Here is a 144,179-nt window from a genome sequence, read left to right as displayed (position 1 = left end):
CCATCGAATCCAAAAGACAAACAAAATACACATATTGCCCTGGTTCTTTTTTGGCTGTTCTTGCTACTGGCAACAGTAAAATCCATAGTGGAACCCCTTGAAAAGACAAAGGGTGTTCATGGCTGATCTTTGAGAGTAAAGCTGTTGAGCTTCCCAAAAATGGGTGTAACGTGTAAATAAGCTTCTTCTGACCCTTGTGTTTTATATCTTTTACAAGTCTGTGATGGATCTCTGGTTGCTGTTACTATTCTGGACAGTTTTGTTCAAGATTTTTTCTGTAACTAATTTATCTGGACATTCTGAGGCTTGGCCTTGATAGTTTCAAATTTTCCTGTTGTCTTCATTCTAAGCACTTGAAATGGCCATTACATCAAACAGGAGGGTACGGATACATTTCAGCAAAAATAACACATTTTCAGTCCTCCTGTGCTTATTCCTTTCCACTCTTCTTGTCATAGACAGCCACAGCCACAGCTATGCTCAAGAGCTACTGGATGGTGATCCCAAGCCCAGACATATTTTCACAAGTGGTATTTTAAATCTGTGGCTGACTTTCTGGTTAGCATAATTTTTGGAGTCTCCCAAGCTCCCACCGAGCTTTGCCACCCAGGACAGATGGAGAGGCAATGCTTTGAATTTCCAAATTATATTACAATGAGCCAACGTGAGTTTATTTTGCTTGTAACTCTGTTTGAGCATTATCTATTAGAAGATGTGAGAAAGAGCCTGTATTGTGCTACTATCCCAGCAGGACAGTTCGGTCACAGAGTGAGTGTGGCTCCACGGCCACACCAGGTGCTCAGAGCTGGACACGCTGTGAGGGGCTGGGAGGGGATATGGACGTGTGGGGCCCTCCTTCACACCTGCCCTTGGAGGAGATATCCTGTCCTTTCCTGCTGGGAATGCACAGAAATTCCCTTCTCCCCTTCCTTGTCCCTCTCCCTTTCCCTTTCCTTTTCCTTTCCCTTTCCCTCTCCCTTTCCCTCTCCCTCACCCTTTCCCTCTCCCTTTCCCTCTCCCTCACCCTTTCCCTCTCCCTCACCCTTTCCCTCTCCCTTTCCCTTTCCCTCACCCTTTCCCTCACCCTTTCCCTCTCCCTTTCCCTTTCCCTCACCCTTTCCCTTTCCATCTCCCTCTCCCTTTCCCTCTCCCTCTCCCTCTCCCTCTCCCTCTCCCTCTCCCTCACCCTTTCCCTTTCCCTCTCCCTCTTCTCCCTCTCCCTCACCCTTTCCCTTTCCCTTTCCCTTTCCCTTTCCCTTTCCCTTTCCCTTTCCCTTTCCCTTTCCCTTTCCCTTTCCCTTTCCCGTTCCCGTTCCCGTTCCCGTTCCCTGCCATGTCCGCAGCCTCGGGGCCGTTCTCCCCCTGGCCACCAGGGGGCCCCCTTGGCCCAGGCAAAGCGCGCAGCCCCGGCCGTGTCCCGGCCAGTTAAACCCGGCCTAGCACCGGGATAGGCACGGTCCCGGCCAGTTAAACCCGGCCTAGCACCGGGATAGGCACGGCCCCGGCCAGTTAAACCCGGCCTAGGACAGGGATAGGCACGGCCCCGGCCAGTTAAACCCGGCCTAGCACCGGGATAGGCACGGCCCCGGCCAGTTAAACCCGGCCTAGGACCGGGATAGGCACGGCCCCGGCCAGTTAAACCCGGCCTAGAACCGGGATAGGCACGGCCCCGGCCAGTTAAACCCGGCCTAGGACCGGGATAGGCACGGCCCCGGCCAGTTAAACCCGGCCTAGGACCCGGATAGGCGCGGCCCCGGACGCGTCCCAGAGAGTTAAACCCGGCCTAGGACTGGAAGAAAGGGACAGCCAAGCCTGTATTACCCTACAGGCTGAGCTCACCCCAACCTCTCAGGGTAGAGACTAATCACCTCCCCTAATCACAGTGTGCAGTGATGGAGATAGCTCACATCACGCTGATTAAAGCTGGTTTATAACCTCAGTTTTCAGAGTGTGTGCTGAGCAGGCTTCCAACTGAGGTGTTAAACATTTACCAACAAAATTAACAAAAGTTTTAGGAGCTATGAAAGTGAAACACTGTTTTTCCTGGTGTTTCTAAGAGAAATGTCCCCAGAAATGGAGCAGATGATGTTAGCAAATTTTAGTTTGCTAAATGAGTCCTAAAACTACAGAACTTCTGTGAGTTTCAACATTTTGTGCTAAAGATGCCAAGGTTGTGTCTTGCATGGGCCATTCACTCAGGAGCTGGACTCGATCCTTGTGGGGCACTTCCAAATATTCTGTGATTCTGTGGTTTTGTGATTCTTGACAAATGTGATATTCCCGTATTTGAGATTGTGGCAGGTAAATGTTAATTAATCATAGAATACTGGACTGTAAAACAAACAAAAACCCAACCAAACAACAGAATTTTGCAGTGTGTGGAAAACTAAGGCAGCAAACTCCATTTGACACTGTTTTAAAGAGTAGCAGAAATATCCCTGCTAGCTGCTAGCTATGTGACACTGGTCAGAGGAGTGGCAGTTTGTATCAGCTCCCAGTGTACCAGACAGCATTTGCAGTAGTTGCAGCAAAATTGTTCACAGAGCTGTGTGGGACAAGTCATGGGAACATCTGGCCCTTACTGAAAGAGTCCCCAAGAGCCCCGAGCCCAGACCTGGTTCTGAGTGAGCCATCAGCCCCTTTTTCCTCCCGGGAGTGGTGCTGTGCTCTGCTCAGGATGCCCAGGGGCAGTTTGGTCTCCAGAGTCCAGCACATCAAAGGTGTTCTGGGGGCAGCTGGAGGCTGGCACCTTCCAAAGCAAGGTGAGCAGGAACTCCAGTTCAGCCCATCCCAGGAAGGTTGGCTGATTAAATGCAGCTCTTAATCCATTAAGAGAGCAGGTTTAAGCTGAGAAGTGGAAGTGTTACAAAACAAACAAACAAAAACACACACAAAGATTAATCAGTCGTTCTTCACTCTAATGCTCCTTGGCTTTGGAAGCCATGGCACTCCTTTTCTTTCAACTGAGAGCTGAGCTGTTCTCAGCAAGAGGATGACAACTTTTGGCTTCTTTCTACCCCTTTTTTGGAGCACAACTGAAAGCTCAGTTGGGTCATATCCTATCTGTGGAATTCCGCTGGGCTCAGTGAAAATAGCTCCCAAGGAGGGGCTGGAGGAGAAGAGCCTGAAAGTTGGATTGAACTGAAGTTGATACATTGAAAACTTAATATCCACAAAGTGTTGGTGGGTTCTGTTTGTGTATCCATAGTTACTCACCATGTATCATCCCAGTATCTGCATTCGAAATGTAACAAGCAACGAGAGGAAAAAAAGTTGCTTTCTCTGAATCTTTGTTGCTTTAGGATACAAAGTTCTTTTGAAAAAGTCTCAAATGCCTAATATAGTGCTTTGTATTAGTGCAAGAATTTTGTTCAGATCCCAGCTGTTTAAGAAAATGCTTCAGGAGATCTCTACAATGACAAGGCCTGAAGTTAGTGTGTAAATAAGATACAAAGAGCCAAATTCTGTTCTGTACTGTTGCTTTTAGCTTTGTCTAAGTCTTATAACTATTCCAAGTTTTATCTGGGCTATAGCACTGCCTAAAATAATTTCAAAACAAGTATTTAACTGTGAAAAACATCTACTCAGGGGAAAACAAGTGAATAGGTACAATCATGATTAAAGTTGATCCTTTGGATACGTCCAAATCTTACCTTAATTAGTATCAGTCTTAGACTAACTGGGAGCTGCAGAGTGTGTGGAATGTTGAGTTCTCATGTACTGGCAGTATGGAAAATACCCTCTTCAGGTTTTTTAACATGTCCTTCAAATAGATTTTAAAATTGAATCTAGATATGGTGACTTCAGATTCTGAAGAGATTCTCTTCCCTTTGTCATGCATTTCTTCTGTGGATTTGCAGATTCATAGTTTTTACTGAATTGATGTCAAGGAAATAAATTTCAGTAGAATTGGTTTAAAGATTCATGTTAAGCTTAAGAAATTTGTTTGCAATTCAGAGGTCAAGGGCAGAATTTTTGACAAAATGAAAAATTATGCTCTGAGTAGGTAACATGCTTAACATAAACATTTGTTATGATGAAAGATCCCTAAAAACCTGAAGGTTCAGTGAAGTTCTTGAGGCTCACTGGAGCATTAATTTGTCTTCTAAAATGACACTACTTTACATGATTTTAAGTTTCCTTAATGTCTTAAAGTGGTTTAGCTGTAGCTCGGATTTGATCACATGTAAAGATAAAAAACATAGGAATGAACAGATACTAATATTTACATTTTACGTGCAAAGTTCATATAGTTGCAACTGGGTAAGAATCTTAGCATTTACCCCAGTTTTAGGTAAAAATACTGTGATCAAACTGGAGCTAATGGGATCCAATAGTGGTCAATAATATTTGATCTTCAGTGTTCATTGACCAGATTAAAATATAAATTCATTTATATTTGCTACAGCTAAGTCAACTGGTTAAATATGAATTGAGTTGACATTTACTGTTATGTTGGGATAGTTGGAGCATAATTTAATCATAACCAAATCCTAAATATATCTACCATTTTCTGGTCATCTTGTTGAAAAAGTGCATCTAACTGCCTGAAAGGCATATCACACAAATTATGGTGCAGTTGTTTTAAGCAGAGCTATGGGTTTCTTGTATTAACACTAAAATGATACTGACAAGTGCTGCTTTCCTTCCAGAATTACTTAATATGTCTCTCCTTAGCTGGTTGCCGTATATATGAATCACATACTTTGGTCTGTAACTTCTGCAGTTGAGGCCATCATCTGTTACATTATCCTTCCTGTTTGAGTGTATTTGGCAAAGAAAAGGAGCACTGCAAGGAAGAAAGTGATCCATTTTGGGTTTCCACTGCTCTGGCTGCTACTTCAGTTGTATCATTCCCCTTCTGTCAGGTGAGATCATTATTACATGTCCTGGACAGTAATTCCCATTTGGGGTGTGTAGGTTTTGAAGCAATCAGTCAGAGGTCAGATTTGGTCAGGGTGGGACCCTTTCCAAATTACTCCTGGAAAAGGTGGGACCAGTTCCTGAAGCAACATTCTGTGAGTGGAAAAAATTATTTGGTGAAAAGCTGTAACATTTCACGGATCTTTTATAAGGCAGCACTATATAGGAAAGCCTGAGAACAGACTGAGTGAAAATGAACAAATGTCTTAAGGAGAATTCATCCTAGTAAGCTCTTCATCTGGAATATTAGGTTGAAGTACATCTGATTTGCTTCTCATTGCTATGATTTTCTGGTGTTGTAATCAGAATTATGATTCCACTATGGAGACTTTTAAATTATTCTTCACCAAATGGGACTAAATCACTGTCCCCAGTCCCTCATTGTGGAACTGTGACATCAGCTCAGCCCTGGATCTGCCTTTTGCTCCTGAAAATCCATCTTGATCAGTAGCTCAGAGGTTAGTTAGAGTAAATATGAAATAAGTGGAAGCCAAGTTAAAGCAATTTATCTTGTTTTGTCTTTATTATTTGCAGGCCAAACTGCTGTAGTTAAGCAGCAAACACAACTGTGGATAATCAATGGGAGATGCTTACATTTTAGAGCAAGTGCAGAACTATAAATTAAGGAGGACACATTTGCCTGTATGAAAGCCCATTACAAAGGTTGAAGATTTGTGCAAAAGGAGAATTGCTGAAATAGTAACTAAAGTGAGTGTGCTTTCAGCAGAGGCTGGTGTTTCTGAGTAATTGTGTTGTATGTACACTTCAGACATTGACCTCGTGCCTCAGACATTCACCGTGCCCAGAGCTTGGTTGCTTAGCACTGAATGCTAAGTGACATATTAAGTTCAACCAAATGTCACTCATTGCAATGATGTCATGTTGTCCAAAACCCATTAATTACTTTGAAAATTCCCACAGTAACTGAAAATCTCAGATTATCTGCCTGAATTAATGGGAGCCCTGTAATTGAGTGATGGATCCCATGCTGTTATTTTGTACCCTATGCACTTTACATTTTGAATGAAGGTGGCAAATACAGGTTTTGGTCATCTCTACTAATCTTAGAATCACTGCCAATTTTAATATTGTCATTAAGAACAATCCCACTAATAAGAAGAAATGTGAAAGGCAGTATTCCCCACAGTACACCTTAGAAACTAATATCCCTTAGGAGTGATATGCAATTTGGTGTATTTACATGGCTGGGAGTTGGAGTCTGTGCCAAAACCTCTCACTCCTGTTTTAGCAATGTTCAAGATTCCAAGGGAAAGGAGTTAATTTTTGTTTTTTTAATATCACCTACTAATTGCAGTGCCATTTTTCTTTTTTTTCTCTTCAGACAGGAGTGTATAAAGAAAGGCAGTTTGGAAGGGTGTTGGTGCACCAAGTTACCAGGCTGTAGGTAAATTCCAGAGCAGTGCATGCTCCATGTTTTTTAAGCCAGGGCTGGAGGTGCAGTTGCAGGATGCTGTGCTCACTGCAGACCCCTTTCAGGCTCCTGTTTAGTGCCCACATCCAGGCTCCCCTTCTCCACTTTCTCATAAGTTATCAGCAGTTGCTGTATTTTATGTGATCTGGCTTCAGTCCTGCTGTATTATATAAGCTAACACCTATAGGAGAAGAAAAAACCCCTCCAAATTAATATTATGAGACTTGAAGAAATGTTTTTTGGTGGATAATATTCCAGATGAAGCTTGTCTCTTTGCAAACACTTCGCAATCTTCTTGATTTTTCTGTAACAAGGCCTTGGTGAGATTTTTCCTTCCATTTTAATGGATTCATTGTGAGCAAGTTGCCATTGTGAACCAATATTCAGTATTCAGAATTAGGTTATGTTAGTTAAAGTTCTTCCCAATGTGGCTTGATATATTTGATTTGTAGGAAGCAAGTATGAGAAAGAAGGAAAGAAAGATGAACTAAATTCTGTTCAGGCATTTTGTGATTAATGATCAGGCCAAACTTCTGCTGGTAAAAAATTATGGAGTTGTCTGGTCTCCCCCAGATTGCACTGAAGAAAGATGTGTCTGAAGTTGCTGGAAAGGAAATACTCATTCACAGGATGGTGAAATTAAACATACCTGCACTTTCTCTTTAATAAAAAGATACAGAGTCACAAAAGCAATTTTCTTGCTTTACCACTGTACATAGTGGCAGCAAAATATTACTTGATGCTCCTTTGGTTATGTTTTTAATTTGCCTTTGTTTCATTCTGTTATTCTTCACATGTGTACCAGGCATGTTCAAACAGAAAGCTCAGAAAGTGGCTAACTTCTGATGCAGTCAGCAGGCTTTGGAAGCAAATCTCTAGATAACTTATTCCTGGTGGTACTCCTTATTAGGACCATAGGACCAGATGGGGAAACAATACAGAGTATTTTTTTATTTGTACTATCAACTTGTATCTTACAAAGAATGATGTGTTCAGCATTTTCCAAGATGTCTTTATGTATCTCCAAATACCACAATTGTGTATTGTGGGGAATGTTAGGTCTGATTCAATTCAATCCTAATTTTAAATAGAACTTTATTTTTTTTTTCAGTCTTTCCTTTGAGGAAGAGTGTGAGTCCTTAAAAAAACCAACAAAAACAAGAAGAGGAATGTTTATTGGAGTCAGACAGTGTTACATAGCTTCTGTTGAGCTTAAACAAAATAATGTATTGATCTAAAACGCGTAACATAATCAATAGGAAAAAGAGTTCTAAATCCCAGAATATATTGAGTAAAAATGCAAGCACCAGCAGTGGTTGGCTGTCTAAAAAGTGGGATACTGAACGTGCAGTGCAGTTCCTGAGGCATCAGACGACCCAAAGCTGAACTAAATCTTTTGGAATCCGTGGGGTGATTTAGGCTTTATTCCAGCCAACGGCTGGTCAGCAGGATCTATTTTGGGGATGAGGAATGCCCCAAAGTGCTGAATGCAGGGCTCAGGGCCACTGGGGCATATCATTATCCATTCCAGGCTGCAGAAGGGACTGGCTGTGTAATTGCCTTCCTGGGCTGGGGAACCAAGAGGCCTTGCAGGAACCTGGCTGTCCCAGCCCTCTGCTGCTTTTAGCAAGCTCATTTATTTGCAGCGTTTTGCTAACGTTGCCGTTTAAACTGCCTAAGAACCAAACCCGCTGTGACTTGCCCCTCCCCAATGGGATATCTCCTTTCCTAGTGTGCTAACTCTGGAAATGCAGTAGAAGAATGCAATACCCTTGAAATTGCACTTCTCTGCCAGGAAAATCAGATTTCAGTCCTGAATCTAAGAGTATCTCTTATTAATAGCTAACACGTATGTGTTTGCATTGCACTTTACCAAAAGGAACAAGACCTTCTCTTTGCCCTGATTAATATGCAGGCTGGATAGACCAAATGTGGCATAGCAAATCTATCTATTTTAAAGTATATTTAGCTCCCATTACCACAAATAGCTGTCAGCTTTATATTCTTGGTGTTTGTTTTCTTAAATACAGGCCTGTGAGGCAGGGTAATGCTGTTATTCCTACAGGCAACTGAAGCACAAGAAGCTGATTAGCTGGAGTTCACACAAAAACATATATGGCAGATGAGGGATCTAAACCGACATATTCTGGCAACAGGTTCTGTTCTGACACGTCCTGTTGTCCTGGCTGATGTATTTCCCTTGAAATCAGGAAAAAGAAGGCAATGAGGAAAGAAACAGCTTTTACTTTAAACGGCCTGTCTTGTTGGACATCCTGCAAGCAGAGCCTGGGGGTTCTTTGCTGACTTTTAGACCCTCAGGAAACACCTGCATTCAGGAGAAACCCCTCTAAAGCCACAGCTCCCAGCTGGATATATCTGATGGTCAGGCTTCTCAGTCATGGAGTGGGTCTGTGTAGAAAGATAATGTTATCACTAATCACACAAAGTAAAGGAAACGTTGCTTAAGGCACATTTTAGAATGTTTTAAATGCTTGTTGGTATTTATTAATCAAGCTCAGCGAATTCTTTCCTCTACATCTTGGTAAATGGATTTTCAGGTTCATTTTCCTGAATACTGACATGTTCCACACAACCACATCATGGTTCAAAGTTACAGAACTTACTACCTCTAAAAATAGTTCCTGCTGGGAGTCACATTTGCTAACTTTTCAGGAGCGAGCAAAAATAAAAAAAATCTAATAAAAGCTTGCCTTTCATTTGGAATTTCTGAGCACACACACTCTTGCTTTGTCTAAGCCGCTCCTACACTGATGTCAGTAAGATCATGGAGATGCAGGAACATGTTGTCAGCAACTGCCTGCATCAAAGATCAATTTTTCAAGTCCAGCTCTGTGGTATTGCAATAAAGAGCACATGTAACATTACCAAATAATCAAGCAAATGAGATTTTTGAAATACTAATTTATCTGAATGCAGAAAAGACAGACTGTTGTAAACTTACTTAGGGGGAAAATAAGAAAGATGAGTGTCTCTAGGAAGTGCATATCAGGAGGATAGGGCTGCTTTTTGATGGTAGGAAATGTGCTGAACTGTAGTCAGCACAGAGTTTTCTTCTTCATGGTGTGGATATCTTAAAGTCAAAATGCAACCAATAATCCTTGTTCTTTTTTTGTGGATTATCCTTTATCTGAATTAACACAAAGCATTTATTTTGGCTTGTAATTGTGAAGGCCTATTAAGTTATTGATTGCCATGGGGTACTTCAAATATGTTTCTGCTTCCATCCACTGCTGGTTTGGTTGTGGTTTAGCCTGTGATTGCTTTCAAATGTGTCTCATAAGCAGACATTCTTTAGAGAAGTGTTATTTTAAAAGGTTGAATTAATTTAAAATAAAGTCTCTTTTCCCAAAATGAGCATATATTTTGGATGGCACAAAGTCATACTGCATGGAAGAATAATGCAATACAAGATTATTGCCTTAAATTAAAAATCAAATAAAGCCAGTGGAATTCCCTAATCTAATAAATTCCAGATATTCTGGATTGCTGAGGCCAAAGTACTTGCAAAGTCCCTAAATAGTGACTAATTAGAAGAAAAATGTTGAAAATTTGCACAGAATGAAGACCAGACAGAGAAGGTAGATTTGGGAAAGAAATAGTATTGAATGAACCTTAAGAGGTTCTCCTTGGTGAGCATGTAGCTTACATTACCTACTGCAATTTTTAAGTGATTGAATGTTTCTATCACAATAAAAAGAGCCAAGGGGTGATGGGTTAAATGAAACCAATGGTAAGAACACCAGTTGTTTAATTCAAACAATCTTGTTGCTGAATAAGAATCATTCCATTCCATGTTTAATAACCTTGCTCATGGCTTAATCCAGGCTTGCAAACAGATTGGCTGTGCATCAGTTCCCAGTCAGGATCACAAGCCTTGGGCAGTTCCAGGTAAGTGCAGGAAGCAAAGCAGAAACACCTTGTTGTGCAGAGTCAGCTGGGAATGGGAAAAAGCCTTTTTCTTGTTGCAGGACAGGGAGGTGTGTGAGTTACAACTCAGTGCCACCAGTTCTCTGACCTCCTTCTTTACCTCCTCCTGTTCTCTCTCCTCCTTTTACCGCCTCCTCCTTTCAGCTATGCCGAAGTGTGGCAGGTTCCACACTCAGAGAGGGCACAGTCCTTCCACTGTTCTATGTAGCAGACAAGGGAATGGGAAAATGGGGAGTGTAGGAGTTCAGCAAGGGTGGAACCCACCCAAAGGACTCTGTGCACTGAGCAGCTCCACAAGACTCTGTGTCTGCTCTCACAAGTCACAAATTATTTGTAAACATCAGCAAATGTGAGTGGGTACTTTTTCACTTATAGAGTGTAGGTTAGCTTTTACTTAACCTGATGATGTTTCAAATTTGGATTATATGGTTTAAAGCATATTTTATCATAGGACTGAACATAAGGCAATTTTATCTTGGCATTTACTGGAAGGCTATATTTTTTTCTATTTTTTTAAATTGAGGTTTCCTGAAATGTGGTTTATTTTGCAAATTTAAAAAGTGTAGAAAGCCACATTCTTGATCTTCTTTTTAAGAATCAGATCCTATCAAACATGTTTTTCTACCATAAATTCCCACTGGTACAGAAAAGTGCTTTGTTTCATTAAAATATTTTTACTAAGCATTTTTTAAAAATACTTTAATGTAGACAGATTTTTGTGCATTTATTTAGTATTTCTAATAGATTTTGTCAGACAGAAGAAATCAATAAATATCACATATTATACAAGCTGGTTTTAGCTTCTGAATAGCTCTGACTCAGCACAGATTATAAAAAGCCAGTGGCTGCTGAAAATGGGTTGGTTCTGTTTGGTTGACTGAGATGGTAAAATATGCCAAAATAAGCACAAACTCTACTGGCACTACTAAATAGTTTTCTGTTTCTATTTGTCTCAAAAGTAACTAAACACTCACAGTTTTGCATCAAGAATTATTTGGATTGAGTTCTGCTTCTTCAATGAGAAATAATTCCATGTTCATATTTTGATGTGAAATTGTTGTTGGTTTTTTTTTGATGTGTCTTTTTAATATCACTTTGTGTGTAATGAGATTCATGTAAAATTCAGGAAAAAATGTGCATCCCTAGATGTTTAAGTGGAAAAGACTCTAAACCTTGTGAGAATATAAGAAAAAAAAATGAGATGGTGTTCTTAGGTGGTGCCTGACATCTTCACCAACTCTTACTATCATACTATTCTTATTTAATTACACAAATGTAGACTTGTGTGTCTTGTCCTTTGCTGGAAGTGGGAGGTGGGAGAGGGCTGGGTGACCTCTCTCTTTATTAGGCTGAGTTTCCACATGTGTAGGATGCAAAGAGAGAAGGTCTCATGGTCTGTGGCCACAGGGAGGATAGCTGATGCACTGTCTTTGATGTGTTTGATGTTAGCTCATTTTACCCAGTTGGATCAATTGTGTTTTAGCAATCATCCTGAAAGAGCTGTTTGCAAGATTGTAACACCCTTGGCTGGAGCAGTGAATAATGCTGACTCCCACTTCTTGATTCCCTCCCTGCTCTCTCCAGGTCAGAAGTCATGTGTTGGTCTCCATTGCCCACACCCTTTGTGTGTTAAGGAAAGAGGGAACAGCTTTGTGCACACAGCTTCCCTGGCAGCTAGAGAGGCTGGCAAGGGCAGGGTAAGTTCCTTGGCTCCCTGCCCTGGAGGTGAGCAGGTACAGTGACAGCTCAGGCTGGACATGCAGTCCATCCAGATGGGCAGCAGTGCTGGTTTCAGCAAGTTTACCCAGAGCTTTCCAAATTCAAGATGTTCAGAAGGCTGAGGCCTTTGCTGGAGATTATCTGTGACCCTGAGGTAGATCATTGCCATAACAATTCCATGTGCACAGCCAGGCTCCTGATTGCTTCTCACTCCCTGGGTTGTCAGTACAGCTGCTGCAGGATATTCCTGTTCTGCTGTGTTCAGTGCTTCCAAATCCCACATCTCTGTGCTGCCCCAGTTCATTTCTTTCAGACAAATCCAGAAGGGAGGATTGTTTAGAGAGTTTTTATGAAGAACAAGCTGCAGATTCTCCCCAGTGCTGGAGTCCTAAGGCAGCTGCAGTTGTGTGGGGAGAAGGGTTTTTGAGCAGAGCACAGAACCACAGGATCATTTTGGGTTGGAAATGACCTCCAGGGTCATGGAGTGTAACCTGTGGCTGATGCCACCTTGTCACCCAGCACAGAGCACTGAGTGCCACCCCAGCTGCTCCTTGAACACAGGAATAGCAGTTACAGGCAATCCATTCCAGAGCTGGCACAGATGGGAGTTTGCTTTGAGGTGCTCCTTCCAGAACCAGGGCCAGGTGAGATCTATACCATTGTTCTTACTGTCAGCTGATGAGTTTCTGACCAATATTGTAGGATGTGCTGCTCACAATAGCAGAGGAGTTGACTCAAAGATGTAGGAGGTCTGCTCCAGTTCTTTGTTTCTACCAAAACCCCAACTGCTGAGTTCAGGAACTGGCTCAGCTCCTCTTAAATGAACACTGAAGGCCCTTGTGAAGCTGCAGTACCCTTGGGAAGGCTTGGGGACACTTGTAGTTGTTAGTGCCCCCCAGAAGGCATAGAGGAGTCCTCTCTGATTAAGTGTGAGAGTGTCCTGGGAAGAGCTGATGCTGAAATCTGTGTAAAAGTAACAGAGCAGAAAAAAAAATCTGTTGCAAACAACCCCTTAGCAGTTATCTGTAACACACAACTATTGCAGCTGTTGTTTGCTGTGTTTAGATGCTGATGGTCATGTGTTATTTAGGAAGAAGTTTCACCACTTTTGGTCTGAAAAATATTAAAAAATTGAATTGTTTTTTGCACATGAGCAAAAAAAGAGAGGCTGGTCCCAGGAAAGAGGGTTATATACAGTTATATGTTTCACATCTGCACCTCAAGACAGTTGCTGAAAATGGTATTGGAAATGACAGAAAATGTAAGATTATGCAGAATTCAAAGCATACCAATTTAATTGTGAATATGGTACTTAATAAAAGAAAGGGGGAAATTTCTGTAGATTTTGAGTATTTGTGACAACACACATGCTATTTATTGTCAATTTGTGCAATTGGAGAAGGTAAAAATCTTTATTTCAAGTAGTTTTAAAGCTTTGCAGAAGTCTGGTTTTAACCAATTTTATTTGACTTTCCATTAATGACTAAGAGGAACACACATGCAAACTTGTAAGCTATAGTTACCTGGGAGTGTTTTCAACTATTCTGGAGAATAGGATGAGAAAAGCTGTGTGGGAAAACATTGCACAGTATTTGTTAAAGAGGAAGACTGTGTGTCAGCAGCAATGCTCCCCAGCAGCAGCAGCTCCTTCCCAGTCTGCCTTTGCCAGGCGTGCTGGACAGGCTGGTGGCCAAGGGCTGGCTGCTCTCCGCTGCTCCAGCGGCTTCCTTGCCAGCATTCCTGCTGCCATTCCATGGGGAAGGAGGGAAGGAAGGAGGGAAGGAGGGAAGGAGGGAAGGGCTGTGCTGCCGTTAGCGGCCCCGGGCTCCAACTGCCACAATTCAGAGCCTCCCAAAGCCCCATGACAATCCTGGGAACCCCGGGGGGGTTCCACCTGCTCCAAGGGGGAACAATGGTGCCTTACAGGACTTTTGGCCCTTTCCATTCTGCTGGGGTGTGCCAAAGGGAGTGTGGGTATCTGGGTGGCTGGCTCTGTCTGTAGGTGGTTATAGGCAATGCATATTTTGGACACATCCAACTCAACCGTTTATTTCCGTGAGGAACTTTTTAAAAACAGCAGGAAAACAGGTAGAGAATTTGTTGATCTAATTTGCTCCTTGATGAAACTAGGAGGAAAAACATTGATGAAGTGAGATAATTTTAAAATCAGGTCCCTTTATGATTCAATAATCCTTCAGAGTTATCATGTTTATACAATCACACACAGAGAAAATGGCCAGAAGAAGGCATCTCAAGAAGTTATAGTTTTTCAAAATTTTTGTCAATGTGTACATATTCTGCTCAGTTTACTTTAGAAGTTTATGAACTCCAGAATTTTGTTTCCCTTCTTAGCATGATCCAGTCAGCTGTAGTAAACAGCAATCTGGAGAGACATAGATTTGAAATTAAAAGAACAGAATTTCAATATCTGTGGCTTGGTGACACATGAAATATAATCCAAATCCTTTTATCCCATTTACCTGGCTTACTTTAAAACAATGGCATCTTTTTTTGTCTTCAGTCTGTTTTTCTGTGGAAAAAATATTTATTTGGCAAAGGTTGGTATTCATCTGAAAGCTGTTGTGTGATAATCCTTGCATTCAGGGGCAGTAAACTGTAGATGAAGGGCTTCAGCTGAGATGTCCACTGCAGTTCATATCTCATAGATGATGCTTTCATAATGCTCCTAAAAGACTAGGAAATGCAGCTCCTCCAGATTGCTTGTGATGGCTTGCAATGCATTAGGGAGAAAACACACTGGAACCCTCCCAGGCTCCTTTATATCAAATAATAATTATCTAAGCAGAATTCGCTTTATACTTCCTTTGCTTATTACAGTTTTGTACTTACATTTTATCTGAGACATAGCTCAACACCTTTTCTGAGTCCTCTCAGCTGTCTAAATTCAAGTATTTTGGGCCTCAGTTTTCTTGATCTGCTCTCAGATAATGAATATTCTGATGTTAGAACTAACTGCTCGTACCTTTCTGCAGTTGTATTGAAATCTCTCTCCTTGCTGTTAATTGTGAGACACTGTGTGCACATTGTGTGGTCTCTGCCTTCTCATATCTCTGTTTGGATTGGACTCTGTCTTTATTTCACCAATTATCATTTTCAGATTCCATCCAAGTGCTTCTAACAGAGGAGGCAGCTACTGCAGCTGGTAAATGCCAACAATCCCTTGTGTCTCAGTTTCCAGACAGTGTCATTCCACAGGCGCATCTCCCTTTCTGGGAGAGGCCTGAGAAGTTCCCTCAGTTCTGCTCAGAGCAAGACTGGTTTGTGTGGGGAATGGCAAAGGCATCCAAGGAAATCATAATGTCAGCTTGTGGCAGAAGTGGCTCCAGCAGTGGCAGGAGGGTGACAGGCTCAATTCTGCCTGGCAGAGCGTGGGGAGCAGAAGGGAGGTGTGCAAGTGGCCTGGGGCAGTGTCAGAAAACAAGCTTATTTTTAAAAGATCAAATATATATGGCATTTATATGGGAAATCTTTTCCCTCCAAATGAACATTTTTATTAAAAAGAAGAAGACATTCTCAGAATTCAGGTATTTTATGGAAGCAGGAAAATGGCGGGATGATGGTCTGGGGGATGCTGAGAACGACAGAAGGTAGTTTTGATTTAAGAGCAAGCCTTTATTTATCTGAAGTACTTTGTTTCAAGGTTTTCCTGTAGCCCTCAGCAGCTGAGCATGTTCCCCCAGGAGTGACACATCCCCTGGGAGGCTGGGCTGCATCATACAAACCAAACACCCCTACAGCATTAGGTGTACTAATTTTGCAAGGCAGTTCTTTCTAGGCTATGCTTTGCTGTCCCATTGCAAAATAGCTATTAAACATTGGCTATAAGACCTTTAATCTGCCAAGAAATCAGTTCTTACACATGGTGTTCCCATGTAGCTTGCAGCAGGTCTGAAAAAGGGCCCAATCCATGCGCTGCTCTGCCACCACAAGTATCTGTTGTGGATCCCCAAATCTTGTAGTTAAGAAACTTGTGCCTTCAGTAAAAGTAGTTCAGTGCTCATTCAGCTGACTCAGACGTGTGGAAAGAACACTAAATGAAACCCTAAGTTTGGAGGTAAAGCGATTATTGAGGTACCACCCCTGGGACTCAGAAGCTTCTGGATAATTTCAAGACGTAGGGTAGAAGGAGGCAAACGCAGTTCACCACTGACAGTGTAAGATGTCTCTTGGGAACATGCACTAAATGGGAACAGATCCAGATGTTGGGCTCCCAGATGTGTGAGCCATTGTGGAGCAATCATCCAATCCATCAGTTTGTGTAACAGAAGGAACCAAAAAGCAAAGCATATACAAATGTGAGCTGGAAATTGAAATTCAGTGTGCTGTAGGGCACAGAGAGAGTCCTGTCCTGCAGGGGACACTGGCTGTGCCGTGGCTGGGAAGCTCTGGGTAAGGAAGGCAGTCCTGCCAGGCAGGGAAGGGAAGGCAAAATTCAGCTGCTCACTTGTGTGTTGATGTGTAACAACAGTAAACAGAAATGAGCTGTGCACCACATGAATAGCCAACTTGCTGAAAATCAGATCCTTTCATTGTTTACAAACTGTGGCAGAATCACCATAGATTAATGACATTTAGAAATCACCACTTTGACTCTGTATTTTTATAATTGCCTTTTTTTTTTCTAATTTGTGTTTTCTTAACCCATTACAGTCAATTCAGTATGATACAAATACAAATAGTTGTAGTTTAAAGGATTTATAAACAAAAATGAATGAGGGGAAAAACACTATGGTACTTTCTTTGACCCAACATTTACACAGAAAGTTTTTTTATTTTGACATGACTAGACAGATACCAAATGCCAAATGGTTTTAACTAACATCAATACACAATTAGCGGTCTTTGTTATTAATCAGGGCAGAAAATTGGAGACAAGGGACCAACACAGGCTTCTCTCAGCCTTCATGTCCACTCTGCAAAAGTATAAACCTTTTCCCTGCTCTTTGGACAATGTTCAAAATGGCTCCTGCACAATCCCCAGATGACAATGACCATTGTTGCCATTCATTCAGAGATCTGTCACTCTTTGAAACCCTGTCATTAGTTATGTTCAAAGGCAGGAAATACTAATGAGGTTTGATTTCACCAGCCTCCGTGAGGCTCCTTGCATATAATTCCCCTCACGAGATAAACTCACATTTTGTGTTTATTTTGCAAAATACAAACTTAGATGTAAAACATGAGAAAACAGTAGCTGAGAGATGTTAAACAGTCCTAAAACTGTGGTAAAGGTACTCCAATAAAATCCTCAGCCCAGCCATATCACTGCAGCCTGTTTCTGTATTTATGTGATTTTAGGTCTTCAATGTGCCTGTTAAAAACCCATTCTGTTTAAGAAACACTTTGGAGTCCTGGTATGATTGTACTTCAGTTTAAGTATTTTATATTTCTTCAGTCCAAAGTATAAAATAAAAGCTATATTTTAATTTTCTTGCCACTCGTGGAATTAATTAAAAGGCACCACAATTCAGATCCTAAGATGTTTACTTAATTGAAATGTTACAAAAGATCTTTGCAGCAAGTTACTCTATTCACAGCTGATCTATTTTGCTGTGCAGTTTTTTATGAGAATCAGAAGGTTTCCAGAGTTCAAGTTTTTCACTGTTTTTCCAGTGATATTTCTAATGATCTTTCAGAATGACTCACTTATCACTCACCAGTGTGATTAAGCATTTAGCATTCTGACTGCTAATGTTTCCTAGTCCAATCAAAAAGGTCATGGAACAATACATTACTAAAAAGCACAGTGTAATTAGGTTACTTGCCATGTAAATTATAGCTGCTGGAGTTGAAATGAACTTCTGTACTTAGACTGTTGTTCATGCAGTAGTCATTACACATTTCTGAATTTCATCTTTTAAAATGTGGATTTAGTATGTTTTTAGTTGAATAGCTGAGGGATTTTTCATGTGGCTGGTCCTATTGCACAGATTTGGCTTTAAGCTGGGATCAGAAGAAAAAACATAATCATGTATAAGAATTAATTACAGCTTTAGTGGATAAGCTAACTTTAAAAGATACAGGCAAATCTGTACTCATCAAATAGTGACTTTTTTTCCAGCTTCTTTGTTGATTGTCTTTGTTGTGGGAAAGTATGAGAGATATTTCAGGAATGACAACCTGATTGCAAAGATAAGTACCAGAAAAGATTTGATCATGTCACTGATATCGATGGGAAAATATAACTTGGGTTTTCATGGGGATTGACTTGATGGGCAAGCTAAAGTGCATGTGTAAGGATTAGGCTTGTCAGTGGGAAACACTAAGTCTGGTCATTACAGTTAGCTCATTTATGGTACAAAGAGGCAAGGGAACATTTGTATGTCTTTGGTTCTTGCTGAATAAAACTGAATTATTTCAGTCAAGCTGCCACCTCAGCTGTAAAATATCAGAGCTATCAGATGGGAGCAGTGATTAGAGACTGCAGAGACTGCAAATCCACCTGTGCCTTGGGTGCCAAGGAGCCATTGGGATACTCTGTCCCCAGTCATGAGACTACCATAGAAATTATAATAATGAATAACATGGTTCCTTTTTTCAAAGTTATTGAGGAAGTCAATGGCTGGTTTTTAGCACTACATAGAAATAAAAATAACTTATTGGGGAAATTCATGTGTAAACTGTTTTTCTTCTTTACTCAAAGAACTGAAGAAAATTATTCTAACTGACCACTGGTCTGAGGGGTGAAGCAGAGACTGCACAGTCCTTGGTGAAAGGTTTCAGTGCTTTTAAACCATCGCTGAGATCTCCCCTGCATGGTCATTCCCAAAGAGTCAGCCTGGAGAAAACTTCTCCAGTGTACCCCGACCCCCCTTTCCCAGCAGCTCCTTCTGCCTATCCAGCCAGTGCTTCCAGCTGATACCCATGTTCTGAAATCATCACTCCCAGCTTTTTTTCCCTCTGGAAGGGTGACTTCTGATAATCTTATTTTGAGTTGTCATAAGGTCTGCATTAAGGTGGTCTTCAACTTTCAGGTCTCAGGCCCTCAAAGAGCTCTTTATGCCCGTAGGCAGCCCAAAAGGGCGAAAATTAGAGAAGGAATCTGAGTCTTCAGCCATCTCTTAACACTCAGATTTAGAGTGGTGTCACACCAAGGTGCAGCCCCATTTTGTTTACACCATACTTTCAATGCAATTCTCTCTGCTTCATCAATGGCAGTCATATTTCTGTGTTTGACATGGTATATTATTACTGATTTTATTATAGCTGAGAAAGATGTAATTATTCATGCTATCAATATGGCTCTGATGGGACAAGTAGTCTGTACTGCTTGGTGTAAAATCTGTAATGCCCACTGAATTCTCCTTTGTTATCAGCAATTATTCAGTAATGACAGGACAATAGTGGTGTCTTGACGTTCAAAACACAGAAGTATTTTAAATATTTTCCAATGTAATAAAACTCCATTATATAAACAGAGTTACTCAGTTCCATGCAAAGTTAGGTCTTCAGGACTGTCAGGAACTTCCAGAGCCTGTGGGTACAGACAGGATTTGAAACCAAATCTTCAGAATAGGAGCCTCAGTTTTCAGCTTGGGCCTGTAGTTCCTTCTTCAGCCACAAGTGTAATTCAAATCTAATTTGTGAAATATATATTTGAATTATTTCCCTGCTAGGGACAAGGAAGTCACCACAGTACTAGTGATTTCTCTTGCACCAACAGCTCATTTCTAAACCATGCACAAAACCCAGTCTTGGCTAAGCAGGCTGTTCATAATCACCTGCATGGGTCACAGGGTATTCCAGAGGATCTTACTACCTCTGTACTCCTGAAAGTGCATTTTTACTCCTGATTACAAAGAATAATGTCTAAAGATCAAAGTAAAAGGGTAATTTTTAACCCTGTGGTAGCCTACAGTGGAGTTAATTACATGAATAATTCAATATATCACAAGCCTGCATTGTAAAACCCAGGCAGAGGAAGTGCCTGTATCTCGGTGCCCAAGGTGCACCGAGACTGAGAGCTTTAGCTTTAGCTTTGGTTTTGGTTTTTTTTTTTAAACCAGTGTTCCTTTTGAAGTTTTCAAACAGTTTTATCCCGCAGATAAGAGGAACAATGGTTCCTGTGTTGCGCTGCATTACAGCAGCATTTTGAAGGGGAAAGCAAACAGCTAAGGAGGGGCGTTCTAAGGAGCCATCAAAACCAGACTGAATTTGGCAGTCAGCTGCCACCCCATCTTCTCCAAGGCTTCCTTGTGCTCCTTAACCCTCCTTGAAAACCAAGCAAAATGTAAATCAGGAAGTTGTTCCTTTCTTTTCCTTATCCTGACTTTTGAGATCTTGGCATGGTACTGCCAAGCAGGAAGAATCGGCAGTCGGTTGTGCTTTCTATTGAAGAGCAGGACAATGAGCATTTACTTCACTTAAATAAAAGGCTGGGCCAGGAAACTTCTTAATAATAATAATAATAATATTTTTTAAAAAAACCCTCACAAGCAAGGAAACAATTTTTTCTCCATAAGGATAAATTAATTTAAAACATGTTATAGGGTGTGTCTCACATGCTTTGATGGGTATGTCAGACACATGACATTATTTAGCATTACACAGCACAAGGCATCATCTTTAAATCAAAGTGTTGGCCCATATTTTCCCTTGACATGTAGCAGATGCCATTTGCTTATATAAATCTTCAGATGAGCTTGTTAAGTTACAAGAATAGGCACAGTACTGAACACAGAGCATTAGAGCTCTCTGCAAGAAAAACTGTTCACTCCACAGAGAAAAAGAGCCTGAACTGTACCAATTCTAGTGCCAGTTGTAGGCAACACGACCAAGCAGTGCTCTCAAAGTATCATCCTGGTGTTTAAAGGAAACTCAGGCAGGCGATGACATTTCCTTGAAATGCTGGTTCACCTCCCAGGTCAAAATAAAAATGCAGAGGTAAAGGCTTTTCTCTCCATCCTCGCAACCAGCTGGGTCTTTAGAAAGCTCCCCACAGCCTTTGAATATAACTCTCTTCCTTGTTTCTCTGGCACATTCAAGAAAACTCCAGTTGCTCATATTCAGGATCCATATCTTCAGCTTAAGTGCAGGAGCAATTCAGAGGATCAACCCTTCCTACCAGAGCCACATGACGTGGAAGGAGCAGAGCCTAAGGGTGTGAGATCTGCTGCTCTGGGCTGGAGGGAAGGCTGGAGCTCTGGGCAAGAGCTGCTCCTGAGGAAGCCAAGGAGACAGCAGTGTCCTAGCAGAGGAATTCCAGGTTTCTCTTGGAAAAGTGACTGGTTGGTGATTTGAACGGTATCAACACAATGCTAGATGAGAGGAGTGGTGAAGCAAAGCTGTGGCCAAAGGAGATGAGTGCTGGTGTTCGTGGGGCTGAAGAGATTGGTCAAAAGTCTTTTAAGCCTCACTTTTGTGAGGCCACTCTGTTGGCTACAGCTGTAGCCAGTGATACTGGAACCAAAATTCATTGCTGCTTCTCTTTGGAATTGTTTTCCTGAGAGTCATCCCTGAAACAAAAAAAGGTCTATTCATTAATCAACTTTCATTAATAAGACTTATTTCTTCCCCTTTCTGACCCCTCTTTTTTCTCCTTTCTTCCTCTTCCTCTTTTCATCTGTACATACATTGCCTCAAGCATTTGCATGTTCACTAATCTTTCAATAGTCATAAATGAAAAGTAATAAGTAACCTGTGGGGAAATGTATTGATATATGTTTTCAAGGTGAAGTACAGACCTTTTCTGAAGTCATGAGGAAGCTTTGTCCTGGCCTAGTGGCTGTCACACATGGCCTGGACACGCAGGTGTACTCAGGGTTAGAGTGTGCTCCCAGTCACTTTGCCAGGCACAGACTGAAGCCCGATACTAAAGAGAGAATGAGCACACAGAGTCTCTAGGATGTTCTTTAAGATGGAAAAGAAAGATAGGAAGAAAAATCAAAGATAATGTAGCCAAAAATTAAGAAAGAATAAAGAGAAGAAAATGTTAACAGAAAAAGCAAGAAGGGAGTGAGCTGCCATGTAGAATTTGTTTGTACACATCACTTTGAAAGAAACTGCTCTGTATTCTTCACAAAGAGTAGGGACACAGGCCCATGCACTGCACACATCATACAGGGAGCCTTTAGAAGTCCATTTCAAGTCCTTGCTAAAACAAGTTTAGCAGTCTACAAACAAGAATGCTTTTAATGTTGCAACACCCACAGCCATTTTATAGGTCTTGTGGCTTGGATCTTATTCTTGGTGGGGGTTGCTCTTTATTTCTTATCCAGAGTGTTTACATCTTTGTGGTGTCGGCAATACAGACCCATCTTTATAAGAGCAGCAAGAAAAAAAACAGCAATAAATCTCTGCAATGTGTTTTCAGTATGTCTATAAATCTGAAATATTTAAATGTAAAACAGTCCCTTTCTTTGAAAACTGTGTATTGAAACTCAGAAAAGGATTGATTACAATATTTTTATTCAAGATGATGTGAACAAAGATGAGGCTAATATCTTTCCTTGAATGTACTCTTTAAATTAAGAGGCGCTGAGAAAAAAAAATACAGTACTTTATTAAAGGTATTGTTGGTGGTTTGTCACAATGGGAGTGAAGCCAAAACTGTTCTTACAGAAAGAAATACAGTTCACTGACAAAATTGTATAACCTGTGTGTTAAAAAGAGACAGTAAAAAGTTCAGCTGTTTAGGTGAAAAAGCAAAACAGGCACTGATAGATTTCTCTTCTATGTCTATATTAATCATCTTAAATGTAGGGTTATTCAGACAGGTGAATACAGATTCCCATAAGTAATCTCTAAGTAGCTGGGGAGATTTTGTATACCCAGACATCTGTGCTGGTTTTTTTGATGAAATAGAAGTTTCAATCTCCTCTTTTGACAAATGATAATATTTTCATAACAATGCGATCCCCAAAGGATCAAAGATTCACTTTGTTAAGTGCCTTTAGAGTATTTAGCACTTTCTAGAGTCAAAAATAGTTTCTGCCCGACAGAGACTCAATGCCTGGGACCTGAGACAGAGTGATAAATAGATAACTGAGGTTTGAAAGGTAGGAGAGAGACAGACCCAGACAAAGAAAACTACACAGCAAGGTATATTTGAATAAATCAACAGGTTCTGTCTTCAACAATGTAGAGTGACCAGAGGAGAGGTAGGATTACATGGCTTGTCATTCTCTTATCAACAAAGTGCTGAACCTAACAAAGCTGAAAGAGACTTAATAAGGAGATTGGAGGAAATAAAAGAGATTTTGATAAAAACAGAGTCCTTCAAATGACTCAAGGTCAAAGTGTGTGTTTGGGGAGACTCACCCCACAGTAAAGCCATTCTAACACAGCTCTGCTTCATATCATCCTTTCAGGAATGAGAAATACATTACCTCAGCCCTTCCCCAAGGCATATAGCTTAGTGTGTGTACCCACCTTCCATGGGATAGTTATATGCCAAGATTCTAGTGAAAAAAACCACTCTGTATTCAGCCATCTATTCTGAACACCAGTGTTTTTTACCTCAGCTACTTCACACACTCTCTGTTCTGCCAACACACAGTCCTTGGCCGTGGTCCTGAGAGCACCTGGTGGGGTTTTGGCAAGAAAAGAGGTCACAGAGCACTGAACCTGGGGCAGGCACATCACAGGCAGGAGCTGGGGCTGCAGCATGTCCATAGGCTGCCCACGGGGATGATTCACAGGCATTTCAGAGGTCAAGTCAGCCCACTGAAGCTCTGGATTCCGGCCACCTTTGGTGTTCCAGTTTTCAAGAATTTTTACAGCAACAGCTTCAAAATATCAGTGCAGAATTTATAAGCTGCACATAGACAGATTCCACAAATAGTCACACAAGGCCAACCCACACACCCAAATGGATATTTCCCAGCTGCTGGAGCCAGTGGGGTTCCCTGCTGCGATCTCTGTCCATCTTAGCAGCTGGGAAGGAGCTTCCTGCTGCTGCAGGGGCACGTGGTCCTTTTTCAACTTCTAGGATGGAAAGAATGGAGAACTCCTAGAGCATTCCCTGTATCTGGGAAGAATCCTTCACTTCCAACCTGGCAAGAAGGGAGTGGGTCTTGCTTTTGGGTGAAAAACCATCAACGACTTCGTGTTATATTGTGCTGCTTTAACTTGATTTAATGGGGACAAGAAAAGACAGACAGAAGGGAAAAAGAGTTAATATTAAGCATAAGCACTGATGGTATAGAAGAGGAGCTAGCACCGAAATTCAAGCATCCTAATAAATGGAGTGAGTTGAATAAACAATTTTAGCGACTATCATGGGTCAAATCCTGGAAAAACATTGGCAGATATGTTTATGCCAGCATAAACATTTAAGTAAATCACTGTGTGTTATTACAATAACACTGTATCTGAACTGAAGTTGTTAGAAATCCCCTTTAAGAAATTAACCCGGTTGTTCTTAATAGCAATTATGGCTTTTTACAACCACATTTGCATTCATCATCAAAAGAAACTGAAATATGTCTAATTAGCAAAATGGCAATAAAATGAAAAGAGTTTGTGTATTAGGTTAGTGGCTGAAAGTGTGTTTTTCTCTCAGCTCTGAGCTGTGTTGCTCCATTAGCTTTCAGAATGATTGCACACAGAAGTTTGCCAGGAGATTTGCTCTATGTAAAATTGTACAAGTGCTTCTGTACTCTAGAAAACAAGAAATGACAGGAATATGTTGTAAAAATGTATCCTCTCTGCTGGGAGGTTTTTTATTACACATGCATTTAGTCCAAATAATTTTAAACTTACATTTCCACCAAGGCTCATCTTTGCTTTAACAAGTGTTTTTTATTAACTGGAATGATGGGTTTTTCATTTTGAACCGAAATCTCCTTTTTGTGTTTTCAGAAGGGCATATATCTGAAGGCTTATTTTTAAAGCTGAAATGCAATATGTTGAAAAAGCATTTGTGAACTCTTTTTCTGTAATTGAAAAAAGACATGAGTGAGACTTTAAAGTGTGAAGAATGATACAGCTACTATCTGTGCTGACTCAGGCCAACTTGCTTCCATGCTGGTGTGACCTTCAAAAGGAGTTAGAAAAATCACTTGAGGAGAAGAGAATTTCTGTCTAAAAATGTGAATCAAAACTTTTCGTCGCTGCATGCAAAATATCAAGTGTAATACATGTCATATTTTGATCCTAACATAGCTTTTTTTCATGATATTGGCAATATGGTCTGGCTACATTGGGATCCTAAAAGAACACTGTTATTTTATTGTTGGAAATGATGCAGTAATAAATTTTGTTTCTCAAAAATGTAATGAGAAGCAAGTGTCATCACAGCCATGTTTCTGTAACACTGCATTTTTTATTGTATCTGGCTTTATGTTATTAATACCCAGATCCAAATATTTTGGTTTGATTTGTTTTTTTTTCCCCATAGATTCTCTAAATAGTACTTAGACATCAGAATGCCATAATAATCTGAATGATCATAAGAATAAGTAAAACATTTTTCTTGGTCAGGCAAGAACTTTGTTCAGTTTTTAAAGGTTCATAATCCACACTGATTATGTTCAAAGAATTAATATGGCTTTATGTTCCAGAACTGTCCCTGCAGGTCCCCATATCAGCCAAGAATATCTAGACAGATTTACCAGCCTGAAAAGTTTTTAAGTGAACTTCATACCCATGCTCAATGTAGCTTGATTTAACTTGATCAGAGTCAACCCTTTCACTAATGTGCAGTTTGCAGAAGGAATGTGAACCACAGCATGGAGGGATTTTCTGCTCCCCATCCACCTCCCCACGAGGAGGCTGGGGATGCATTAGAAGTTGGAAGGAGACAGAACCAGGCCAGGTGACCTTTACTGACCAGATGTTATACGGGGTTTCACATTTCACCTAAGGTTTAAAGTGATTATTATTTTTCACTGAGCACTCTTCATGTATTTCCTTGCACCACTGGCCTCAAGTGCTACCTCCTGATTAATACAATTCACCTCTGCCATGCCTGTGTGTACCTGTTGTTTCTTTAGGGAGTCAAGAAAGCCCCAGAAGGTCTGGAACAAGCACTGTAATTATCCCACTTGCCTTTTGCACTCTCCTAGTTTTCATTACTATTATTTTACACAGATGTCTTATATTTATGTGCTGGGAAAAGGAGTTATGGCAATTCCTTCCCAGGCACTTCACTACCAATGTCCTTTGTTGAACCTTACCAGTTCCAAAGAAGGAGAAGCAAAAAGGGTCACATTGCATGTGTAGCCCAGAAACCACAGCAACTTAGATATTTCTGTAACCAGCACCCCAGCCTGTTCCTCAAGTAAGAATTATATCAATACCATCATCATCATCACCATCATCATCATCATCATGCTGTAGCCAAGACCACTCAGTTGTTTCCTCAGAATCACACCCCATAATCTAATGCTCAAGATCAATGTACGTTAGGATTTTCTTGTAATGTCAGCACACCTGAGGGGGTGGCAGAATGCATCCCTACCAAACTCCTTTCCTGAAGTCAGACAATTTTGTTTTGTAGCACTTTTTATTATTTTGACTGCTGTTTCCTGCTTATAATACAGAACTGACAAAGTGGTGCTGTTATGTTTTGTAACTGGAGTTCTGTAAACAGTAAATACTTAATTTTGTGAAAAGGAGCAAAAATCTTTTTTTTTCCATAGTCCATTCCCATTGAAGTGTTCCTGCAACTGTCTTATATCTACCCAATTGTTTCAGCCTGGTGTCCCTCTCATCTCTCACACTGGGCAACTTCTTCCCTTGGGCTTCTTCTTCCCCATGGGAGGAGCATTACAAAAACTGCCAAGGGCAGGTTGGGAGCAGAGTCCTTCATAACCTGATAATGTGGGATCTCCATGATTACCTGGTGCTGCTGCTCAGTGACCAGTGCAGCCCTCTGTAGGAGGTGGGGGTGTAGCTCCCACGCTGAGGGACTGTATTGTTCCAATGTTGTTGCTCCGTGGGTGTCAGAGGCTCAGAGGATGTTGAGACCTGCCATGGTTGTGCCTTGGAACCTCCCAGGAAACCCTGGGAATTAAGCCAGTGAGGAGCTCAGTACACTTGATCAAAAAGAAAAGCAACTCTTGAACATTCTTTTTTTGACCTAACCATCCTTGTCCATAATTTGGGCTGGGAGCCCTGGTTGACAGCAATCTGTGCAGACCATACAGGTGTATTTTCTTTCCTCAGCTCAGATGAGCAATCTGAAACTGCCTGAAGTTGGTAGCACAGAAGCCACAGTGCAAACTTTGGGGTTGCACACGACTCTGGTGGCTGCTTACATAAACAGAGAGTGTCTCCAGGATCTGTGTAGTTTCAGATCAGAACTGGTTTTATTAGTAAGTGCTGGCTTGCCAGACAAGAAAAGGTGATTCACTTGGATGGGGGGAGAACTGCAGTTCTTCTGTAATGAATTCATTATTAACACAGTGAGAGACAGAACCAGGCAGTTTCAAATTCACAAATCATCTGTCTTTTTACTAATATCTGTGTTTTTTGGCACCCCAAGAGCAGTCTCTGTTCCCCTGGAGAGACTCTTTCATAATGCTCAACAATGTATCTGTTATTATGAGAAGGATGTTGAGAGTTTAGAACACAGCAGCTCAGCTGAAGCAGCTGTTGCTTCAGAGACAGCAAAAGCAGAAAAAAAGACATCTAAAATTTTTAAATGTGTGCTCCCATGTGGTCTATTTCTCAGCCCAAAAAGGGGCCTTTGCATTGCAGCTGCCACCTGTCTGCAAAGGGGGAAGCTTTAGAAAGGATTTTCCTGGAGCTGCTCTTGGCGGCCTGTTCCAGGCCCCAGCCAAAGCCAACTTTTAAGAACCATTGTAAAGAGTGAATTCAGCTATTCCTCCCTGCTTAGATTTCTCATGACCCTGATCTTCCACAGGGGCCTGCAGTTGTGGAGAGTGACATGGTAATTCTTGGCCAATGAGCAACCCAGCAATCTCCAGAAACAAATAACATTACCTGGCTGGTTCGGATCCTGTAGGTGATCCAAAGTGCCCCAGGAAGCAGCAATTACAATTTCCCAGGTAAATGGAGTGTTGGTAGGCACAGCAGAGGCCTGTGCATCAGCTAGGCAAACACCCTTGGAGCAGAGAGCTGCTGTGGGCGTCCCTCAGGGCTCTGACCAACACAGCCTAGGGAACGATTTCCTTGAGAGGATGCCAGGAACAAATCCCATGGATAAGCTGTGGATGCCTTCTGAAGGCTGTACCTTATTGTGTACAAGCAAGCTGCCCCACTGTGTGCCTTCCACAGCTTTTCTTTCCTGAATGGCAGAGATTTGCTGTGGTTGAGATTCTGCCTCACCCTTGGAGCCACTTTCTCCTGTGAAGTAACCCCACACTCCTTGGTGAATACAGCTCGCTCAGCTGTGACTGCTAAAGAGCAGGGAAAATCAGCCCTGTAGCAAGCTTTGTTTTTAAAGCTGTTTCATATAAGATTTTATATCTACCTTCTTTAAGTGTGGAGTGGAAAAACTGAACTGTAATTCATGCAGTAGTTCCCTTTCTCTGTGTTTTGAAAGTGTTAAATCAAAAGTAAGAGTTATACAAATAAAAACCAGCAAGTGCCCGTTAACGCGCAGAGTGTTGGAATTCTGGATTTGCCACACTGATGTGTAGAGACCAATGGGAGTCATATATATTTTAATGCATTTCTAGTCATTTCTAGAATTCAAGAAGTATCCTGTCCCTATTGCATATTATTTTGTTTATCTTCCTTGACTTTGCCAATTAACACGCATGGCCATGCTTGAAGTTATGGGTTTTACAGACCCTTGTGGCTTTATGCTGACACAAATTGCAGCTCAAAAGAAAAGTAAGGCAAAGGAAAATTTATAGTTCAGCCCAACACTGTATGCCAAAATCTAAAAATGGTTTAAGACAGCTTCTTAAATAATCATACTTCAAACAGCATGCTCAAGCTCTTAGGCCAGAAATGTCAGGCATTTTTGTACTTCCCCAAACTCTGTGGAAATAAATTCATTGTTTGTTTGTTTGTTTGTTTGTTTGCTTTTTAATTATACAATTATTGAAGGACGTGCTGGACAATTTTCATCCAGACTCAGAGCTGCCAGTTCTCACAAAACTGGGATTTAAAAAAATAATTACCAGTTCCTATAGTATGAATTACAATACTTTCCTAGTTCTTGTTTTATTTTTTAAAGCTACCTTCCTTGTTCTTCTAACCGTGGAAAGAAAAACATAACTGTCAACCCTTAAGGCTAAAGCAAATTTCATAGTGATATTCTAAAATTATGATGGCCAATGTTCATTTTGGAGACCTAACTGATGATACTACAGCTGTGCCAATACTTCTAATTTAAGATAATAGGTACTCTTCTGGCATCAGCACAGCTAAATTGAATACTGTAAAGTTCATGTTTTGTACAAAAAAAATGCCCAAACTTAAGTGTTTTTACTGCAGATTCTAATGGCATATATGAGCAGAAAACTGCACATATATGTATGTATAATTCTTTATGGCCTACATAAAATGTCCTGTGATTGCCTCAAAATACTATTTTAAAAAATCCTCTAAACAGCTCACATAATTTTTGTTCCAGAAGATATGGGGGGGAAGAAAGAAAATCGATGATGGTTTGAGCCCTTGTGCCCATTGAAAGGGCTGGAATTGGATTTCTAACCTAGCCTGCTGTGCAGTACAGACAAACACACAGTGTTAAAGGACGTGGTCAGTCTGTGGCCCAGGTGAGCTGTAAACTATAATTATTGCAGCAGGAGGAATCTTATCTAAGGACCTGCTGTAGATTATTTCACTGCCACTACTAGTTCAGATTAGCTAAGCAAATTTTCAGCATTATTAACTATGGAAGAAATGTATTAGCTGTGAAGGAGATGTATACTTGGAATTTCTCTGGAGTCAGCAGAGTTGCCCAGGCTGTGTTCCAGGCACATTGGTAGCTTCCAGAACAAAGTGATGTCTAAAAGGTCACCTAGACACCAAGGACATAATTTGGTCACACCTATGCTTAGGTGTGGCACAACCACAGTGACATGAACAGATTTTATTTTAATAGTGCAAACCAACAATGAAGCATATGGAACCATCAGAATATCCTGCAAAAAATGAAATACTGACTGATGGTGACTGATGGCAATATTTGGACATTAATTTCTTCATATATTATTATATTTCATTACATTACATTAATAATAATCTAGCTAGTATGTAAATTATGATAAAGAATTATAAATTATACAAACTATTATGTTTATTATATATTATAAACATATTAGAATATAACACATTATATTATATTATATTATATATTTACATCGTTTACACAAAGAAGAGAGTTGGGCTGAGTAATATCCCATAATTGCTGGGGAAGTATTCAAATTTTTAGCTATTTATTCATCATTGCTAATCTCAAATCTTTCATGATAATGCACTGTTTCTTTTTCTTCCTAATCCCTTCTAAAATTAATCTATGTTAATACCCTGCATTTATGTATTTGAAGCATGGATTCTAGGGTGCTGCACAGCTCAGGCTCTCCACTTACTCTGCTTCTTATCACATTTATTTTTATATATGTGTATGTATACCTGTATGTACACACAGACATACATCTAAATATTTATGATGCATAAATATGTAAGATTCTCTATATGTATAAACATATGTGTATTTGGCATTTAATTTCTGTGTGGCTAAGTCAGAAGTACGTGGATACATACCTATATAACTTTTGCCTTTTGCATACACATTTTTCCTTAAAAAGGTATTATGTTATGACAGATGTTGCTGCATGCAGAAACACCAAGAATTGCACAAAATCGAGCAGCATCAGTTTAAAAATAAAGTGTAGACACGTCAGTGCTGTCCTAAATATTTTTGTGTAATGTATAAATACATTTGTGCAAAAAACTATTGTTCCATTGCTGCAGAGATTTATGCAGGGGCTTAAGTCAATAAACTGTGGATAATCTCATTATGATCAGTGGATTGCTACCAGGGTTTAGTTAAATATGAACATAAGTCTCTCTAGAATTATGAATATATAAATTAAATTATAAAGAGCAGACATTTATATGGATGGTTGCATGTCATGCTGAGAACATTTGATCACACTGTAGCAAATGTTGATCCTTTTTCTTGGTGGCATTTAAATCCATTGGAAAACTGCCTTATAGTTGAAACCCTGATGTAACTCTGATGTGTTGTTAAAACTGAGGGTTGGGAGGGTTGTTTTGTTTTGCTTTTTGCCCTAAGGATTGTCAGGGACTTAATCGGACTTGCAGGTTTATTTCCATATCAAAGTTAAGTAGGAAATATTTTATTAACAGATGTCTACATCAAAACCTTCCATTTGGACATGAGCCCTCAGTACCAGGACTGACTGCAGGATCAAACAGTTCCTGCTCTGCAATTAGAGTTGTCATTTTTCTCAGACAGGAACCCACCAGTGCCCCACTAATGAATGTCCTTACATATTTCCTCTAAGAAATAATTGCAAAAAAAAAAAATCGGAGCACATCTAGATGGAAGTTTTCAGAGCTGAAAACTTGCAAATCACTTTAATGAACATTTTCCATCAGTGTAATAATTTCACAGGGATCCTAAGTTGTAATCATCCTTAAGCAGAACTGATACTCAAAATTATGGAAAAGAAACAAGCACTTTCAGATGAGTTGATTAAATGTGCTGAAGGAGAATGTACTAAAGATAATCCCTCAGATATTGCAGAATAGGATTTTACAAACCCACACATGGAAGAGCTGTTTATGTTTCAGAGAAATATGAAACTGAGGTAGAAATTCAGTTACATGTTATTAATAAACTTGGTTTTATAGTGGTCATTTTGGTAGGAAGTACAGGATCCAGCAGACCTGAGACACTCTGGGATAGTTTATTTTACTGATTTTTCAGCCTTACTGCACCACAGCATGTACATACATTGGAGTACAACAGTGATTCGGGATCACTGGGATTGCAGATTCATTCCTTTTTGAAAGTGTTTTTTCTCTCTCAAAACAAATGTATAGAGTGAAGCAGCATCCCCCCTAAGAGAAGAAAACCCATGGAGTCGCCGCAGTTGGAGACTACAATGGCTAGTTAAGTAATTTATTGCATTCTCCTGAATAGAAGCTGATTCCATTCTCTGTGAATGGAGATTGACTCAGTATAATTAACCTCTCTAGAGCTTTAAACACACCAGCTTTGAATATTTTAAGTGATGTGGCTTTTATCACTTCCTTTGGACAATATTTTCATTGTCTAATAGATCTCACTTTGAATTTTCTTCTCATATCCTGCCTAAATAGCTTAACCACATGTCATTATCTCTTACTCTACTTAGCTAAAATTCCTTACAACAAGCCCTTTCAATTACTGTTCCCAGGAGCTGCTGCTTCAAATGCTTTAGTAGTGATCATACAGCTAAAATCCTTCATCAAAGAAGGCATTCTCACTGGTATTAAAACATTTGGCATTAAAAACTATGTATATTACCTAGATCACTTTAGTTTCTAAGCCTATAAAATAGTCCTTAACTCAGTTACGAGAACCCTGTCCTTTATAATTCATGCAGAGTTGAAGATTGATCTAATGCTAAGGAAGATATGCCCCTCTGGAAGCCCTGTGGATTGGGATGGGCAGTGGGAAATCCTCCTGCTGGTATTGAAGCATTTGGCACAAGGTGCCCTGGTTTAACTACAAACACTGTCTGCCTCCTGCAGCTGTGGGCAGGAGCAGGCTCCCTCTGCTCTGGAAGGCACCAAGGGTCAGGGCTGCTCTGTCTGAAGGCTGTGGGATGTTGGAAAAGCAATCCTGCTTTCCTGGTGGCAGGGGCAAAGGAGCCAGGCAGCCTGGCTCTGGGGAAGGGAGGGAGGTGGGCAAGGGCAGGGCTGGGCTCAGGCAGGAGGGGCTGGGTCTTGTCTGTATTGGCCAAGTTAGATGCAAAGGGGATGCTGATGAGAGCTCAGTGGCAGTGGCTACAGAGCTTTTCCAGTGCAGTTCTGATATCCAGGGCTGCTGATTAACTCAGGGCAGCCTGGCCAAAGCCATGGCTGAGATGGGCACATGCCCCCTGACAGCCTCTGGTTACAGGGGCTCTCCTGAGACGCACCACAACAGCCTGAGCCCCCCGAACCTCAGCAACCACAGAATCTGCATTTTTGTCAAGTTCAGCTGACAGTAAACGCTGGCATCAGCTCATTCTCTCCAATCTTCACCCAGTGTGTCCCACCATGTATAAGCCCCGTGCTTGGCTTCTCTCTGCAGGAGATGCTGTGCAGACCCAAGCAGGTGCCAGGCACAAAGGTGTTTCACACTCACTGACCAGGTGTTGGGCACTTGCATTACACCTTCAAGTTTACCTCCCAGCAAACTTTGGCTGCCACTTGGCTTACAGTGCTGTTCCCAGGACATGCTCTGGGAAATCCTGCAGTGCAAAACAATCTGCTGCCAGGTACAGATGCAGTGGTTGCAGTAAATGCTGGGCAATGTGCCAGGAGCTTTTTGGTGCTGCATGTTTGACACAACTAATGGCTGCAGTGTACCCTCAAGCTGTTGGTGAGACACGCATTTAGAAATTTGTCCCATAATCATATGAGATGGGAAAAGAATTCCTGACATATTTTCCTTCTCATGGGATGGCAACATCTGCAGTAGAAGAAGTTTTCAAGTGGGTTTCACTCATGATTTATACAAACTCTTCCTTTATGGAAAAAAAATTTGTCTAAAATGTAAGATGATTTTTGTTTATTTCTGTCCTTTCTCAAGCTAGTAGGATATTTGTAAAGAAGAAATAAAAATTACCTGAGATAAAGACCAGTTTGAAGACAAAGTCTTATCAGATCTGTCCTGCCATGTGCTGAAGTGATGAAAAGTGGAGATAACAGAACCATGAGTGTGGTCTGGGGAAAGGAAGGAATTTCAGATATTCTCTATACATACAGAATAGACTGAACTGAATCACTCAGCCACACATATACGAGCAAACTTGCATTTCTTCCTTTTATTCAGCTCTGACGATTTCTGCAAAGCCTTGTTGCTGAATACTTCCTTATGAACACTTTACTGTTAAACTAAACCAGTTGCCTGTTCAAGAAGTTATCTTGAGGACATGTGACTAAAATGGTTAAATTGGTTACTGTAAGAAATTATGGATTTTCCAAGGACTGAACTGTCCATAGAGTTGGAGGGCAGGAGCCATATGGCTGAGGAGATCTGTGTGAGAAAATACACCTCTAGGACAGGATTTAAGGAGCCAAGACAGAGAAGCAGCTCCTTCATTTCTGGGCAGTTTCACCAACTTGCTTAATGGGAATGAGTTAAGGTCAATCCTTTTTTAATCTATTAAGCATAATAGATATAAGAATGTAAATCCTCAGTTAACAGGCAATAAAAAAGTAATATTTTGAAGATATTTGTTAGCTGCTGAGAAAATAAGAGACCACACTAATAGTTTAAGGCTTAGTTTCCTAATTTGATAAAGCAATGTCTCTCTATCTGTAATATGTACCACTGCTGCAATTCATATGATTTGTCACATGTTCCTTGAAACTCAAGGTCCTTCAGCTTTAAAGCCTCACATCTATTTCTAGGTCTTACTATATTTTAACTAAACCTCAGAATCTGTGTTTGCCTTGGGAAAAGCTTTTCTGATAATGTGAGTGAAGAATCTCCAATAAGCCTGATAAGAATAGCAGAGTGTAACTGATTTGTATTTCTACCTTCCATGGCTGGAGATCAGAAGTCAGAGGACAGAGAGAGCTCCGTGTGTCATCTCTAAAAGCCCAGTCTGATGATCCTGGGCTTGGCTCAGGCTGGCTTTAGCAGCTGGGGTTGGCAGAGACATCAGCATGGGCACTGTGCCTTCCCGTGCCAGCTCCTCCTGACATCTCCTGGCTGGGCAGCTGCTCCTGTGACTGTTTCAACCACTGCAGGCACACCAGGAAGGCTCACTGCAGGACACTGTGAGGTGTAAAAACAGGTCCAGATACTCCCATTCTATGTATTCCCAGGAGGAGAGCATAAACAAATGAACATTTTGTACTCTAGAGCGGCCAAGGAGAGGAGAGGGGCAGCCTGAGCACATGCTGTGCTGCTGTCCCAACCAACAGGCAAGTCAGCTGGGGCAGGGCACACACAAAGCCTCTTTCTTCAGTTGTTTGGGGGCTTTTTCATTGCAATACACCCCACAAGCTGTCCTAGACCTTGTGCTCCTGTCCAATAGAATAGACTAACTCTATATTAGCAATTTAAACCAGATAGGCACAGCAAGCAGTTTAGAATAGAAAAAAGACTGCTGAAAGAAGTGTCAAAATGATAGAGTCCTCATGCAAAAACCACTGACTTTTTGGGCCAGGTCTAAGATCCTGTAACAATAAATAGAATAAACAACAGAATTGTAAATAACTGCCTGAAAGGACAAAGCTGACTGCACATAAAGTTACGGGAATAAAAGGGAGACTACAATAATTCTTTCTCCTGACTGTTTTTTAACCCACTGTGCCTCATGGAAGGGGAATTAATGTATACTCACCCTCCACATTGCTCCAGCACTGCACTTCCACACACAAAGCGGGTGAAAAGCCAGTTCTATATATTTTGTTTCTGCTGGCAGCTCCTCCCATCCCCTCAAAAGCTAATAAGGCATTTTGGATGCTTCATCTCATTTGTTATCTTCCTGATGGCATTATCATTCCAGTCAGAAAGGCACTGAGATTTCCATCCCTTATGGCCATGCCAGCAAGGAAAGCGCATCCAGAATTATGGTCCCCTGCAAGTTCTTCCTCCTGTTACTGTCACCACAGACATGCACACCCTCAGAGACTGTGTCCCCCATGTTTTTATTGAAAAAGTCCACAAGAACTGACAGGGCAGCTCTTTTTCCTGCCCTGCCATTGCTGTGAGGGTGGCCTTAGCACACTGCAGAGCACTCACTGGGTTATTTACATGCTGCACACACACCCTGTTAGGTTGGTTTCAGCTGGCAGCATGAAAACGCTTGGATTTGCACATTGCTAATGCCCCACTACAGTACATGAGCCTCCTCCTCTGGTAACTTCTGCACAGTGTGCCCTGGAAGAGCACACTCTGATCACTCACAGCTGAAGCTGCCCACTGGGGTTTGGCCATGCCAAGATTCAGGCTGTTCTTTGGCAGCGCTGGCATCCAGCCTAACTGCACTGCAGGCTTCAAATTGGTGTAGAAATTGGTACCAGTCTTCCTAAGATGCCATACCCCTAATATTATTTATTGAAAGATTTATATCTTGTTAATAATGATCTCAGAACCACCCATGGGTGTTTTGCTTTAAAATCGTGTTTTTGTAAATTGATGATTAAGAAGTAACACCCAAGGGATTTGCTCAAGCGGAGCATTACTTTCTCCTTAATTAATACAGGAATTTCCAGGGAAGACACTCTTATCTCTGTCTGTTTACAGAGAAAGGGAAACTTCATCCCAACATCAGTAAAGCCTAAAACACAAGGACTGCTTGATTTGTATGCACGTGGGTAGTCCCAAGTAATTGGTCACTAGGATATTTGCTCCTTGTCCTCAAAGGGGGCAGTGAGCTTTACAGATTTGGATAAAATAGAGCTTGAGGGGCAAAAAAGAGGTCTGAGCAAAGGAAAAAATTTGTGAGAGTGAGACTCTCTAGTGGACCAGCTCAGTGCTATGCTGCTTTTATGGGAATGCTCCTTGTTGGACAGGGAACTGTCAATTGTGTCTCAAGGCTGATTCTGGAACAACTGGAGGAGATCATTGCTCTGTGGATCTTTCTGTAAGATAAGGACATGATCATTAAACACCATTAACAGCCAGAAAATGGAGTATGGCAGAGACGCAAACGCAGGTCATAGAAGTTAACTACACAAGAAAAGCCCTACATCAATGGTGATTTAGGAAAGATTAGCCTCTGGTGAGCAAAGGGAAGTGCTATGCATTTTGGCTGGTAGATATTTATGAGAAATCAATCTCCTTGGGTGCTGCAGTGGATTTTATTTTTGAGGCTGTACATAGACCCTGCCACGGGTATGTGACATAACATGCTCTGGTCATGATTTTCCAAACTATTTGGATGAGGAACCTGGCAGGATCACACAGGGACTCCTTTTGAAGACCTTGGGCAAGACAGAAATGTGTGCCAAATTCTCCTCCCAGATAGAAATCTATTGAAAAATCTATTGGGAACACTTATCTCCAGGTGCATAGTTTACATGGGCTAAAATAAGCTTCAGTCCTGAGGAGAAGTTGCTAAATAAGCGCCAGATCAAAGTGATCTCTGAGGAGGTGTGTTGTCGCTTCAGTAAAAGGGGCAGAGGATTCAAGTATTGAGACAAATCAGGGTTTGTGCCGTGAAATCCACGTCTGAATGATGCCTTTGGCTACAATTCTGTGCAGTCAGTAAAGGAAGAGATTGAAACCAAGGGCTTGGAGGTGGTAATGCTGTGTTCCTCATTTTCTGGGGATCCAACTTGAGACATCTAAGCTGATGTTTCTGGTTAGCAGATGTGCAGGACCTCTGTGGCACTGACATCTGTTCTGAGTGGAAATGTGCTCTACATTGGAATTGTTTCACCAAGTCAAGCCCTTGCTTCTTAAGGCAGTGACCAAAATATGATGGCACATTTGGCAATGGTGGGAGCCTCACCAGCCTGAGGAGGCACAGAAGGGAATGCAGGGAGCAAAATAAGTTCCTCCTTGGTGGCAGTGAGCACTGCCTGTTTCTGTCCAGAGAATTTGGCTGTGTAATGAGAGCCTATAGGCAGGCACATCACCCCTGCAGCAATTGAGCAGGAAACCTCCATTCTGGTACCTGCTGGTACTTTACTTCACAAATCCTTACTTCACAGGCTTAATGCCCTTTTCTAAATTGGGTTTGGGAGACTTGATGCCATTAATTTGCATTGCAGAACTCTCCAAAAATAGGAGTTGTTGCATTAGGCACTGTTCAAACCTATAAAAAGGGTTTGGTCCTAAACCAAAGGGCTTCTAATTTACATTTAACAGAATACTTGATGGGTCGGTATAAAAGGCATGTAAGAGATACTGAAAGAAAAGTGTGTCTCTGAGATATATTTCAGTATATATATATATATCTCCAGTCCCAGATCAAACCTAAAGAGCAGCAGTTAATTCATAGTGGCAGCAGATGTTCACCTATTGCTGAGCCCCAGTTTTGTACTGACACTGAACAAGTTAAAGACCCTTTAATCATCACAAGACATCATCCCTTTTCGACAGTCCTATTTTCTTTAATAAAAAACTATTTGTATCACATTAAAGAACCAAATCACCTCCTACTAGTTCACTGGAAACAGGCAATAATGTACCATAGGGTGCCTACTACAGGAGGGCTATGAGCCTGGAGCCACCCAAAAATTCAATAGAACTGTCCCAGTAATAGCTTTGAAACCAAAGATTCTTGAGACCTTCTTAAGTTTCCTTATGAAATCCTGTCATGCTTTTCCTGACCAACCAAAACAACAAAGTACAAGTCCACACAAGTCAAAGAGCTGCAGGAAAACCTGGTGCAAGCTGAAAAACAGAAATTCCAATGTTGGTGGGCTTCAGGGCTGGAGGATTGTGAACTCTGTGAAAATCTAACAAAGCAACCCCCTAATGTTCACATAGAGATGTAAACAGAGAGCCACGTCTGCAGCACTTGGACTGGGATTTTTCTGTGGGGCTGTTGCTGCTTTAACCAGACCACATGCACAACAAAATAAAATATATCTTGGTCTTTCCTTGGTCTTACTTCTTTCAGAATTAAGTGTACCATGAACAGCTTTGGGGAGGTGATGGGCAGAAGTACACTCAGGCTCCTTTTTTTCTGTGTACTCACCCTTGTTAGCAACAGAAGAAATAAAAATTAATAGTGCTATTACTCCTTTCCCCTAATCCTTCTCACCCCAGCTTTATGTCTCTTCAGTAAAAGGTCAGTCTTTTCAAGCATGATTTAAAATGTGCACTCATGAAAAGAAAAGAGCCAAACCACACAAATCCTGGATGTTAAAAATATACTCCTCTGTAAAGTGTGCATTCCTCTTGTGTCAAATACACACTCCCTTCTGAGGTCTGGCTGTTTTGTGGTGCTGTGAGATATGCTTGCATGGAAAGAACTGATACAAGTGATATCAGAGGAGCCAATGAAGGAACTGAGATCATGGTCATGCTCTTCTCTGAGAAAACTCAGTAAAATGGAGCCTCAATAAAGAAGAAGAGCCACACTCAAAGAGCATGACTTGGGAGGGGAGAGATTGAATATCTGCAGATTCACATGGATTTTCTAGGAAAGATCCACAGGCTTTTCTGCTGCTTCCCTGATAGCACAGAGTAACTGAGGCCTCACGCAATGTTCTCCGGCTGCTCTCCAAAGCCCACCTTTAGGCATTGCACAGCCTGGTGCCATTCTGAATAACCCTGTTGGGTCACAGCAGCATCTGCCAGTGACCTACAGGGGCTCAGAGCTGCCAGGAAGCACAGGGCAGACACTGGGTTACCCTGCAGGAGGAAACAGCTGGCAAAGGTGGGGGTGTCCTGGTTTAGGACAAATTTGAGAGAAAACCTCCAAAGAGGGCCCCTCCAGAAAGCAAACCCACATGGCACCCACCCCACCAACCAGGCTGGGAGGGATTCCTTGGAGACAAGTGGAAAGAACCTGTTTATTTAACAGGCAAAGCACCCCAGCACACAAAATGAACATTACCAGATGACACCACTCTTTCACTGCTCTGAAAAAGATGGCAAATTCAGAAAGTCTCTCTTGGGGGTGGTCGCTCCCCTAAGAGAGTTATCTGTCCCTCCGGCCTGGGGCAGCTGTTGCCCAGAGTAGGCCCCGCTAGGCCTCAAGGTGCAAACTCTCGGTGTTTCCCGGGTCCCAGACCAGAGCAGGCTCGAGTGCTTACAAAAGAGGGAAAGGAAAAACAGTCCTGGGAAAAATTCGGACTGCTTAGCTAAACTAAATAACGAGCAGAAGCAAAAAAGCAAGAGCAAAGCAGGAGCAAAGCAGGAGCAAAGCAGAAGCAAGAGCAAAGCAAAAAAGCAAAAGCAGCAGCCCTGTCTCTGTGTCCCGCCAGCCATGAGGGAGCAGGCTGATAACAAAACCAAATCAAACCAAACCAAACCAAACCAAACCAAACCAAACCAAACCAAACCAAACCAAATCAAACCAAACCAAACCAAACCAAAACAAAACAAAACAAAACAAAACATTTGCTCTTCAGAGCCAGCCTTGAAGGCACAGGACATAATATCCAGCATGAAGAGAACACATGAATGGGGGTACAAGCAACATAACGTCACCCTACGACAGGGGGAAAGAACCACACTGCTGCCAAAGGTTCTGCAGGTTCTGGAGATGGATGTGGGGATGTGGTGGGGGGGTGGGGGGGGGGTGGGGATGGGGGGATGTGGGGATGTGGGGATGTGGGGATGTGGGAAGCAAACCTGCCCTGCAGCTCTGGCTGGCAGGCAAGGATCTGAGCCCTGTGTTTGGGCTGAAGTTCAGGTTTACTGGCAGTGTGTAATCTACTTAGTGTGGCAGTAAAACACTCTGGTTTTCCAACTTTGCATCCACCGAGGCTTTTAAAAATCCTTTGAATTTATCTCTAGTCATTTGCAGAGACATTTTAATGGAGAAAGAGACATCATTATAGATTTCTTTACCTCAAACAACAGGGAAGCAGGGTACCCACTGGCAAAAACCAGAGCCAGAAACAAGAAAATAAATCTCTAAGGGACCAGGAAAATACAGTTCTGCCTAGAGATAGCATTTTTTATTTAAAGATTTTATTGTCTAGATTTTCCAGCTGTGGCTTCTGCTGTGTGAGAATGGGCTGTGCATTGTGTGTGTTTGGGTTTTTGCTGTTGTTTTCCCAGGGATGTTTGGCATCCTGAAGGAATCTGTGAACTACAGATGGTGCCCAAAGCAAGGAAATGTGGAATGTGGAGTGAAGCACAAATGGAGCATCTGAAAGGCTCCTTGTCTGCTCCTGCAGGCCAGGGGAGCAATGCAGAGGAGATTCTTTGCTCCTTTTCTGTTATATCAAAGTGATGGCTGCAGGACTGTTCATTTTCCTTTTCTTTCTCACCATCTGCCCCCAAAACCTAAACACTTAAAAGCCCAGTTTGAGCAGTGGAATGTGTGGTACATTCTTGCTCTGTCTGATGGGACAATGTCTGTGCCATGGGGGGTTGCTGAGGTAATTCTTTATTGACGATTAGTAATTCTGGGAGCACATTATATGAAATTCCAATGAACTGTATTGTGTCAAAACCATGCTTAATTTAATATCTAATTTAATTAACTTTAGTATTCCCTGTGCTGAAGAATGCTGATATGGACAGACATCTCCCAGGTACTGCCTGGGCATTTCATGGGTTAAATGAGCTGTTCTTCAATGATTATTTTGGGTTTGGATTTAAGAGTTTTTACGTAAAAATAAAGGTCACTTTTAAGGAGCAAAAGCAAATTTAAAACCCCAGTGGTTTCTTATATTGCTAAAGAAATTTTAGAGTTATTGTATCATCTTTGGGATTTATTTATCTTTTACTTTTGCATTAAATTGTCAAAAAAGTGTTTTGTCTAAGCGAAGACATAATTATAGTAAATAAAGGGGCTGGCTCCTCTGTCTGCAATCCCAGAGTGAAGTGTCTGCCCTCTCTTCTGGGCTAAGTTCAGTCACACCAGGGCTGTGCCAAGCCAACCAAACACAGCTGATTGGAACAGAAACGCCTCATCTTCTAAAAAAATATCGAGATTGCTTAGAAAAGAAATATTGTGCCTCAAGATATAATTAATTATTTTAAAGGCTCTAAATTCTGAAAAAGTTGTTCCAAAATTTTAAATAAAATCAGATCTTTCTTAGGTGAGGCATATCTAGATGGAGCATTCAGCCACTTTCAATTGTATCTATTTCATTAAAGAGTTTGTTGGAATGGACAAAATAATCACCCGGGTATCACCCGAATCCCCTTCAGAACCATTCTCCCCAACACTCTCCAGCCTGGACAGCATCATGCAAGATGCCAGATTATTTTTCCTTCATCAGCTGCAGGGGCAGCAGTTGTGGCTAGTAAAAGGTCAAACAAGTCACGTGGTGTGATCCAAGCAGAAATATTTTTTAAAAATTTGTGTATTCACCTTCAGAGATAGTTGAGGCTGTATAGTGCTGCTTGTAACTGATTTAACCCCTCTGTGGTAGCAATGCACTGGAAGAGGAATGGAGTGATTTAAGTGCAGGCAGAACATGAGGTTGCTGATGTAGCAATGGCATTCACATATCTTGAAGATGTACAACTTCTGGAATACAAGTAATCAAATTTACTAGATAATTTAATTCAGATGTTTTGTGGTTACTGGAAAACAAAGACCACAAACTGAGAGAGAGGCCTAAATATCCACTAATGATTTATTAGGAAGACTTTCAGCCTACATAAGTGTTCCTATAAAATTGACTTAATAACCGAGATACAGAGCACAGTAAGACCAGACATTTTTGTCTTACAATTCAGTGTAACCATATCCTACAGCAACATTCTGAAAACTCAAGCAGATGTTGTTTAAATAAATTGTTTCATGAAAAGTGCTGCTTTTTTCTTAAGAACAAATGTCCTTTTGGCTTTAATGGAGATACTTTACTGATACTTTACTGACTTCAGAGAACAGCAGAGAGAAAACTATAACCGTATTGATTAAAGCAGGCATTTTTGTTCAAAAGCAATAATAATAAAAGAATTGAAGACCTTAGTGAGAGGAAAATTCATTCCTTGGTAAAGTTCCATAGCTCTGACTGCAGGAATGGTAAATGTTTGGTATTTTTGGGGCAATGCAGTGCCCTGATCCCAAACCCCAGTCAGTAGAGATGGCCCCACTTCAGGGTGCATGCTCCCAGTGCTCATCCTACTGCTCTCACAGAGGAGATTTGCTGTCAGAGAGCTCAGGAGGCTTCTCTTGGTAGCTGGCAAAGAGATGCTCTAGGGAATACCAGCACACCCTGTTCCAGTATAGGAATACAGAAAATCCTCCCCTAACAAGAGTGAGAGGAAGTGGAAAAGACCCCTCTGCTCAGTTTCTAAAACATAATGACATTTAAACCTACAGGAGTCTGTAGCTAGGGTGAAGGGAATAATGCAGGGAGCTTCTTTATCCATATCCATTAAGGACACCTCAATTTACAGTGAGGACTTCATGAACAGCCTTTTGAAATACGTTATATGCTTGTAGGTTGCAGCAATAGATCCACTCAACAGCATCTCTTGCTTCCAGTGTGTTTTGAAAATCCTTTGTGGGTAGATGTATTTCAGGCTATGTCAGCCAACTGGGTAGGAAGTCAATTTTCAAAAGCCTTTTCTATTTATTTACTCAAAAATGAAATTGTCAAAGGCTTTATGCAAAACCCAAGGCTGCAAAGTGGCCTGGGCAAAGCTTCTGGATTTTGTTTTAAGAATCAGCTCTTCAGATCCTGAAAGATTGTACCATGCTGACATGAACAGCTATTTAGGAAATCCACTTTCTCTCGATTGATTTGTTTACTACCCTCATGTTCAGCTCTTGAAAACGAATTTTCTGTGAGAAGTCCTTTGGGAATGGACTGTCCCTGGATCCTTCAGATCATGTGCAGTATTGTGATCAGACAGTGCAATAGATGGCAATATTAATATCAGTAAAGGATCTTCTGCTAGGCAGGAAATAAGAGGAATACTCAATTTACAAGATGACATTTGTGATTATTATCAAGCAGACCATAAATATGAGTTATTCAGTGTCAGGTTCTCTGTAAAGCACAGGTGATATTTATCACTAAGAAAACTCACTGTGTTGATGTATATCTGGAAGTGACAGATAAGAGCTATGGTATCAGAAACGGGCTTTCCCTGCAGAGAAACAATAACTTAATCAGTGTTTCAAACATTCAGGACATCTCTCATCTCCCAGTATGTGCTGCTGTTTATTATGGCTAAGTGCACATGCCCTCGGATAAACTTCTATATCCTCCTCATGTCGGAGTCCTCTCAGCTGACAGTTCTTGCTGAAAACCTCCTTTGACCTTTGGACTGGTTTTTGTCTCCAAGTGTCCAGATTTCCATTTGATTTGAGATGTTGAAAAAGCACAAGTGTGCTCAGAGCTCTGACCCGTTTTCCATAGAGGCTGGTATCAAATAAAGCAATAGAAAAACATTCTACATTTCTCCGACTGAAGTGCTGTAGCTGCAGTGGCAGAGCAGCAGGCACAGCACTTGGAAATTATTTTGCTATTGTCAGTTTCCAAAGCAGGTGAAGCCCACTGTGATACAGAAGGCCATGAAACTCCTGCTCCTCTGCATGAAGCAGCTCTGGGTGGAGAGGATGGTCAGCTGCTCAGTGGATTGCTCTAGCATGGCCCAGTAAAGCATCAGCAGTGTGGCTGAACCTGACTGGAGACCACATGCAGGGTGTGTGAAAACACAGATTAGTGAAAACACAGATTAATTGGCCTTAAAATAGTGTGCAAGTGTCAAAAAGAGGCTGGGTTACCATTCCCAGAGTGGTGGCACACACAAAGTCTCCCAGTGTCTCTTTCAATGTAAAACCTCCAGCTCTCTTATGCTTGATATAACTATATCAGTATAATATAACTTCCCTCTGTATCCCTGCATGGGTGAAAACAGCTAAAACCTTTTGCCATTTAGCAAAATAATGGTGATTTTTGTTCTCTTCATGATTTATTAGCATTTATTGCTGCATCAGGGAAATTTTATATTTGGCAACTGATAGATCTGGTGTTCAGCTCTAGGAATCCTGCTCAGCAGCATCGCCACAGGCTTGGGATGCAGGGGCATAAACATGGCATGAGCATGAAAATAGAGAATTTCACTGGAAACAACTGGTGCTGTAGGTGTAAATGATGTCAGTAAATTGCCATCAGACACTAAGGCTGCAGGCTGCTGGAAATATTTCAAGAAAGGAGCATCTATCCAACTCTGAATCCCAACAATGGAGGTGCTTCCCAACAGCATTGGTATTTCCTTTGCACTTGAGAGATGAATGGAATTGACTTGCTTGAGTTCATCAGGAATGCATGTTATAAATGATGCACAAGCACCTGCATCTGTGCTCAGTTTTGTATTCATAGATATTTTAGTGGAGCTATTCATAGATGGGGCCTTTTCTAGAAGATAAAAATTCCACAGAGGCTTTTTTTTTTAAGTAAATGCAGAAATTAAGTGAAGAGATTTTCAAAGACACATGCAATTCTTATACATACTATGGTTGATAAATGGTAAATTTGTATTTGATCTTTTCAAAAAAACTTACAAGAAAGAGTTCAGAAAGCTCAAAAGCCCCTTAAATTCTTTCCTCTAGAAAAAAAATTCAGACTGTTTGGAGGAGTTGTTTTTTTAGTCATCAGCATTAGACATCTCTTTTATGTGTTTGGCAAATTGTTACTTTTTTTTCTTTCATTTTGATTTGATTAATTTGATCACATTGAAGACATTGGAATAAAATGGACTGGTTACTTCTTTCTTTGTTTGAAAAATAAACATTGGGTTTGAGATCACATTTTTCCACTCTAGTGCATGAGAATATTCTTTCAGAGGGCTTGATTTTTGAAGATATATTTGAAAAATATAAAATGTTTCTGTTTAGCTTGCTTTAATTGCAGTTGCAATTTTTTAAATTAATTAATATTATTTGAACCATGTTCATGGTCTTTGGAAAACACAGAGCAACTTTCAGCTACTGGAATGCTCTGGTAAAAAGATGACAAGAAAGTTTGCAAATTCATGAGGAAAAAAGAAAGAAAAAGCTTACCATTTTCCCCCAGCAGTTTTCAATCTTTCCACCTCATGAGACACAACTTGTACAATCACTAAAGAGTTCTGTGACATAACCACATGAAATTATGAAAATATATGGGGTGAGAGTATTACAAAGTGACGACAGCTGAATCCTAATTTCATCATCCATTATAATTCTTGTCTTTCTGAGCAGCTTGAGATAAGCTGATTTTTGTGGTTGGTGTATTCATATGTTGCTATGTTCCTTGAGACATGTGTACTCTGCAAAATATGTTAACCAGTGAAAGAGCCTGTCTGAACTAAGTAAAATAAGGATAATTTAGGACATGCTGAACCCATGTAGAATTCTTCCTGCATAAGAAATGAGCCATGAGTCAGACCAGGAAAACAAGTTTGACAGTGCTCCATTTGCAGGCCCATGGAATAACATGGAGAAAGATGGAGTGAAATAAGGAAAAAATCCAGCTGCAGAAAAAAGTGTAGATTGTTTACCTATTTGTCTGTGAGTCAGGCTAATTTAACATTATCAATTAAAGAGCCAGAGAGGAAGAAAAGGAAAAGCCTCATCAGTGTCCCCTGACGTGATATTTTCAGTCCTCATTTCAGTAGTTTCTATATTTGCGGGAGTCAAAGAAAGGTGGCTCTCCAAAGCCTCATTTCAAAGTGCTATCTGCTTGCTACATTACAGCTAATTATTGAATGATAACCCAAATACTGAAATAACAGGTGAGAGTGGGCCTGAAGTAATTTCTCCACTGTTAGCACGTTCTTCTATTTTAAGATTTTTTATGCATTTTATGGTATGCAGCAAGTGCCACCACATTAACATTTAAATACTTAACTTTCTATCTCTGTACTTTAATCTTATTCTTACATCCTTCAGCCTGTCATTACATTACCATTATCTGATAAATGCACAGTTCTCTGTGTCCTTTGAAGTAGTGAATTATTATACAGTATGGACTAGATTATCCATAGATTATTTTCCATGCAGCACAGTCAGGAGATTCTCAAGAGCTGGGGCAAACACTCTGCATCAAGCTGCAATGTCTGGCTCTGTACTTGCTCCAGGATTAGGGAACTGAATTTTCCTTGTCTGGCTTTAAGAAGCAGCTGTAGCCACAGGCACCTGAAGACAGTGTGTCAGCTAAAATCTTCACAACAAGCAGCACTTAATTTATTTTCTCTGAAGTGTGATTTCCTAATCTAAAAGCAAAAATTGTCCCTGCTCTAAGCATAGTCAGTTAGTACTAGAAGGAAGTTCCAAATTTCAAAATTCTGATTTTTCAATCCACTGTTTGATGCTTATTTTCAATTTTAGTGATGGTATTAAGGAAGAGGTAAATGTCCCAACATCCTTGAAATCATGAGGTCGTTTAAGGACCTTTAACCTTTAATCTAGGGAAGGAAGTTTCCATCTTGCAGTTGTAAAAAAAGAGTAAAGTCTACAGAAAACTAAAGCAAGTAACCAGAGGAGTATTGATTTCTTCTGCATATATCCTCCTGCAAATAGCAGTATGTGATAATTTAATGGCTTGTACATTCCCCTCGTAATTCTTAAGACAGCTCTGATGCATCTGGTTTGACATGAAAAGCCAGAGTTGGGACTGGAATGGTGCCTTGGTGTCTGCACTCTGGTGACATGGATGTCTGGGCAGTGAGATGTGCTCTAAATCTGTGCCTGAGTAGCCCCAGGATCACACAAAAGTGAAATTTCCTTGCTTTTATGCTCAAGACTACAAAATCCAAACAATGTGAAAATTGTTGCCTATAACATCTCAGACCCAAATATTTTAAAATAAAGGAACAAGGAGAGGGAAGATATTTTTTCAGCCAAAGGTCTAAATGAAGGAAGGTGTCTGAAGCTTCATGAGCTCTGTAGTTCTGTGTGTGGCTCCCATTACACTTCTTTCCTCACAGGGCATCACCAAACTCTGTGCTATTCACGGGAGTTAAAGTGAAAGTAGTTCAGAATCAAATGGAGATACCTGCACTGCACTCCTCAGTTTCTGTTTGGAGAAAATATTCATCTGCACATAATTGTTTAGTAGAAGTGCATAACTCCAGAGACTGAGCCATTCTTTGTTGCTGGACAATTGTTTAGAAGCTTATGGTCCATGCCCAGTTCCTAATAACTTTTTCCACTCCACAGAAAGTCAAGTGGTGCCCTTAGGAAATGTGTGATTCCGTATTCCAATTCTCTTTTAATTATTAATTTCTAGACTTCATTTATAATTCATTGTACTGCAGAAAATCTCCACTCACCACAGTGCCACTTGCATCTCTTAACAGCCTGAAATATTTATTAAACTCATTAAGCTCCAGTCTTGGTAGCTAATTACAACAAACTTATGTTTGTGGAAGGAAATCTAGCTGTGAAGATTAAATTTAAATGAGCGCCAAAAGCTCCTTGCCTTTGGAGATTTTTGTTTTTCCTCTTTTTAATTTGTCATGCTGATTTGTAAAGCTTCCTAGTTATTCTGGTAACACTAGCACTGCTGATAACAACAGACACTGTTTGTCTTGGAGAAGTGCCAGTATTCTAAGTACATGTCTAATTTGTCCAGACAGTTTTAGTCTCTTGAATTAAAATTACAAGTTTATTCTGAAGAGTTACAACAGACAATTACAGATGGAATTTTGAAATGAGAAATTTTAAAATAAAATGAACTACCAGAATTCTTTGAGGTTAAAGGCATTGAAAAAGTTCAACCCCTTTAGTACAGTGAATGTCACCAACCCATGTATTTGAGCAGGGCTCTCAGAGGGTTCAGCACATGGACTTGATGCTATTTAAAGGTTTCAACAGACTTTTGTCTAGCTGATTTTGAGGCCACTGCTAGATTTAAACCTCTGTGTGTGCATTTACTGGGACAGACAAAGACAGTTTTTGGCTTCTTCTGAAATGTTGTTCCAGTTAAAGCTCCTTTGAAGCACCCCTGGAGGAGTATCTTCCTCTCCAGAATTGTGAATGGCTGCTGGGATGAGAACTTCAGGCTTTGATAGGAGGCATTCCAGAGTAGTCTTCAATTTATGGGGCATTCCAGAGCAGTCCTCCATCTAGAAGTCTTCCACAACAAAATCATGGAATGCTAAGGGTTGGAGGGGACCTTAAAGATCATCTAGTCCCAGTGAACCTCATTATTTTTTCAGCAGTGTCCTCCCATGAAGTTAGAAAAGTGAGTTTAGGCAGCTGCAGCAGACGTTTTAGCTACTTGGATATGAACTCTGACTGGATAAGAGTAATTGCCTTCACTTCTATTTGTTAGCATTTCTGGAAGCTTTCCCCAAAAGCATCACTGTACTTTTGTACCACAGTGACTGCCCAGGAACCACTGGAATCATCCTGTGAGCATCAGGTGTCCAAAGCTTTGTGTGAGAGCACTCTCCCCTCTCCAACAGAAAGGGAGCAAGCTGAAATTGTAATTTTTAAATAGCAACTTTCAATTTGAGAGGAGCAAGCTGAAATGGTAGTTTTTAAATAGCATCTTTCAGTTTGAGAGTCAACAGGTGAAAGAGATTTTTAAAAAGGCAAAAGGCTTCTCACAAAATTACTTCTGCAAAGGAAATATTCACTCATCTTTTTAATACAAAAATGTATTTCCTTCTTGATTCTTATGTCAATGACTTTGTCTTCACTTTTTTTGTATAAATTGGATTCAGTAAATGCCCTGAAAGGAACAACAGGAGAGTGTGTAACCTGAGGATGGGTGTGCAAGTCTCGCTGCTGACATCTGCTGAGGGGAATTTCAGGTTTACTGGCAAAGGTAATTTTGTCTTGACTTGCTCCTTGGCTGCAGTGGAGTCAGGATGTAAAATGTGATGGTGGTGCAGAACAGAGACATTCCTTTATGCACACAGTAGGTGTAGCATAACCTTCGGATGTGCTGGGTCCCACCATTCCCACACCGACTGCTGTTCAGGCTGCAGCATGCACAGGGACTGGATGAAAAAGTGCTCCTGGGTTTGTCATTGCCTGCTTCTTACCCTATGGATTTGGAAAAAAATGCTTAGCACTATTTTCACACTGTTTAAAAGAATACTTGTGGGTATGCTTTGAGTTAGATTATTTAGATAGCCTTCAAGTTGAACAGGACGTGTTCCTCTGGCAGTGTATGCTGTAACGAGGCAGACTTTTAGATAAAGTTGCCTTTTTTTTTAATCCAAAGAAATAGGAGTTCGATAAGATACTGTAACTTCATGGCCATTGTGCACATTGGAAATTGAAATCAGATTATGTCTTAGAGTGCTTCTGTAGCTGCCAGTCACTCGGCGATACGTGCAGAAGTTGGGTCCTAGCCCAAGACAGAGGTGACAGAGTGTGTCTGCTTGGGTTGTGCTCAGCCACCCTGGAGCATGCTGCACTACTGCTCCTCATCTTGTTCTTGCCTTTCCTCTACTGAAATACTAATGATGCATTGCTGAGGATATAATTACTTCATTCAGCTTCTCAGTTTTGTAGTCCAAGACAGGAAATGTGGGGATGCACAGCAAGTGCACATTGTGGAGCTCCAAAAACTTCTGAATATGAAGGACTGTCCCCACTTGAGGACTTCAGAGCCTCTTCAAAATACAAATACTTCAAAGAGCATTTCCAAAAAGCACTGAAAGTCCTTAAAATCTATGGTTAAGATCAGGATTTTTAGTGTATATTAACAATACACATATATTAGGCCGGAAGGAAAATGGCTTATTAGACTTTTAATGTTTCAAGGAGGATCCCTTTGTCTTGAACAGCAGCACTTATTTCTGTTCCATTGTAAACAAGAGTTGGCAATGACATATTTTTCACTTCTCACTCTGTGGACACTCAGGACAATAAAATTTGCAGTATCTGTGAATACCATTCTTTTTACAAAAATTCTGATACTAATGATATCTTCAAATGTTTCTCTAAAGATACCATTAAGTACATTAAATGAAACTTCTACTTAGGCAGTTTACCTAGGACTGCATCTGACTTTTTCCAGGAATGTTGTCCTTTTTTACCTAGATATTTTGTCTAGGAAAAGCCAAGGTTTAGTCACCTGATGAGCAGACCAAGGCCATTTGCAGACACCTCCATTGCACAGGGTCAGATCTGTTCTGTGGCATATGGACAATGGCTCTCCTGCATTTGGGATGCAATGGGATCTAACGTGTGTGCACTGAGTAGGTGATCTGTGTGAGCACAGTAAATCCAATTCACCCTGAGCTTACTGTATGGGTATAAATCAAGGATGCATCCCAGACACATTAGTCTCACTGCATTTCATTTTGTCTGGGAAAACCTGGACAGAAATATGGTAGCCCTAAGCTTCCCACATTCCACACTCCACACACACACATAATAGGTTCACGTCTTGAACCCTTGGTCTCTCTCGGGCTTTCGATTATTGTTGATACAACACATAAATCTCAGGTTAAGTGTTCTCCTGCCTTTGCAGTTATTTTCCTTTTTCCTATAGGCCCAACAGTCTTTAAATCCTTCTGAGTTGCTTATTAGAGTTTTAGGTGGGACATAACAGATGACCCTTGGTTCAGCTCTCAGGCTGATTCAGGAGAAATCTCTTCTCTGTGTAATGCCCTGGTCTCTAACAAACCACTCCCAGTGATTTTTGCAGACGTGGGCATTGTTCTCTTTGTTTCATGTTCTCTGTTGTTTTCTTAGCCAAGTTGCTTTGGTATTTATTAATTGAGAGTTGTAAGTAATTCACTTAATCTAACACTTGATCAGCAATTTCAAATCAACATTTGTGAGGGAACATACCCTCAGGCAGTTGTTATTTATTCTGGTCAGGTAATTCCTTTCTGGGCTGTTTAAACAGCAACATGTTTTTTTGTTACAGGGAGACTGCCTAACTTAGGAAAAGAGTTTGCAAAAGTCTGCTTTTCTGTTTCTTTCAAAGTTTAACTAAGTAGACTGCTCAGTGTGATAACGATAACCAAGTACTGAGGTGGGCAGATAGTAGCATAATTAAGAATATGCAACACTGCAGTATAAAGTCCAGGCATCTGGTAAGGATTAGGTTTGCTGGTTATACAAAATCATGAAGACACAAACCATTCTGACAGATCTGATAGAAAGAAGAAAGATGAACACATTACCATCTAAGCTGCCCTTGTAGCACTGAGAAATCCTGTAGTGCTGTCCACTTAAAATATTTCAGCATCAAAAGCTAAACCTTTGACTCTCAGGGAGAAGTTGTATCACCCATTGCTAAATTTTCCCTTAAGTATTTTAAGGATTTTATTCCTCTGTGGAGGAAATATTGACTACACAACTCCCATTTGGGTTTTAGGAGATTTTTCTTCTCCTTTTGGAGTTTTGGATTATGAGTGAGCCTGACTTAGTATTCCAGAGAAGTCCAATAGTTATGAAGCTCCATAACAGAGTTCCTTCGGGCAGCCCATGAGGAAGAAGTCAGAAGAATCTCACTGAAATATGGAAGACTGAGCTTTAATAAGAGCAATGTGATAATTCAGGGGCTAGCATCTACAAACCATATTGGTAGTTAACAAGCCATCAAGCTTTAATCGTTGCAAGGAGATGGATCCCTTTAAATCTATTAAAAAGTGCTTTAAAAGTTGCACAGGCACTCAGTGACAACTTTGGACTTACAAAAGCTATCCCTGGTCATAGTTATCAACAAGGTAAAGGCATAACACAAGCCTCCATTCCCCCTTTCTTTCCTCCTCCCAAAACACAACAACCAGCAGCTACCAAAGCATTAAGTTCTATTTAAGGAATCCTTAGAGCAGGTTTGTCCTGGACCCAGTAAGGCAAGTGTCTGCAGCTCCAGAATAAAGTGGGAAACTGAAAAAAGTTTTGAATTTCAAACATCTTTCAGTGAGGAATTAGTTTTAAAAGACATACAACAATAAGCCATGAAATAAGTCCAGACACCATAATTCAGGGATAGAATATGCTATGAAACTGGCAGGCATCCAGGCCAGAGCCAGGTGCCTGTTTTGGATTAGATTCAAGTGGCCTTAGGCCACCTACGGAGCTTTCAGGTAGAATCTGGAATCCGCTCACCTCAATGTGCCCTACCTTGCTTCTATTTCAGGTACTTGTGAAGGATTCCCAGATGGCTGGCACTCATCCAGACCCATCTGCGTTCACCTCTCCTTGTCTCTATACTGTCATGAGACAGGCTGCAGAAAAAAAATGTATCTGGAAAACAGAGACTTAATAATTAACTGCCCGTTTTCCTCAGTTTGCAGTGAGAAAATTCGACTCATGAGAGCTGCATTTATGCCTTGACACCCTGAGTGTGGGATTACAGATGAACAAGGCACAAGTGTCTATATATATAATCAAGGGGAAACAAAATATAGATACTGAAAAAAAAAATCTTGAAGCTTAGGTGATTATAGGCCATAAAAAATAAAACTGCTTTGCCAATTTAATGAATATTTTACCTGTCACATTCTTCTATTTACTTTTAATTCTATTTTATACTGGGCTATGAAAATAGGCCGAGATAACTCAAGTCCTGAATGTCAGTTGTAGAATTCTGACTGTAAATGGTTTTTGCCTTGATGTGCTGCCTTCCATGTTTCTCTGGAAGATCCTGTGCATGTCCTGCCATGGGACTCCAGTTTCATTCCATGAGGGTGGCTGGCTGGAAGGGCAGAGCTGGAGCCAGCCAGGTTCTTCCTGCTAGATTCAGTGCAATTATCCTGGAAGCATGGGGGAAGACTGATCAAGCTACCCTCAAACAGACTAATCAGTCTGAGTTTCTGTTACGAAGCTCTAGTACAATGTTGCTGTGTCTGCCCTGCCAAGGAGGTTTAAATCTCATTTAAATTCAAGCTAAAATACTCCTGGTCTCATTAAAAGTAAAATGATTGAAATGGCCATGAAATCACTTTTATTAATGTTACAGTCTTAAAGAGTTCATCCATGGAGCAAAACAACAGCACTGCCACAGTATCTGCTATTCCTTAAAGGGGAGGAAGGGAAGGATTTTGATTATGAGGCACCTCCCAGCAAACATAAACATACCTGGAATTAGACTTGTACATAAGGGTTTGCCGAGGAAAGCCTCAACCTTCAGGACTCCAATTTTCATGAATATTCTATTCCACATTTCTCTTATTGTAATAGGACTAGAAATCACCCTCACAGCTACCTTCCATCCATGCTCCACTGCAACACTTTTCCTAAAATACGACTATAAAGGCCCAACTCTTGCCTTACTAAATTCAGTTTAATAAGAGCTGCTGATTTCAGTGTTACAGGCATACAACATATAATGATCTAATTCCTTTTTTTCCCAACATCCTGCTCTATTGGAAACAGGCAAAAATCAAACACTTTCCACTCGGTACACACACACAGAGTAAGATATTATTAAATGTTGTCACAGCAACTGGTGCAACACTGAGTTTGTAAAACAGCTGTTTGATTCCTCAGCATGCTGAAATCACTTTGGAAATCAACACCATAGTCAGGGAATAGTTTTGTTTGCAAATTAGGAACGCAAAGAAGGCTGTGGTAAATTAAAAACAGTAAGCTGAGCTCTTGGGATAGGGACCAGTTTTCTGTTCTGCATGTGTTCGGCACCTAGCTCAAGGAATCCTCTACAGCTACTGCTACCTTATTCTTCATTTGTTCTCATCATCTTTTGGCATAAAAATTAGTGGTAAAAAATAAATCTCTTTGCAGAAAAATAAAAGGTAGGTCACGAAGGCCTTGTTTTCCTGATGAAAGAGTATAAAGCAATTGGAAGGGAATTAATGCCCTTATCCAAAGCTGTGATTGCTCACTGCCATTGTGGTGCAGTGCAGTCCTCAAGTAATGAGCTGTGGTCCTCAAAAGACACCACGTTCCAGTGTCTGACACAAATCCCACCCTTGTTATGGAACAAGAGTTTAGAGTCTCGCAGTGCACAGCAAACAAAGTATCTGTGCAGATCTTTTAGACAACACCTTCTTTGTACAGTATTGCACAGTGCTGCAAACCCTTTCTTATAGAAGCAAATATGGAACAGCTCCATAATTCCGGGGGAGACCTTTTCCTGTTTGTTTGCCAAGCTGTAGTTAAAATTCCCCCAGGGAAGTCCAGTTCGGGTAAGAAGCATATGAAGGTGGTGGGTCTGGGCAGACACCTACCAAGGGAAGATGAGCAAACACTGTACCAGAAATAAAACCACCTAATTTTCATAGGAAATGGGCTGATACTTAATTGAGAATGGTAAAACAAAGGATTTTTGAGTACGCCTCAACTGTTCCACAGAAGGGACTGAAAAGGCTCCTGAGCTCCTTTGCAATCTGTGTTCCCAGCAAGAAGGCTGGAGAAACAAAGGCTCATTGATGTGAGAAGGGAGGGAAGTTTTTAATAGAGGAATCCCAGGAGCCAGCCAAAGAAGCATTATCTTGTATTAAAAAAATCTGCAAATAATGAAATTCAGAGAAAAGAGAAGCCAATTTTCTTTGCCTGGCCCATGAAATGAGCAGCAAATAAAAGAAGAAAAGGACTGGAGACTAAATCTTCCCAGCAACATTCTTCTTGGGGTATGTTGCTCAAAAGCATACAGGGATCCATGTTCAGAAATGCTCAGGAGGTTCGGTTCCTCTTGAGGCCAACTGGAGCTGTGAATTCTTGTTACTGTGGAAAATTAAGTCCCAAAATTTTCATCCCAGAACTCAGACTCCCAACCTGAAACTAACTAGGTACAAGCAGGAGAATTGTTATCAGAGATCTTATCTTCAAACTGATGCCAGGACTTGTGGGAACTAGTCACATCAGCAGAGGTTACCTTTCCAGTCCAGTAATAAAATGAAAAAGCAAGATAATATTTCAGGCTTGGGTGTGATGAAGCAACACTACCAGGAATGGGGGAGAAAAGCACAACTTTTAGTCTCTGTTGGATGAAACAAATATATGTTGTTTACAGACATGAAAAGAAGAACCAGTAAGAAATGAATGAGGACACATTTCATCCCAATACCATTTGTTTTGGGGGTGGAATAGTCTCATACATTCCTAACATGGAAGACAGAGGTGGAAACTTCCATATGGATTTTGTTTCTTGGCCTGGTTTATCCTTTTCTGGGGTGCAGATGCTGGCTGACTGTAACAGGGACTGAGCTTTCCTTCCTGCACATGATGCCAGAGTACGTCTGAAACCAATCCTAGTGTCTTAAAAGTAATTTGCAGGGGTTTTAAGTGTGTCTTTGTGACTCTGTAGGCTGCCCAGCCTTCCGGGTAGAGTGCAAATCGCTATTTATAAAAAGCATTTTCAAAGTGGATCTTTCAACCTGCTGGACTGCACAGTTTCTCCCGTGCCATTTTTGATCCATTGTATAAATACAAATTTTGGCACGTGCACAACATTATAAACTGCATAATTGTTTTTATTAGAGTTCTGTGAGTTTGGAGGTACCTGTGCTTTAATTACCCCTGGCATGCTTCCAGGAAAACTCTTCTAAAATGTAGTGCTTGCAAAGCCTTCGTCGGGCCACCCACAATGACAGCTTTTATTTTTCCTCTATTAGTGATGGACATTTTCATTTAATTTCGGTCTGGGTGTGTGACAGAGCCCCCGTGCACTGAGCTGCAGCTTCCCCCTGTTCACTTTCCAGCCACAGAGTGGTCGGGACACCGTGGCAGCCACTTGTGACGTCTGGACCCGAGCCAAGCGAATGCTGTTTGCAAAGTTTTTTAGGTTGTCTGTCTTGCTTCCTTGGTCTCCCCTCCCCCTTCCAAAAATTGCTGGTGGCACTAGAAATGCAAGTCAGTTAATCTGTTCTAAAATCTAAGCACCAGCCTACAGCAGAGATGGCTGGAGAAATGCAGAACATGGCTTGGAAGGTGGGTTTAGTTCCGCTCCTGAGCCCAAATCTCCCGTGTCGCAGGACAGAGCAAGGACAATGGCAACAAGTCAGCAGGATAGCTGGAACTTCATACTCCATGCCAGAAAATAGGATGTCCAGCTAGCACAAATAAATGTGTAGAACTAATCAAATTAGGATGGACATGCTGTGCAATACAGAGAAATGCATGTAAGCAGAAAATTGTGTTTAATATTTGTAATCAAAAGAATTTATTTGGGACTATAACAGCCCAGTGCTATGTGCAAATTGGGTGAGGAAAAAATGTAAACATTGTTTTTTTGATTTTACGGAGTTAGGGTGCAACAGGAATGCTGGATGGAGTTCCTTTTCCAGGGGCTGTGATTAAAAAGCTATAGGGGCTTATTGACAGAAAATATTACTGTAAATTGTGGTGGAAACCTATTCCACAATGATTACTCTTTATTGTAACGCATTTGCCAGACTTTATAGGATGCAAACTGAAAACTGTGGGTTTAGGGACAAGCTGAGGTTATGACTTCCATCCTAACGTTATGTTTTAAGGCAGTTGCAGAGAGCAGAATTTAATAGAGAAACTGGTGAGACAGTGGAATTTTATTCTGTGAACTTTCAGGTCCTTAAGGATCAGGAATTAATGGAGGAACTACACTAAGTTAACCAGTATGTGTTTTTGTTACTTATGAGTTTTCATGTCAGCTGAAATATAGTTACCCATAAACAGAATAACCAGTGGCATGGTACAGCCTGTGCCACATGTCACTGAAAAAGGCAGTTAACCATCAGGCAAAAGCAACTCTATTCCAGTAGAGTATGCAGAAACATACTTTTGGGAACATGCTAAACTAGCATTTTCCATTCCTCAGAACACTGTAGTCAGCTTCAGATTTTGTGGAAGTAGACAATGGAGTCCTCAGAGTTTCTATTTATGAGAGTAGCCTGTTAAAATTTGGGGTGGAGGTCGGAAGAGGATGGTGCAGGCGTGGATCTGCTGTCAGCTGCCATTCCAGTGCTCTCTGGTACTTTATAACCCTGCTCTGTGGAGGTCAGAGCAGTGCAGGAGGTGCTGCAGCTGTGGGGAAGCTGAGCTGTGTCCTCAGACCATCAGTGTGTCAGGATGTGCCCTCACCCCAAACCTGAGGGGCACCAACTCTCTCTGTTCACAGCCTCCTCTCTGCACAAAGGATCTTTCTAGCAGGGAGGACACAAAGATTATCTTCTCACATTCTCTAACCCACCCAGAGAAAGGAGCTGTGGTCAGTCATACCAGCTGGCAGATTTGGCCTCAAATTGTACAATATTGCACGGGTTTAGATAATGTACAGATAGACCAATGGGATTTGATACCACCTGAGCCCATCCCTGCAACTCCACTGAATCTAAAAACACCTTCCCCAAGGTCTTTTTTAAGTTGTTCATATTTTGCTCAAGCAGTCATCTCATCCTGCTACAACTGAGTAACAGCTGCTGAACTCTTTAGACAAATTATATAAATTCACAAAATGTCTGGAGGTTATTGAATGAAAAATGTAATGAGAAAGAAAAGCCTCCTTAGCTGTTGTGCTGAGTGTGGAACACAACGAACTTCAGAGCATAATTTCACTACAGGGCCTCTTCAACTTGTGACAAAGATGAAACTGATGGATTTTAAACACTACCAGCTCATTCTAAAGAGGTTCATTTGTAAAGGGGATTCTAAGAAGACTTCTATGCAAAGAGTTTCACCCAGCATGTGGTTAATCATCCCTCACTAGAACTGAAGGCAAGAGGCTTCTGTGCCTCCCAAGAGGGAAACGTCATCGTGAGGATAAACATAGAGAGGGTAAAGATGGAGCTGGAAGAATCCTATGGAGTGCTTATATGTATCCTGAGTAATCCAACAAGTACGTAATTTGGCAAGAAATGGTCCCAGAAATGGTCAAGCAGGAATGGACAGTTGCAGAAACTGAATGCTGAGTTAGCAAAAGAAAATTCTGCTCTGATTCTACCATGCATATTCACTGATTATCCATTAAAATGAGCCCTCCCCGCACCATTTCCCATCAAAAGTACTCTGCCTCCAGTCATCCAACCATATGTGGTTTAACTGTGGTATAAATTATATAAATTAATTTTAAACACAAATAAATCTGGAAGATAATCTAGATTGACAGCTCTCTGTCTTCTGTGAATTGTTCACTCAGGTCAGTGGTCACAAATGTCCCACATGACGAAGAGCTGCTCTAACAAAGATGGCAAAACAAACATGGTGGGGTTTTACTCCAGGGCTTGTTTCTCCTGCATGCCTGTCAGTCATGTTAGCAGTAAGCACAGAACCATAGAGCCATGGAATGGTTTGGATGGGAAGGGACCTCTCCTTCCAACACCCCTGCCACGGGCAGGGACACCTTCCTTCAGACAAGGTTGATTCAAGCCCCATCCAACCTGGCCTTGGGTAATTCCAGAGATGGGGCAGCCACAGATGTGTGAGTTCTGTGTGCAGTTTGACTCTATCATGATGGCCATGACAGCATCATTCTTGGGGAAAAAAAATCTAGGAAAGTTTATTGGAAAAGAAGGATTCAGAATTAGAGAGAATAGACTCCTGAAAAATAGTAATCAGTTTTCTATGATTTGCTCACAGGTCAAAACAAGAACATCTAACATCTTTGCATGCAGACATCAGGACAGTGGACAGACACCTTGCTTTCAGGTGTGGTCTGTCTAGAGAGGGGGTGAGACATCCTGGTGAAACTTGGGCTCTGCTCTTGAACCTTGGTGTGGGGAAAGTGAAGCAGTAACTCACTGCTGCTGTGGAGCAGCAGCCTCCTCCTCTGCCTTGCAGCTCTGGGAGAAATCCTGACCTCCCCACTGGGGGTTTGTAGCTGATCTCTTCAGGCTGGAGATCTCTCCCCAAGAAGGTTATTGCTACCTGCAGGGCAATGCTGCTCCAGAGTGACAACCTTTGCTGGCTCTGCACAGTTCCTTGTATTCCTAGGCAATAAAGGAGTTTCTCACACAGGTGAAAACAATTAGAAAAGGTGGATGCAAACTATTCGGGTAAAATAATGAACTTTTAAGAACCCGATAAAACTGATCAGCATAAAAAATTAGTGGAAGCATCCAGCCTGGAAGCTTAGGCAGGATAGAGCCCAATGAGACTGCAGTGTGGTAATGGCTGTCTCTGAGGAAATCTGTGTTTGTGGTCATCTGAGGTGGGACTTGCTAGGGAGAGGGGGGAGGAAAGCTCCACTCTGCATTGTTTACTCCACTGCTGGCTGAGGAGCTTTAGCTTTCTCTGATGTTTTGCATGGTGTGTTTGCACATGGAATGAGCTGCCTTGCAGGATTCTCTGATGTTTATGACCATCACGGTTGGGATCTTGATTGACTTGGGGAGCACAGGATGATGTTGTCTGAGCATGTTAACTGATCAGTGTTGCTGCCTACAGGCCAGGAAAGGTTGGGGTCCCATGCCTAATGCCAACTCAAATTTAGATGCATGTCATTTATAGTCATGCAAAGCAGTGTCACATTTTTTTCTTCTTATTTGATCATACCCAGAAACTATAAATCCCCAGGGTGAAATCTTAGCTCTACAGAAACTCAGGGCAAACCTCCTTTCAGTGATGTACAGTTCATGGTGGAAGCTGGTTTTATTTCTTAGATTATTCTTGTAATTGCTGGACAATTGTATTTATTTCTCTCCCCTCACAGCAAATGAAATGTCAAATTTCATTGTCAAGTAGCCTACTGAAAACAGTGAGGTCTGTCTGTTCAGAGTGCTGAGGGCTGATAATAAAATTACAGCCCAGTAATTTTATATTTTTTTTCTATTATCTGCCATGCACAGTATTTTTTATGTGTTCTACTCCACTGGGACCATTGTAAACCTGTGGCTAGCTCTTTCATTTGAATATACTCAGTGGGAGGTGGCAGGTGCACTGTTAAAAAAAGATTTTGATACTTTATCATAATATATTCAGAAGGTGATAATGTAAAAGCTGCTGGAAAATGGAGAGAGGTGAAGGAGAAATTCCACACCTGGGAATTTATTTAATGTTCAAAGACAGGAAATGCTTTAAAAGCAAAATACCTCAGATCTGTCTAATCCACTGCCCCAGACTAGTCACCACGATACCCCTGGTGAAGGGGGCAGGTGGAGGAGATGACCTCCGTCTCACCTCAGCTTCCATAGAGCTCTCCAGCTCCTGTGCCAACTGGGGCAAAGAGACACCTTAAGCTGACACAGTTACTGTTTATTTTCTCTGTGTGACTGTGGGACAAGGGAGATTTTGAGTGAGATTAGACTGAGACACATACTGGAAAACTCTCTGGCGCAAAAGAGAGATCATGTGGTGAGGGACGCTTCTCCCAAGTGCCAAAATCATCAGAAACAAGTTCTGTGTTGATTTCCAGCCTGGACCAGTCCCATCCACTTCAGTACTTGTTTGCTATTAGATTATTTGGACCTTTGATCCTTTCCTGAAGTTTTCTGCATAAAGGAGTGTGCAATAGCACAACTACATTGGTTGGGACCAGAATCTGGTGCTGTGTTTGGCTCAGTTTGAGTGAACCACTGTGTGAAAATCATCTCCTTGATGGACATCAGTGTCCAGTACCTGTCACAGCTGTGTTCACTTCCCAGGCACCTTCATCTTTGTGTGATTTGTTTGTTTGTTTTCAAATGATGCAGCTTTTAAAAATAATAGAAAAGAACAGCACATTGTCTCCAAGTGAGTATTGGAAGCTGCACGGTTTGTCCTGGCCTGTGCCCCCCCCAGCATTCTCACAGAACTCTCTTAGTAAAGAGAGGGAATCTTTGTGAAGAGAGGGGATCTCATCAATGTATGAAGACATCGTGCTAAGCACCTGAAGTGTCTGAAGGAGGAGTGCCAAAAGGATGGAGCCAGGTGCCAATTGGAGGTGCCCAGCAATGGGACAAGAGGCCCTGAGCAGAAACTGATGCCTAGGAAGTTCCACCTCGACATGAAGAAGGACTTCTTCCCTGTGCAGCGGCTGAACACTGGAAGAGATTGTCCAGAGAGGATGTGGAGTCTCCATCACTGGGGGCATTCCAAAACTGCCTGGAGACAACCCTGTGCACGATGCTTGGGATGACCATGGTTGGACCAGCTGATCCGCCGCGATCCCTTCCAGCCTGATCACCCTGTGGCCGGTGCTTGGGATGACCATGGCTGGATCCACCGCGATCCCTTCCAGCCTGACCATCCTGTGCCTGGTGCTTGGGATGACCATGGTTGGACCAGCTGATCCACCGCGATCCCTTCCAGCTTGACCATCCTGTTCCCAACCCCCATTGTGCCCCGCTCCTCAGGTCCCCGCTATCTGCACATCCCCTCAGGTGCGCCCTGCCCTGCCCCGCCGTGCCGTGCGCGGCTCCCCCCGCCCGCCGCTCCGCCGTGCCCGGCCCCAGGTGCCTCCCGCCCGCTGTCCCGCCCGGCCCGGCCCCGCTCCGCCCCGCGGGTCCCGCCCGCCCCGCTCGCCCCCGGGTGCGGCCGCTCCAGACGCGGCGCCGGAGGCAGCGCTGCCCCGCGGCGGCGGCGGCGGCGGCGGCGGCGGCGTCGGGGCTTAAAGCGCTCGGGCGGCCGGGGCCGCGCTCACCTGGGCGCCGCTCCCCGCGCTCCGCCGGCCGCCGCAGCGGCTGCGGGGCAGCGCCCAGGTGACCATGCGGGGCAGGCGGCCGCACGCCTCGGGCAGCAGGTAGCGCTCGCCAGGTGCGCGGCGGAACATGGACTGTCTCCTGCTGGCCGTCTGGACTTTACCTGCTGCGATCCTCGGCGGCAGCTCCATGCAATTCCAGACTCTCCCGTGGCTCGGAAGCGCTGTAAAGGCAGGTCGAGAGCACTTTCTTTTGCAGTCGCCTAGTGTACTTTCATTCCAGGTTACTGTGGTTTCTGGTGCCTTGTCTTTCTGCCTTGCCTTGTCAAGGAAACTTCACCCAATGCTCCTTTTCTCTCTCTCTCTTTTATTTTTTCTTTCTCTTGCAGACCCTTCAGCTGTGTTGCCTCTGTTGCATGTCTCATGCGGCAACTTTAACCAGTGACAGCATCAGTGAATTGACTCATGGTTTGTATAGCTCTTTCTATGTCTGTATGTGAACATTTGCATGGATTTTTTTTTTTTTTTTTTTTTTTTTTTTTTGAGGAGTGAATATTTAGAGGGGAGAAGTCACAGTGTTTAGGGAGCATAAAGTGCAAGCAGGCTGGCTACTGCGGGATGGTGAACCATGGGCAGGGATTAACTTGTTAAGCCCTGTGTGCTAAAGCTGAAAGGAACAATATGTAGCAGCAAAGCAAATGAATGAGATGGTAAATACATCCACGTTTCCATGTGCGATTAGAAAGATGAATGTGTGTGTGTGTGTGTAGCCACAACAGCAAAACCTCATGTGCCTGTTGCGGAAGCAGTGAGACAAAAGTAATGAAAAGATTTGTGTGGGGGAGCAGGAGGAGCTGTGCAATGCAGGCTAAGGGGGGAAAAACCTGGAGAGAAAGGGCTTGTGTGAGTGGGAGCTCAGGAGCCGTTTGTTCCCAGGTTGGAGTGACTAGCACGTAGATGCTGATGGCTTTGGGACTTTTGAAGTGCAGTATATGCTTTGTATTGTGCGTGAGCAGAGACAAAGTGCAACAGAGAACCACACCAGGGTGCAGAAAGGAAACCCCTCCTGCACCCTGTGCTCTGCTCACTGGGGGATTCCCTCTCTCCAGCAGCTGCTCGCATTTTTTGGCCACCAGCCTGCTTAGCGCCCTCAGCTTCTGCCGTTAACACCACTCGAGGAAAGTGAAAGCTCTTGATGTATTGTTTCCACTGTCTAAGGAAAAGCAACCTGTCAGTAGTTACATTTTCAGCCTAACGTGTGTCCAATAAAGTCTATTCAGGCAAAGAGATTGATTGAGACATTTTGCAACATCTGTTACAACACAAAAAGGAGGGGGTTTTCTTCTTTTTTGATGGTGTTATTTCAATTTAGGAAGAGAAATTAATTGCTTGTCAAGTGCACGGACAACTCTAAGTGTCCACAGAGAAACACAGCTCACAAATTAAATTAAATGGGGTTGGGAAGCAATTTTTTCAGCATAATTTCTTAGGCTACCAGGAATGGGTGCAAAGATCCCAGTTCAGGAAACAGCTGAAACTCAGACCCTGGTTCCAGGACACAGGTAATCCCTGCATGGTTAGGTCAACACCAGTGGTAATGTACTGCAAGTGAGACACCTGCTTGTACAGCCAGCTGAATTATGGCCTCTTTCACCCTCCTTTTTTTGGGTGGTTCTTAGTAGATCAGAGTGTTCTCCTCAAAAACAGTTTTGTAATTTTTTACATATTTTATCCAAAACAATAAACTTCTTTGACATGCAATTAAAAATGTCTGACGAAAGGTTATTAGGTAGGATGTAATCTCCTTCTGCTGGAGGTCAGTTACAATTTGAAACCCAGTCTAATCAAGGCACTACAAAGAGATGAGGTCTCACTCAGTTAAGGCATTAATAAATTAATCCTTTAATCCATTTGAACAAGTGGTACAGTTCTGCAAGGTCTCAGTCATGGCTATCCCTACAGTGATATAACATTTGCTGCATTCTTAGGGAAGGGAAAAGCCTCTCAAACCGAAGTGGCCTTCACATTTGACAACAATTAATACAGGGGGAGGGGAAAACCTACAGATCTGCTGGTGATGACAAATGTCTTCAGAGGAGCAGTTGTGGGAATGTTCACAGCTATGCTAGTTAGTCTGTGCCTCTCAGTGGGGCACAAAGGAAACAAACACAGGCTGAGAGCCTTTGTGACTTACAGGCGTGAATTTATGCAGGCGAGACAGCACACACAGAGCCTGCAGGCCAGCCCCAAAGTGAGGGAATGCTCCATGCCATAGAAAAAGCCTGATATTGTGTCAGAGCGCCTTGTTTGTGGGATGCCAGAGCTGATGGCCAACTCTTTATCGTTACAGATTATGTGTTTGTGACACCTGTCAGAGTGGATGCCAGCGGATCGTACATTTCACATGATGTTTTGCACAGTACTAGGAGAAAGAGATCAACTCAGAGTTCAAAGAGTTCCTTGCACTACAAATTTTCAGCATTTGGACAGGAACTTCACTTAGAGCTTAAACCTTCGACCATTTTAAGCAACAGTTTTATTGTCCAGGTACTTGGAAAAGATGGAGTGTCAAATTCTCAGGACCATGAAATTGAGCAGTGTTTCTACCAGGGATTTATAAGGAATGATAGCACCTCTTCAGTAGCAATATCTACGTGTGTAGGCTTGGTAAGTGTCTATTTAAAACAAATCTGCATTAAAAGTATTTTTGTATGTGCAATAGTAGCTGAAGGTATGTAGTTCATATAAGAGTCAAGACACCATAAACTCTTTTGTGATTTTTCTAGTTCACTAGTTCCTATTGTATTTAACAGAAGAGACTTTGTTATAGCCAATGAACAGCATCAAACCTTTGTAATTTTTGACGACAGTCTTTCGGGGAAAAAAAACAAGACTAGCTGGTAGTCCTCGTAATTATCCCATAGCAATTTGTTACAGTTTGTGATAGTTTCTACATTTCTGCTCACTCTTAAGTAAAAGTTCTTCCTGCCTTTGTGAACTGTGGTGAATAAAGGAAAAAGCCAGTCCAGAAGCTTGTGAAAAAACAATATTATATCTAGGTTTGTCAACTAATTTAAGGAACGGTGAATTTCCTAGCTTGGCAGGACTTATGAACAAATTTCCCTTTGTTTCCTTTGATAATTCAAGCATTATTTGGGTTTACAAGTCTTCATGAGTTGATCTCTTATGAATGTGTTAAATATTATCATTGTGTATTTTCCATTTATGGCTGTCAGCCAAGTTCATGAAAAATCATTATTCACAGGTGATTTTTTTCAAAATACATTTGACAGTGCTCATTGCCTGCAGAGAAGGCTTTACCGATGTAATTTAGGAGAATTGTCTACAGAATTAATAGCTAAGGATGTTTTTTAAGGCTTAATGGCTTGCACTTGCAAAGCAGTCTGGTGTGGCTGCAGAGGAAGGCAGTGACATTGAGTGGGAAGTCTATGAAGTCATCTGTGTGCTTTGTGGTTGACTAAAGGTCCAGAGGATATGTTGGGTCACCCTCTAGAAATCTGTTTTGCAAAGGTACTTGTCTCTGAGGGCTATTAAACTGTGTGACGGGACCAAAGAAGGAGCACTTGAGACAGCCAGTGTTTCCTTTGAAACTGGAATCAGTGACTTGAGAAGCCTGTTCATTAGGAAGGGCTGTTGATAACTGGTTGAAGTGGTCTGGGTTATATTTTGAATGCTGTGCTCTTTTACTTTTTTTTTTTTTTTTTTCCTGCCATCAAGTTAGAGGATTCTTAGCAGTTCATTTGGACAGTTGCAAATGTGAGTTTGGAGCAGGTGCCAGGAACTGGGTTGAAGCTTTCTTTTGCTTTTAAAGCTGTGTTTGTGATGCTGAACTGTTAATACCAAATGTGTTCAGTTGTTTTAATGGAAGCTTCGTGTTCACAACTGCCACCTTTTATCACATTTACTCAGAAAAAGACCTTGTTTTCACTCATTGCAGTATTTTGTCTTTTTGCTACGGGAAGTGCTCTACCTACACACAACAGGTACAGTTTGGGAGATCTCCCCCGTTTGCCCACGTTTTGATTTTTAACATGCTTTCTGAGCTAAGTGAAGTTGGGCTTGTCAAGTCTTGTCTGGAGAAGGAAGGTTCAAGCCTGCCTCAGGTCACAGAGGAGCAGAATGTGGTGATCTTAACTGAGAATGAAATGGATCTTTTACCACTGTCTCGACACAGAGGTTGTTATGACTGGTAAGCTTCACTTAGAAAAGATCCAGAAACTGATCAAAAGAGAATAAATATTGTGGTATGAACAAACTTGTTATGGAAGTACCTAAATTATCAACAAATAGAATCTCTGTTTAAAATTCATTTCAAGGTTCAATAGATTTTGCCTTCAATTGTTGTTTTAAACTGGCAAATGAAGTAAACCTTTACTTACAATAATCTCCTGTAGGGTAGATATCCCAAAGTATAATTGTTCCTTTCTCTCCCTATCCATCTATTAATTTCAGTGCACCTAATGAATCCCAGGCAAATTACCAACAGGATTCTGAGTCTTTCAGTTTACAAGGCTGTCCTCCTAAAGATGTCGTCAGCTGTCTGTAATGACACCCACGTCACTTTTCCCTGGGATCCAAATTCAGTAATCATATGTTAAGTCTGGACGCTGTGCTCTGATCAAGAGAACCTTGTGAATAGCTTCTATATCCTTTTGCACCAACTACTTTTGTCACTTGGTTGCCCTTCTTTCCTATTTGCTTTGTTCACTGCAATTAAACCGAAAGTGGTGTTTCTTCTATATGGTTGGTAGCACTAATCTTTCCATTGTTCCTTTCATTAGCAATAGCTTCTCTACAATAAAGCTGCAGTGACCCATTCTTTCAAGCCTGGAACACCACAATGTGATTTGGAAGCAATTGCATTTCAATAGACTACGGGGACTCTTTGATCTAATTTTTTGGATGACCTAGAGTATTCAGTCATTCAGCTGTCTGTTATCTGCCAGTGCCTGCAGAGGAGACTTTGGGGAGAGGCTGTATGAAATGGCTTGTTAGGCAGGATGACCTTAACTTAACACTGGAAAGGAGCAAGAATTTGTTTCTTTGGTCTAGATCTGTTAAGAGATGTGCGTATATTACATTTTAATGGCTTAGTTGACAGGAAGGCCCCACGTTTTTATGCTGATTTGTTGATTTGAGACCAAATGTTTCCATCAGTCAACACAATTTTCTTGGTGTGTCAGAAGGCAGAACAGGATCTTTATCTGAACGAGTCTCTAATAGAGTAAGTGAGCATTTCAGGAGAATGTGCACAAGTTTACTGTGAGTACTGCCTCTTTTCATCATCAAAGTGCTTCCATTTTCAAATGGAAACTTGCTTTTTTCTGTCTTCTGCCCTTTTTTTGCTTCAGTCAGCATCCTTTGCTTGCTGGAGCATCGTTGTACAGCAAAAACCCAGAGATTTTACTGGTTTTGTAAATGAAAACTCTGTTCTGAACCTTCTTTGGAGAACATGATATATTCCTTCCACAGAAGTTATAATTTTTTCACATATTTTTAATGCATTCTGACTCCCTGGGATCATTTTATCATTCTTGCAACTTTGGGACAATGAGTTTGTTTATGTTAGTAAATGCAAAGCTAGTTTCTCTCTTTCACATCATCGTTATGTGTCCCAAATAAAAAGTAATTCAAATTTTTTATTTTTCTTCTCTGATTTTTCATGATTCATTTAATAAACCTCTTGTTTTATTTCTGCATGACTTTTTGGAGTTTTCTTCAGTGCCTTGTGCTCTCCCAGTTGGTATATCCAGGCTACTGGTTTGTCTTGCTGTTTCATCCCCTGTTTGCATTCTCCACTTCAAACTGTTTGTTCTTTCCACATTCACCCTTTTTTCCCAAAATCCTGATTTGAGCTAATTCTTACTTACTGTAATTGTATTTTTATTACTATTATTATTAAGCAATTTATTATTACTTATAATTGCCTGTAGGTGGCTCATTGAGAGGCAGACTATACCAAATCCACAGACTACTGTGGTTTTTCAGGTTTTTCTGAAAGAGATTATGCTGGCCACTCTTTGAATAAGAAATTGGTTTTTTAGGACCTACTCAGTATGATTGTGTATATTCCAACCTCTTTCCCCCTTTCCCATTTTCATCCACTTTGTGCTCTTTAATCTGCATTAAAAAGGAGATCTGTTGTATGTTCACCATCTTTAACTCCACTTCCATGATGGCATCTAAAAGACTTACTGCTGCCTTCCTAGCCTGTATCACAGTGTGTTGTTTGCCTCTCTTTATAGGCCAGTTTTTGTCTCCTTACCTTAGGTTTATGTGGACAGAATCTCCTGTATAAAGTGAGTTGTTTGCAGTCACACAGTAAATCAGGGCAGAACACAAGAGAACCTCAGAGGTCTCCAGTTGTTTTGTAGAGACATTCTCAAAAGTAATTTATAACTCTGCTTTTGGGAGCAGAAGTGGCGTTCCCCTTGTGAACATGAACTCTGGCAAAGTCAAACAAGTTTATAATCCAGTACACAACCTAGGAATTGCTGGCCCTAATGAATGAGGGGTTTGTTATACAGCATTTGTGGGCTGCAGGACACAGGGGAAGGGTCTAGAGCAAGTACAAAATGCGTGCCCAGAGGAAAGACATGTTTATCCAACATAAGGAACTCCCCTGCCATTCCATCACAGGGAAGATGTGTGTGTATTTTGGGTCAGAAAAAGGAAGTACAGTTCAGTGGAACAGTTCAGTGTTATCTTCCAGGACAAATTTATCAGTGGCATGGAGGCCTGAGAGGCTGCACCTGCTCACACCAGAGGTGGGTTTGGGCTGTTCTCTCCCTTTGGTTTGTGTACCTCAGTCAGAAGTAGTTGGTGCCCTCCTCTGGTTTTGGCAAGATGTGTTGGAATCTGTCATTATAAAGAGCCTCTTGTCTCAAGCTGTGTTATGTTTATTAGTGTCTAGTCAAAGGAGGAGAATGAGTGCAACATGATTCATCCCTCCCTTCTCTTTGAGCTGTCAGAGGATTCTAGACAAGGGTTATAGGCTGAGAGATAAACAGGAGATGTATTAATTCAATGGAGGGAGGTGTGTATGTGTCTGAGGGCAGGGCTTTGCTCAAAGAAGCCACAAAATTAAAGCTTCTTGATGCAGTCTGACGACCTAAGAGGCAAGCAGGCCAGGCAGCTCATGTACCCACTCTTTGTAGTCATTTAATTGCACCTGGTATTAGCATTATTTAAGTTGATGCTAACAGCAGCCTCCTATTCCTAGAACTCACACATTAAGTCCAATTAAATATGTTGAGACAAATCCTAAGGTTCTTAGGCAGACAAACTGCCATTAAACTCGTTGAGCCAGACTGCTGGTGAAAGTACAGAATAATTGCTGTTTGCAATGAGGGTCCTTTAGAAATCGACAGCTGTAAAAATACAACATTTGGCCCAGTGCGACCTTGAGGAGAAGATAAGTACAGAGCTGCCGGTTTTTCTCATTCTTAAAAATGTTTTTAGTCCACCCAGGAGCCAATACACAAATCCTATATTTTCTGCCATTGTACCAGCACAACAAGAACAGCTTCTTTCATGGGAGTTCTATGATTTTCTTTGTATTCACACACTATTGCATCTCCATCCTTTATAAAACACAAACTGTGTTTTACAGGATCGTGCTTTTCTCCACTATTTTGGTGAAGGTTTTTCCACTATTGTTCCATTACTCCATATTATGGTAAATATGAAAATAAGAAAAATCTCTACAGGAAAATGAGATGACAATGGGAAATAGTCATATTCTTGAGGATATTTTAGGTTATGCTAGAAAAATACAAGGCAGTGTTTCTGGTCTCAGCATTGACCTGACTGGTGATGAATTGTGTGATTAGGTTATTGATCAACCTCCTCTATATCTATCTGATAAGCTCTCTGTTTAACCCTGCCTTTAGCTCTGCAAGACAAAGGCTGTGTTATTCCAGGTGTTTTGGCACTACTGATTCCTGACAGGTAAGAAGTGGAATTAAAGAGGATTATTGATGAGAAAAAATCTTCTTCTGCTTGGCAGAAAAAGCAATAGAAGTTGTATTTCTTCCTGTTTTATGTTAAAAAACCCGGAATGTACATAGAGGAAACTGAGCACAGTAGGCTGTGGTTGCCCAACTGCTCTTGAGTGTCCACAGAAGCTGGTCCTCTGTCACTTGTGCCTGCTCTGTCATTTCTCAGCTGGCAGCAGAGTGTGAAAACAAATGGTTCATTGGTGTATTTCCAACCAAACTTCAGGCTTCTGTGGGCACCATTGCTTGAATTCTTGGAGTGTTTTTTCCAGAAACAGGGAGTATCCATTGTACAGAGATAGGGCCAGGATGAACTTCTTGTTAAGCAGCAGTCTTATCATCACTTCCAAAGGAATCAGTGGTCACTATATGTGCTTGAAACATCAGTGTTTTTCTTGTGTAGCAAAGCCTTTCCACTAAACCCAGTTCCCACACTTTGCCTAGTCCATTATAGACAAATGTCCTTGTGAGGGTCAGGAGTGGATGACCTGCCTGCACAGACATGACCCCTTCATAACAGGATGTCTTTGATGTCGTGAGGATTTTTATTTTCAGCGCCACTATTTTCATGTGGGCCAAACCATCTCTGCTGCTGAGAGGCAGTGTATTCTCTTCTGCAGCGCTGGGAACTGCTGGACATCACAAATAGTTCTGTTCTTGGAGGCAGATTTTAATAACTAATAGAAGCTTCTAGTCATTGATTAACCTAAACAGGGGTTTATTTCTGTCTTTCCCCTTTTCTTCCTCCGCTTTGGAAGTGTTTGAGGGGGATACCAGGTTGGCAGACCTGGTGTGTAAAGGCTTTTGTTTACCCAAAACACAATGACAGTCTGTGAAACTGCAGCTCAAGTCCAGCTCAAGCAGCCCACTCCTGGAGATCTGTACCTGACACAGGGCACAGGAGTGGGAAGCACAGAGGTGTCTTGGTTGTGCCCTGACCCGACACAATTCACTTAATTTGAGAAAATGTTGCCATCAAAGCTCTTCTTAAAGAGTGCTGTTTTCCCAGGCTTATTCTCTGCTCACCCTGTGCAGAAGCAGAGCCCTGATCATGATGACAGCTCTGTGACATGCTTGCACTCCCTTGGGAGTTGGCTTCAAGTCACTGTAGGCTGCTCAGTCGTAACCGCTCGGATGCTCACTGGGAGTTCTGTCAGCAGATCCAGAAGTCCCTCGTGTTTTGGCTCCTCAAATTTTTGTTTGTTACAGTATTGTGCTTAAGTCCACAAGATATTTATGATGATGTTCTCTAATTTGCAGCTTCTTAGGGAGGGGTTTGTCTTCCTGATATACAGCAGGTTCTTTACTCTTTGAAAGAGAGGATCACTGTGACTGCTGTCCAGTACTGCAACAGGAGGGAAGATTGGAGGTCTAAGACCTGTGCTTTGGAAATGTGCAGCACATGGATCAAAATAAAAGCTGGAACTATGCCAAATAAAGTCATTCACGGTGGTGATGCCCATGATGCATCAGTCAGTTCCTCAAGGTCATTTTAGAGCTCTTTGCATCTGATTCGATTCTCTCCTGAGCATTAGCACTGTTGTTGACTTACAGAGATAGAGCCTGCTTGGGATTTTCTAGAAAATATCTGAGGATCTCTGTGTGCCTCACTTTGTTCTCCCAGTGAGCTGGTAGGGGAGGGGTTAAACTTAATTATCTCTGCAATGAGAGCTGGCAGTGGACCTACCGTGAGTTTTAGCAGCTGAAACCCAGACTTGAATTTTTTTTCCCAAAAAACACTTATTTTGTCTTTGAAAGGCTCTGACTAGCCCTTAAGTGGTATCTGAATTGAATTTTAACAGATAATTCCATTGCAAACAAGTTTTTCTTCTGTCTTTTTGATCATGTCACTAGGAGCAGAAATGTTGGTTCTTTCTTGCCTTTTCTTATCCCATTTTAATCCCAATTCTGTTGCTGCAGGTCTACCATAAATTACTGTATGCTAAAGGAATTTCCTATTGATTTGCTCTGACAGTGATTTGACCAGCTATGTGAATAGCTGATGGAAGCAGAACTTATCTTGGGTTCAGACAGTGGAGCACTGACTAAAGCTCTGAGGTAAACATTTACAGAAGAAACCTGAAATTATAAAGCCTTGCAGCTCAGCACAATTTACAAACATGTATTAATTAAGCTTCAGTGCTGGCTCTGCTCTGTGTTTGATGAGAACAACATCCTGGCACACAATGGGTTGACATCAGTAACCTTTTATTGTTTATCGTGCTCGGAAGTCACCAAGAATGAGGGTGAAGAAATGTCAAATAATCAGGGCAGATGGGAGGGAATGAGTCTTGATGGTTGAAGCTTGGTACCGTGGGAACCATTATTGTCCAGAGTGATTTCTGGAACACGCAAGTTAATTTCTTTTTTTTACAATGTTAGTTCATAAGCTGGGGAAATCTGCAAACAACTTCTACAGTCAGATGAAAACCCTTTTCCTGAATCTCATATGTGGCTGCCCAGCTAGTGACTGCCAAAAAATGGTAAAAGACAAAAGTTGGATGACAAAGATAACAGGTCTTGAAGTTATTCCTACTGCAATAACAAGGCCCAGAACAAACCTGCTTAAGAGAAGAGGAAGCTGAGGCAATAAAGTGATATTTGCTTGCAGAGACAATGGGGTGTTGCCTTTTCACTCCCCTGGGCATTTGCATTTCAGGCTGCCCCACTCTGTACACAGCACACTTGGGGCTTTATTCTTTGAGGGCTGGATTCTTGCTGTTCACAGTGGGATCGCTTGAATGCTTGTGCCTGCCTGCCTAATATATGTTAATTGAAGGACTTTTGTGTCTCAACATCTTTATTAATATTAATGGAATGAGATTTTTAATGGACTTATACAAAATATGCTTGACCTAGCTTGAGCCCTCACTTTTGTTTTTATACTCTGCAGCACAGTGTGGCTTCTGACTAATTTCAGAACGTAATATTGTATTCTGTGGCAGTGTACACAAACTAATGAAACATGGATTACTCTTCAGACCTACATTTTCCTTGCCATGAGATATAGGATTTGTATAACACCAGATTGTAATCAGTTCTAAGCAATGAACTTAAAAAGAGGTTTTCTTTTTCTTTGTGTGATTTTTAAAAGATTTTTAAAATAATTCTTTCTTGACCAGACCTGTCTTAGGCTATGCACTCTTTTTTTTTTTTTTTTTTTTGGAAAGAAGTTATCAAATTAGTAGGCCTTAAAATTAGGCTAGGCTAAACCTCAAGAAATATTTCAAATTAATATTGCTGTTGAAGTACAAGCTGGTTATAGTGAGGGATAGCTATAAATGCTGTAATGCAGCATCAGACAGGAAAGTTTAAACTTTTCTAATGAAGTAGCTACCCAGTGCCATTTCTTGTTAACACTTGACAGAAACCTATGTTCCTTGTTTTGTTAGATGCAAATATAAATGAAATGTTAAAACAACAGTCTTGGACTAGGGCAGAGATTATTTTTGTTTTGCAGTCTGCTATGGATGATTATGGCATATGCAATAAAAATGCTTCTGTCACGTTTTCACTTTTTTGTTACATTTTCTGATAAAGAATAATTCCTTTTAGGCTGCTCTACATTTCATTGTTTGTAATAAACATCTCTGCAACCACTGTGGAGACCAGTCTGCCACAACAGGAGCTCTGGGCTTGCTCTGTCAGCTGGTTCTCTCCATACTGGGGGCCATATGGATATTTTTTTACACTACATCACATACTGGTGGTGGGATTGTTATCCTACCCCAAGCAGCAAAAGTTTGAGCAAAGGGGCAGGAAAAAAGAATTTCCAAGCTGAGACAGCAGTGAGCTGCTGATGTCTGTGGATTCCTGCAGCCCTGTCCCTCTTAGTGACAGGTGCTTGCTGGTTGATGGGCTTCATCTAAAGCTTCTTGTGGTGAGTAAAAAATTTTCTGCTGACTGCTTTGGATCTGAACCTGGCCTTGGGAAGTGTCTTTTATTCCTTCCTACACCATCTTGGCCCTTGAGTCAGTAGGCACACCAGTTTTTTGGGATACACTGCTACAATTGCTGTTTGGTTTAGCAGGAGATTTTGAAAAGGGGAGGCACCACTGGCTCATCAGGAAAGTGAAACGTGTCTGTTGCTCCTGGCAGACCCCGAAATGTTTGTTGGACATACTCCAGGGTGGTGCTGTATAATCAGATTTCACTGAATCAGAAGTTAGATGGAGGCAAACAGCGTGCTGGAGGGCAAACCCCATCTGCAGGCTGAGCCTTGCTGCTCTCACGGGCTGCTCACACCAGAGCAGCCAGCAGTGAGACGTGGCAGGAGCTCAGGCACTTTCCAGAGAGTCAGCTGCTGCTGCTACTGCTAGAAAGTGCACCCAAGTGGCATGTAGTGCCTGCAGCTGCCAGATAGGTTTCAGTGCCCTGGTGCCAAGTGCTGTCATTGCACTCTGCTGCCAGAGCATCCCCACAATGAGGAGCAAAGGAAATGCAATGGCCACCAGAAAATGCAAAGCCACAAGGAAATGTAAAGAGGTTATTTGACCTAACCCAAATCCCGAACTGATAAAGTCAAGTCTGGTGATGGGAATAAAAGAGGATGGTGCCTTTTGAGGCCTCTTGTCCTTGTTAGGCAGGAGATGGACTTAGCAGGTTTTGAGCTGTGAAATTGTGAGGGAATATCATCAGACGTCACCACAGAACACCTGTAGGGAATAAGACCTCATTCATCTCCTGCTCGTGGTAGGAAAGCTGAGTAATTGCAGAGAGGGAAGCATGTTACAGAAATGGTTAATTGATTCCTGTGTTTACCAGAGAGAGCTGGGTGGTCATTTGAGCTGCCTGAGGCACAGAGCCCTGCAGGTCTGGGTAATGAAGACCATGCCTGATCCCAGGGACAGAACAGGGTGCAGGCTGTGAGCATCAGGATAATGCTGTGGTGACAAAGGTTTGTGTTTTCCATCAGTGGGATACATGAAATACCAAGGAAAGGACAATTTGGACCAGCAGCTGAATCAGGGAGGGCTGATATATTACCATATATTACCGGTTAAAGCTACGAACAAAAATGTGCCAGACTGCGCTCTTGGCCTCTGAGTACTGCACTGATTCTGTTTACAGGCTCCCAGCTTTTGGGTTATAGTGCCATCAGAAGTTTATTTTTGTTTTAATTTTCCAAGCTTTTCTTGAAAATTAGCTTTCTGGTGCTCAGAACAGCACCACAACACTAAATAAGTTGCAAATAGCTCGAGGGCTGAGGGAATAGTATATTTTTTTTTGTTGTTGTGGCTGTTCACATTATTTATTTAGCCGTTTGAAAGACTACAGTTTGGGAAAGTCAGGAACATACTCTAATGCGAGAAACAAAAGAGAAGGAAATGTTATTCATACAGAATGAAGGTCTGTCTTCTGCAAACCACCATCTGTGCAAAGCCAAGGTCCTTCTGCCTCCACAGCCCTACTCCTGTGTTAGGATTAGCAGAAGATGGGGAGTATTTCCTATTGGGAATGTTCCCTGCCCACCATCAGCCTGCTCAGAATGGTGCCCATATGCTCCAAAATGTCTCCACGGATATTCCACATCCTTTAATGACAGCATAGCCTTTGGGCCTAACTGACAATAAAGAGGAAGAAGAATTTATATACTGATTCATTCTTTTCTATACCAATGCACTGAACTGGTGCCCATTCTTTATTAAATCTTTATCTTGCAAGAGTCAGTGTAATTCAGTGTCCACTGCATCTGAAATATGAATATATTTGCTTTTCTATAAAGGTGCACATGACAATGCTGTTTATGGCTGTAGTCTTTTCTGCTGTTCAATAACTTGTTCAGTCATTATTATGATTTAAAGTGACACTGTTGTGCTTCTTGCAGGAAAGGAATTGCATTTTAAAGAGAAGGTTGTTGTAGTTTGCCTTTAATTTTTGTAAATTAAAATGGAGGGTATAGGTTTATTGCAAAAGTTTATAATGTGGAGGATGTAGGTGAATGAGTCTCACATGACTTCCTTTATTATTTGTTAAAATATGTTAAAGGAATAAGTCACTGTAAATCTGTAAAATTTATTTGCTATTGAAAACAAAACCAATTTTATTTCAGATTGGTGAATCTTGTAAGAATTAGTATAAATAATCTGAAAAACTATGATCAGTGTGCTATTTTAGTCCTTTTGAGGGGCTCAGTGGAGGTGCATCAAGAGAAGCCCAGGAGAGGGGTGATCAAATGTGAAATCTTGGGCTGAAACTATTCTGACAGGATGGGGAGTGTAGCTTAAACCATCTCTTATCTTGCCAGTGCTCTTGTGTGTGCTCCCTCTCCCCAGCAAGATGCCTGACTGATTCACAGCAACTGATGGGCAGTTTAAAATTACAAAGCTTTCGATTTCCTTGCTCCTAACAGATAAAGAGGGTGGGCATTTCCTGATTATATGGTATACACTCAAAATATTTAAGCTCCCCATGGTGCTATTTGTGCCTAATTTACTTCTCTAGCACATAACACTGCTGCTTTTCTGCAGGAGGAGGAGTGTGTGGTGTAACATGCTGTGAAGAGAGGAAATGTTCCACAAGAGCTCCTTCTGGCTTTTCCTCTGTTTGCCTTACCACCTGGAAAGAGGAAAAGGTGGAGGGGCTGACTGATGATCCAGATGGATTTCAGGAGCAGTCAGGTCTGTGGTCAGATGTGTTAAGCCGGGCAGATCCTCACTGGGAAGTGGCAGGATTGCACTTCAGCTCCTAAAGCACAGGGAACTTCCAGTAGGGAAGTGTGCAGGCATGAGGAGGGCTGAGCTGCCATCAGCCAGTAACCCTGGGGCAGGCTGTGCCCCTTCAGAGGCCACTGAGCAGCCAGATTATTTTGGGGAAAAGTTGGGGATACACCACTGTGAGGGATGGGGCTTGAGGACAGGCTGCAGCAGAGCAGACTCCATCTGAGTGCAATAAATCAGGGGCTGTGCAGGTCGCACGGAGCTTCAGAGAGACTTGGAGTGGGAGGACCACATCTATCACTCTTCATGTTCACTTTTCTAGTTCTTGCCTATGAAAGCAGACAAATTATCTCCTGTTTATGGGAGTTGGGTGCTTTGATGTACTAATTATTCCACTCATGTGGTACCTCTCAGCAGAGCAAGCTGTCCTGATTCCTGCTAAGGGCTCAGATGCAGGAGCAGCTGAGCTGTGCAGCACCCCTGTCACTTCTGGCTGGGCTGTGCAGCCAGCTCAGGTCCCTGTGCTGCCAGGATGGAGCAGAGAGCACTCCCAGGCCCTGGGAGCAGGAGCTGCATGGAGACTGGAGTGTCTGTGGCTCTCACACACTCCCTGATGTCCCAGAGCCTCTGTGACCCCAGCAGCACATTCCTCTTCTTGGAGCTTTTTTCTTAACCTGTGCTTAACCTGACCTTTGCTTAACCTACTGTTCAGTAGATTCATTGCAGAAACAAGGTCAGGCTGCTTAGGAAATTTTGCCTCCTAAATCTTCTGCTGATACAATTTTTTTAACCATCTCTTTGTAACTCTGCAGCATTCTGAGCTGTCAACAAATATCTCCCTTGTCTTCACTGTATCTTTATTTTAGTCAGAAGGCCTGTCGTGTTTAACATAGTGGCAACATCTGTTCAATAGATATTTTGTTATCTTGGACCAATTTAATACAAAGACTATCACATAGAATACAAAGTTGCTTTTGGGCACTACCTTCCCTTTTCCCAATTGCATTTTCCCCTTTCCTGAGATCTCAGAGAATATCTCAGGGCTACCTTGAGCTTTGATCCAGAGACTACTTGGAGAGCCTTATATGTAAGGAATTGTGCTGAAAACACTCTACTGAATGGATGCTTTTGTGAAGAAATGCTGTTCACTTGCATGAAAACCCTGGCAAATGGTGCTTTGCTGACATAACACATAATTGAATGGATTTCTTCATTGAAAAGACACAACTAAATGCTCCCACACTGTCTTTTTTCCCACTGTTTTCTTAAAATTCATCCCTGCTAAACAGTTGCATAATTCAGATGCTTGTACTAAAGTCTGATGATGGCAAAATCAGTGTAACCTTTCATGAGCAGTTTAGTTCTGCAGACCTGTTCAGGGGCTCCAAGTCAAACATGGGGCTGAATACCTGGAAGTCATTGTTTAACACCCAAATGCTGCTTTGGACCTGTGTGTTGGGCTCTGACCTTGGCACAGACAGCAGGGCAGGAGGTGTAGATTGCTGCATTGGGTTAAAAAATGGATTTACCTCACCTTACCACAACCTGGGCCAGTATTAAGTCGTATTTCTGTGTCCATTTTAAGACAGTTGTGGCATTATGTTTTATTTTATACCAAACCAGGACCTTATTGTGGTGGGTTTTGCATGTCATCAGAGTTATTTCTACTATGGAGATTTAGAAAATAACACTGAAAATTATTTGTCATCAAACTTTCCTTTATAATATTATTAAAAGCAGGAAATCTGGCTGGATTTGTCACAGACTAGCAAAGTTTTTCATTTACTCCAGCAGAGCAGTTATAGCACATTCACCCTTGGGCATCATTCCCTCAAAATAGAAGCTGAGGCTAATTTGTGGGAGAGGAGTGAATGAGTGCACAGCTTTAAAGCAGGCCCAGGTGGGTGTAGAATGGCTGAGCAGTGTAGATTGGTGGCATTTGGCTACAAGGAGGGAAACAGAGACTCTCTGGAGTCAGGATACACTTGGCAGTGTAATATGGGGAAGGCAGGTTTTGTGAGTGCAAGCAGGGCCTGCAAATACGAGGCTTTTCCATGCCATGGAATGTAGGTGTATCTTATTACATTCATCTTAGTAAATAAGTATTTAAATGCCCATGTAAAGTAAGCCCTGAATGCTAAGGGTGTTTGTATGGTCATGGAAGTGGAGTTGCCATTGTGCAGGTTTTTAATGTTATGGGAAACTGACAAAAGGATGAGGTCTTATTTCAATGTAGTGGATTTCCAGGATGCTACTGCCTTGTGTGTTGGGTTTAATTGTGTGAATTACATTCAGTGTGTTACTGTTGTACCTTTTCATGGTGGCAAGAAGAGATTCAGACACACCCAGGCTGCTGTTGTGCTTCAGAGAGATTGCTGCAGCAAAAGGGCAGGGGACGGCATTGATGGTCCCCTGCTCTGCCTCTCACAGTGGTGCCAGGCTGGTGCAGAGGGAGTGGCTGTGTGGTGTTCCATCCCCAGCTGGGTTTGACACCATGACACCAAGTGCCATCCTTTCTCCAAGGGCATGTGGCAGTAGGAAACCCCACGGCCCAGGAATTCCCAGGGATGAGCACAGCTCCAGCCCTCCAGAGCTGCCTGTGCTGAGTGTTTCTGCCTCAGGGCTGGGGCCACCCGGCATGAGCCTGTCCAGGACGTGCTTGGGAAGGTGTCTGTGAGCAGGGGGCCCTGTGAGGTGGCACACCCCTGGCTGTGCTCTGGGTCTCTGTGCTCCTGGATCACACCTCTGGCTGGGGGGAGGCATCCTGAAGGCTGGGGCTGCAGCTTAGAGTAGAGAATGTGGAAGAACTTTACCAGAACAACCCAGCCAGGGTCAAATGTGAGCCTTCACAAGTCCCTCATGAGCATTTTCTACATTGATTACAGAATCCTGCCTGTTAAACTGATAAATAGGGAACAGAGAAGCTGAAATGCTGAAGAGCAGGGAGTGTAATCCAGATAACCCAGGCGCCAGCCTGACATTCTCACTCTTGGGCCATCTTTGCTTCTTGTTTTCCATCCCTTAATGTCCTAAGCTCTTTTGTTCCACTCCCTTTCTCCTTCCCATGTAGATATTTCAACATATGGATATGTCTGTGTATGTGGAATATCAGCAAAGCTGATACTTTGCTCCCTACAGAGTTCCTTGTGACCACTCTCTCATGTAACTAATCCATAGCAATGTATACTCCAACAAGGAAAATTAAAAGGTTGGGAAGCACTGACCTAACTTCTTAGTAAGCAATACAGCTGGCAATCAGATGTAACCCGAGCTCCTCGTTATTGGAGCTGCCTGAGCTATTCATAGCAAAGCAAAATTGCTATGGGAATTGAGCTGGATTTATTTTGTTTGAATGCAAATTATCCCAGGTCAGACAGGCTCAGATCTTCTGCCCCCTCAAATTCATTTGCATCAGCTCTGGCAGGGAAAAGCTGGTATCTGCAGGATCTGCACTGGGGAAATGTGGGGACGGGTAGGGAGCCACCAGATGTGGGGAGTATTTGCTTGGGGCTTTGATGCAGTTGGGTGTAACTCATTGCAGCCCAGAGTCCCACCAAGAGGGAAGGTTGTGCCATCAGGTAGCTCCAAGGGGTGTCTCAGTGCTTGGGAAAGTGTCTTCTCTCTCTATTGTCTGCAACCTCAACAGGGTGTCCTGTAAGGGAGAGGGAGTATGAAGCCTTGCCTAATTCTCTCTTACAATATGAAATGTTCTGAAGGGTCCAGCTGCCAAAGTCCCATCATCACAAGAAAAGCTGTTTTTTTACCAAAAAAAAAAAACAAACCCAACCCCACTCAACTTTGATTCTAGTATACATGATTATAAGGGATAAAAAAAGCTTTTAAAAACTCAGCTGAAAATGGTTCAAGAAATCAGAAAGAAAATAAAACTATGAAGCCCTTTGGCATTATTTTTAAAAATCTCATAATTTATAGTTGTGTTTCCTACAACTTTAAAAGTTTTAAATGACTTTTAAAGTTTGGAGTTGCCTGTCTGATAGGGAGGAATGTTGCTGATCAGAAACACTCAAGCAAGCATCTGTTAATGCTAAGTACCTATGCAAAAGGAATTTCCAAGTACTGATTTTAGTTATATATCATCAGTTGTTTGGTTTTTAGTTTTTTTTTTTTTTAAAGCTGTTCATTTTCTGTGTCACTCTGCCCTAATCTTATTGGTTTTGCCTTTATTACCACTCCAGGAGCAGCAAGTTCATTAAGAAGGCATGCACTTTCTCTAGAATATTGGTACATCTGAACTCCAGCCCTGTAAAACTGATTAGCTCTACACAAAGAGGGAGGAGAATCTTGCCAGAACATTTTCATTTCACCTAATCCTTTGTGAAGCATAAATAATTCATAGCAAACCCACCTTAGGGTGAAATACTGCCCTGTCTGAAGATCTGGGCATCTCGAAGGCACATTTCAGGTATTTAAGAGGGATGTAAATGGTGCTTTTGTTTTGTGCTGTTACAGAGAATGACAGGACAGAGAGAGCTGCATTTCCTGCGCTTTTGGAGGTTTCTAAAGGTAATCCTGCTCTCACCTGGAGTGTTCTCTGAAGCTGTGCACCTAGTTACTAGGGATGTTAGCTCAGGGGACACACTGAGCTACCCTCTGAAGTCAGCTTTTCTGTTATTCTTGAGGTACCCTAAGTAACTAATCAACTGTCAGCGCACGACAAATAGTGGGCTGCCTCTTTTTAGGGAAGGTGAAGCATAAATGCACTCATTAAATAATCCTGCTGTTTCCTGTTTGCTTTGTGATGGATTTCAGAACTGTCATAACTAATAAAAGCTCTAGATTTTATCTTACAGTTGCAGGGATTTGCTTAAACAGGCCATACCCAAGTGCTTGTACAGCTACCAAGGCCAAATTTGAGCTGTTGGTTTTAGCTAATTGCCTTCCAAAACCTTTCTGGGGAGCCAAAGAGCCCCACTGATGGAATTGTAAATGAAGTGATCCTGACTGTAACTTGGTAAACCTCTGGCACTTCACTTAAATATTATTGGTGTATAGTTAGTGTGGTGATGCTGTAGTTTGAATTAGTATTTTTCTTCTATTCATTTATCATGCCTGCTCCTGGGGTGGTTTCTTTTTTGGTTTTTGGCTTTTTTTTTAAACCCAAAACATGAGAAATGAGCAAGCTCACGTACTGACAAGCAAGTATTTAATCTGTGGCAAAGCAATCAACTTTGTGTTAGTTCTAGAATATCTCATTACCCTGCAATAAATACCAATTTAATACATTTAAATACCAATGTGACTGGTTCAATTACCGTAAGTGGAGGAACAAATAAGAATATTTCCTTATTTGCCATATGCTGACAGGGGGTTGCATAAAGATGTTTGAAACAAGCTCAGTCAACGGCAGAAATACAAAGGCACTATTCAGAGATAACTCTGGCTTTGTTCATATAGGAATAATTAAAGACATGCATTTTTGTTACCTTGTTTTAATTGCTGACTGTTCTGCATAGCACTTCCTTTGAGAAACCAAACAGAGTAGTCTTTCATGGCTAAGTCAGACTGGCAATTTAAACCTTGTACTCTCCTTCTGTCAGATCGTCAGCTAATAAAATACTACATTGTTAAGAACCCTTAACATTTTACATTGGCAAGAAATCTATAGGATAGAAAACAGAATAATTGAGTTATTTTTCTGAGTCAGATTCTAAAGGAAAGTGCCATCTGCTGACAATTCTCAAGTCAGAAAAGGCAACCAATGATTCTAATGCTTCTTTCATGATAAAAAATATTTTACTGTGTATAAGGGCCATTAACTTAACCTAAACATTTGGTGTGGTACAGAGCCAGGTATTCCAGTCTGGTGAAAATCAGTAAAGGTCTGCTGAGGTTATTCTCATCAGCCAAGGACCCAGTCCCATAAAACATCACTTTGTACTTCCCTGACTCTGGGGCCAGCATCAGGAGCTGCCCATTTACAGGCTTGATACTTTTCTGGAGGATGGGTGAATTTTTTTGGCAAACATAATAGCTAGGGAAAAGTTTAGTTAACTGAAATTCTCTCTTCCCTTCAGTGTGTTCGCATGCCTTTGTGCTGCCTGGTTTGGGATAGGATCAAAAATGAACATGCTCTGAGTTTTACTCGTGGGATTTCTGACTTCAATAATACATGTGTATTATTGGAAACCTCATGAGAGTCCATTCTCACTAGTTTCCCAGAACATTTTCTTTCCCAAATTGGTATAAAAGCACTCTGGAAATGCTTGCACAGACAATGTTCAGCTCAATGGGAGCTCCTGGGTGCTTAACACTCTGTAAAAGTCTGTCATTAATTTAACAATCTGTGTGTGGATTTAGGGTCCAGACTTTTCACTTTTTGTTGGTGGATCAGGGATTGTGTCTCTGTCACGGTGTCTCAGAAGCTTGTTCCATTGACCCAGTGCACTCTGTAAGTGCCCTTCTCAGGGGGACAAAAAGAGGCAGATATGCCCCTCAGCCTTGTGGCTGCTGCTGTCCCCTCTGCAGCTCCCTCCCAGAAAAGGGGCTGTGGGTCAGAGTGGAGAGGGAAGGAACTCCCTTAATTGCCATGATTTACTGCCGTTGGCTTGGCTGTTTGCTCCTGATGCTTCCCGAGGGTAAAAATATCTTTCACCTCAGCAACACTTTCTGCAATTCAGCCCCTTTCTCCTTTCCAGATATGCTGCTTGTCATTTTTTTCTACCTAATTTCACATCTTAATTTGCTCATTTTGATTATATTTCCCAGAGCATTGACATTGTGACCCTAACTTGAGAGGGGCTCAGTAAGCCATCTCTCAAAAAGTCAGTCAGTGCTATCGGGTATCTGCAGTTCCAGGTCAGGCTGTACTATCCTGCTGGCTACAATTCTTGGAAGTAGTTTTGCTTATGACTGTAGTAAGGTTATAGTCTCACATATTTTTCAGACTACCAACTTAACCCATCCCAAGAGGTGAGTCTCCTTCATTACACATTCCCTAAAGAAACAATCATTTATTATTTAAACTGCTTACATGATGCAGGAGTTCTTTGAGCAGCCTCGTGATGGTATTGGTTGAACATCCTTGCTTTGGAGGAAAGAGGAATTCATAAGATGAATGTTGGCAAACTTAACAGGACTTTATCCTTCCTGGGATTCTTTGGCATAAGTGAGAAAATGATACATTCACCACATTGTCAAGGCTTAACCCAGAACCTTGAAAGGAAAGGTAGCTGGCACTTTCCTTGCTGTCTTGGCAAGGTTTTGTGTCTGCTGGTGCACAGGGACTGCCACCTCCTCATAGGTTTCTCCCTGGAGACATTTGAAGCATTTCTGAAATCCCTGCTGCCCTGAACTCACTGTTATGAAATGCTCAGCACAACGTGGATGTTGTTCTGTGTCCAGCGTGGATGTTGTGCTGTGTCCAACGTGGATGTTGTTCTGTGTTCCAGCGTGGATGTTGTGCTGTGTCCAGCGTGGATGTTGTGCTGAGCTCTGAGCAGACCTGTGGCTCCTGGGCTGGGCTGCCTTGCTCTGGTGTGTGTTCCAGGCAGGAGCAGAGGGATGATGGCAAACACCAGGGTGGTTTCTGTGCTTGGTGAGGGCATTTCCATGATGTGCTCATGAAACCTGAGGGAGAGGCCTCCCTTACCTCCCCTGGGTCTGGAGTGGATTCTGAGCAGGGGTACAGGACTTACAGGGAGGCTTCTCTCCCCTTCTAGCACATGTTGCTGTATGTTGGTGTTTAAAAATGGACATCTGCCCCATTCCAGAGACCAGTCTTGGCCAAAAGGCAGCTTCTGGCTGTTGTCAGGGAGCTCTAAGCTATGTGAACAGCTTTATGTTCTCTGGGTCTCTGCCATACCCTCCTTTGGCTTCCAAGCTGCCCTTGGTTCCATGTGGGAAATGGTCTGGCAGGCAGAACCCCAGGTGGGACAGCTGAGTGAAGGCAGTCTCTCCTCCAGCAATGGAAAGCTCTGGTGACAGAGCTGGGCCTTTTGTGTTTCCTTTGTGGTGCCAAAGCACTGAAGAATTAACAGAGCATCAGAGCAGGAAACAAGAGTTGGATGAAAATGAGCTGCAGGTAAGGTGATTTCATGAGTTTTCTCTCTGCAAAGTGAATGAGAAAAGACTCCAGGATGCTGTAACGTGAGATGGCCCCAACCACACTGTGATGTGCATATTAGATTTCTAGGAATCTTTGGCCTCAGACAGTTTTAAATAACCAGCAACCATAGTTCATAGGTCACCTGCTCTCCTTAGTCTTTGTTTTACAGGGAAGGTCTTAGTTTACATTTTTAAGTGTTTTAAGTAGATCTTAGACTGTACTTTATGTCTCTGTACTTCACGTTCTGTAATTCTTTTTGGGATGTGTTTGAATCAATGATTTGGGGTTTTTTAGGAGCTAGACAGTTGGGAAATAACAGAAGTCTTGGACAATGTCCACTGAAGTTTGTGGAAAGCTTTATGCCAATTTCAGTTGGCCTTTTGTCAAGTCTTTTAAAACTTTTCATGAATATTTGGAACTATTTTAATGGGTGTGAAATGACATTTAACTCTTCCCTTTTAGTGATTTTTCATCTTGAGCACACTCACATCCACATAATTGTATAGATTTCATTATTTTCTTTGGCCATTGTTTTAGTTAAGACACAGCAGGTTTTTTAACACCTTATTTTATGTATATGCTCCTAACACTGAATAAAGCATTCTGGGTATGAGCAGTATTCCTTAGGAAATATGTGCATGCTTTTTCATACCTCATTTAGTTGAGATACTCTTGTTCTTGTGCAAATGGTAATTTAACTTTCAGTCAGTATTGAGTAGTTACATTTAGCAGAGACACTGAAGTTCAATTTTTCATCTGTTTTAATTCTCAGTTTCATTTTGTTAGGCTTTTACCTCATTTATTTGCATCTGGTTTCTGAAACTCCTCTAACTTTAATATGCATAAAGTTGTTGCCTTCAGTTTAATTAGCATGTAATCAAAGTGCCTTGTATGAAAACAGAGAACCCTCAGACACAAGGCATTTCCAGTCTGGAGTGAGGATTTGTCAGCTCTCAGCTTTGTTAAATTATGGGAGAGAAGTAGGAGTTCTGCAAATCCTTCACTCACTGTCATTGATCTGCTTTTTATGGAGGGTCTGTTTTTTCCTGGAGATGCTGAAACCCCAAAGTGAATGAGGTTTACAGGCTGGTAAGCTGCCAAAGGCTCCACTCCCAGTCTAAGAACACAGGGGAGCAAATGGGAGCAGCCTCTGCTGCTCCAGTAAGAGGCCAATGAGATGTGTTAGGGACAGATATGCTAGTGACTCTGAAAATTCTTCCTTGTGGATTGAAAATCAGTGGAAAATCTACCTGATTTTATATAGTTAAGATGATCTTTTTCAGTGGTTTAAACAAATTCTCCTGATTTTTCAATTTATAGTCTATGTTCAATTAAAAAATCCTTGAAGCAGACACCATGTCGTCATTGCCCTTGTCCGAATCTCATTTTGAAATTCTTCTTCCTTTTGAAACACACCAAGAAAAGAGAACAAGTTCCTTACCTTGGTGATTACAGCCAGATACTGAGGAATTTCACAGAGGTGTATTGGATCTGAAAATTCCTTCAGCCCAGAGCTAAGCAAACATTTCATAACAAATAATGAGAGGAGGAGGAATGTTGCCTTTTTATCTCTTCTCAACTTTTCTGCAAACAAACTGCAATTTCCTCTAAATTATTGGTTCAAAATTATTTACTAACGACACAGGTCAACTTGTGTCTTTCCATTTTGTTTCCAATGGCATGGAATATCCCATCCAGAAGGATAGCAAACATGTGTTGTGAGGGAAGAAGAAAACAGCAAATTCCAACTGAGCAATCTCTTGGGCGTTCCTTCCCACCATATTCTCACAATTATTGCTATTATTAGTGATAGCCACAGTGGGATACAGAAGGAATAGACAGGAGTCCCTGGCCTTTTTCGTGCTGTGTTGTCTAGACTTAAAAGAATGTTAGATTTTGTCATCCTGCTTCCTCTCATGTTGTTATAATTGCAGGGAATCTGAAATAAAAATGGAGTTTTGACCTATCTGACCCTCTCCTCATTGTGTCCTAAACCCATCGAGGTTAATGGAAAGTCATCCTTGATTCAGGGAAAATCACATGTAATACATAAAATTAAAGCAGAAAACCCAATGCAAAAATTTCCACAACAGTTTTGACAGTATTTGTTCTGAAGTCTTTGAGCAGGATGAATACATTGAATCTAACTCACAATTATGGAGATGTTTCATGTATTTGTAGAAAAAATTCCCAGCATACCCAGGAGTACACAGTAACCAAAATCTGGCCTTCAAAAACTGGAATTCCTTCTTGGTGTAAAGCTAGAAAAGATAAATCTGTGCCTCTGAATGAAGATGAAAAAGAATGAAAAGATGAATCTCCTGCCTCTGTGCCATGGCATTTCTCAGCTGGCATGTGTGCCAGCCAGCACAGTGGAGCCATTGGCCACTTTGCTTCACCCAACACTACAATTTAAGGACCTGCAGGAAAAGTACCTGGCAGCTGTTGTCCCACTGCCCCCTTTGCAGTGCTCCAGAGGACTGCAGCTCTGTCTGAAGCCAGGTCAGCATTGTCTGCATTGCTTTGGAATTCCCAAAGTGATTAATTCAATGTGAATGCTTGAAACCATCCCATGCCTGGAAAAAATGGCAAATGGTGTGTGATTGAATGAGTGTCCAGACTGCTCTGTGGCACTTCTCCTTTCTTCTTGACAACTTCACAACTTCATAAAACTGGATGTTATCAAAAAGAAGGTATCTTTCATTCACACAGCATTTTTCAACTTGGAGGATGAGTTTGATGTAAAACCCAAAGGAAAAATGTCTTATTGGAGATTTAAGGTCATTTCTGTTGGAAAAAGTGACCACATTTGTAAGGCACTCAGTCAGCCATTGCCTCTGTAAAGGTGCAGCAAAATACAGTAGGGCCCAGAATTCAGTCACTTCCTCCCCCACAATTATGAATTCTCAATCCACCCTTATAATGTTAAATATAGAAATGATGTTTGGGGCTGAGACTTCATGTGCATCAGGGGCAGTTTCTTACAGGAAAATGTAGAACCCCCTTTTTGTTCCATATGGTTCGAATCATTTACAAAATGAATCCTACAGGAATAATTTCAGATGTGGAAGCCTTTAAAATGGGGAAATAAGAACCAGATTCACTACATCTCTGTTTTCCAGCTTGAAAAAAAAATCTCTTAGCAGTGCCCAATTATCAGTGCCTTGGAGATAAAGATTGCCTCTCAGAACCAGTTGTAAATTGTGTGATGACACACATCATAAGGATTAAAATATTGGTCATCTTCCCTACAGGAAAGTACTTTGTCATGACCAAATGTGATCTGACATTTGAAATATGCCAACTTATTGCAGTGAGCAGGCGAGTTAAATTCCTGTCAATTATTTAAAACCTGTCTTTTATTGATGGAGGCAACTTTAACCTTCTTTTAGAATGTTAAGTAGACACAGGCTGAGATACATAATTATGAATTCATGTTGAAGAGAAGAGAATGGGAAAATTGTGTATCAGAATATAATTTGTGTGGGGTTTATTTTTATTATTGTTGTTATTATTCTTATTCTTATTACTACTACTATACTTCAGAGGGCAATTAGACCCTCTCAGTTCATAGTGTGGAGATCACAGTGTGACATTGTGACCTCTGTTATTGGGTCCCTGTGAAAGGTGCTTATATTGGGGAGTACTGCAAAGCTGCCTTTGATTTGGATCAGCAGAAAAGAATTTCTGTGAAAAGAGTGGAGTAGATGACTGTAGTCTGTTGAGGACCTGTAGATCTTTGATAAATCTTTCCACCTGGAATAGACTTAAAATCAGTTTCTGCATTGGTTTAGTTAGCAGTTAAAGTTGTGAAGATTCATATGTTACTTTCAATTTTCACTTGCTTTTCACTGTGTTGAGTTTTCCTCTTGGGAAACAGTTCTTAAAGCACAGAAAATTCCACAAATCCTTAAAAAATACAGTACTTACATTAGGCATCCAAACTGCTCTTCTTGTCATACCCATGGCATTCAGGCCCTGGGAGGTTGCCCTGAAGAAGAACATCCATTTCAGAAGGGAAGAGGTGATACATGTGACATGTGTGCATTTTCAAAGATATTTTTGAGGAAGGAGGTTGGAATCATGGTCTTGGAGGACTCAAGATGTGGGGCAAGATGGTTTGCAATTGACATTTGTTTGTCTGCACATATTTTTCTGAAGCCTAAGAGATATGTAGTCCTCGTGGGATGTCAGTTTTGGCAGGAGGGTGCTGGCACATGGTAGAGCCTCACTGATCCAAACCAAAAATCTGTATCTAGTATTACGTATATAATGTAATAGAATTACCTGATGAAACTTCTTTTTGGTTTTTGACTCTGTAAAAAAGGGTGTTTATTACAACATGTTTTACAAAACCAAGAAATTAAATAAAATCATAACTGATTAATGAGCTGCATGGAAATACTTCCTCAGTGCCACCCACATTTCCCTGGCCCTGATCCTGGAAACACTTCATCACATGTGCAGTTTTATGCACAGATCCTATGTGAAAACTACAGTGTAGTTTTCCCATACTTGTGTCTTTCAGAGATCCAAGAAGGAAAACAATCAGATGCTTGCCTTTACTGATTAGCTTTTCCTTGTAGGAGGGTATACATCTTACATTGTGTTTAAATTATGATTAAATTGCAGGGAGTTGATTATTGAATGATGGTCCTTAAATGTTCAGATGCTTCAGCTTTGTGCTGCTGACCTGTTATGTCATTTTCTACTTGGAATGCCGTTAAGTCTGGGACTCCTGTTTGGTAATACCTTATTGTGAAAAAGCTGTGAAGCTATGAGAAGTTGTGTTTTCCAAAAGCGTTTCCTTTTTATGTATATCCTGTATGCAAACAAACCTGTATTGTGAAGAATGGGTTAAAATTGCATATGAAACTATCCATGCTATTGTGTGAAGGTGCTGTGCTGCACAACTGTCATGGTTTTAATCACTACAGCATCCCACAGCCTTCTCGGTTTGTGTTTTTCCAAATGGGAAACCTGGTCATCTCCAAAAGGAAACAATACATATTTAAATGGGAAGAATATCCAGATCATAACTTGAAAAATCTGTAACAAACAAACCTGTATTGTGAAGAATGGGTTAAAATTGCATATGAAACTATCCATGCTATTGTGTGAAGGTGCTGTGCTGCACAACTGTCATGGTTTTAATCACTACACCATTCCACAACCTTCCTGGTTTATATTTTTCCAAATGGAAAACCTGGTCATCTCCAAAAGGAAACGATGCATATTTAAATGGGAAGAATATCCAGATCACAACTTGAATATTCTGTAACTTGAGTAGCTAAGCAGTGTCAAGATGCACGTTGTGGTCAGTGTGGGCTTTGCAGGAGGGTCAGTGGCTGTGAGCTGACAGTCTGCTCTCTGATGTGTGGTGCTGTGTCTCTTTGCAGTCAGGTTTGATACGGACGCGGCAGATGGAGTTCCTCATCTCCCCGTTACCTCAGCGCCTGGCCCGGGAGCACAACTACACATCCCCCGCCGGGCACCACCCGCACGTGCTGTACAAGAGGACTGCAGAGGGGCAGGTGCACGGGCCCCCAGCCCGGCCCCATCCCAAATCCTCCCCCCGGGGCCGGCGCAGGACGCGCGCGCACCCCGCGCACCCCAGCGGGTACCGCCGCAGACAGTTCCAAAAGCAGCATTTTTGTGGACGTCGCAAGAAATGTATGTAAGGAAACTTTCTCTCCTTTCTTGAGGTAGTGACTGTTTCAGGCTGGGTCCTGTGGTGGTCCCAAGGGGTGCTTCATATCTCCTCACATCCCTTTGGGATGGAGGAGTAATAACTTTAAGTTATATATTTCTAACGTGAAACACATATGAGAAACTTGAGTTTTTCTCTAAGTTCATAGAATCATCTCCTTTATTAAGCCATCAGAATTGCTGTTTAGTTTTTGTGTGCTTTGCCTAGATTAAAAGATCCCAGTGGTGATTTTTTTTTTTACATTGACATAGTTTTCAGTAAGCAATTCTGCGCAGTGATAGATGCCAAGTCCCTGAACTTCTCTCTGTTAGATTGGGGATAGAAAATTAATTAGGCTTGAAGATGGAGGAAAAAGCTTCAAAATCATTCATTTCTGAGAGGATAGAGAAAAAGTCTTTCAGAACTCACCATTTGATAATGAAATTTTCAGCAACTGAGACCTTCAAAAAGAACCACCCATGTAAATTGTTTAAATAAGATTTTGGAGTCATGTCTTAAAAATATATTGAAATATATTATCCTGCCAAGATCCATTCTGAGTCCTTCATTAGGCCCTCAAATTGCAGAACATTTTAGAGCCCCCTTGGACCTTATATCTGTACTTTTAGCATTCAATTGAGTCTTTTTGAAAGCTGATCAGCTTCTGAGCTGAGTTTCTTAATGAGGGTTTCCAGGACTGCAAACAGTATTGAAAACAGTGCCTGAGTCCACTTATACTCTTCCAACTTCCTACAGAAGTTCTGAAAAAATGAGCAGCTTCCTTTTCCAAAGGTGTGTAAGGAAGAAGGAGAAAATAAATAGAAGGGAAGGAATGAGAAAGGAGTTAGTGGGAAGGTGGCTGGCTGAGACTGAGGGCTGAAAACAAACGGCTTGTTAAAATTTCAGAAATCCTTCCCCCAGGTTTAAAAGCCAACCCTCAATTGCCAAATGCACAAGCCTGTGATTCAACCTGTAAACATTTGTCTTCTACTGCAATCCCAAACTGCCTCATTACATCCTCCCTTTCCCTCCTGTCTGGTTTTCCTGCTGCAGATTAGGGCTGGTGGCACTCTACACTGCTCTACACTGGCCCATTTTGTTTGGATTGTCCACTGTGTGTGCTTTGTTTACTGCTCCTCCTGTGACTGCTTGTCCAAAATGAGAATTATCCACGTCCTCTTGAGCTTTTACACAGTGCTTATCCCTATAATAGAGGAGAGCATTTTGAACGCTGTATTTGTATGACCTCTTGGGATGTGAGAAGATATTGCTATTCTTGTCTTATAAATGGGTCACAGACACAGGAGAGGTCAGAAGTAACCAGTGATTCTGGGAATGTAATTGAGAAACTGAATTTTCTTTAAAACACTTTTTGCTTTTGTAAGTCTACATGTAAGTCTCTATTTATTCAATAATTTCACTTACAGCTACGAGCTCTCAGCTGCATATTCAAGCAGGTTTTATGTTAAATGAAGAACATGCAGTTAGCATCCAACTATGATGAATTTAGTAAAAGTGATTTACATATCATTGTTTAGGAACTTGATGTCAGACACACTCTTAGGATGTGATTCAGCAAGATGGCATTTAAGTACCTCACCCACAAAACTCTTTCTTTTCACACCCTATGGTCTTTCACTTTGTGCAGTTCATACCTGTAACCTTTTTAGAGTAAGGAAGGAGTTCTAAAAAATAACAAAAAAAATACAAATAAAATCACATGCCATTGTTTAATTGAGTAGAGGAAAACATAGGATGCAGAAGAAATTACCCTAGTAAAGGGAGCCCTTTTTCTATGAATATTTGGTACTTTTTTTCTTCTTGCCTTTTTTTTCCCCTCTTTTTAAGTTTTTACATTTTTTTCCTGGTCTTATTCTGAGATCTGGAGTCATATAAATTTAAAATTTTCAGCGAAATCCAATCTGGACACCTGGAATAAGGTTTCAGCTCAAATGAACAAAGGGATGGAGAATTCAGGCTGACAAAAGGGGGTCCTCTGCTATTAACCCTGCCTAGTCAGGGTTAATTTATCCCAACCTAAGAATGAAATCAAGCTTGCTGAGCAGTAAGAGGAAAGAGCACATTGCCACTTGGGTGTCATAAAAATAACTTGTCCCATCAACTTGTACATATTATCTTTTAAAATTTCATGTGCAGAGACTTTGTAAGCACTAGAAAAGCCAGTTAATCATCTTCCAAGCTCTTTGTCACAACCTAAATGCTTTTAGATCATGAGAGTTAACTCGACTATAGTTAGTAAAACATGCATGAAACTGCTGCTGCTTAGGTTTTCTGGGTAGCAGTGAGGTAAATTCAAGAGCAAGGCTTCTCTGCTCACGGATATAATCAAGAGCAAAATGTCTCTGCTCATGGATATGTGTGTCCAAAGCACTGGAGCTGCATTGCCTTCAAAACTACCTGGGCACTGATGTACCTTGAACTGAGCCCTTCCCTCTTGGGTGAGGCCTGTCCTTGTGTCTTGATGTGCTTCCAGAATAGAAAAGTTCTTTGAGCTTCTAAAGGATGGTTGTGTATGAGTGATACACTTGAAAATTACCATAACCTGGTCCTTTGTATGTTAAATGCACATCAGAAAGCTGAGTTCTTGAAAGCAGACCACTGTTGTGCATTCTGTGGCGTTCTTGATTCCCCAGTTTGGCAGGGTAGAAAGTAGGGTCTGTTTAGCTCTCTGGAATAAATTTCTGATGAGGAACAGGCAGGGTTTTTTCATTACCTGAGGTTCCCTCATTTGTCTTGTCACATCCTGTGTCAAAAAAAACCCAACATTATTATCCAAAGAGTTTGCTAAAGTGGCCTTTGAGTTAATTCTTGATGCAAAGGCAGAGCAGGTTGATGCAGAAGAACCTGTGGATGGATAGCAGGAGCTCTGTAGGACGTGGGAAATGGATTTCTCTTCCCGAGTTCTGGTTCCCTGAAGAACTGGAGCAGAAACCACTCTCCAGCTGTGCCACTGCCCATGCTACACCAGCACAGAGGGAGAAAATGCTCCCTAGAACTGGGATGTGCACTGCCTGTTGTCAAGCCATCCTTGGTGTTGCCTGACTCTATAAATACATTCCCAGCAGGAATAATCTCCTGGCAGTTTGGCATGGAAGCCCAATGTCAGTCCCAATATCAGGCTGGCAGGAATTTACTTGTGATGTGTATCTGATTTCTGTACTGCCCATGGACATCTGTAGTGGAAAGGACTTTTTTGCCAACTGCTATGTAAGTAGCACATGCCAAACACCTCAGGAAGTTATCAAAAGGACAGGAAAAATGCAGATACTCTGTTAAAAATTCTGTTGTATTTTTTTTGCACAGATGCTACCATTTTATTAGATTAATTCCTTATTTTAAACTGCTTATTGAATACGAATGTGGTTCTCCCATTTCCTTCTCTCCCTGTAGCAGTCCTTCCCTCAGGAATGAATCAGGTCTTTTTTAATAAATATGGAAGAACTCAGCCAGAAGTATTAAATCACATGCTATAAAAATAATCTAAGGCTTTAAACCTGTGATGCTTCATTTTCTGATGAACTGTTCATGGGTGATCTGAACTCTTTCCAAAACAGTTTTATTCCCTTTTAGATGCACCCAAGCCACCCACAGAAGAGACCTACATTCGCTCAGATGAGTACGGGACTTCTGCGAGGTTCAAAAGATCATCTGCTAAAATTCAGAAAAATGGAAGTCTCAATGTCGAAACCCTTGTTGTGGCAGATAAAAAAATGCTGGAGAAACACGGCAAGGAAAATGTAACAACATATATCTTAACAGTCATGAACATGGTAAGGTGGGGTGTCACTGAGGTGTCTTTTCTCTGGGGAATATTGGTGTGTCAGAGTGGGATCTTTCATTAGACAAATACTGATAACAAAAAGAGCAGAGACACCTCATGTAAGCCTTTCTTCAAGCCTCATCTAATGTACTACTATTATCAACAAGCCTTTAAATACACATCTTTAGAACATCACAGCTCTGGCAACAGTACTGTAGAGTAAAGAAAAATAATTAGAAAGTATTTAAAATGTTAAATTTTAAAATACTTCCTTGTAGTACAAAAAAGGCTGATACTCTGAAACTGACACTTTCAGTTAATATCATGAAGATTTATCTGTTTCATCTTACGTCTCCTAGAAACACTTTTTTGAGAAAGCACAAATATATTTCTATAAAATTGATATCATTTGACTAGAAATATGTTTTCCTGCATGGCCTTGCTCTTTACTTTTGTACTGCAAAACTTGAGCTTGAACTTTGGCCTTAATTACACTTGATCCAGGAGAGCAAGATCAGATCAAAGCCCATTGAAGTCAATAGAAGGTTTTTGACTAAGTGTAGTTTGGGGCATAATTCCTCTGGTTTGAGCTCTTTTGGGTTAATCCTACAAGGTATCTAACTCCATAAGTTAGTACTGAAAATTGAAGTCAGAGGTAATAACTCAGTACATATGTTTAATTTATTAAAAAGGGATTATGCACGTAGGTGATATTTCCTCTCCAATAATCATTGCAGGTCTCTAGTCTGTTTAAGGATGGAACAATTGGAAGTGATATAAACATTATTGTTGTGAGCCTGCTTCTTTTGGAACACGAGCCTGTAAGTTGTGTCAGAATTTTTGTCTGAGCTACTTCATTTGCTGCTGTTCATTGGGAGCATTGGGTGCTCCCATGTTGTGTGCAGGGAGGTTTCTTAAGGCATAGAGTGTGACAAGAAGATTAAAACTGCCAAAATCTCCAAAATGAGACTTTCTACTTTTCACTGCTTCTTGGGTTTTGATTCTAAATTCTTCATTTCCTATAAATATTCTTTAGAAACATTGAAATGCTTCCAGTAAGATAAAACCTAACATTTTCTAGCGTTTCCTTGAGGAGCAATGGCTGGAATGAGAAATCTATTTAATGAGTATTTAAATAAATGGAATAATTTTGAACTGGGCTTTCCAATGTGTGGTGATCAGAAGTAGCAAGGAGTCAGAAGTCCCAAACTGAAGAAAACATGTAACAAAAGGTGGGAGCAGAGACAATTCTTGTGTCAAGGGTGCTGAGCCAAAAAAAGACAAAAATCTCTTTTGCTGGAAAGAAACTTGTGAAGGGTTGAGCTACTTGGATAATACTCTTCTTCCCCAGTAATTACAATACATTATAATCACAATATTGAATGTGGCTTGGTGTTCAGCATTCTCAGGAATCAAATCTATTTGTACACTAATTCCAGCCACCAGCTTTGGAAATATCTGTGTTTCTGGGGAGAGGCCCAGTTTTGTTTTACAGTTGTAAGAAATTCCCTCATCAGCTGACTCAGCCATCACAGACAGTTAACATGGGAATACATAAGCTGATGTGGAACAAATATGAAATATTAACTCCCCTTTCCCTAAGCAGCTGTTACTCTTTCAATCTCCTTTCTCACGCGCTGCTGGAAACACCTTGTCCGTGTGTCTGTGTGTCCATCCCTCCCTGCAGGGCGGGTTGTTGATCAACCACCACGCTGACCAGTCCCTGAACAGCTTCTGCCAGTGGCAGTCTGCCCTGGTTGGGAAGAACGGGAAGCGCCACGACCACGCCATCCTCCTGACGGGATTTGACATCTGCTCCTGGAAGAACGAGCCCTGTGACACTTTAGGTGTGACACCAACACACGGGCTGGGAGACCTGGGCCTGCACACAGCAGGAGCTGAGCTGGCCTCAAATAGAGAGTCCATTTTTGCACATTGTGTATCTTGTTGTTGGCCTTCTTGAAGACGACAGGGCAGTATTATTTTTGGATTGTCACCTCTTCAAGGAATATTTTTGATTTTGAGAATATTTCTGAGCCACTCCATTTTTATTTTCTTTTTGGGACTGCTTGCCTTTTTTTTGCATGGGATTCCTCCCTAACTGGAGAGCAGTTAAGGCATGGTGGGGTGGGTTGGGGGGAGAATAATTTTTACAAATAAAGTGTAATTGGAGAGGTTAGATTTGATTTATGCTTTTTATATAGGAGTTCCTTAATTGTCAAATAAAAGTCTGCTGTAATTCCTACATGATAAACCTGATGGAGTAGACAAGTGTCTCTATGTGCCAAAATAAACTGACTTATTAGGACCAGTGCAGATGATATGTGAATTTGGAATTCTGTAGAGGAACAAGCTATTTTACTGCTTCCTTCCTTCCATTCCTCCAGGATTTGCACCCATCAGTGGCATGTGCAGCAAATACCGCAGCTGCACCATTAATGAAGACACAGGCCTTGGACTGGCTTTTACAATTGCTCATGAATCTGGACACAAGTAAGTTTCTTCTTCTGTAAACAAATATGTAAGTGAATGGAAACATAGCCTATTTAATATAAATCAGTTAAATTTGGATTGGCACGTTCTAAATATAAATAATTTGGAAGCCCAAGGAATGGTAGTGAACAGAGGACTGTTCCATACAGCTGGGGACTGGTCACCAGTGGTGCTCTGCTGGGCTCAGAACAAGCCAGGCCTCTTTTATACCTTTGAGATTCCCACACTGCTCCCATCTTCTGGTAAGCAAATCCATTCTGGTATCCCTGTGGTTGCTCCAAAAAGAGAGGGGTTGCTGCAGGTTACTGCAGCTTCACTGGAGAGGTGATCTCTCTGAGTCTCTTGGAGGTCTCCTTTTCCCAGAAAATCCAGTGTTTCATAAAAAACTGTTTAAAAAACTTTTGAACCTGTCCTTTGTTCTCTCTACCTGTTTAATGAGTGATTTGGGTAAAACCCACCTTTGTAATGGTTTCTGCCTTTCTGTATTTGTGTCCATTAGATTTCTATTTTTTTTCTACTGTAGAAAGACTGTAATTTTTCTTAGAACATGGTGTCTCTCATACAAAACCAGTAATAATCTTTTGTGGAGCTTCAGCTATTCTTCAGATTGTTGAATTAAATCTAAACAAGGTGATCAGGTTTTGTTCTGCTGTTCTGCTGTTTTTTCTCCCAATAATTTCCACAATTTTGTGCATGGTTTTGATTTACAGTTTAGCACAGTTCAAGCTGGAGTCTGTCTCCCCAGTGGCAGTAGAGAAGCAGAGTTTCTCTGTGTGGGACAAACCTAACATCAAGGCTTAGTTAAAAGGTCTTTATTTTTCAGCAACATAAATGCACAGAAAACCTTTGGAAAGCAGTGGTGCTGCATTCTGCTGATTGGTCAAGGCATGAAGCCTTCCCATTCTGCCTGACTGCTTCAGGACTATTCAGTTTTCATTGCACTGATATGCTCTGCAGTGCACACTATGACCTAATGTCTACACGAGTGACCCTTTCACAGGTTTCTGTACATCTGAAGGGAAGCAAGGAATTAAAGAGTAATCCAGCTGCCACTGAGGCCTGTGGGAATTGTGCCAAAGCATTCAAAGAACCAGATATGTAATGTGAATATCGTGTGATCCTCCTGTCAACCTAATGCAGTTTCACTGACCTCAGTACATTTTTAATGCCTTTCAATCAGTATTAGAAGAGAATCAGGCCCATAGTTTATTTTTCAAGAATTGTCCCATTTAGTCTCTTGATGTTCTCTTCCCTTTTTATTTCTTCTTATTTACTTTGAGAGAGTCAAATTGGAATTTTATTTTTTTTTTCCTTTTTCACCACTGCCTTTGATTCACATATTATTCCACCTTTCCTTGGTATACTTTCATGCTCCTAATAAAATGCTTCTTATCTCTTGGGAAAAGCCTGCACCAGACACAAAATGTCTTTATGATCATTTGTCATGTTCATGGTCCTGAGACTACCTGAAATGTGATGTGAGACAACAGAAGTTGGTTTCTGTGATACAGAGATTCTTGGAAGGAAAAAAACTGTGACAGCTTTGGGGTTGCTGAGGTACCCTGTGAATGTATTAACCAAAGGTTTCACAGGGGGGAATATCACACTCTGTGATCCACTGAAAGCTTCAGTGGTTAGACATTTCACTGTTTTGTTAAACATTTTAATGATTTTCTGAAGTTTGTGTTTTTACCTGAAACCTTAACGGCTCCTCTGGGTGTTCAGAGCCCATTGTGTCAGTGGGTTATAAACTGGGGATTCTCTGGCTGTGGTGCAGGGGAACTATTTTATGAAGGGCTCTAAAACACTGGCTCAATTGGTGCTTTTTTTGTCCATTTATAGGAAGAGCCATATATTTTAGGAAGTTTGGAGCCTCAGCTGGTGGCAACACATGCAGGAACTCTGATGAGCCTGTAATGATTTATAGCAGGAGAGGCTTGAGTCCAGTAAATGAGATATTCCCTGCACATGCACAGATTACTTTTATAAAGTCGCCAGTGTTCTACAATTTTGAAGTAACAGATGATGAAATTTCTATCCCAAACTCATTGAAATTCACAGATGTCCCATACAGTCAGTAAAATCAGAACAGGGAAAGGAAAACCTCTAAAAATTAGCTTTATTACATCAATGAAATCCCTATAATTTGTAATTATAATGTGATTTTTTTATTATTGCTTATTATTTTTTATATCATCCTAACCTCTCCTAGTGAAAGCAGGGCCTCCTGATACTCAGACTGAGCAAAACACTCCATAAGAGGCAGTTTTCCCAGTAAGAGGCACTATTCCAAATAAACAGTTCCAGTCTAGACAAAATGACACTGTATAACAAAGGTGAGGAAACCAATGTGATTTTCCTGAGATAATATAGCAAGTTAGTGCCTAAAATTAGAAAAAATAATAATATTTTTGTATTCGTACTTCTGTATTCTATTCATTCACACCCATTTCCTTTGCTGCAGATGGAGCTCTGTAGCTCTTCCCTCTGCTCAGGAAGGCAGTTATGGTGTGCAAAGCACATTCCTGTGGGTGGTGTTTCCCTGGACTGAGATCTCCACAACATTCATGTCAGCAGGCATTGTCCCTGCAGAGACAGGCTCACGCTGCTGTGCAGGTTGTAAGCTGACAGATCCCTGGGAAAGGACAAGTGTGGCTGAACACAAGATCTGTGGTGTCCATCCACCCCACCATGGAACTGTTCTGCTTTGGGAAATGGGTAAACTGGGAAACCTTGAGCACAGGAGCTGCACAGCAGCTGCTCTGTGCAGTGTCCTGTCACTGGCTCCCTGTGCAGCACCACTGGATGCTGGCAAGGGGGTTTATTTACAGACTACGAATGGGATGGGGCTGCTATAGAATGTGCTTCGAGCTGTTTATTTTTCAGCATCCGTCTCATTACATGATTATGACAAAGGGAAGATGCTAGCAGCTTACATTCTAGGTAGCAGGTTAGAAAACTTGATGTTACAACTTTATAAGCTTTTTGACTAATCACACAAAGCAAAAGCACATTGACAGTAGTTCTATCACTATAAGCACACGTACTTTTGGTTAAAACAATGCTTGCTTACTTTGAATACAATATCTACTTGTAAGCTTTAAAACACAATGCACAGAGCACTATTATTAAGCTTTAACTTTCTTAATATTTTCCCAGATAAACTTTTTGCAGCTTAGAGAGCTATTTAGACAAACATTAATACACAGGTCATTGTTTTATTTGCTTTTGCTTTTTCTACAGTTACAGTTCTTCCTTGGAGCCTGACCATCCTTTCCCATTGGTGTGTGATGACAAAAATTGCTGCTAATTAAAACTTATACCAATGCTACTATGTATGGTACATAAGTTGTCATCTCTTTGGAATGAAAGGGAGGAACTCCATCTTCCCTGTGGAGTTCAAGCACAGAGCTGTTACCCAGAAAGTGTTTCTTTACCCCCAAATTTTTTCTTGCTTCTGTTTAATCTAGACTTTCTCTCTCCCACCTGGTTCTCTTTCCAGCTTTGGGATGATTCATGATGGAGAAGGAAATGCTTGTAGAAAAGCTGAGGGAAATATTATGTCTCCCACACTCACTGGAAACAATGGAGTGTTTTCTTGGTCTGTGTGCAGCAGGCAGTATCTCAACAAATTTCTCAGGTAGGTCAGATGTAAATCTGGGCCAGTGCCAGGCAATGCAGCTTTAGTAACTGGGCTTGAATTCTTGAACAGCATAAAAATTACTGAAGTGTGAAATTCTCCTCCTTTAAAATGTGCTCAAACCCTTGCAGTGTGTGAGCCCACATGCTGGGGCTGCTGCACCAGTGAGGTGGTGTAGCCTGGAAGGGTTTTTTGTCCTGCCTTGTTTCCAAAGCAGGAGTTTCACCGTCCAGGAATACCCTGCAGTAATGACTGGCATGTCATTCTTTCCCAGGCATTCCTGTCAGCAGCTGGGTTTATTAGAGAAGGAGTAGGAAGCATACACAAAAGAGGGCAGACACAGTGGTACCAAAGTCATTACAAAATGTAAATTAACATCAGTGGCCTTTCTCACTGGAGTTTCTCTCCTGATCTAGCTCATGTCACGAGTAAAGGCCATTTTACATTTTTCACATCCTGTTTCTGGGAGAAACAAAAAAGGAGAAAGGGAAGGTTGTCAGGTTTTTTCCCAGCATGTTGTCATTACTCAGTGATGCCTTTAAAGGAACTGTTCTTCAATCACTGTTTAATTCATGATTACATTAATCTTTCCCTTATTTTATTTTGTTATTCACGGGTAGACTATATAGAATACTAAAAAATGTGTAGGAGGTTTTTTGAGCAAGAGCAACACAGGCATTTTAGATATTAACTCCTTAGAGTGAGAAGCAGGCACCTTGGTAGTTATGTGGATCTGGTCCTTGAATTCCCAGTCAATATCTTTGAGTAGCAGCCAGAGAAGGTAATGGAGTTCTGGGGCTATTTTCATGCTGCAGTGATGGAACATATTTTTTGCATAGATTGCAAATCTATACAAAATTGCAATTGCAAACTGCAAGCTTAAAAGCCCTCCATCCTGCCATATGGTCCCAGAGACTGACACCTGGGAGGCAAATCCAGCATGGGGTGACCTTCTGTACACAGGGGCTGCCAGGCAGAGAGGAAGGGGAGAAGGTGGAGCTGGGAGCTGTGCTCTGCACAGCCCAAAGCACACACCCTGCTACAGCCCCCTGGCAGCTCCACACAGGGCAAATTCTGCAATGGGACACTGTGCCTGCTGCTTCTGCTGGCTCCTCATTTGGGGAATCCACTGATGGGAAAGAGGCAGAGGGCAGCTTGCTCTTGGTTATCCAGGAATACAGGGAGGCAAGGAATTTGGCATCATTCTTTCTTGTTGTCACAACAGTCCCAAAGCCTGGAAATTCCTGCTTCCTTAAAACTTTGCATGTCAGGCTACCAACAAGATGTCAAGAACTTTTGGCTCCTGCACATAGATATTCTTGTTTCAGAGCATACCTCTAAAACTACTTAAAGGTACTGTATACCATAATATGTATTTGTGCTGGTCTGTAGCAAATTAAAATATTTTGATGTCAAGATCATAGTCATGATTAATTTACCTTCTCATTATAGTACAGCTCAAGCTGCCTGCCTGATTGATGAACCTAAGCAAACAGGACAGTATAAGTACCCTGACAAGCTGCCAGGGCAGATCTATGATGCTGATACCCAGTGCAAATGGCAATTTGGAATGAAAGCAAAACTATGCAACCTCAGCTTTGTAAAGGTACCTATCCATGCACTTTTGGGAAGTTACAATGGCATGAGAGAACTGCAGTACACTGAAAAAGTACAAGTACAGGGCTCTTCTGCCTGGGCTATCTCTCTGCCTTATCTGGCTTGGCAATTTGCTTTGAAGGCACTGGCCTCTTTTGAGGAATATCCCAGCCTCAGGGGAGTTTCAGAAGGAAACGTGTTCCTTCCAGGAGTCATAAGGAGGGCTCTTGAATCCACATGAGCCATGAACCCTTGCCTGCTGTGCTAAGCGAAATTAGCAGGCAGTAGAGTTTTATCAAAGCTTGTGTGGGGTAAGAAGGACTCAGTTTCTTGTGTTTTACTTTTATGACAGCAAAAAGCCTGGGAGAGATATATGGGGTTATTTTAGAGCAATGAAATGTAACTTATACTCTTGACTTCATGATGAATGATTAATTTAGATTAACCTATTGTTTTAATGACTGTTACACTCCTTACTGGTCTCTTCAGAGAGGGCATTTTTTAAAATAAGCTGGAGTGCTCATTCTGAAAAAAGGTATGGTAATTTCTTTTACTCCTGCTATTATCCTGGAGTATTTTGATTTATTACACACTAACTGTATTATTCAAGGGGTGGCAGCTGTGTTTCTTCCACAGCTAATAGACACGGAAGAGGGAGTGAACAGCACAGTGCACAGACTGCCTTTCCAGATATCATCTTCTGTGGTTTAGAAAAATCCTGTCTCTTCACAGTATTATAGTCCCTACAGACATGATGAAATTTTAGCCATGAACTTTTTAACACTGTTTGTATTCTATTATAATCTCACACTCAATATAATTTTAAGAAATATATAGTGAAATGGTGCATAAACAAGAAGGCAATATATAGGGTACATCTGTGCTAAGAAACTGTAACCCAGGCATTTCCAAATTCAGAAAAGTTTATTTATATGTCTTTTAAGGTAGCAACAGCATGTTTCATTGGTTACTCTTTTTAAATACCAGGAAATAATGGAAATTATGAGCACTGAAGTGAGTACTGTTTCCTTTTCAGGATATCTGCAAATCCCTTTGGTGCCACAAAGTAGGTCACAGGTGTGAGACAAAGTTCATGCCCGCAGCAGAAGGAACAGCTTGTGGTATAAGTATGGTAAGTTGTTGTATAAATAAAATATTGTCATCCTAACTTGAGTTTAGACTGTGTTTGGTCAAATACAAGGTCCCATTAAAACTGGTTTTAGCCAGATGGCTCCAGATTTGCCATCCTAGACCTTGAGATTGCTTTGTAAATGATTCCACTGGGATGCATACTCAGGATGTGGCCTCCCAGTTGTACCTGGCTGATGGCAGGGCCTGGTGCCTCTCCCAAGGAGCTGTGGGATCAGATATCTCTGGCAAATCTAAATCAGTAAGAAAATACATTAATTATAACAGGAGTTAGATCAATGTGTCTAATTCCACTCTGATATGAGCATACCTTAAGCCATACTATTTGCTGTATAGATTAAGGCCATATTTTCATCAGAGATCACCACTAAAAGAGCTTATTTGTTTGAGTCAAACCTCCTAATTTACACTCATCTTATTCATTTTTTTGCATTTATTTCAGTTGAACCTTCTAATTTACTCTCATCTATAGTTATGCAAAAAATCTTCTTTATCTGAAAGATTTCTTCCAGCAGAACATTGTTTTGATTTTGAAGTTACTGACAAATATTCTATTTTGCTTTTTCTCTTTGTGCAATATTTCCAAATTGAATCATGAAAGGGAGACATGTTAGCAGAATTCTGGGAGGCTGTGTGTAAATTACACGGGAAGTGTTGAGGCTCTGCAGCTCAGTGTCATAAAGTAACATGGATTTTTGGGGGAAGAGTAAGGGAAAAAAACACTCTTCAAGAGAATAGTTTTGAAAATTTGCTACCCCAGGGATCTTCAACTCAAAACTTGGACAAATATTAGAACATTAATTATGTGTGCCACTGTATGGATCAATGTCCCACTGCAGAGTCCTTGTCCTGCTGCGCGCCATTCATTGAGTTCATTGGGTGACTGTGTTAGGATCAAGCACTGGAGCTTTTAAATGTTGGGGTGTTTTTTTCCTTTTGTGCATGTCCCAGGTGGTGCTGACTGTGTTTTGTGTGCCTGTCTTGCAGTGGTGTCGCAGAGGACAGTGTGTGCAGTACGGGGAGCACGGGCCCAAGCCTGTCCATGGCCAGTGGTCTGCCTGGTCCCCGTGGTCTGAGTGCACTCGCACCTGCGGAGGGGGGGTCACCTATCAGGAAAGACACTGCAACAATCCAAAGTAAGACACAGATATGAAAAGGTAGTGTTTGTACTCTATTCATGTTCCTAGGGCAGGAAACGAGGAGGCTCCGTTTCTGCAGGGAAATGTTTGTAGGGCTTTCTCCTGTGTCCAGCACGAGCAGCCCGTGGGTGGCAGACACTTCTGTGCCCTGACACCAGAAAGCAGAGCCCGGCTGCAGACTGATGCAGGTCCTCAACATCTCCTGCCCAACTTGCTTCATTTATCCTGGGATGCTACAGTTTATCAAATAGCTGCAGAAGTAAGGTAACACTGTATAGACACTTCTACATTGTACACTTTTATATTTTACATTTAAGGAAGCACCATGCAGACATTTTTACACCTGCCAGCCTATGAGCAGGAGAAAAACATCTTAAAAGCTATTGAGATTTCTACTGAGATCATATTATCCAGGATGATAAGGACAGATGTCTTTGCATGTCTGTCTTTGCATGTTCTTTGCATTCTTTTATATTTCATGAGTCAAATGAAAGTTGCTGAACCCTGGAATTGTATGCTAACTCATGAAACATTTTTTTATTTGCCTCTAATTAATACCTTATCTCTGTAAATACTATTCATTATAATAAGCATTTCAAAGTAGATTAAAAGTGTTAGCTGACCAGCATCTTTCCCAAGTACTCAACTCACTGCAGCTTACAAGAAAAGAAGGATTTCCCTGTTTTATTTCATACACAAATTCAGCAGGCAGAGACACATGTATTCCTCATTGCACACAGTAGAAGCAACATTTAAACTGCAGTAATAAAAAACAGAGAAAATATGACACAGTTTATATGAGGCTGTAAAGAAGCCTCTCATCTACTATACAGTGCTGCAGTATAATATCCACGCTTCATATACTGTGTTATAGGAGAATGTGAGTTAGTTAAAATAGTCTTTATTACCCTCAGTCAAGCCAATTTTTGCAGATCTGTAGCAGAGTGTTTTGTCAACCTTTTTTGCTGTTTCTCAGTTCATTTTCATAAATAAAATTACTTGGATATTTTCCTTTGTTAAGCAGTTTAGCACAAGAATGCAGGGTCTCAGAGGCCATATGTGTATATATATATATATATATATATATATATATATATATTTTTTTTTTTTTTGGTTTTTCTGCTTTGGTCCCTGCTTTTCTTGCTGAATGAGTATGGCTGCACATTGTTCTCTGCATTTATGCACAAGCTCCCCCTTGCTCTCCTTGTGTGACAGGAGAATGTCCAGTAGTGGAAATGGTTCAGTTTGGTGCATGGTGTGATTGATAAAGATTTCTGAGAGCTTCAAGCAGAATCTCTTCAACATGAAGTGTGTCATCTGCTGTAGCATTTAGAACTTTCCTTCAGGGTGAACTGTCTGTTCTAATGAAGATTAGATGTCACCGAGTCATACTTGCTACCAGAGCTGGATCATGTTTTCACTAGATTTAATTCCATTGCCTTAGGGGTAATCCAGTTAGGGCAAAGACAAAATGGTATAATTCTCTCCCAGAGTTACATTGATGGAATGACAGGAGTATAAATAAGCCACACAACAGTGCACAAATGTCCAGGTAGCTGTATTTGACATCACAGCATTTTGTATTAATGTGGAATCAGAAGAAAAATAATATCATCTATTTTCAATGCCACACAGAATGATTTAAGGACTAGTCCCTGTTCATTGTTAACCTCTAAAAATTCAGAATAATGATTCCTTTTTTTCTGAATTTCTGAAACGTATTTCAGATGTTTATATATTTTGATACATATATGTATGTTATTTTATATGTGATATATTTATGTCACTTTTCCTAATCCAGATTTGTGTAGGAGCTGATGTTTGTTTTGTTCAAAAGCTTGATAGATGATTTTGGATAGCAAAATTTTGAAAATGACAACGAACAACATTTCTGAAAATTAGATTAGAACAAGGGTGTGGATCTGTGAAGAACTGACTGGACTCTAAAATGAAATCACAATGATTGACATCTTATGAACACTGAGGAAAATATCTCAGTTTCTGGCGATTTAAAGGTGACCCATGTTGCCAGAAATTTAAGGGCAAGTGAGGAATACAGCATGAGCCTGCTGTGTGTGAAAATCTTGTTACCTGATGAGTTTGTGAAATCCTTCTCTTGCAAATAATGTCCAACCATTCAATTCCCATCCTCCTGCCAATTTTCAGGCAGCCCTTATGACTGCACCCAAGCAGCTCTGGGTATGGCTTTGGAATTCCCACTGGAGCTGTGCACAAATTCTCACTGACAAACACCCACGGGGATCATCTGCAGTCCACAGAGCTGGGCAGATTTGCTAAAATCATTATGTTCCTGTAAATTGTCACAGTGTAATTTCATGGATCTGGTTTTCATACACCACAGCACTTTACAGTTGAGGTACTTTTCCAAGATAGAAATTGATTGCATAATTTAATAGTTTGGCTGGGAAAGAACCCAAAGAGTGCCCAAGAGATTTAAATTAGTACCTGAATCATATCTGTGGGACTGCATCCTACACCTCACAATAGTGCATTGTTCAGCAGAGCAGAATGGAGTTGTAGGCATGTGTGCAGTCAGAAGACTGAACCAAAACTGCTTGAACACACTTTAAAAAATCTTTTGTATATAACATCTGTAACAGTTATTACAGAAAATGTGAGATGTAAACTGATGCAAATTAATGATGCCATTTAAAATGCTTCTAAAATACAAATACTGTGAAAGGCATTGTAGACCTTTCAGATTCATGCAGATTAATAAAGCTTTGTGATACTATCATAACATTGACACAAGATGAGCAGAAGGGTTCTTAATTAAATTAAATTATTACAAAACATGAAAATAAGGAGTCCGGAATTTCAGAGTCTTAATTCATTTGGTATTGCATTAAATACTTTCCTTGATCACATGAATTTCAGTATTTCTCACTCTGTGTTGTGTTGCAGTGAATGTCATGGTTTAGGAACTCTAAGGGTTCTACCTCTACTCTACTTAAAAGGGTACTCTAGAATTAATTTAAGCTGCTCTTGCAGCATTTTAGTGTTTGAGTCGTATATGGAGTGGAGTACTTACCATTTTGCACTCAGACTCCTTTTCCAAATCTGTCTTTGGAGACTTTTTCTCGTTGGCCTTTCTCACCAAATTTCTCCCTTTTCCAATCATCCTCAGCCAGACCCTATGCAGGTCACCCTGTTTATGTCAGCTCAGGAGGGGGTCACAGAGGGGTAAAAGCTTTAGGCTGTATCTGTACTGGGGGAACTGTACCACTACAGAAATACTGGAATGTCCTTTGTGCAGGGCATCCCACTGTATGTGTGGATACACCAACAGCTTCCAGTCCTAAAACCTACTGGTGTTACAAACACCCTCAAGAAAAGCATGATTTTCTCAGTGTGGATAATAGTATTTCCACAGGAATTTGTGTTTGTAGATCTCCATCTCTTTTCCTGTGAATTACTTAACTCCTACTGACATCTTGTTGGTTAAAATGAAGGTGGAGAAGTTTCCATCACTCTCAAGCCAACAGTTTCAGTAATGGGAATGTACTGTAATATTAAAATGCTGTCATGGAGCTGGGAAACAGAATGCCTCTTTCAGAGCTTTCTTAGTTTGGAGGAATTTTGTCCCATCCTTAAATGCAAGAGTGCGGCTGGAAATCACGATCTAGCCTTAAATAATTCCATTATATTGCTTATTTGGTGGCATTTTCTTGGAAGGAGGTTGCTTCTTTTCCTTACACTAAAGCAGATTTTTTCTCTGAGGTTGAAGGAGGTCAAAAATCCTCCATGTGCTGAAGCTGTAAAGAAAGTCTGTAGGGAATTGAGTCAGCACCCAACAGTTTGGCTGCCTTAACTCAAAGCTCTCACCAATTGCACACAGTCAACATAAACACTCCCTGATTTCACTGATGTTCCATATCCTTCCTGCCCTACACAGGCTGGATTGCCACCAACTAGGACAGAAAATTTGGCTTTAAGACCTTCACCATCATATCCAGTATCAGTGTAGCTGGCAGGTGACCTCAGGGGAAGTCAGTGGAAGCTGTTGTGGTTTTTTCCACAGCACTGGTGATTTAACACAGTTTTAAACACTGTAACAGGTGGGTTTCCATCTCTTTCTCTGAAAGACTGTTTTGCAGCCCAGAATTCTGGAAAAGACAGATATTGTGTAAGTAAAACATAAAAAAGGCAAGTCCCAGCTTGGTTAGAGGGTTAGACATATGGGAGTTAAAACTGATACCACAGCAAACAGAAGAAGCACCTGGATTTCCTCCTCCATGTTGCACAGAGCTGTCTCCCTGCTACTCCAGGCATGAGCAAGTCAGGAGTTGCATGGGATCCTTGGATGTGGGGAATAGTTACAACATAGTGTTTAGGCATCTCAACAAACAATATGTTTCCATTGTACATTCTATACTCTCAGAATTTTAAATTTTTGCTTTTAGTTAATATATTACAGTTATTCAGTATGTTTTATATTATTCTGGGTTTTTTCCTTACTGTGTGTATAATATGGGCAAAGCTGTCCACTCAAAGTTGATGTCTTGTTCTTCAAGTATGTAAGTTCCCAAATTTTTAAAAAAGTCATTATATAAATAAGTGTAAGTATAGCATTGGTACATTTCTTTTCACTGGATGCCAGAAATACAACAAAGAGTTCTTAGAATTTGTTATTTTGAAGACTTGGCTCGGTGCTTGCAGATGTGTATTTGAGCATTGTGAAACTGCACAAATGACATCAGTGAATTGCTAAGTTCAAAAGAGCAACTCTTGCATTTTACATTGTTTTACAATATCTGAGCACAGAGCAAATGGTTAAAAAATAATATTCTGATAATGTGAGGTATGAGCAAAGGAATAGAATATGCTCTTTCCATTCTGGCCAAGATGAAGGGAAATGCCCAGGTGAGGTTTGCTGAAGTGGATGTGACATGTTTAAAATTACCTCAGAATTCCAGCACTTTCCTAAAGCAGGACAACTATGCACAGTCCCTGTTTCCTCTGACTATTTAAAAGCACATTTTTTCAAAATGATTTACAAAATAAATGAACAAGCAAATGTAATCATTCATCCTCTTTTTGTTTGATCAGTGTTATGTTATCCTTTATTAACTCTAATTGTGATAGGTAATTCTTTGCACATGTTCATTCCTTGGTTACAGCAGAGTAAAAATAGCTGAATAACAAGGTTGAACCCGGCCAGTACCAAATAGCCCTATAAATTTAAATTAGTGCAAACATGACTCACCTCTAGATGGTTGCATCTTTGCTGAGTCTGCAGTGATCCAAGTAGATAATTCATGTCAACTGCTTTGCTTGGTTTTAGGAACCATGAAAATTAATGGCCCATATAAGAAATGCTGATCTCCCAGGGCAAAATGTCCTCTCCTGTTCCCTGTATCCTCACACACGTGTAGCATGCCAATCACACAAAAGGGAGGCTTTGCAAAATCACCTTTTTTCTTTCCCTTGCAGGCCGCAGTACGGCGGGAAGTTCTGCCCCGGCTCTGGCCGTGTGTATCAGCTTTGCAACAAGCAGCCTTGCCCAGCAGGCAGCCTGGACTTCCGAGCCCTGCAGTGTGCCGAGTACAACAGCAAACCCTTCCGGGGCTGGTTCTACAAGTGGAAGCCCTACACCAAAGTGGAAGGTGAGAGTGGCCCTGCTCTCAGGGACAGGGAGCTCTGAGCGCCCATTCCTCCGCGTGCTCTGGGTGAGCATCACCCCCTGTGAGCATCACCCCCTGTGAGCAGGCACAGGCTCCTGGGGCTGGGGGAGATGTGTCTGCTGTCTGGCAGAGCTGGAGCCAGGCTGCTGTGGGATCCTGCCTGCAGGCACATGCAGGATTGATTTGGGCTGGGAATTGGAGTCCTTGTCCTCACTGTGACTCCCCGGCTGCTGCCACCCCTCTCTCTCTCATTTTATATTCCATATTGCTTAGTCTGAAACCCAAGCAAAACAATTTCCATGGAATTTCCAGCATGGGAAATGTAAGCTTACACAATAATACTACCAGAATCTTCCTTCTTTTGGAATGTTCTCAGATTTCAAAATGTAACAGTAAATCAACCTTTTGACTTTTCTGCTGGTATGGTCCCATGAGAAGGGGAAATGCAAACAATGTACTGGCATACATTTTTTGAAGTCATCTTTTACTAAGAGATCTTTATCAAGTTCAGGTCTCAATAACTATTTCTGTTATTTTGCACAAGCAAGTTTATTTTTACTTTATGCATCTTAATTTTGCAAATATTTTGAATCAGTATTCACTTTTATCAGCTAAAACAAATATTTTCTCCAGTTCAAAAGCACTACTTGCATAAAAGTGTCTGAATTTTCTCACATCATAGCTGCCTTGTTCAGCACATGAACAAATTTGCTTTTGATGATAATGAATATAATTAAATGTATACATGCACAATCATTCATAGCATGATTATATTTTCTTCAAAAGTTTTTATGGTCATTTTCACAGGTATTTAAAAATATTCTAACATGCTAATGAACAGAGGAAAGAAGTTTCACAGCATGTAGGAGTGGATGTTGTATAATAGGGCAAGAAATACATCTTGTTTAATAGAAATTAAGGTGGCCTACATTGGTTTTAAAGAGAGGAGTAAAAAAGTTTAGTGTTTAGTAAAAAAGTCCTAAAATTAGGGTCAAGGGGCATAATTGTCAAAAGCAAGAGGTCCCCAAGTGATTCTGAAGTTGAAAATGCCCATCCTTCCTCTCAGCTGCTTTGTAAAAGCTCCTCCAAGATCTACATTTATCCTCTTGGAAACACGATCTGGTTTTCAAAATTGTCACAGATTCTTTGCCTCTGTAGAAGGGACTACTGGAAATCCAGCTACTGATTTAACAATAAAAGGATTCTCTTTTGAATCCAATTTCATGTTCTTAAAAACTTTTATTTGTTGCACTTCAATTTGTATTAAAACTCTGCTTTTCAGCAGTTGTGATAATATTTATAATCTCATGACTGGTTTTGCATCAGCCCTTTATAAGCATAAGACACCGCCCATATGTAAGGACAAATTTCACAATGGTTGGGATTTGTTGGAGGAAAAATACTTTTGTTAGGGGGAAGTCTGGCTGCAGTTCTAGCTTTCAGCTGAATTGGTCATTTGTGCCATGTTATCTCTCTCCCAAATTTTAAATAAACTTCAGATAAAATTATTGCAGTCTCCCATTTATCTTGATAAAAATGAAATTTGATCCTGTGAGGCAGTGGAACTGAAAGCAGGGTGCAGCAGCAGGGCTAAGGCAATGCTTTTACACTGAGTTTGAATTCTTAATTCTTTGTGTGGACAAGCAAACTCACATGTGCTTTTAAAAAAGCGTAATATAAAGTACTTTATTTAGCTATATTTCTATTTAGCTACATTCTGATGTCCTAAGTTGGCATCATGCACAGTTCATCCTTGTAGCTTATCTTCTAGAATACAGGAAGAAAGAACAGCCAAGATGCTTTTTATCTCTTTAACAGTGCAGGTCTGCTAATACTTCCTTGTCTTTGTTTGTTTCTTTGTTTGTTTGTTTTCTCCCCAGAGCAAGACAGATGTAAATTGTATTGCACAGCTGAAGACTTTGACTTTTTCTTTGCAATGTCCAGCAAAGTGAAGGATGGAACTCTGTGTTCTCCAAATAACTATGATGTTTGTATTGATGGAATATGTGAAGTAAGATAAAATTAAGTTTCTTACAATCCTAATGTCTATCTTTTTTTTATTAGTGGGCAATTGACTCCTCTAGGGAAAATGCAGCTGTTTCTTCAAATTCCCTTTTGTCTGAGTCCTTCACTTGTGCCTTTTGGTTGCAGCAAGTAGGGTGTGATCATGGACTTGGTTCCAAAGCTGTGTTGGATGCTTGTGGAGTTTGTAAAGGAGATAATTCAACGTGCAAGTTCTTTAAAGGCCAATACTTGACCCAGCACAAAGCTAATGGTAAGGAAAACTGCTCCCCATGACCATCAACTCACTGCTCTGCTGTGTCCCCATGCAATATATATAACTCCTTACTCATTCAGGCAGTGGCTGAGGGTCCAGATGTGAGCAGAAAATCACAGGGAGAGTGAGAGTTCCCATTTCTCCTGTTTCTTGGTAACAAGAAGGCTCTGAGCATAAGTCTTGGTCAGTTAAACAATTCTCTTGTTTCTTAAGCCACATTTTCCCTTTACACATGTGAATTTCCTCTGGAAAGAGATTTTAGGATTCAGGCAAGTGAAAAAATAGCTGTCAGCAGCTCTGACTGGGATGGGACTGTGGAATATATAAAAAGCAATGCACAGCATAATGCCAAACATGACAGGATTTCCATGTCCATTTTCAAATTAAGTAGTCTGGAAGCTGTTTCAGCAGAAGATCCAGGTATTGGGAGGTGGACTTTTCCATAGAGGACTGTCACAGGCTTCTTGGGAAATAATCTCACCGTGCTGCAGTTTTTCAGACATAAAACTCAGATAAGATTTCAGTATGCACAGGGGTATTTTGAGCATCTCTTTGCTATTGGTCATAAGACGTGTCCTTACTGCAGTAATATAGGCCAGGAAATTGTCCAGGATGTAGTAATGGAGCCCTGGCTGGCAGCAGGGAGATCCTCTGGAATCCAGGGCTTTGTGAAAACTCTGCATCCCAGTGCACCTCACCTCACAAGGCCTTGTGCTTGGCAGTAGTACCTTCAGCTACTGCAGGGAACTACAGCAAAAGCTACAGTGGAGCCACCATTAGTGTGTTCTGAATTTTTCTAAGGTGAACTTGCTTTTTCTTGCCTTTAATCACAAGGAAAAATTTCAGGAATTGAAATACCTCAGAGCCACTCTGATTGCAGGCTACATGGGGCGGGGTTGGGGGGGGATGTTAAAATCAGAACTGCTTTTTCCTGGTGAAAATAGTTGGTGGGTCAGAAGAGCGGTGTATCTTCTGAAGTGTGCTGATTTTGAAAGGGGCTCAGGGAGATGAGCCAGCTCTGTGTGTGCCAGCTGCCAACTGGTTGCTGCCTCCTCTCCTGACAGACTACTACGCGGTGGTGACGGTGCCGGCGGGCGCGCGCAGCATCCAGCTGCAGGAGCTGCACTTCTCCCCCAGCTACCTGGCCGTGCGCAGCCTGGCCAGCAGGTACTACCTGACAGGAGACTGGACCATCGACTGGCCAGGGAAGTTCCCCTTTGCCGGGACAGTTTTTGATTACCAACGCTCCTTTAACCAGCCCGAGAGTCTCTACGCGGCAGGACCCACTAATGAGACGCTGGTCTTTGAAGTAAGCCTGGCTTCTGTTTGTTCTTGCCCTGATGTCCATTATAGAATTGGTGACGACAGCTTCAGCTCTGCACTGGGGCTCTCAGAGAGATTAAAGAATACTGTTGAGTCATGATAGCATTCAGACTTAATTGTGTGGTCAATCATGCTGGATTGAAAGGCCTTTCGCTGCTTTACCGAGGTCTGAGGTTTACTAAACTGTCACAAATTCAGTGCAATGGAAGGTGCATAAAACACCCTATAGCATAATTTCTGAGTTGCAAGGTGGTGATGGAGATTATGAATGCCTCCCATATATGGCACGCAGTAAAATCCAATAATGTAAAAATTAAAGGTACCATTACGTCAATGCTCAATGTTTACAGGTTCAAATAATGCTTCTGAAACTGCAGGTGAGTGGAGCCATTTTCACATCTACCTTGGAATGTAGTCAAAATACCACACACAGGTTCCTGTAGAATGAATTTCTGCTGGTTCAGTTATTCTATTATATCTATCTCACAATCAAATTCGTGTCACCTGCTTTGTTTGCCAGATGTCCTGTCTTGAAACTGTTGTAAGCAGAAAGGAAACTTGGTACTTACATGGTTAGTTCAAGTTTTACAATTTTGAAATTGGCATTTGCTACTGCTATTCTGAGAAAAACCTCTTTCTGCATTAGGTTGCTTAGCTAGATTTTCTTCTAAAATGCATTGGAATATCTGAGGGGCCATTTCTGGCTGAATCATCCAGGGCTTTGCTTCCTGTTAGTTCCATTAGTTTGCCCTTTTCAGCTCTAGCAGGTCTTTGGCTTTGTAACTCAGCTGTTGGGTCTGTTTTGGTGAATCCTTCCTTCCCTGTGAGAAGGAAGGATCCCTCCCCAGCAGGGATTCAGTTCCTCCCCACACCTTCCAGCAGCACTCTGGAACATGCAGTGCCCTGAGGGAGCATGGCACTGGGGCGTGCGCCCCCTGGCCATGGCAGCATCCTGCTGTCCTTGTCCCCATCCCATGGTGTGCCCCTTGTCCCCATCCCATATCCCAGGCCCTGGGATCTGCTCCCTTGCCCAGCTTGGGCCTGTTAAACCAAGAAAGAGCAAGCACAGACTGGGACATGAAGGGTGTTCTTCAAGGGTTATTAAAGCTTTCACAAGTGTCCAGAGGAGTGTCTGTTTGGAATACTGAAGAGCTTTGCTGCTCTTCCTGCTGGCTGAGTAATGGACTGAAATGTGTCCTTGGGAACTACTGAAGGCCCTGGAGCATGGGCATGTTAGACCTCTGTAGAGTGAACACAAGTTTTAGAACAGGCAGTTTCACGTGGGCTAAGGGTTTGTCTCTCCACAAATTGCCACCACAATTCACAATGCCATTTTGCAACGTTTTTCTTCATTGAAGAATTTTCCTTTTGGGTGTGTGGGTTCATAGAGATCATCCTTTAGTCCGACCAGTTTGGTCTCCAAAGCTCCAGACATGCTTCCCTCCCTGCAAACCATCTGCCTTACACCAAAACCACCACGCTTACAAATACTATGAAATGTTAAGCTGAACTCCCAGGAATCTTATTTGTCATAACCCAAAGTAGATTTGAGCTCTATTACTATTATTATAGAGCTGAAGTATGAATAATAAATCGCCTGCCGGAAGACTTGGCTGCATATCAGGCACATACTTCGCAGAATAAAGATTAAAGAAAAGAAATTAATGCCAAATAACACTTCTATTTTCATCCTTTCAAATTATGCTAAACAGTTTTATTAAGATGTAACATTTAACTGGAGGCTGTTGCTCCTTTCAGAGCTTATTTAAGCTTCCCTTGTATTTTTATTGAAATACCTACACCACTGGCATTGGTAGCTGGGGATTCTAATGATTAAAAATGTTATGTGTTCCCCAATTACACATATCTATGAACTGGATTTAAAATGTTTTTTCCCCATTTAATAATTTAGGAAAATTTAGCAAGCTCAATTTTGGAAAAAAAAGAAGCAGAATTTTCTGTTCAGAGATCTGCATTATTTATAACTTACCAGTAACTCTAAGAAGCAAAAATGACAGAAAACTGAAGAAATATGTTTTGAGAAACAAAATTGCTGAATGTCTGCTTGCAGCCATAATAGTGAAACAAATCCTGCTTCAGCTCTACATACCAGAAACTGATAGTAGGCTGAAAAAAGGGAATGTTTAAGCATAATACAGTGTAGCTTTGTTTTCATTTTTATCTCGCCTATAATTTTCAAAGAAGCACACAAAACTGTCCTGCTGCAATTTTTTATTCAACTAAATTATTTTATGTAAGATAAGGTTTTCCAGGGTTTGGACCTCAACTTCTTCCTGTAATCTTTGGGTTTTTAATTTTTTTTTAAATTAGGCTGCATTCAAAAGATATTTAATACTTCTTTTCCTAGATTAGGGCAGTTGTGTTTCTTCCAAAATAATTCATTGTGAGCCCTAGTAAAATGGTGCACTGCAGGTATTGAGGACGTGGATAAATTGTATGTATAATACAGGAGCTTTTATTATTCAGGTGGGCTGAAAATGGAAGGTTTTGCAGCTGTATTTATTGCCATCCACCTATGACTGAATGCCAGATTAACACAGCTCGTGCCCATTTCATTCTGCAGTTAAATTTTGGTAGAGATTTGTGTGGTGGCTGAAATGGTCCAGGTTTTTGCCTTTGTTTCTGCGTGCAAACCAGGCTGCAGTATCCAGGAAGCTCAGGCTGTGCACGTCCTCTGAGCAGCATTCCCAGGAGAGGATGGGACCAGACAGGTCTGGCAAGTCTGTGCTCAAGGCAATCACTTCCTTTGAAATGCAGTCATCCTCCAAAATATTTTTTGGAAAGAGACAACTGAAGCATGTCCTGAGAGAGCAGAAGGAGATGCAAATAAGAAAAAAAAATCTTTAAATTTCCCATTGCCTTGCACAGCACAAGTTCAGCCTTGCAGTTCTATGAGATGTGGTATATTTATATTTTATTGTACAGTGTGTTCCTATGCATCTGCTTTTCTGCCAGGCTTTTCAATAGTTCATCTGAGCACGTTTCATTTCATCAGACATTGCCATCCTCAACACTATTCAAAAATGGGTGAGAGACCACAAAAAGATATAGAGTGCTCTTCTTATTTACCCTAGAATTTCACCAAACCCTCCCCTCCATATCTATACTTCTATATAATACAGATATGTAATTATGGGAATGAATCATACTAAAAAAGACAAAGAGTAGTGACTCTGTAATTTAACTGGGTTGTGGGAGAAAAAGTACAAACTGTAGTGGCCAGATATTTCCTGAAGAGGAGAACATTGTGAGATGAATGTGGAATTAATATGCACGACTAGTATTTCCTGAGCACAACTGCTGGGGGGTGAATGCATGATGAAGTTTTAGGATTCATCAGGATCCCTTCTGGATTGTTCAGGAATTGATTTCACAGACAGGGGGAAGGGAAAATCCAGTAAATTGATGTCCTTCAGATTTTGTGTATCAGTGTCCTTCTGAAGTTAACATTACTGATATTTTTGGTGATTATGGGTTTTCAAAAGCCAGTAAAAGCTGAAATGAAAATATTCATGGATTCAGAAGACAGAAGCTGAAATGGCCCAATTTAGATTACATGAAATAATGGTCAGTGACCAGAGGGGTAGAAATATGGTAGAAGTAAGCTAGGATGAGAAATTGATACCAGCTTTTAAAAATATAGTTTTTGTAGCATATTTGTCTCATCTTAAACAGATTTTTAATTTTTAATTTCTTTTTTTTTTAATTTTTAATGTGGCTGAATACCTTTAGCTCATTTATCTGTTATTTAGACCTAGGTAACCCAAGGTCAGTTCTTCCTGTTTAAAGACCTTTTCAATGTTTTTATGTACTTGAGGAGAATCAGTCAGTACATTTATCATTAATTATCTAGCTTTGCAAACAAGGGCTGCCAGTGGGCAGCACCAGCTGCTGAAAATCCTTTGGAGAAGGAGAGCTCCCACAGGGCTCTGTCCCCTGTGGGGCTCACTGGGGACACTCATTTGGTGAAATATTCAGTCACCCTCCACGACTCACTCAAATGCTGAGAAAGATTCTGAAAGGGCACAAGAAAACAAAACTTTATGTGGGCATGAAAAAGGCTGCATGGCCAGGGATTGAGGAACTAACTTAAAAACATGAGTTTTGTAATTGTTTTGTTCCATTCTGTCAATAAGCAGATGAAGGAAGAATTGACTGGTTGGAGGAGTGAAATACAATTGGAGAAAGCAAAGTTTTCCAGGATGAGACAGGATGAGAATCCTCCCTGAAGTTTACCTCAAACTTGGTGAAACATTAAATCAAGAAATTGTGACATCTTTGTGAAATAAACAGAGTTTATTTTAACATCAATAAGGAACAGATGGAAAGGATGCTTTGTAAAGAGGCAGACATCCACAGGAAGAGAAGGTGAATGGTGCTTCAAGGCAGAAATACATCTAATTAAATCCAGTAAATCACTTCCTCTTTATCAATAGGGGAAAACAGGAGAAGGGAGGCCAGGTGGAATGGCTTTGCTGATGATGTAGCTGCCACTGGGAGAAAGCCAAGTTGCAGTTATAAAGGATTACATTTATTATTAGCTACTAGATGATAAATTTGTACTGATTTCCCCTGAAGAGAAAGTAGGCTAAAGGGACCTAAGATGTACTTATAAGATACAGATGTTGACTCAATACAATGGATAAAAGGGTTCTCCTGTAGTGAGGAGAGATTAGCTGGACAGCATCCCTGAAGGTTGTACATTTAGCATGTGAACAGTGAAAAAATGGAGCATAATAACAATGGAAGATAAATTTGAAACAGCTGAAGTAGAAATGAGATCATATAGGACCCTTTCAAGGATACTTCTTTTCTTTTTTTTTCCTTTTAATGACCTTAGTGGACTTGAAAAACAGTAGTTTGTCATAAGCTTTTAGTTAGGACTGTGTTTAAAGTTATTTTAGAAGTATTGAAGAGATAAAACCCCTTTTGTTTTAAGGTTTGGCTTAAGTACCCAGTGGGTAATTCTTCCTTTACTGCTTTCCAAACAGGTGTTCTCCCACTTTCCTTTGAAGCCCTGGTTCTGCCACTGTCAAGGATCCCATCCAATAACTGCCCATTGAGGACAACAGACTAGTTTTAAAACTTGTTTTAAACACTTTTCCACCAGAACCATATGCTACATGTTTAAATATACCAGAATAAATTCATATAAATCCATGGACTTAACCCTGATTGAACAGAGAAATCAGAATGTGGCTTAGGATATTGGATGTTACAATATTTATTAAAGAGCATGTAGACCCCCAGTGGATGAGAGCTGCAGGCCTCAAGCAGAGCACAGCCAGGCACGTGTCCTCACAGAGACTTCTCTGTCTGCCCTCCCTGAAGGCTGGTACATCCCCCTAAAGAAATTATCCAAGGCCTCCAAAGCATGGGAATGAGCCAGGAAGTGTAGATAAGGTTTGCAATGTAGATGCAGCTTGAGGATGCAGATCAAAGACACTGGGGATGCTGGAATTCAGAGTTTGGGCTCTTGCCCATTTTGTGAATTGGGCACATGCAGATGAAAATAGTCCTTTTTACCTGGATTTTTTTCCTCTGTGCTCAGCTTCTCTCTGTAAGTGATTTGTAAATGTCTGTTAGTCCTCCATAGAGATAAGAGAGATTTTTTTCGGCATGCTACAAGCCAGGCATAAGTATTCTTTCCTATACATGGAACAAAACATCATGGAAGGAATAGGAACTTAGCTTGTATCAATTAATCACTTTTAATTCAGTGTGCTGCAAGTAACTTCACATGCACATCTTACAATAAAAAACTACTGGAAAGCACCAAGTCAATCATAGCAAAGCAATGTTAGTAGACTCTTTAAAAATCTGACCTGCAAAACAGAGTATTATATTGGGAACTTAGGATGGCCATGAGAAAAAAAAATCTGAAACAAAGGAGCAGATGCACAGCTAATGTAGAGAATTTATTCAAAATTAGCAGCAAAAGGAAAAGGTTCTTTTCTCAGGAGAGTTCAATTTATCCATTGTTTTAACATTTTGTGCCGTAAGCTAAAGGCACAGCTCCTTTCCTTCGGAATAGATCCAGCAGATTCCAGCCACAGAGCTGCGGTTTTCCAGCTCAAGAAGCTGTAAATTTTATAACTCTGCGCCCTGCGGTCAGAGCTGCTGAGTGCTGTGTCTGAAGTCAGGTGGTTGGTGTGTTAAAGGTAGACATTAAACAGTTCTGTTGAGGAACTGGAAATGTTTAAGGAGGTTGTTTGCCAGCTGTAAATTTGGGAGCAAATGCCAGTTGGCTGAAAAGATGCTGGAATGCATCCAGTTAAGTAGACTAGCGCTGGAGGTCTTTCCAAATTTGTAGGTCTGATAACTTGGCTGAATATGCAGACTTCAGTTATTGGGTTGTTAAGAAGGGGCTTTATAATGAATGTTTGAAAATACGATAGAAAACTTTTTATATGCTCGTTACTTTGGCAAAATTGCAACTTTGCAATAGTATTGCATTCCTGATGAAAACTCAGTCAGACATTATACACCATGTACTATTTTTCAGCTGAGCACCAGGCACGTCAAAGCATATGGTTTTTTGTGCCCTGCAATATTTTTGCCTCCAATACTGCTCCATAGTTTGATTTTGCCCTTTTCCTGCATGGCTGGGATGATACAGGAGGAGAGACAGTGATGCTGCTCCTGCTTGGCAAACATTCCCTCTGGTTGCCTGCTGGGTGGGAAGGGGCTCTGGCTTTGGCTTCTGGCCAGGGAATGGGGAGGAAGTTCCCTTCTCCTGCCTGTTAGGATTGTGGCAGCTTCCCAGCATGCAAGGATGGACTGTAGCCCAAGGTCCTGAAATGTGTATGGCTCAGCTTGCCTGGTGTGCAGGATTTACCCCCAGGCACCCACCCAGCTGTGAGCTCCCTGCACCATTGCCTGTTCTCTGAAGGGAAGGATTCTCACAGGGCTTGTTCCCACTTGTCCCAGACCATCCCCTTCACTCTGCTAAAGCACCAGCAGAGTATTGCTCTAGCAGGAGTAAAACTGTCACTCTTACCTTCTCATCCTCCCCCTTTCCTGCTCTGAACTCTGTGTTCAGAATGCATTCCATCTGTTCCTTGCCTCCAGTGTCACAAAGAGCACATTCAGAAGACAAATGTTCGGTCTAATACTTCAAGATATTTTTATTAGAAAAGTTTTAAACTTTGCTGCTTTTTGGCCACTGGCACAGCGCAGTTTTATGACAGTTGTCAGAGTCAAATGAGATGAGGACTAACCCTTACACGAGGTTTTGTGGTATGGACAAAACCTCCTCCTCCTTTGACAAAACTTATTAAAAGGCCAGACAGAATTTCAGCCTCTGCTCTTGAAGGAACACAGAGCACCCACTGAAATGGGAGAAAGTGTTTCTGGCTGCCTAAGATGCCGAGATCTGTGCTAATACCTTAGACTTGGAGGATGAGTAAATGTAAATTAAAATATTTTGAGGTCTGGTCTGTAAGAAGAAGCAAGGAAGGCATTGTTTTAAATGAAGAATAGTGTTAGAGGGCTCAGTTCTTACTACAGTTAACATACTGCATTTTTTTCTGAAGCACATGTCCTGAAGTTTTATGCTTCAGATATTTGTCTCAATTTGTCCTTGAGAGGAGTGAGCACATTGTTGCAACCTGTTTTATCTGTGGACTTGGAGTTCAATATCCAAACTCTAGAGCAGCTGTTTTAACAGCTGGACTTTTTGCTGTCAGCAGTCTGATAGATTTGTGAAAATAAAAACTTTACTTTGGCAAAATTGCAGCATTGCAATAGTACTGTGTTCCTGATGAAAACTTGGTCGAACATTACACATTCTGTAGTATTTTTCAGAAGAGATGTTTCCCTTCATCTGAAGGGGCTGTTAAATCTTATCACATTTACATCAGATAATGATGAATAACCAAGGGAAAAAGAAAAGTCCCCAAGAAAGTGACACTGGGAATGGTTTGAATGGAGTACAGCAGCTGGGGTGCAGGAGCACACGCTGAGGAAGGAGCCTGGAGTGAAATTCAGAGGCTTTGGGAGCTGCTCATTAGTGAGCCCCATGTGCTGGGAGCACTGGGCACTGTGGAGGTTTCCTGGGGAGCCAGTAAGAGATCCTGAGGTCTGGGGGGCATCTGTGCAGGGCACAGAGGAGTTGCACAGCAGTCTCAGTTCTCATGTTTCCTAATTCCAGAGTATTCAATTTGAATCCTGTTCTTGTAAAATAGTTGTGATATATACTTGCATCTATAACTCATCCCTAAAGCAAATCTGGTAATCCTATTTCTACCAAGAATTTTCATTCAAAAGAGAGGTCAGTGATCACTCTCACATCTATTTCTTCCGTAACCTCACTGTTATTCTAAGGTGCTCATGAATTAAGCTTGGATCCCTGAAAAAATTCTCATTAAATACTGGATTACCTCTGCTTGAAGGAGTTTCTAATATGAATCCTCCCAGGGGAAGGCACATACTCTTCAATTCACTTGGAAGTATTTGCCTTTTGCAGCCCTAATTGTTGTTTTCTCAGTTTGGATCATTATTGAGGTTCCCTGGCTGAAATAAAATCTTTGGCTACTAAGAATAGAAATTATAGCATTCATTTTTTCTTTCTTCTAGAAAAGTAAACATTGTGCAGTCCAGATCCTTCATGTGTTCAACATTATTGAGCTGCAGGTCATATAAATTTGGTCTGAATTTTCACCGTCATGGGCAATTTCTGTGTTCCAATAGGTATATTTGCAGAATACCTTAAAACCCTTGGCTACATTTCAAAATGTTATTAGATTTCTCAGTCTTAACATAAATGCAAGTTTGTTTATGAAACCAGTCTCTACAGAGATGAGTTCTACTTGTATGGATTGCTTAATTCTCAGGTCAGATATTATGTAAACTTCACTGATAAGTTATTAATATTTTGAATGGCAATTATTAAACATAGACTTGAATTGTACTTGAAACGCTAATGTTTATCAAAAAGCAAATTTAGGAACTGAGGTTAGCTGCACCTGCTCTTTATGTTACTGTGACAGGATCCATATTAGTGAAGAGTTAAAAGTCATTAGAGCTCTGTAACTGTAAGCTCCCACACTGTTTCTACTAAGTGTGGATATGAATGCACTTTGCTGCCAAAAGTTTCTAAAATAAAATCTATTAAGTAGAAATTTCTCCCCAAATTTAGGTATGTGTCAGATGTTCATGCATCTTGCAGTGATTATAACTCAATCTTGAAATTAATACAGTGAATGAAAACTGCAATATAATTCACCACTAAAATAGTGCACCCTCGAGAGCTGGGCTCCCTGAGTTAGATGACAGAGATTGTTATTATAGTCAGTAATCACACTTTCTATAAATTTTCCAACACATTATGCTGAAATAGTGAATAAAATATTCACTATTGGAAAACAGGATTTTTCCAATCCTTTTTTGCTCTGTAGACACCCAAGGACAGGTTCTCTCCTGCACTGAAACTTTATCAGCTACAATCACCATGACAAAAATTCCAGCTGAGGGTCTTACAAACAAAATTTATCACCAGTCCACACAGAAAGAGTTTTTTTTACAAGAAAGAGACTTGTGTTTCATACCCTTAGCCCCAAGAACTGAGGAAGCCATCTGCAGCCCCATAGATGCTGCTTTGCTCAAGCTTCTGCCAGGAAAGCATCTGAGTTCTGCTTGGTGGGCAAAGGCTTCCTCCTTGCTAGTTGTTGCATCTAGGGATAAAATAAAGGGATAAAAGGGAAGGCCTTGTAAACCATGGCTCAGGCCAGCTAAGTAGAAAAGGACTGTGGGAAAGTGACTCAGCTGAATTAGAGGTAGGAAAAAAAGTTATATAACCATTAGGTGTTCACATCATGGTGTATGATTGTTGGTTGGATCATGTATGTTATGATTTAAAGCTGTGTAACTGAGAAAGGCCTGGCTTTTGCAATAAAGCAGCTCTTCTTTGTCTGCCTGGGGACTCTGTGTCACCAGGGACCCTCACCCACAGCTGGAAGGATCAGCCAGGGCTCTGCCTACTAAAGAGAGGAGATGTCTCCCACGTCCCAATGCCAAATCCATGCCCTGCAGTGCCCCAGGCAGAGTCCAGCCCCTGCTCAGAGGATGATGTTCTGGGGGTGATGTTCCACCTCTGCTGGAGGCAGTGCTGCTGCTCTGACCCAGGCAGGTGCCCCTGATTGTCAGGAGGAGACTCTGTTCTGCACCCCCTCTTACAGACCTGCAGGTGTTTTTCCAGGCAATGATTTACTGTTTAGGAATTGCTTTGATTGTCTTTCCTTTGGGTCTCCTGAAAATCCTCTCACAAGCATGCTTTGTGTCTGTATATTTTGTGCGGATCTTGTTTAGTTCATCTTCCTTCAGACTGACAGAATCCTTTCTTTTACCTCCTCCCCACCTCTTTTTATTTAAAAAAAACCCCAAATATCCCTCTACAGATCCTGTTACAAGGCAAAAACCCTGGGATTTCTTGGGAATACACATTTGCCAAAAGCAGCATTGAAAACAAGACATCTGTCAGGAAGCACAGCTACTCCTGGGTGACAGTGCAGTCTGAGTGCTCAGCGACCTGTGGTGGTGGTAGGTGACTTTCCCATTGCCAAGCCTCTTCTTTTTCATCCTTTTGAAAGCATCTCAAAGCTTTTCAGCTACCTTTGATTTTGCAAATATATATTGATTCGTACAGGGGTTTACACTGAACACCTGGTCCTTATTTTTTTTATCTGATAACTTAGAACACAGAGGAAATAGCTTGATATGGCCTTTAGAGTAAAAAATAGTCATGCCAATGAGTCAGTCTTTTTTGTTTAGATCAACTCAAATGCATATCATATCTTCCTGTTGAAGTAATGTGGAAATAAATTATGCACCTTAATTTCCTCTTTTCTTGCACAGACACCTATTTGTTTTTATAAATCCTGCATGTTTTGTCAGTGAAAGTAAATCTGGGATGTAATGAAAGCAAAAAGCTGGCATGTGGGAAGTCTGTAATACCAACTGGGCACTGAAAGAAATGCTCCTGTATTGGCAAAAAAGTTCAGGTGAAATTCAGGAATACCTTGCTGGTGCAATGTCAGAACTTCACAGCATCTCAGTAAATGGTTTATGGAGAAAGATCCACCAGGAGCCCTGTAGCTATAAAATATGACAGCTGTATTTTCTTCCTTCCCTTTAAAAGGCTGCAGCATGGATATAAAAATGATGAAAACAGTCTTGTTTCCAAATTTGAGTAACTGTGCCCAATGAACCATGTGTGAGGTGAATGATAGATCTCAGTTAAAAGATAAATTTATAAAATCACTTAAGACATTTCTGTAATTGTCCTGCTGCTAACACTTGATTGAGTCTAAGGTACAGGTACCTGCAGAACTCTGGAGTCTGTAGAGATTCACTGTAAAAAGAATGTTTATTTATTATTTACTGAATGCTTATTTGTAGTTTTCAGGTGTGTGAGGAGGGCTCTAAGCAAGCACTGCTCGTGTCTGCAGGGAATTAGGACTTGAATAATTACTAATTTTTGCTGGGGGAACAGTCTTCAAGTCTGTTGTTTATAGCTAAAATGTTTTATCTGACTTCAGTAGTATCTGTGCTACAGAGAGGGAAATCAATGCTAAAAACACGTTACCACATAAACCCATATTTTATTTAGTTCAAGTCAGCGGATTTGTAGCAAGGATGAGTTTAGACTTGTTTAGTTAAAATTGTTCCCTACTACTTTTTTCCCTTACATTTCAAATACAGGTTTATTATAGTGTTTTCTTTCCTGACACTTCCACAGGACACATTACAGCAAAAGCAATTTGTTTGGAAGATCACCGCGCACGTGTCAACGCCTCCTTTTGTGGCCCAAGGACAAAGCCTTTGACTGAAACCAAACTGTGCAACACAAATCCCTGCCCAGCCTAGTGAGTTCTCTGGGGTTTTGTGCCTGCAGGCTGTGCCCTTTGCCTGGCTGTGCCACTGAGGGAATCCCCTCAGGGGGAATTGTTTTCCTTGCTGGATGGGGAATTGTGTGCCTGGTGCTCTGGGAACCAGGAATTGTTGAAGATGTTCTGCCCAAGGCTCCCAGTGGGGTTTTGGGTCTGGTGCCTAAAGCAAAGGCTCCTGAGGGCTCTGTCCCTGTGCTGGGGTGACACAGGCCAAATCCAGCTTTCTCAGGGCTCCTTCTGCCACCTTTCCTCATCTTGAATCACTAAGCCCATTTCCTGAGTAAAGTGCTACTCCCTGTGTGGAAGCTCGGCCTCATGACTCACATTCCACACATTAGATTAGGTCAAAAGAGTCTTGTGCAGTGATTTTTGGACAAAATGTCCCACAGAGTATTGTGATGCCACAAAGAGGACTATCTGAACCAAATGAGCTGTCAGCAAAGCTTCTGGTGCCCACAAAAATATATATGAAGGCATTGCCTTTGTGAACAATCCTATTTTATAAAAGAGGTAACAAAGGCGAGATGCAAAGGGAGACATTGACATATAGATAAGCACTTAGAACCCAGCTGGTCTAAATCAATTTAAAAACCAAGGGAGTTAACACTGATTTATAGTAGCTGAAGTAGGGGTCCTTTGGAAAAAAAGTTCTGTGCTTATATAACTAAACACAGTGTTATGTGGCTTAGGATAAAAATTGATAGATTCAAGGACACTGTGGCCATCTTTCTTCCACTGGTTATTTCTCTTTTGGATTCCTGAATTTGCAACCTCAGCATTATTTTAATTTTATATTAAAGATCAGAAGAGCTGCATTATGTTGGATTTGACATTTCAGCCTCCAAAACAGGAGATTTTCTAAAGGAATATGTTGAAAAAATTAAGAGTGTTTCAGTCTCAGTGGGAAGTAAATACACTTGAAGGTGCATTGAAGCAGAAGAAATGGAGGAAGGGTCCAGACCTGGCGTCATCTTCTGGTTTTACTCTGGGGTGATAAAAGCAACAGTAAAAGCAGTTGGCTAAGCCTGCTCCCATAGTTCATAAAATATCCCATTTAATGATGTTTAATAGGAAGCATTCCTCATCCCTCCCAGTCTAGGAGAGCATGGTGGGTCAAAGCAAAAAGATGCATATGTTCTATAGTGACTTTGGTTTTACTTAAAAGTCCATACTTTGCAATATGTTGAACATACTGAAAAATAGTTCAGTAATAGTTTGGAATTTCCTGCAAATTTAAAGAGTACAGCAGAGTACACCAAAGCCAAATGCCAAATTACACACTATGACCACAAAAGGATAGAGATAAGGTTTAAATAATGATACCTTGTGACACGAGGGCCCCATGTTACTGCTTCAGCAGTTTCTTTAGATTGTGTTTAGCCACATGATTTTCTCAATACCAACTTTAAGTAATCTTTGTAGCCAAACACAATGTTTTCATGTGCAACTTATCTTCTGCCAGGACTATTTTTATCCAATGAACACAGAAATGTATTGTCTGTGATGTCTCCAGGAGTCTGTCTAAGCTCCTCCTGCTTACCTTTGTTTTGATGTGGCATCATTATGCTATAAAGCTCCACCCAAATCAGATTTACTTATACTGACCACACACAAAAATTCTATTTCTGATAACTTGAGATCCTGATGTATTTTGAACATCCTCTGATATATATTTACCATGAAAATGGTGAATATTCATTTTGATACACAGTGCAATGTTTTTGTACTGAAATCACAGCTATTCTATGATTTACTACTTTAAAACAAAATTAACAAGTTGAACCATATAAGGAGTACAAAAAGAAAACATGTAAAAGCCCCAAGCACCTCTAGGGAAAAATAGTTCAACTCACTAATTAATTATTCTTAAAATCCTTAGGACAGATTAATGCATGGAGGATCTACATGTAGGACCATGCCTTAAATTAACAGGTTGCCATTCAGCTGAGTGAAACTGTGCCAGGATATCTCTGCTGAGGAATCTGCCCAGAAACTCACAGCATGTCATATTTCCCATTAACCCAAGACTGCCAACAGGGGAAAAAAAAAAAAAGTAAGATTAATAAATACCATGGAGGAAACAAAAGAATGCTTAACAGCCAGCAAATAAAGCAAACCCAAATACACCAGGCAGAAAGAACAGGCAGGGGAAGGAGGTGACAGATGAGATACAAGTGTGTCAGTTTGGGGACATAAAAGAGGCTCCAGACTTGTGAAGGTCAGTGAGGAATAATTGCTGCATAAGAACAAAGGCTGATTAGTCTGAGTGAGCCCAAACTACTGTCCCACACAGAAAGGCAGCAGCACTGTACACTGCTGTTGTTGGATTTCAGAGCTGCCAAATCTGGTCATAATTATTTAGTTATTTGAACTAATGAAAGATACTCTTGGATCACAGCCCAGATAATCTTGGAAAATGGAAGTTTACTAGAGGACATTAAAGTAGGTTTACTGCCCTCTGCTCTGTGAAGAGGGGAACTTTCTGGGCAGTTATGGTGAATAAACTCTTAAAATGAACACTTCTGGTCACTCCACCAATGGCCATTGTCAGAAACATCAGGGCAAACTAATTAGAAGTTGTAAAATGGATTAAAAATCTTTTCTCAGAAGTTTGTAGTTCAATGGCCCAAATATTTATAAATCAGACAAAAAGGAAACTTCTGACATGTTCTGGAATTACATAACGACTGACTTTTCACATTAATATTTCTTTGTCCTTAAATTAATGCCTTTTACATTTCTCACTGCTTTTGGCAGTTTCTGAAGTCGCTAGATACTGAGAGCTGGGATTTTTTCTATTCCCAAAGACATTTTTCAAAAATAGGCTTTTTATAAATTTTTTACAATTAAAATTAGCTTTGTTTTCAAGCAGCTGTGAATAGACAGGCAAATGGGACCCTGTGCATCTTTCAAACAGGGTAAAGAAAGCTTTCCTGTCACTAAAGCTTTATGTAAGCAGCTATTCCAGTGGTCACAGGATTGATGCTGTGAGAAACTGTGGAAGCAGGATCGGCCAAGTGGTCAGATGTGAGACAAGAACCTTTTCCATGACATAAATTACTAAAAATTTGTCAAACTGTTTAAAAATCATCAGTTTAATTTCAGTGCTGGGTCTTTGAATAAGAGTTCTCAGTGAGTAATCATTTAGTCATTCATAATTTCTTCTGCTTTTTCATTTCTGTTTTCCTATCTGGCTGTGATTATGGTCTGACATTGGAAGCCTTCAAGGACAAAGACATTTGGCTGCATGTTTGCAAAGTGTCCCACAATGCCTGGGGACCCACTCAGAGCTTCAAGAATAGAAATAGTGAGCAGCTCCTGGCATTTCCAAACTGAACTTAGCCCAAGCAATTGGCAATAACTCCTCAGACTTTGTGTCACTTGAGGGACATGGCGTGTAATCTGCAGTGTCCCCGTGCCTGAGCACACATCACCCAACAGCTTGTGCTGGTTAAATTGCCTCTGTTTTATTTAGATTCTGCATCAAATGTCTGCCAGTTTTATTAGTCTAAAGATTTGTAAATCATTGAGTTAGAGAATCATAAAGTCACAGCATGCTTTGGGTCAGAAGGGACCCTAAAGCCCATCCAGAGCCACCCCTGCCATGGCAGGGACACCTCCCACTGTCCCAGGCTGCTCCAGCCCCAGTGTCCAGCCTGGCCTTGGGCACTGCCAGGGATCCAGGGGCAGCCCCAGCTGCTCTGGGCACCCTGTGCCTCCCCCACCCTCACAGGGAACAATTCCTTTCCTTATATCAAATCTAAACCTGCCCTCCTTCAGCTTAAAGCCATTCCCCCTTTCCCTTGTGCATTCCTTTGTGAACAGTGCCCCTCCAGCTCTCTTCCAGGCTTCCCTCAGGTACTGGAGGGATGCACTTAGGTCACCCTGGAGCCTCTGTTTTTCCAGGCTGAACAGCCCCAGCGCTCTCAGCCTTTCAGAGCCTTTTCATTTCCTCAGGATATCAGGGACAGGACTGCTGCTTTTAGCAAGCAAGTTCTTTTGGATGAATATCTGTAGGGCCAGTAGGGTTTGACAGAAATGCCAACATTTGTCACCCTGTGTGAGTGGAGTGTGTCTCAGCACAAACACAGTCCTACATACTCAAGTAAATTCTATCTTATCTAATTCTATCTTACTAATTCTATCTTCTAAGTACTCCACCTGCCTCAATAGCAGCATCTCTTTCAGTCCCTGTGGAATTCAGGATTCCAGGTCAGATTCATAGGCAAGCTGGCTCTAGTGGGTAAAAGCTATAAATAAACAATACTTGTTTTTCTAGTTGAGTGACTTGTACTTCATCTCTAGCAGAAAGTTCCAAGCTTTGAAAATAGATCATGTAACTGCAGCTTTTTGATTGCTTGAACAGATACCAGTACACCAGGAGATAGGCTGAGCAGGATCCCTGGATAATTCACATTTGATAGGTGGCTGTTTTTATTGATTTTCTACAGCTAATTGCACTCCTGTGTTTCTAACACACGTTTCCTCCTTTAAGCTGGTCAGCAGGTGAATGGAGCTCATGCAGCAAGTCTTGTGGAGGGGGACAGCAAAGTCGCCTCATTCAGTGTGTCCAGAAAAAGGCTTTCCAAAGAGAGGAGGTGGTGGCCCATTCCCTGTGTCCTGTCAGCACCCCAGCACAGGTGCAAGTGTGCAGTGCTCAGGACTGCCCACCCGAATGGAGCCCTGGCCCGTGGTCTCAGGTAATTCAGAGAAAAACTTACATTTTTATCTGCTGGCATAATGAAAACACTGCAAAAAATTCTCCCCCAAAACAACAGAGCAAACTTTGTGGAGATCAGTGCTTTCCATGTGTTTTTTTTACTTGAAGATAATATGTAAACCATGTTTGTATAAACATGTAAACTAAATGTGCATTGTCACCAGCCTTCAGAGGAGCTGGCACACGAGGGCTTGCCAGAAGTGCACGTGGTGTTCTTTTAGGTACATACAAACAGAGGGAAAATTCTTTCTGGATTCATAATTTAAGGCTCTATGATCAACAACCCTCTATGAGATTACTTCCCAAGCAGCATTGACTTCTCTTAGAGATGGCAGGCAGTCAAGGAATGAAGAAATATTTGGGGTTAGAGTTGCATATTAATGCACATGTGTCTATGGATTGTGGATTGATAAATTTGTGATTTATACATTGACTACTCACTTCTGTGCTTATGCCTTTGTTAGAGTAACTCTCCTGCAAGCAGTGCTGCTGCAGCTATTGCCATGAGGGCAAATTCCTTTGTGCATACCCTGCTTTACACACCTGACAGTGAAACACCTGAGCTAAAAACACACAAAACTCAGCTCTGCTCCATCTTTCACTGCTGTTGATGCTGTTCATGTAAGGTTAAATGAAATTATCCTTCAAATTAATCACACATCTGGGTTTTAAAAGAGAGCTGACAGTATCCTTATAAAAGATCTACATTCATTTTGTTTTTCCATCTTTTAGTGAGATTCAAGATGGATTTCAATTAGCTGAAAAATGTATTACTTATGTGTTTTGTTCTTGGTGCTGTCGCTCTTTAGGTGTTCAAGACATCTTGACCTCAGCACCCCCAGCTGAGCACAAACTGCCTCTACAAGGAGTTTATGTTCTATAACAGATGAGTAACTGTTCCAGTTACTATTCAGTAGTACAGCACAACTCTCAAAAAAGGACTTTTTCTTCCAGTGTGTCTGAAGAAACCCTGAGTGTAGCAGAAGATTTTATAAACCAGGTCTTCAAATACATTCACACTTACAAACTTTCTTTCTTCTAAGGCAAATAAATAAATAAATAAGACCATTACAAAAAATCTGTTTTCCTCCTCTTTAAGAGGTGTAAAATTCAAGTTGCAATTCTAAAATAAGGCCATAAAAATTAAGTTCACCAGTCCTGCTGAATATAGTGAACAGGCCTATTGCACAAGTTAGTAAAGGTTTTAAGATTCAGCTGAAAACTGTTATATTACAGACTTAAAGGTGGTAAGAAGAAAAAAAAATGTATAATCATAGAATCATAGAATGGTTTGGGTCAGAAGGGACCTTAAAGCCCATCCAGTCCTGCCCCCTACCATGGCAGGGACACCTTCCACTGTCCCAGGTGCTCCCAGCCCCAGTGTCCAGCCTGGCCTTGGGCACTGCCAGGGATGCAAGGGCAGCCCCAGCTGCTCTGGGCACCCTGTGCCAGGGCCTGCCCATCCTCAGAGGAGAAATTTGTTCCTAACATCTAATTTGAACCCAGGCTCTCTGCAGAAATCAGTGTCGTTTTAAATGAAAAGATCATTTTGTTTGGGGAAGGATTAAACCCACAGATTTTCAGCATGCAGATATTTGTTACGCCCTCAGCACAACGGTGCTTTCATGAAATCTTTTACAGACATTTGTCATTTGATACACTGAGTGATTCTGCCTTGGAACATGCCCCATAGTTATTAGTAGAAAGGACAGTTAGAAGAGGATGCAAGAAGGTAGGAAGCTGGCAGCATTATTTCAGGGCTCTTTGCTTCATTTCCTCACAAATGGCTCATTCAGGCATTTTGTTGTATGAAAGGCAGTGCAAACCACAGCATGTCTGTTCCGCTGAACCACGGCTCAGCAGTGAGTATTTATCCTGGTGACTTCGTCCTGCGCTGCAGTTGGCAACTAAAGTATCTCCTTAACCATTGTCTGTATCAGATTCTGTCTCCTTTGGCGGAGTTATGTATCAATTCCCTGGACAGTTTCCTCTGCCTTGGTCTCATCCCTCTAGGCCAAGGTGAGGACAAAATGACAAATAGCTGAGAGCATCTTGCCATGGAAGATTCTGTGGTGGGACCTTAGGACCAGCTTTCAACTATGCTGAGCAGGGAAAAAGCATTTTGCTCACAAAACCATTTTGCTCACAAGTCCAACTTACCTCATCTATGGAAAAGAGATTACTTGTCTGTTCTGCATGGGGGCTGAGAGAGTTCACAGCTTACATTTAAGAAAGCACTTAGGACAATGTTTTAGAAGTGACACACAGATGTTACTGTTACTTATTTACCAATAGGCTTTCAGGTTTTCTTATATCACGATGGCAGCTGTACAGTACATTAGCCATGCTTTCTGTGCTCTGCTGGAAAAAGCAAATGATGCCAGCTTTCATTTCCTCCAGTTCAAAGAAGTATTTCTTTCCATCACAGTGCTCCAAGACTTGTGGCAGAGGTATTAAGAAACGGGATGTCTACTGCAAGAGTCCTGGTTCTCCCAAGGTGAAAATCTTGCCTGAAAGCATGTGTGGCACAGAGCCTAAGCCTGAGTCCCAGCAGACCTGTGTGCTCGGACGCTGTCCCAAAAATGACCGGCTCCAGTGGGTGATTTCTTCATGGAGTGAGGTAAAGTGGTGCAGTTCCATGGCTCACTGCCTGCCCTCTTGGCAACGCTGGCTCAGGGACACACAAACCATGGGGAGGAAAGAGAGCTGAGCTGTGGTTTGAAAATCAGGTATTCTAGGTGAGGAGCTGTAAACCCCAGATGCAGATGGAGGGACCCCAATGTCTTTGTTAATCACTGTCTGGGGTTCATATTTCAGTTTACCCTTTACAGAGCATGGGCTTTGTGGGATTAGTTCTGTGGTGCTTTTACAATGCACAATCTGGGGTGTCTGACACACCACAAGTTCCCCTTTATCTGCCTGTGTTTGTGAGGCTGTAGAAGCTGTGCTTTGCCTCTGCAGTGCTCAGCCTCCTGCGGGCCCGGCCTGCGGCAGCGAGAACTCAAATGTGGCGAGAAGAGCGCCCACGGGAAATTGGTCACCTTCCCCCAGAGGAGATGCAGGAACATCAAGAAACCAAACACCAGCCTGGAGGAAGCTTGTAACAAGGGAGCCTGTCCATCACAGACGTTGTATAACATGGTGTCTGGCTGGTACTCCTCGCCCTGGCAGCAGGTAGGAATGGGCAATCAGAGGTGGCGTGGCACAGAGGAGCTGCCTCCAGTGCTCACAGGCCCCAGGTGCCTCCTGCACGGGGCCATTCCCTGAGGAGGACCACAACACTCAGCCACTGAGATGGGATGCAGTTGGTCCACATCCATCATGCACTTTGGTGCAGCTCAGTGCTTTGTCCTGAAACTGAAGAATGTCGCTTAAAAATGTTATTCATGCTTGAGAGGCACTACATTCCACACCCATTTTCCAACACTTTCTTCTCAGTCTTCTTCAAAGTGCACTGTGGTTGAACTACTGCATATCTCTGTGCACAGTGTATTTGAGCATCTGCACAGATTGCCTGGAATTCCCTAAATACTATGATTAATTGTGGGATCAGTCTGTATTTGTTTCTACATTCTTGCAAACAAGCTTCTGTATTTCTGGAACTTATCTACTTTATGAGTCATATATCAATGAGACATTCACCCATTTAATAATATTTACATGAAACAATGTATGCCTGACAATTGCAATCAGATGAAAATGATCACATTTATCTTAAAGACAACTTTTCATGAAACACATACAAGTAAGAGGCTTATTAATTTTAAAATACTTCATAGCTCTTCCTGCAAGCTCATAGTGGTTTTCCCCAGAGACTGCCATAATTATGGTTCTGATGGGATTTTTATCTGTGTTCAGGCAGCAGGGTTGGGCCCAGAGGCTTAGAGATCAAAAGAAATCCATGCAAACAATCAGGAACAGGTTTCTAAAGTGCTCAGTTTCTGTCTCAATGCCTAAGTTAGGAACCAGATTTTTAGCTGAGTCCTTAAATAACCACAAGACACACACGTCTTTGAAAAGTTGGTCCTGATGGGGCTTGGTGGACAGCAGCACACCTGATCCTGACCTCTCTTGCTTTGAAAGTCTCATCCGAGGCCCTTGAAAGCTCTCCCTTTGGCTTTCAGGGCTCTCAGAGTCTCGGCAATGAAGCCAAGGTTTTGTTTTCCCTCTGCTCAGTGCACGGTGACCTGCGGCGGGGGAGTGCAGACGCGGAGCGTGCAGTGCCTGCGCCAGGGCAGGCCGGCTGCTGGCTGCCTGCCCCAGCAGAAACCAGCTGTCCTGAGAGCCTGCAACACCAACTTCTGCCCAGTCCCCGTGAAAAGAGGTAAAACTCAGCTCAAGATGCTGCAGCAGGCTTGGTGCTTTGAGTTCTATACGCAGGGAACATCACCTTTTCGCTACACCACTGATCTGGCCTGTTCCTTCATAGCTGGTTTTTTTTTTTCCCCAGACTTCCAGATTTACAGTAACTATCTGATATTAACAGCATCTCTTCTTCACCAAGTGAGCCCTCTTAAAGCAGACTTGGGAGTAAAACTGGAGATTTTTTTTAAAAAGCATACGTTAAAAGATGTATGTAAAAAAGTCATGCTGTTTGGTTCTGAACTGCACCTTTATTACTCTCTTGTTGAAAAACACAAGCATTCTATGCTGATTGGTACTGCTTTTGATGAATAATAGCAACTTTGGAACTAAACAATAAGAATTTGCCATATATTTTTAGTCTTCCAGACTCCATCCAGCTCCTGGGATTCCAAAATTGGTTTACCTAGAATGTCCATCTTACTGCTTCTGACCAGTGCATGACATGCAGTCAGGGAACATGAAATTAGGGTCTCTCTTCATTTTAATGTCTACTCTATCTCTCTACCTCTTCAGTGTGAGAAGGGAGTGGGGAGCAAGGGATTTTGTGCCACATGGAATGAGGGAAGGGGAATTCTCTCAGCACCACCACAGACAAAGAGTGATGCATTATTACCCTGTTCCAGAGATTTGCTTACAGGATGGTTACTGTTTGTTTACTCTTTCCTAACTGCATGAAAAATGCTCATGGAGGTCCATGTTTGTCCCACATAATCTGGTTATCTAGGTATGCTAAAGCACTTTAAACTGTGACTTTCAAAATACTGCACATTAATTCACTTGTTACCTTTTTAAAACTGGGAGCTGAAAGCAACCTCTATAAAATCTAGGCTGGACTGCGTGAGGAAGGTGGTAATGGAGCTGGGAGCAGAGGTCAAGCTCTGGCACTACATCTTGTAAACTGACATTAGCCAACCACCCCCATGTCTGCCCAATTCCTGGCATTCCCTGTGCACAAAATCCCTGTGAAACCCAGTGAGATCCTAACAGACCTTTCTGCTGCATCAGCCTGAGACATGCGGGCTATCAGACTCACCTATCAGGGGACCTGAATCCAAACAAGGATATGGGGATGAAATGGTCCTAAAAGGGATAAGTAAATAGTTCTGCTGTTTTTATCAGTAAATGTTCCTAACACTTCAAATTAACATTCCTAAAAGGTTCTGCTGTACTTCAGAGTTTCTGTATAACTTCCTTTTCTGTTAGGATATAGCAAGGACTTTTCTTTCACCTCGGTTTTCCCCTGCTATATTTCATGTCTGAAGTACTGTCTGTTATTAATTTTGGCCTTGGCCTGCTTCTCTCTCTCCTCACATCTGCAGGAGCCCTTTCCCCTTTACTATACCTGGGTCGTCAGGCTCTAGAGATCAATTATCTCCTCGCTGCTCTCTAACTTTCTGTCTAAAGCAGCAAAAAGAGAGGAAACCAGCTGGGCTGGAATCACATTGAAGCAAATCAGTCTCTATTATCAGCCATGCAGCTCCAGCTCAGTGATCACAGGCAAGAAATTAATGTTTCAGGGAGAGTTTGCACATTTTCCTAGACAAACTGGGTCATTTCCATCCCTCTCTAGATGCAGTTATGGTCACCGTAACTCGAAGTAAATCCAGCTGCTTCAAATGAATGAAAATCTAAACAACTTATAACTACTTGGGTAAATAGAAATAAGGACCTGACTGCCTGATCCCCACCCACTGAATTTTGTGGGACTCTTTGTGTTCCTTCCAATAGTCCTTGGATTAGGTCCCAATTTCAGCCATACCTCTGCAATATTAGCATTGCCCTCTGATCTTCAAAGGGGACATAAAGATTTATTAACGTGGCTTCCTTAGTGCTTATACCTTTTTTAAACAGTAATTTCTATTTTTTTTTTAATTCACCCTTTCATGGCAGGAGAGCTCCTTCCTGTCTTCATCAGAACAGCTTTCCTTCCTTGGTGTGGTGTGTGCTTTTCATCTCTTGCTGCTTTGGGCCCTCCCAAATTCTGTCTGGTGGCAGCAGGTGAAGGAATGGGGAGTCTGGTGCTGAACTCCCAGCTGGATCCCTCCTGACACTCCATGCAGAACAGAAAGGCAGTGCAGTGGAGTGGGAAGGCTGCAGTTCAGTCCTGAGCTCCCCAGTTCCTGTTCAAGAATAGTATTTCCTTCCCTACCATTAGAGTTTAAAGACGAGCTAATGTTTTTAAAACCTGAGGAAAAATGGCATTTAAAAAGAATTATTATTAGTAGATTATTTTCTTTTTCATTCAAATAAATTTTAGGGTGATAAAGGCATAAAAAATCACCTTTGCCATCATATAAAAGGGAATAAAAAAAGAGAAGTGGTGATTAAACCAAAGAAGTTGCTATAGAGATGGAGATGCCTCCTGGTCCATGGAACATGCAGAAGTTGTCTGTGCTCTGTGAGGGAGCATTTATGTACTGTGACTCAGTAACTGCTCTAAGAATGCAGACAGTGGTGGGGAGATTTTTGTTCAGTCTCCTTGTAAATTCCTTTTATTGACCATGTAAACAGTAGTTCTGAGAGCTGTGAGAGCTGAACAAAATCTTTACCCATGCTTGCAGGAGATTTCAGTTTAGCTATAAATTTTGCTAAACCCCATTGAGTCTTACTGCTCTCTCAGACATGGTGAATTTGTTTATAAATCACCCATATGAATCATCACTCTCCTCTTTTAAAGAAACATAAAGCATCCACTGCAAAACGAGAGAGGAGCAGCTACGAGGTGTTTTTAAAGCCATGGAGCTGTGTGTATAAATGATATCTGTACATAAATCAAAGAGTAACAGGATTTTAATTGAAAAATATAATTTGGCTGTATTTGTAATGAAAAGCTGGGCTTTTGAGAACTAACCATGGTTAACAAGTCTCTTCTCCCATTGTAGTTAATTAAGATTTTGCCAACATGGCATAGCCAGACCCTAAAAGCTAAATCATGACACCTAACTGAAGTGTCTGAGAAAAGAGATTTCTGAGGTTCCCTGCAGAGTAAAAGGGAGAGAAAGAAGTGTCTCCAGAAAGTGCAGGAATACAAGCACAGAGCAGAGCACTTTGTGCAGGGCCCAGGCATTCTGAGTTCCATGAGGTCTGTGTGCAGGTGAGCTCCACGTGATGATGATGATGATGGCAGCCAGCAACTGGTACCAAATATGGAGTAGGCTCATTTGTATGAGTACCTGGGTTTGGAGCAACTGTAATCAGAGATGTAAACACAGATGGCTTTTTTTATCCTCTAATGTGAAACTTCCTCCTGTCTTCCTGAGCTATGAAGTGTGATCCAAATTTTTTAATTCCTTCAGCTTTTGACCCCCCTATAATATTAGTTCTATCTCGATCAAGTTAACAAATCTCTTGGCAAAAATTGAATGGCGCTTAAACTAAAGCAAGAAACTGGTATTTTTGAGATGAAAGCTCACTCATGTTTCTTCTCCTTTGAATCAAGTCACCCATCATGTTTTTAATATTACCAAAGGCATACAAGGGTGTGGGACTATTGCTGGACTTGCAGACTTGCTAAAACACATCCTTACCACATTGCTTGGGTTTCTCTCCTTCAGATGATCCTTCTTGTGTGGATTTGTTCACTTGGTGTCATCTGGTGCCCCAGCATGGTGTCTGTAACCACAAATTTTATGGCAAGCAATGTTGTAAATCATGTACGAAGAAGAACTGATAGCAGCGTGTTATCTGAACCCTTCAGTGACAGGATTTTCTTCTTCAATTTATGTTGGATTTATCTCTGCTTTGAGGCAAGACATGGTGCCACATAAACCACTGATGGGAGAGACATTTTTTCTAAGGGAATGTCTGAGGTACAGTAATTATTGGATTTATGTTGAAAAAGGAATGTTTCTTTCTTATTTTTTCTTAATTTGCTGACCTCACTAAAGCACAGGGTACTATGGATCACTTGAACACTGAGACTCAAGGGGAAGTTCTTCTTTCTTTAAAAGTGTCATTTTGCACTGTCACATGTTATGAGGAAGAAATTAAGGCAAGGGAGCCTTTTCTGGCTGATTTATCAGAATGCAAAGCAGGAGAGCTTGGCAGCTGGAGGAGGAAGCGGCGTGGCAGCAGGACAGAGCACACCATCAGAAGTGTGTCCTTTGCTATTTTTTGTGACTGTTGTCCCAGGGTGAGGAAGCTGTTTGCTGCCCTGGAGGGACATCCATGGCTGAGGGCTGGAGAAGGCAGTGTCACACGTGTGGCCACCAGAAGTAAATAGTGCACTACAAAGGTATTATGGTGCTTCTCTACCAGACTTGCTGCTGGAAAAGCAAGTTGTGCATCATGCTAATGTTTTTATAATTTTTGAAGAATTCATTTTCTGCTTTGTGTAGAAACTCAGAGGTGGTTAACTAGTAACTTGAAATGTATTCCTAGAAATATGCAGCAGTAGAATATTTGGACTTTTAATATTGCTGTGTTACAAGTAAAATAGAATTGCATATTTCAACTAACTCAAGGAACTCAGATTGATTGAGCTCAATGGTTATCTTTTCAACTTTCTAAGCTCATTAGATATGTAATTTTAAAATTTAAACTTGATATTTTAAAGTAGTTTTGTTTCAGAAGCTAGATTGTTTGAATGCCAAGATACTGAAGAATGTCTTCCTTCTAATCTCAAATCTCTCTGCAAATTTTGATTCATCCATTACCCAAAGCAAGTAACAAGAATACTGCAGTCCATTAATTCATGCTGAACTTCTCTAAACAGTTATTTATTCATGTTACACACACAAAAAAAAAGCATGAAAAGATAAGTGGATTATTCACTCTTACCAAATAAAAGTCAATTCTATTTTTATACACCCTTCTAATGCTTGTATTTAGTTCAGAATCTACCAGCAAACTAAAGAATTGTAAAAATGCTGATATTTGTGGCCATTCAGTATCGAGATGTTTGATGGCACCATGTATCAAATGGTGCCATTCAGAAGGTTTCTGCATTGAAAAAACCCCAACCTATCTGCCAAACCCATTCCGAGACAGAGCTGTGTCCTACTGTAATTTTCTGGGGAGTGCCTATGAGGGACATATTTATCTAATTCTACCCAATCCCACAACTTTTTTTGATGAATGTAGTTCAGTCTGAGTGTTTTTTAAAGTATGGTTTCAGTGTAGGATTAGCCAGCTCAGCACTAATGCCAGACAGTGGTCACTTAAAATTAGCAGTTCTTTCTGAAACAATTTAAATTAAAAACATGTATTCTGTGTTACTTTAGGAAATTATTGGAAACATATCTCAACCTACACTGCTCTGTCTTGATATTGGACATTGTGTAATTGTAACCTTTTTTCTAGGAAAACTAAAAGGTTGTTTTTGTTTTGTTTTTATAATTGTGTCCTTTTTATTATTTGATGTAAAATAATTAATTTATTAATGCATAGCTTTTCCTTTATATTTCTTTGCTCACTTCCCTAAGTGAGAACTGAGGAAAGAAAAATGGTAGTGTCACAAAGTATGAATTATGGTGTAAAAAAAGCAAAAATTATACGTGTAATATTTAATTATTTTATAAGCTTTGTAATAAAATACTCTAACTGTTTCATTATATTTGGAATTGTAAAATTCATGAATAAAATATGGAGGTTATAAGTAAATATCAAGTGTTATAAGTGCTGTGTGCATTCCCTTGCATCTTTGTTGGTTGTCCCATAAGGAGAAGGTTATCCTGTTTTTCTGCTGCTGTGTAATTGGGAAATTGGACCCAAAAAAGCAAAACCAAGCAAAAATTCATGGTTTATTTGTATGACAACACAAAAGCTAAAATACACAACAATATATGTGCAAGACAAACCTGAGCTGTCCTCCTCTCAGCAAAGACAGTGGGAATTTGTGTATCCCAGAACCAGCAGGATTCTTCCCTGTCTTTATCTGCAAGGTGGTATTCGAGATAAGGAGCCTCACTCAACACAGCAGGAGGTTTTACAGCCTCTCCCATCTGCCTCAGGATACTTGATGTTTCTAAAACTGGCTAAGAACCTTCCAAGCCAATCCCTAGGAGGGAGGGTATAATTTCACTGATCGTTTGAGATATATTCTCCAACATGTATTGGTGCTTCTCCCTTCATTCACAACCACTTAGTGCTCTCACAAGAGCCAGATATCCAGAGGGCTCTTGATAGAAATACTGAGATGCCTCTGACACACAGTACAATCCAGTAAGCAATAATAGATCAGTCTGCTCCTGAAGGACTCCCAGCAAGAGCTCTTTGGAATGGGATTTGGACTAGTGATTTAAGTAATTAATATGCCCACACAGGAATTCAGACTATAAACTGCTTAGTGTTTGGGGCTAGAATTTTGGAATTCAAATGAACCGATGGTTGTCAGTGAATTACAGTGTTGGAGGGGGATGTTGAAAGAGGAAATATTGCATAAAGATGTGCTATTGTGTGCTTGGATCCCCCGCAAGTCCATAACTGCTTTATTGCTGAGCCCTTACAGCGGTATTTGGTACACAAAGCTTGGCAGTTTTCTGGAAGCGTATTGCTGCAAGGCTCACTTTATAAAGCAGAATGGGGTCTTTTCACAAAGGAATAGCTCAATTTCCTGTGGTCAGATTTCATCACTCAGGTAAAGGATGCATCTGCCCAAAACTCAAACAGATATTTAATGAATAGCTTGATTGTGTAAATCAAACTCAACTCTCTCAGATGCCCAGAAGACATGAAATGCTGGAGACAGATGAATGTTTCACTGCATGTGGTTTTATGGTAACATGATCCATATCCCATATTTCCTTTATTTTTCAGCAAATCCTATTCAAAAGCATCAAGAAAATAAATTAACATTATAATTTCTCTTGTAATTGAAGTGCAGCCTTACAGAGTCACTGGGATGCCACTGTGTTCAGGGCTGTGTGCACAGGTCAGGAGGAGCTCAGAGTCTTGAGTGTGCCACAAGAAACTAAGGAAAAGATCATGTTATTAGGGAGCTCATGGTGATTAGGAGAAAAAGTGCTGCTGGTGGCTCACTGTCTGTGTGGACAGTGCAGGACATCTCCAAGGCAGCTCTGTGCAGGTGAGATCTGAAGGAACAGTGCTGAGGAACTTTATCCTGACACTGCTTTGAAAGCAAAAATGAGGCATGTTCAGTGCTGAGTCCTAACCAAGATAGGGACTGTTCCAAGAGAAGGGAAGTCCATGTGGATCACTCACCTGCCAGTTACTGGGGACTGAGAAGTGAGGATCTGGTAAAGCAGTAAACCTCCTTCTTGTTGAAAAAGTCCTGAAATAAGGAGATGCAGCTTCCAGGAGATGCTTTAAATTCTTCCCCAGGCACTACTGTATGAACATCAGCCAAACTAAGCTGACCTCTCTGCCTGCTTCCTGCTCACCGGGCACCACCACTGTGGGTATTCTTCCTCCCCAGCTCTTCAGGACAAATCCAGGTCCAGGCTGGGCTGGAATGTGTCCTTTGATGTAGATCACACTCTGCAGCCCTTCCCCTTCCCAGGAGCACAGTCTGTGGCAGAGGGGCACTGGGACCAAGCAGAGCCTCAGCCCTGCAAAGGTTATTGACAGCGTCTGCCTGACAGTGCTGTGGGGAAGCCACAGCCCCTGCCTGGAGCACAGGGAATCAGAAACACACTCTGGCCTTCCAGCAGCCAGCACACACCAGGCAGGGCTAAGGGAAGGGGAGCAAACATCTGCCAGCTGGGCTGAGCTAGGGACAAAATATGAATTTCTCAATTCACAAGAAGTAGTAACATCAAATGCATTATTCCTTATGTTCCCTGAAGAAAAACATCTATTATGGGGCCTATGCTTCAAGCTACTGAATATTTTATGTACTTTCCATTCAATAATAAGAATTACTCAGTCATGAACAGAACCTGTTTTATAATTTCTGGATTCTGCCAATGGAGGCAGGAACCTTCAGCTAAGTTCTAACTTCCAGGCTTTGTAAGCATTAAATCAAGCTATACATGTCATCGTCAACACTGCTGTGTGCCTACTGCAAAAAATGACAGATCTTTAGTATCCCTTGGGCTGCCAAACATTAATTCATTATGTTCTGTTATGATAATGTTCACTAATCCTTTCATAATAACATTGCAAACCTGACAACAAAAAAAAAAGCCCATTAAAGAGGACTATAAATGGATTTTTATGGGAAATATTTACTTCTAAAGCTCTTACCTGTGAATACCAAAGAGACTTTTGAGGAAAGCACACACAAGAATTTTGGGTTTTGGGACCTTCTCAAATCATCACATCTGAATTTTGTCTGTCTGATAGCACAAACTGAAGGGATTCTCCCCAAAGCAGGAATGCCCTACCAACACTCTGCTTCCATGGAAATAATGGTCCTCTACTGACACTGACGACCATCTATGTCACTCTACTGTCTCTGTTTAGATTAGTCGAAAAGAGCCAGGATACCTATTAAAGAAATTTTCACTGTCAAAGACCTTAACTGTACAGCTCTCTCCATTGATATTTTAAGTGGATCATGACATTTTACTCTTAGAGAGATATTGCCTGTCAGCAGAAAGCTCATCAGCGCAGGTTTTGTAAAAATAAACTGCAGATGCCAAGTTGCCCAGAACTTCCATGAACCTGGGCTTTGCTGGTGTATGAGAAAAAAATCAACCAACACAGACAGTAACAAGCTGTAAACACAGCTCTCTCCCATTAAATATAGGACATACTTCATCAAACTGTATAATTTCCCACAACTTTACTTGGAAGGGTTTGGTGTCCACTTCCAAACTACTAGTTGCAAACCCAAAATTGTGTATAAACAAACTGGAACATCTTGTTTGAAAAGCATCCAGCTATTGACTGAGGCTGTCAGGGGGTGTAAGTGACCATGTCACACAAACCTGAGCTGGCCTCGTGTCCTGTGGCCACTTAACATCTAATGCTGATTTTTTATTTGGTCATTTCTCAGTTGCAATGGGACTTTTAATGAAAATGCCGAGCTTGGTATAAGGTTACTGTTCAGGTAAAATCAAGTGTCAGGATTAGCCTGCTGATCTCCATCTCCAGCAGAGCTGTGTGACATTTGGCACATGGACTGGGGAGCAGAGCAGTGCAGCTCCCACAGGCTGGTACAAGCACTGAGCTCTGTAAGACATGCTGCACATCTGTCCCACTCATCAGCTGTTCCATTTGCTCCTTAGCACAGTGACTCTACCCTAGAACTTGCACACTGTTGAGAATCCTGCCCAGCTTCACCAGCCTTGCTACTAAAGAGTAAGGCAGAGTAAGGTAATAGTAAGGTAGTGGTATGAACAGTGAGGCAGAGCTAAAGCACCTGTGCCTTCATGCTTCAGTGCAGGTTGGGTGAGAGCACCAGGGAAAAACCTCCATCAGAGGATACAGGAGTTCATAGAACAGCTATCCCTGCCTTTGGTCAGTGGGCAGCCATTGCCCTATGTCCTGTCACTCCAGGCTCTTGCCCAAAGTCTCCTTCCAGCTCTCTTGGAGCCCTTCAGGTACTGGAAAGCCTCAGTAGGGTCATCCCAGAGACATTCTGGGTATTGGTGCACGTTTTAACCTCTTCTAGAGTCTCCTGTGAATTGGAATCTTTGACCTGCTGCATTGACTCTCCTGTAGGGTGGCAGTTGGTGT

The 144,179-nt window shown here is 41.3% G+C and overlaps 1 protein-coding gene across 3 annotated transcripts; it reads left to right on the top strand.

Annotated features, from left to right (window-relative positions):
• Positions 1–62,121: 62,121 nt before the first annotated feature.
• On the top strand, positions 62,122–140,198 carry ADAMTS18 (ADAM metallopeptidase with thrombospondin type 1 motif 18). 3 transcript variants are annotated; one of them, XM_030956019.1, is made up of 23 exons: positions 62,122–62,360; positions 62,518–62,596; positions 64,479–64,795; positions 90,270–90,543; positions 94,151–94,350; positions 95,078–95,161; positions 96,028–96,187; positions 96,728–96,833; positions 100,336–100,473; positions 101,926–102,079; positions 103,106–103,201; positions 104,206–104,354; positions 109,812–109,984; positions 111,883–112,013; positions 112,154–112,277; positions 113,345–113,589; positions 124,022–124,163; positions 125,362–125,488; positions 130,008–130,212; positions 132,661–132,852; positions 133,194–133,406; positions 134,409–134,556; positions 138,152–140,198. In XM_030956019.1, exons 1-23 carry the CDS (start codon positions 62,259–62,261, stop codon positions 138,265–138,267), a joined length of 3,675 nt encoding a protein of 1,224 aa, XP_030811879.1. In that variant the 5' UTR covers positions 62,122–62,258; the 3' UTR covers positions 138,268–140,198. The 3 variants fall into 3 exon arrangements, with proteins under 3 accessions (XP_030811879.1, XP_030811880.1, XP_030811881.1); XM_030956021.1 differs by having other exon boundaries at positions 62,290–62,364; XM_030956020.1 differs by lacking the exon at positions 62,518–62,596 and having other exon boundaries at positions 62,122–62,364.
• Positions 140,199–144,179: the final 3,981 nt, after the last annotated feature.

This window comes from Camarhynchus parvulus, chromosome 11, assembly GCF_901933205.1.
Source record: "Camarhynchus parvulus chromosome 11, STF_HiC, whole genome shotgun sequence".
NCBI lineage: Eukaryota > Metazoa > Chordata > Aves > Passeriformes > Thraupidae > Camarhynchus > Camarhynchus parvulus.
Note: the sequence above shows the minus strand (reverse complement) of the source record. Positions and strands in the feature narration are given on the sequence as shown.

Excerpts from the sequence above, each read along its gene's own strand:
- ADAMTS18 (XM_030956019.1), top strand. The coding sequence starts at position 62,259 with ATGGACTGTCTCCTGCTGGCCGTCTGGACTTTACCTGCTGCGATCCTC. Across the intron at positions 94,351-95,077 it reads TCTTAACAGTCATGAACATG|GTCTCTAGTCTGTTTAAGGA; the intron begins GTAAGGTGGGGT and ends TAATCATTGCAG. Across the intron at positions 112,278-113,344 it reads GACCCAGCACAAAGCTAATG|ACTACTACGCGGTGGTGACG; the intron begins GTAAGGAAAACT and ends CTCTCCTGACAG.